Below are 144,179 nucleotides of genomic sequence, written 5' to 3' on the forward strand. Positions count from 1 at the left end.
TTAATAGATCAATAAAATCAAGACAATGACATTGTATTAAGCATATCCAAATATGTTTTGTTTTGCATTAGGAAAGTTTATTCTAAAGACGTCACTTTGTATTGTATTGTAAGCTTTAATGGCATAATCTGTATAAAAATGAATTTAGTCGTGTAATGTTTCTGTTTTTAAAACATGATATAAAAGATGATGTAAAAAAATTAAGACCTCCCACAATTCAGCTCAGATGATAGAATTCACATTTGTTTTAGTTCCTTGGAGGTCTCTTAATTTTCTTGAAATCAGTCTCCATATAGTTGCTCATACTTTTTCCTTTTTCTACTTTATATCTACCAAGATGTAAATATTCCTATTTAAAACAAAGCCCTTTCACTTTACTCTATGGAAGCAGTCACTTTAACACCCACGCTTTACCCATCTTACACTTTCATATCCTCATTATTTTGGGTGTCCTGCCCTTTGGTGGGATCTTTAAAGGGACATAAAACCCAATTTTTTTATTTCATGATTTAGATAGAGCAAGCAATTTTAAACAACTTTCTAATTTACTTCTATTATCAAATTTTCTTCATTCTCTTGATATCCTTTGCTGGAAAGCATATCTAGATAGCCTCAGTAGCTGCTGATTGGTGGATGCACATAGATGCCTTGTGTGATTGGCTCACTCTTGTGCATTGCTATTTCTTCAACAAAGGATATCTAAAGAATGAAGCAAATTAGATAATAGAGGTAAATTGGAATGTTGTTAAAAATGTTATTCTCTATCTGAATCATGAAAGAAAAAATTTGGGTGTAATGTCCCTTTAAAGGGACACTAAAGTCAAAATTAAACTTTTATGACTCAGAGCATACAATTTTAAGAGAATTTCTAATTTATTTCTATTATCAAATTCTTTTTTTAAAAAAATTATATGCACATTTACTGAGGCACCAGCTACTACTGAATATGTGAATAAGGTTATAGGGTATACATATTAGGGATGGGCAAATGTTTCTAAAAATTTGAAATTTAAAACGAATTTTGATACATTCGTTCATTCGAATCAAAATTCAAATGTTTATATACCATTTTAACATTTTATTTTTGAAATTTTGTTTTCACATTTTTCAATAAAATTCTAAAATATTTGTTTGAATAATAGAATGTTTAGCTATGTACCAGTGAATACAGGAGATTTGCACAATAAACACATACTTAATAACAAGACAATGCAATAGCACTTTGTCTGAAATTCAAATGAGTAGCAGATAATGGAGCCTATCTATCAAGCTTCGTAGGGAACTTGAGGGCCCGTGTTTCTGGCGAGTCTTTAGACTCACCAGAAACAGCAGTTATGAAGCAGCGGTCACAAAGACCGCTGCTCCATAGCCCTGTCTGCCTGCTCTGAGCAGACGGACAGGAATCGCCAGAAATAAACCCGATTGAGTACAATAGGGTTGATTTACACCCTCCTGCTGGGGGCCGATTGGCTGTGAGTCTGCAGGGGGCAGAGTTGCACCAGCAGTTCTTGTGAGCTGCTGGTGCAATGCTGAATACTGAGAGCGTATTGCTCTCCGCATTAAGCGAGGTCTTGCGGACCTAATCCGCAGTGCCGGATCAGTCCGCAAGACCTTTCTTAAATAGGGGCTTTTATGTCTATTTCCACCCCCTCTATCATGTGACAACCATCAGCCAGTTACAAATGCATATACTTATATTCTGTGAATTCTTGCACATGCTCAGTAGCTGGTGACTTGAAAAGGGTAAATATAAAAAGATGGTGCACATTTTGTTAATGGAAATAAATTGAAAAGTTGCTTAAAATTGCATGCTCTATCTGAATCATGAAAGTTCAATTTTGACTTAAGTGCCCCTTTAATCATATATTTCTACTATATTTGATGGTCCTTTAAGCATTTATTCTCTACTCAATTAGCATAGCTTTTTAGTTTACAAAAGTGTTTATATTTATTGTGTGCATATCTCTTGTACAGTACTTATCTTTCCTAACAAGTATATTGGCTATCACTTATTTTTAGCCATTTCTATACAAAGTGCTTAAACTATACTACATTAAATAAAACTGCAATACACATCAACAGCACAAAGATGGCAATAGGATATAGTTAATGCATATCCCTTAAAATTATAGCTATGTGACAATGAACTTGTTCAGTCTAAGGCCTCCATTTATCAAAATCCAGAGGGACCTTGTCTGCCCGGCATTGTGGTAAATGTGTGGAATGTGTTGCAGTACTCAAGGCCATATTATGCATAAAAGTTAATCTTGTTTCCCATTCAGAACTATTATTCTCAGACAATTACATGTGAATATAGAGGTTCAGTGTATAAATATTGTAGCTAATAATGAATGCTGAGGATCCTTCACAGTTAAATATATACCCCCCCCCCCTCACAGCTTGGAATAGATAAGGAATTTTGATACTTTTGTGGTTCAGTAATTTAGATCTGAACTTTTAATTGGGAAGGGATTTCCTTAGCATGTATATGAGATATATGTTTTTATGGATTGTTACATATTTTTCAGTAAGGAAGTGCTGTCTAAAAATTTAATTTTGGTGTGTGTGTGTGTATATATATATAAAAAGATATTTCCTGAACCCCCCATACTAGCATTCAAACAACCGCCTAACCTGAGACAGATATTGGTCCTCAGCAAATTAACCACAGAACAGAATCTTACACAGAATGACACTGCACGATGCAACAAATCACTCTGCAAAATGTGTCAACATATATGTGACAACAACACAGCCAGACACAATAACACATCATACAATATTAAAGGATTCTATTCGTGCCCATCTGCTAATGTGGTGTACATGATACAGTGTACAGTCTGTGACAGAGGTCGCAAAATTGGAGAAACTGGCCTAAAGCTGCATCTCAGAATAAATCTACACAGACACTCGATCAAAAACCACAAGGAAAATATTGTACCCCTGTTGGTCATCATTTCACCCAGACTGGTCACTCCATCCTAAACCTCAGGATTAAAGTTCTTAAAAGGAATTTCAAAGACTCTCATGAACGAGAGACATTTGAGATGAAAATGATCACACATTTCAACATCAGAAATGAAGGACACACTACCAAAACTTTCTATAATCTCTCATCTTATTGTCTACTCTTATATCGGTTTCTTTTTCTCTACATTCTCGTTTCTCCCTTATTATATCCATTTGTTTTCATTCATTATTGTAGCTCTATTTGTGCATGCCCCATTTTTTCCTTTTGTTTTTCCTCTCATCTTGCCTATTTACTCTCCTCTGTTTATTTACTCTTTCTGGCTATTCTCAGCTATAATCTCCTTTAGACACACCCTCTGCTTTTTATGACACCCCTCTCACCCCCTCCCTCCCTTCCATTTGTTGTATGTGATGTGTTTCTATGTCAGATTGATCAGTATTGCTTCAGACCTGAGGAAGGGAGGAAAACTCTAGAAAGCTTGTCTTTGAAATATTATGTTAGTCCAATAAAAAAGGTATCACTGCATACTGCAATACTCTGGTATTTGAGCATCTTTTATATATATATATATATATATATATATATATATATATATATATATATATATATATATAAATCAATGTAAATATTTGCATAGGAAATTAGTACATCTAAGCAAGTATCCCCGCTTGCCCCCAGAAATTCTTAATATGCAATGTTTCCAATGCACAAGAGAATTGTGGGTAAGATATGCAAATGAGGTATGCAAATTCTCAGTTTTTTTGCTTCAAAATACTGTTTTAACACAGCGATCCTTTTAAACAGGAATATGACAGCAAACCAGAAATCACTCACTATACAAGCCTGTTTCGTTCTTTTTAGAACTCATCAGTAGGAGATAGATTTCTGATTGCTGCATTGGAAAAGCTATTTTCATGGTTAAACCAAAATTCATTAAAATTATGGGGGGGGAGATAAAAAACTGAAATTAAAATCCTCCATGTCTCAAAATTAAATCAATGTAAATATTTGCATAGGAAATTAGTACATCTAAGCAAGTATTCCCGCTTGCCCCCAGAAATTCTTAATATGCAATGTTTCCAATGCACAAGAGAATTGTGGGTAAGATATGCAAATTAGGTATGCAAATTCTCAGTTTTTTTGCTTCAAAATACTGTTTTAACACAGCGATCCTTTTAAACAGGAATATGACAGCAAACCAGAAATCACTCACTATACAAGCCTGTTTCGTTCTTTTTAGAACTCATCAGTAGGAGATAGATTTCTGATTGCTGCATTGGAAAAGCTATTTTCATGGTTAAACCAAAATTCATTAAAATTATGGGGGGGGAGATAAAAAACTGAAATTAAAATCCTCCATGTCTCAAAATTAAATCAATGTAAATATTTGCATAGGAAATTAGTACATCTAAGCAAGTATCCCCGCTTGCCCCCAGAAATTCTTAATATGCAATGTTTCCAATGCACAAGAGAATTGTGGGTAAGATATGCAAATTAGGTATGCAAATTCTCAGTTTTTTTGCTTCAAAATACTGTTTTAACACAGCGATCCTTTTAAACAGGAATATGACAGCAAACCAGAAATCACTCACTATACAAGCCTGTTTCGTTCTTTTTAGAACTCATCAGTAGGAGATAGATTTCTGATTGCTGCATTGGAAAAGCTATTTTCATGGTTAAACCAAAATTCATTAAAATTATGGGGGGGGAGATAAAAAACTGAAATTAAAATCCTCCATGTCTCAAAATTAAATCAATGTAAATATTTGCATAGGAAATTAGTACATCTAAGCAAGTATCCCCGCTTGCCCCCAGAAATTCTTAATATGCAATGTTTCCAATGCACAAGAGAATTTTGGGTAAGATATGCAAATTAGGTATGCAAATTCTCAGTTTTTTTGCTTCAAAATACTGTTTTAACACAGCGATCCTTTTAAACAGGAATATGACAGCAAACCAGAAATCACTCACTATACAAGCCTGTTTCGTTCTTTTTAGAACTCATCAGTAGGAGATAGATTTCTGATTGCTGCATTGGAAAAGCTATTTTCATGGTTAAACCAAAATTCATTAAAATTATGGGGGGGGAGATAAAAAACTGAAATTAAAATCCTCCATGTCTCAAAATTAAATCAATGTAAATATTTGCATAGGAAATTAGTACATCTAAGCAAGTATCCCCGCTTGCCCCCAGAAATTCTTAATATGCAATGTTTCCAATGCACAAGAGAATTGTGGGTAAGATATGCAAATTAGGTATGCAAATTCTCAGTTTTTTTGCTTCAAAATACTGTTTTAACACAGCGATCCTTTTAAACAGGAATATGACAGCAAACCAGAAATCACTCACTATACAAGCCTGTTTCGTTCTTTTTAGAACTCATCAGTAGGAGATAGATTTCTGATTGCTGCATTGGAAAAGCTATTTTCATGGTTAAACCAAAATTCATTAAAATTATGGGGGGGGAGATAAAAAACTGAAATTAAAATCCTCCATGTCTCAAAATTAAATCAATGTAAATATTTGCATAGGAAATTAGTACATCTAAGCAAGTATCCCCGCTTGCCCCCAGAAATTCTTAATATGCAATGTTTCCAATGCACAAGAGAATTGTGGGTAAGATATGCAAATTAGGTATGCAAATTCTCAGTTTTTTTGCTTCAAAATACTGTTTTAACACAGCGATCCTTTTAAACAGGAATTTAATTTCAGTTTTTTATCTCCCCCCCCATAATTTTAATGAATTTTGGTTTAACCATGAAAATAGCTTTTCCAATGCAGCAATCAGAAATCTATCTCCTACTGATGAGTTCTAAAAAGAACGAAACAGGCTTGTATAGTGAGTGATTTCTGGTTTGCTGTCATATTCCTGTTTAAAAGGATCGCTGTGTTAAAACAGTATTTTGAAGCAAAAAAAACTGAGAATTTGCATACCTAATTTGCATATCTTACCCACAATTCTCTTGTGCATTGGAAACATTGCATATTAAGAATTTCTGGGGGCAAGCGGGGATACTTGCTTAGATGTACTAATTTCCTATGCAAATATTTACATTGATTTAATTTTGAGACATGGAGGATTTTAATTTCAGTTTTTTATCTCCCCCCCCATAATTTTAATGAATTTTTATATATCTATATCTATATCTATATCTATCTATCTATCTATCTATCTATCTATCTAATCTATCTATCTATCTATCTATCTATCTATCTATCTATCTATCTATCTATCTATCTATCTATCTATCTATCTATCTATCTATCTATCTATCTATCTATCTATCTATATCTATCTATATCTATCTATATCTATCTATATCTATCTATATCTATCTATATCTATCTATATCTATCTATATCTATCTATATCTATCTATATCTATCTATATATTATTATTTTGAATAATTTTGGGGTATTCTTTGGAAAAAATTGTACCCTATTACACCATAGCTGCTAATAGATTGTTGTCACGATAATTAGGTATATTCAGCAGATTACTTGATTTACTTAGCGCTAATCCAGTTAGACAATTATATTTTTTTGTGTGACCTTACTTGCTAATAGGCTTGGGCATTTAGAAATTGTAGCTGTTGTGAGAAATTTGCCCCTCTTCTGTCTTTATTTGTGGTGCCAATTTATTTTGTATTCTTTGTATAAATGAATAGAAAGGTTATATTAAAGGGATATGAAACCCAATTTTTTCTTTCATGATTCAGATAGATCATGCAATTTTACAGAACTTTCTAATTTATTTCTAATATCTAATTTTATTTGTTCTCATGGTATCTTCTGTTGAAAAAGCAGGGATGTATGCTTAGGAACTAATGGCAGCAGTTTTGCAAGAATGTAATCCATTTGCAAGAGCACTAGATGGCAGCACTATTTCCTGTCATTTAGTACTGCAGATGCTAACCTAAGTATCTCTTCAACACAGAATATCATTGGAACGAAGAAAAGAAGAAAATTGGAAACTTTTTAAAAATTGTATGCTCTGAATAACAAAAGAAAATCTTTGGGGTTCATATCCCTTTAAGAAAGAAATAATATACCTATATTTTTAAAATGAATAATATAAACCATATCGGCCCAAAAATCTACATATTGTATGATTATTAATATGAGCCAGATTTAAGCAAAACAGTTTTAAGTATTCATAATTTATCAGATTAAAGGGACAGTCTAGCCAAAATAAAATATTAATGACTTTAGGGTAAGCAATTTTAAACAACTTTCCAATTTACTTTTATAATCAAATTTGCTTTTTCTCTTGGTATTCTTGATATTCTTTGTTGAAAGCAAAAGCTAGGTAGGCTCATGTGCTAATTTCTAAGCCCTTAAAGGCTGCCTCTTATCTCACAGCATTTTAAAAGTTTCTTACAGCTAGACAGCGCTAGTTCATGCGTGCCAAATAGATAACACCATGCTCACTCCGGTGGAGTTATTTATGATTCATCACTGATTGGCTAAAATGCAAGTCTGTCAAAAGAACTGAAATAAGTAGGCAGTCTGTAGAGGCTTAGATACAAGGTAATCACAGAGGTAAAATGTATATTAATATTATGGTGTTGGTTATGCAAAACTGGGGAATGGGTATTATCTATCTTTTTAAACAATAAACATTTTGGAGTACACTGTCCCTTTAAGTAAATTCATTTTATTTTTCAGTTAATTGCAATAAATGTATAAAAAAATATTTTAAAAATACAAAAATTGTTTTCCCCTTAATTAATAAGATAGACGTATCCCTTTTACAGCGTAATCATTTTATTGTTAGAGAAATAATATTCTAAGAATCACATATTTAGTTTTAAATGATCATCAAATTACTCTTAACAATTTTAGGTGATGACAGAAGTCATTTAACCCTTTTTACATTACAACATTATTTAGACACATTGCGAACATGATGTTCCATGTGTCAGCCCACAGAGAAGTCAACTTTACAGCATACCCTACATCCTTTTTATGCCCCCTCCTCTTGTTCGTCCTCATAGCTCAAATCTCCCACACCTTCCCAAGCACACTCCCCTTATATCTAAGACATTTCAACACATCCCACAACCTTGTTTGATCTAAGTGAAGCTGTCAGAAAGTCTGGAGCAGTGAAATGCCAATGTAGGAGTGTGTATCAGCACAACATATTTAGTTGATGATGGACTTTAAGATGACATTGACTCAGAGGGAAAGTATAGAAAAGGAATAATAAACATTTTATCTATAATATAAAGCATAGTAACTTTACATCCTTATTACAAAAACATACATTGCAGCGAAAAAACAAAACAATAAAATTAGGTAAATCCCATAAAATATATAGCATATTTTTAACTAGGCGCAATATGTAATTGCTTATAACTTAACATAACAGAGTATGTGTGTGTGTATATATTATTATTATTTATTATTATTATTGGCTATTTGTAGAGCACCAACAGATTCCGCAGCGCTAATACAGAGCGTTTTTATAAAACTTATTTGTAGCAGAAAATAAATACCTATCATCTATCTATCTGTCTTGTATCTATCTATTAATCATCTATCTATCTTTCTATCTATCGATGTATGTTTCTATATATCATTTTTCTATCTATCTTTCTATATATAATTTCTCTGTCTGTCTATCTATCTATCTACCATCTATTCATCAAGACAAGAGATATAAAGTAATTACTTGATTCATAATTAATGACAGTTATTGATTAACATTACGAGGCAACAAAAATAATTTTCTTAAAGGGACAATATACCGTGATTTTTTCTCTCTCCTTTAAATGTGTTCCCAATTATCCATTTAACCAGCAGGAGTATATTAAATTGTTTAGAAATAGCTCCTTTACCTTAACTTTATCATTTAAAATATCTTATTTTGCTGTTTTATCTCCACCTATGCTAACAATGTTAATACCTAAGTACTGGTTATAGAACAGCTATGTAAACCCAAAAGTTGATAATAGTTCATGCTCACAGTATGTGTGTGTGTGTGTGTGGGGGGGGGGGGGGTAGAGGTACTAAAATTATAATTTTCAATTGTTTTCTCTAAGTATTGGTCTCACTGTGTTTATAGACCTTATATAAAGAGGATTTTGTATAAATATATAGAGATAAGCTATGAAGTGTGCTTTCACTACAAGCTCAACTCATTTTATTGAGTTGTGATTTCAATTAGCAGATACTTCTATTTCATATGCAACAAAAAACACCTAAAGGATACATCTCCCTTACATTTTAAACTCTGGAAACAATAATAAAAATATTCAATATGAAAATAATAAAACATAGATTACATGTGTGGCTTGGCTGAAATTATGTTGTAGGTTCAGATCAACTTAAAGGGCTCCATTTATGACACATTTTTAATTGAGGCTCAAAGAGCAGAATAAATCATTTCTAAGCCCTTGAAGGTCGTCTCTCGTTTTAATGCATTTGACAGTTTTTCACAGCTAGAGGGTGTCAGTTCATGTATTTCATATATATAACAGTGTGCTCATGCACGTGAAGTTATTTAAGAGTCAGCACTAATTGCCTGAAATACAAGTCTGTCAAAAGATCTGAGATAAGGAGGCAGTCAGCAGAAGCTTAGATACAAGGTAATTACAGAGGTAAAAAGTATATTTCTATAACAGTGTTGGCTATGCAAAACTGGGGAATGGTAAATTATATTGTTCCTATGAAATAACATACGGAGACCCACCCGTGTCACGTTGTAATAAAAGGAAAATCGTTACCACTCTATAATACATTGGGAGCACAACATATTAAACCGTGTCCACTATTTAAACAACTTTCTAATTTACTTTTATTATCAAAATGTCTTTGTTCTGTTGGTATCATTTGTTGAAAAGCTTAGGAGCCGGCCCATTTCTGAAGAACTATATGACAGCAGTTTTGCAAGAACGTTATCCATTTGCAAGAACACTAGATGGCAGCACTATTTCCTGCCATGTACTGCTTCAGATACCTAGGTATCCCTTCAATATAGAATTTAAAGGGAACAAAGCAATATAAATCAATTGGAAAATTTCTTTAAAATAGTATGCCCTGTCTGATTTACAAAAGGATTCAACTCCACTTTTGTGCTAGAATTACATATAGCCCCTGATACGTCAGGGGGTGTACTTTCTACAAATGTGTACTTTATGTACCCTAATTTAACTTCCCAGGTGGCTAGAGCTGTTTAACTGCAGATATGGCAACCTTGAGAATCTTATTTAAAAATTGTCTTTAAACATTTAGGGGTGATGTCTTCAATTAGACAGCTTTAGCCACCTGGGAATCTAAGATACAGTATACAAGGCACACAGTTTTGGAAAGTACACCCCTTGGCACATCAAATGAGGGGCTGCATGTATTGCTAGCAAAAATTTGGAGTGCGTAAGACATAAATGAACCTGTCGCTTTGTTTAATTTTTTAAATCGCTTATTTGTTGCGCACTTCAGATTTGTGGTAAAAATCGAAATACGACCTCCTTTGAGGCAGCTGGGTGTGTAGTTTCTAAAAATGTATAGTTTTGTTGTCATATCTTAACTTTGCAGGCAGCTGAAGCTGTTTAATTTCTGGCAACAATACTTTAAATTTAAAGATGTTTTTTGTTAAGGGATATCAAATTGACACGTTGGCAATAACAGTAAAAGAACAGTGAAATGTTCTTAATTTCTGCTTATTTTAGACAGGTTACCTACTGCAAATATTTAGCAACACAGGTTTTGATGATAGAGTTTAACCCCTTGAGTGCTAACAACGTCTCTGAGCCGTCGTAAATTTTCCCACTCAGGTGCTAACGACGGCTCTGAGCTGTCTCTAGCACTCCCCCACCTTGATGGAGGTCTGAGGACCTCCATCCACTCATACCAAAATGTTTCTTTCATGATTTAGAAAGAGCATGCCATTTTAAAGTGATGGTCAAGTATGACTAACTACATCTTGCGATCCTAATGTAACTAGCAAAATAATGTGACTTTCATTCATCATTTCGCCATATTCATTCTAGTTTGTGCGCTATCTTATATTATTTTCCTACCTTACTAATATCCATCCTCCCGTCGATTGTCCGCCATTGTTTTTTCTGCCGTCACGTGTTTTTATTATCCAATTACAGTACAGGCCACTCGGGGAATCAGCTCTAAGTAAAAACACCCTTATTCAATTCTGCGCATGCCCTAGCTCCGTAATCGCATCCTAATCTCTGTCTCACCGCGGTTACGGAGCTAGGGCATGCGCAGAATTGAATAAGGGTGTTTTTACTTAGAGCTGATTCCCCGAGTGGCCTGTACTGTAATTGGATAATAAAAACACGTGACGGCAGAAAAAACAATGGCGGACAATCGACGGGAGGAGGATGGATATTAGTAAGGTAGGAAAATAATATAAGATAGAGCACAAACTAGAATGAATATGGCGAAATGATGAATGAAAGTCACATTATTTTGCTAGTTACATTAGGATCGCAAGATGTAGTTAGTCATACTTGACCATCACTTTAAACAAAAAAAAAATAATTTCCCATTTTCTTCTATGATCTAATTTTCTTCATTCTCTTGATATCCAATGTTGAAAATCATATCTAAATAGGCTCATTAGCTGCTGATTGGTGGCTGCACATAGATGCCTCTTGTGATTGGCTCACCCATGTGCATTGCTATCTATTCAACAAAGTATATCTAAAGCACCAAGCAAATTAGATAATAGAAGTAAATTAAAAAGTTGTTTAAAATTGCTTTCTCTAGAAAATTGCATGGTCTAGGCTCTGGCTCTTGGTTCCGGTGGAGGAGGAGCTCAACAGGTGTTGCTGAGCCCACACCTCCAGCCACACACATACTGGCGGTGGATTGTTTTGCGCGCCTGCCCCAAGTCCTGGGGCTCTTTGTAAGGACAGCTTGGTAAAAGCAGCTCTGGAACCCTTCACCAGTGGCCCACCATCCCACTGGTTCATACTAACTCTTTTCATTGCCTGGACTCAACTTATCTCTATTTTGACCTACCCAGCCTAAAAACTATCTCTTACCATGCTATCTACGTTCCCTGCTTTAGACTGTATCTCCCTCCTCCTTCAAACTAAACTCTGCCACTCCGTTCAAACTTCAAACCTTATCTCCCCCACTCCGCCTGTAGCCCTCGCCAGGAAAATTCTCAGCATCTTCGACCGCTCTGTAATTACCTGAACCTCACCTGCGGCACCGCTGGAAGTGCCCCCCCTGCAGCGTTGCAGCTTGGTGTCCGCCCTCTCCCTCCCCCACCGGTGCTGCGCGGGAGGGAGCTGGGCTCGATTTTGGATTGGGGTTCTGACGCTGGAGCCGTCCCTCTCCGGCTGACGCCGGTGTTTGATGCAGCCCTCTTGCTCTCCTCCCACCGTTGCTGCGTGAGGAGAGCCGAGCGTGATCCTCGATAGGGGCGGAGGGGAAACGGCTACTGGAGGCAGCCCCGTGTCGGCTTGCGGGGACCTGGATGTCGCTGGCGAACACGACGAGTGGACAGGCGGAGGCAAGGGGTGAGTTTACCTGAACTTCTTTCTTACTGCACTGTGGGTCAAACACTGCTCCCGGATACCTGAAGAGGCTCCTAAAAATCTTAGGCCAGACCCGTTAAAAGTCAATTTGCTAAAGGCAGAGGTGAATAGGAGGAGGAAGGGGGGAGACAGGGCAAGAATCAGGCTGATGGCGAATGGCCTGGAAGCTTACCAAGGGGGATAAACCTGAGACGCTAAATCGTCTAGAGCACTTAATTACATTTAACAAGCTCTCTTGCTCCCTATCTCGATATCATAACTGTGGACTAGAAATATATAAAGGGGCAATTTGAACCTAAGAAGAGACCGAGAACAAAAAGACTTTTTCTATGAGAATATTTGTTTAATCTTTAACAACTCGAATATGCTCTCTCACTTTCCCCCTACCTGTTACAAAAGTTTCAAAACCTGATATTATTAACTGATTATCTTGCATTTCTCTCTTTATTTGGGATATAACACTGTCTAGCTTTATTAGATTGCGTACATACTGATACTATTTATGCAAAAAGGAATTATCTTTGTTTGATGGCTTTTTAAAAGCGTTACTACACTACACATGTCTTCCTAAAGATGGGTCATTAAGGTTTAAACTGAATCATATCACTAACCAATATTCTTGTTGACCCTTTGAAAGGTCTACATGATAGTTGGTGTAGCTGCAAAAAGCAAAAATTATCTGTATTACCTGAGTTTTTTCCCTGCTCTCTGCCTACGAAAAAGATACAATAGGGATACAGGCAGCAATCTCCTGACCTATCTGTGGTATTCAATACTTTACTACAACAATAATAAACAGGGGTAAACTCCCCTAGTCTCTTCCTTTAAAAATAAAATATCTCTAATCAAGTCTTTAGATTTTAAAGAACTCCCTGAACCAATATTACCTGCTTATTCATATCACCTACTACTAATAAGAGCGTGGTAACTCCTGATACTCAGTATACTGAAAATTACTGTGCCACATGAAATAAGCATATATCTAGCACTGCGCAATATCTGGTAGTCTCAGTCTCTAACAAACTTGAATAAGCTCCTTTACTCTTTTTTTCCTCTCTGATACAAAAGTTTCAAAACCTGATACTACCAACTGATTATGTTGCACTTTTCTTCTTGTTTTGTATATAACACTGTCTAGCTTTGTCAGATTGCGTACATACTTATACTGCATATGCAAAAAGGAATTGTTTTTTGTTTGATGGCTTTTTAAAGGCGTTACTACGCTATACATACAGGTATCTTACTAAAGCTGGGTCACTAAGGCTCAAACTGAATCTTCTTATTAATCAACATTCTCGCTGACCCTTTGAAAGGTCTACATGATAATTAGTATAGCTGGAAAACCAAAATTTATCTGTATTACCTGAGTTTCTTCCCTGCCTTGAGTCTAGGAAAAAAAAAAAAAAAATACAATAGGGATACAGGCAGCAATCCCCTGACCTACCTGTAGTATTCAATACTTCATCACAATAATAGTAAACAGGGGTAATCTCCCCTAGCTCCTTCTCTTAGAAATAAAATACCTCTAATCAACCCCTTAGATATTAAAGAACTCTCTGAATCAATATTATCTGCTTACTCATATCACCTATTACCAATAAGAGCATGGTAATCCCTGATACTCAGTACACTGAAAGATTCTGGGCCATAAGTAAATAAGTATATGTCCAGCACTGTGCAATATCCGGTAGTTTCAAAACTTGGGAAAGATACTCTATCTCAGCGATTTTGCACTAAAACTAAAAATACAACAAGAGCACTGATAATTGACTTCTTATTGCTAAAGAGGTTCCCCACCAACTTACTGTCGTTATTATTCTGCCAAATATCCTAAACCCAGTGATTAAAAACACTAAAGCCCTCATACCTTAGAAAAAGCGAGCAGATAAATAACATATAGGGTAAACGCGAATACACAACGTTACTCTAAACGCCTCTTCCTTTGTTTTCCCCCTCCCCTCCCCCCCTTTCTCCCTCTTTCTCCTTTTTTCTCACTCATCTACACAAATCACCCAAATAGCACGTAAATTAAATAGGGCATCACAAGCCACAGCCCGACACTGAATTGGCGCATTCCTCTACGCCCACCCCACTGATTCCCTTTTAGGGATCTTGAGATATATTCCTCCTTAGCTCACTTCTTCCTTTTTTTTTTTTTTTTTTTTTTTTTTTTTTTTTATAATCACAAACAACACAATTGGAAAATCCCACACGAAGGCACTACCCTAGATTTGGCGTACTCACAACTTCCTGCCCGACTCAATCACCTCCCATAGGTCACATACCATCCCCCCACATTCCCCCACTTCCCTTGCACTTCTACGTTCCTTTCTTTCCTTTTTTTTTTTTTTTTTTTTTTTTTCTCTTCTTTTTTTTTTCTCTCCCTCTCCCCCCTTCTCTCCTTCTCTCTGCTTCTTTCTCTTCTATAGAGAAGTACATGGATACATTTCTTGGTATTTCTTCTAAAGCATCTTCACCAGGAATGGCAGGTAGACAAAGAGATAAGAAATCCAAAAACACACAGGACTCAATAGCTGAGATTCAATCAACTTTATTAAGTGCAGCCACACCTGAAGTACTAAATGTCCAAAATCTAGTTGCCAGCATTTCTGATGCCCTCTCTCCCAAATTCGATGCTCTTAGGATGGAAATTAAGCAGGATATTTCCTCTCTATCTCAGGAAATCAGACAATTCTCCTCAAGAATGCAGGAGGTCGAGCAGAGAGTATCGGATCTGGAAGACACGGTAGTAGTACAAGGCACTAAGCTGGACAGCATCAGTAGCAGTAATCAAAAAATCCTTATGAGACTAGAAGACCTTGAAAACCGTAGCAGAAGAAACAACATCAGAATAATAGGTCTTCCAGAGGAGAAACAATATGAGGACCTTGCCGTCTTTGTTTCTGACACACTAAAGACAGCTCTCAAACTCTCGCCCTTATACAACAACATCTTGGTAGAGAGAGCCCACAGATTGGGCCCACCACAATTAGCTCAAAAATCTAATAGGCCTAGACCTGTTATTGTAAAGCTACTCAATTACCAGGACAAAATCTCTATTCTCCAGCATTACCATAAAACACAACCTCTTATTATTAATGGAGCTAAGATCCTTATTTTTCAGGATTTCTCGGCTGAGACAGCTTCCAAAAGGAGAGATCTGGCACCTATATGCACTAAATTCATAAATTCTGGAATAAATGCGACCATACTTTACCCAGCTAAATTAAAAGTTACTGTGAATGGAACGGCACATCTTTTCCTGGAGGCACATGCAGCCGAGAAATTCTTCTCATCCTTAGACTCCCTAGCAACAGACGATGTAGCTCCCACTTAAACAGTGTAGGTTCGATAACTGGGAAGACCTCTTAAGTAGGGCTAAATGGGTCAAGTTCCATATGTGTCAGGTGGTTTTTTCTTGTTTTTTTTTTTTTTTTTTTTTTTTTTTTTCCCTCCATTCCCTTTTCCCCTACCTCTCTCCCTCACCTTACTTTCATGCTATAAAGACACAGAAAAATAGAAAAACTTAGAATAGTTTCGTGGAATGTGGGAGGGATCTCCACCCCCATTAAACGGAAAACCATATTAACACAACTAAGGAAATATCAGACTGATATAGGATTAATCCAGGAAACCCATCTCACTTCAGAAGAATCTAACAAACTTAAGTCCTCATGGGTAAGAGACGTATACTTCTCGCCAAGCATAGTCAAAAAAAGGGGAGTGGCAATTTTAATTGGTAAAAGAGCTCAGCTTGAGGTGATCCACTGCGAGCCTGATCCGGAGGGGAGATATGTCCTAATAAAAGTAAAAATCGCCCAGGAAATTTATACAATTTGCAACCTATATGACCCAGAATTCTGGAATAGAATCCAAACTAAATTCCTCCTGTACAATCAGGGGCTATCAATTATAGGTGGCGATTTCAACATGGCACCACACTCCCCATTAGATAGACTTAGAGAATCTATGAAGCAAAAAAAACAGAAAAAGGATAATTTAGAATCTAAAATGTTTAAGAAACTAAAACAAAACCTAGCATTATACGATATCTGGAGAAGTCAGAATCCAGATGTTCAGGAATTCACGTGCCTCTCAAAAGCGCATAAAACTATGTCTTGCATAGATCTTTTTCTCGTAGATGAGCGCTTGGGCTCCTTGAGAGCCCAAGTAGGAATCACCCCTATATTACTATCAGATCACGCCCCTATTACTTTAGACATTAAGCCTGAACAATCAAGATTCAAATCTTCGCGCTTCTTCTTCCCATATCACTTAGCGACAGATATGAAATTCAAAACCCACATTAGATCTAAATTTGAGGAATATCTCCGGTTTAATTCAGAATATACCGAACGTCCAGAGTTGTTCTGGGAAGCCGCCAAGGCGGTCCTTAGAGGAGAAATTCTAACCTACAAGATAGCCCTGACCAAGAAATTGAAGGTAAGGGAGAGAGAGATACAAAAAGCATTAACTAATGCATATAATAAATTCATATTACAGAAGAACGCCTTAAACTGGTCTAAGTACGTACAGGCTAAGGAAGCCCGGGATACATTCTCTTTAACTCAACAAACACAAAAGGAATTAAAAACCCAGGCTAAACTTTATAGATTCGGGAACAAGTCCGGAAAGATGCTTGCCAGAATGGTCAATAACGAAAAAAAGCAACCCTATATCGAAGAACTTCTAGAGAAGGGTGTGCAAATCCTAAATCCGGATAAAATCGCATCCACATTGGTGAACTATTATCAGGAGTTATACTCCTGTAAAGGCTATGATCATGACAAGGCCACGGAGTTCTGGAATATGATCAAAAGCCCCTCACTAACGGACGAAGATATCAGTATCCTTAACTCCCCCATATCAGCACAAGAACTAACTGAGGCAATCTCTGGTCTTCCCACTGGTAAGGCAGCAGGCCCGGATGGATTACCTGGTGAATTTTACAAAATTCTTTCTTTAGAAATTTCTCCATACTTAATAAATTTATATAATGATCTCTATATGAATGGTAAACCAGTCCCTCCTTCATTCTCGGCATCACATACAACTCTGATCCTCAAGGAAGGGAAGGACCCAAGGCTCAAAGAATCTTATAGGCCAATAGCCTTACTTAATTCAGATTATAAGATTCTTACCTCCATTTTAGCAGCTCGATTACAGCAAATACTCCCACAGGTAATCCATCCGGACCAAGCGGGCTTCATGAATGGACGGAACTCCTCGGCAAAAATAAGGGAACTATTACTTACACTTGAATATTTGGAAAAGGCCCGGCAGACGGGAGGGGGGAGAGAGGAAATGCCCGGAGTACCGGACATGGCTATTCTGTCCATTGACGCAGAAAAAGCGTTTGACTCTGTCACCTTCAAGCATCTCAACACCTCCCTGACAAAATTTGGAATTAAGGGCAAATTTCCTGAATTTGTTAAGAACCTTTATAAAGGCTCAGCTACACGCCTAATCATTAATGGCATGGTATCCCCATCAATAACTCTGGAAAGAGGAACCCGCCAGGGGTGTCCTCTCTCCCCTCTCCTGTTCAACGTGGCCATTGAGCCTTTGGCAATCATGGTAAGACAAAACTTGGAAGGAATTAAGATCTCAAATCATGAAATGAAAATTGGCCTATATGCAGACGATGTACTATTATATATATCTAACACTAAAATTAACATCCCAAAACTTATGCAAATAATAGACCATTTTGGTACCTTCTCAGGATACAAAATAAACACAGCTAAGTCAGAAATTCTCTGGATCCGTAGGGATAAAGACTCTTGTACAGAAAACCCCTTCAAGAGAATAACAGATTCATTTAAATACTTGGGAATAAATGTTCCGGTGAATGCCGACAAACTATATGAACTTAACATACCCCCTATTATTAGGCAAATTAAAGAAAAGCTGAGAACCTGGCACACACTTCCACTCTCGGTCTCGGGTCGAGTGGCAATATTTAAGATGGTTCTTCTCCCGAAACTCCTTTATATACTTCTGAATGTCCCAGTAATCCTGTATGAAAAGGACGTAAGACTAATCAATAGCTTGATTAGCCAATTTCTTTGGCAAGGGAAAAAAGCACGAATCTCCCTTAAAAAACTCTCTCTCCCATGCGATTCCGGAGGTATGGCACTGCCAGATATCAGAGCATACAATCTCAGCTCCTTGGCACGAATAGCTAGTAGCTGGATCTTATCTAAGGATTATATCCTAAATAACCATCTTGAAAGTAATGTCTGCGATCCTTATCTTCCCCTAGCACTCCTACACTCCCCTCCTAAAGAGCTACCCCTAGAAATTAAAAGACTTAAATCTATATCCAACCCTATCAGGGCTTGGTGGAAAATATCAAAGCTTTTATCCTTTAACCCTAAAATTTCAAAACACCTCACCTTGATAGGGAACCCAAAGTTTCAACCCGGTCTACAGTCTGAGGTCTTCAATAGATGGCACAATAATAGATTAAATAAACTGATCTTACTGATAGATGGGGACGGAAAAAACATTAAAACATTTGAAAAACTAAAAGGGGAATATAACTTACCCAACAAAGACTTCTTTGCTTATTTACAGATAAGGCATTATTTCTTGGAAACAACTAGAGAGGTAGGATGGTCTTGGAAATTAGGTAAACTTGAAAATTGGCTTACACTTACGACTGTGGATCGGATTTCTATCTCTGTATGCTATCACCTTTTGGCTATTAGCAGGGGCAACCAGAATTTAGCAAGACTTGCTCTAACATGGACTTCACTGTCAGAACAAAATAGGGTAGACTCAAAAATAGTGCAACATTCTATAAGCAAAGTGAAAAAAACAACTCTCTCAGCTACTTGGCGGGAAGCACATATTAAAATTCTTCATAGGGCCTATTTTACTCCGGAAACGGGTCGCAGGGTTCACAACTCAGGCTTTGATAAATGCCCCAAATGCTCATTCCCGGCAGCCAACTTAGAACACATGCTTTGGTTCTGTCCAAAAGTAAGAAATACTTGGTGCAAGCTTGAATATTGGTTGAATAAGGTGCTGAAAATTCCCCCTGTAACTCTTACTCTATATCAAATTATATTATGTAACGATAATCTAACTGAACGCCACCCCAATGATAACTTGATCTCTGTCTCGATATTAGCCACTAGATACTTAATTTGTAAAAAATGGAAAACGCGCTCAGCGCCCAGCGTATGCGAAATCCAAAACTGTCTAAAAAAACAATGCTTATTAGAACAAAAAGATACAGACATAGACAATGAAGAGGACATAAGGAATTTTTTCAATAAATGGGCAGTATATATTAAATCACTCCCTGAAAATGAAAAAGAATATATGATCTTCCCATTTCAAAATTCTGAACTAATCTTACTAGGCATCTGGTAGCTGGGCGAGATGAATGAGAGATGGCCACCTTCCCTTTCCCCTCCCTCCCTCCCTTTTTTTTTTCTTCTCTCGGGTTGTTTTTGTTTTGTTTTGTTTTAATTTAAATAAAATAAAAAAAACTCCAACAATGAGTAATGACCAAATAGGTGGATAACTCAGGTTAATCTATTGTATATATGAATTATAATATATACTTCATGTTTGGTTGATATTGTTTCTCGTTTTCTTTTCTTTTCTGTTATCATAACATGTATGACAAACTGAAATATCTCTTGTTTTTTTTTTTGCCGATATGGATATTGTATTCATTGTTGGTTATAAATAAATATTTAAAAAAAAAAAATTGCTTTCTCTAGCAATTGATTCTCTGGGGTCGATTTAACAATTTGTGGACAGACACGATCCACTGTAGAAAATCATGTCCGCCGCACATCGATAAATTCCGACAGCATACGCTGTCGGCATTTATCATTGCACAAGCATTTCTAGTGAAATGCTTGTGTAATGCCGCCCCCTGCACATTCACAGCCAATCGGCTGCTAGTAGGGAGTGACAATCAACCCGATCGTATCCGATTGGGCGGATTGCTGTCCGCCGTCTCACAGGTGGCGGAAGAGTTAAGAAGTAGCAGTCTTTAGAAGGCTTGCACAGAAACAGATGCATTTAAATGCATACAGGGCTTAATAAATCGGCCCCTCTATCTGAATCATGAAAGAAATTTAGGTTTCATGTCGCTTTAACTATTTAATGCGCACGTGACCATCAGTAAGGTGTGCACAAAATAGTTCATTTGTGCGCAAAATGTAACTGCATTGTTTGGGATACTTATATCATGTGCATGCCTTACTGATTGTCGCATGTGCACGAAATAGTTAAATGGTGGACACACTTTAATATGTCGTGCTCACAATGTATTACATAGTGAGCACGGAGTATTACAGCATGGTAATGATTTACCTTTTTTTTCTACATGACACCGCCAGGGCTCTGTAAGAACACTATTTAAATATATTCAAAATATTGTATTATATTTTTAAAAAGAATACGTTAAATCGGTTTATTTTTATTTTGCTGTTAGCAGGAAATTAATATCTGTGCATTAGTGGTCACAAAACAACAAAGGTTACAAGCTTTGAGTCATGCAATATTTGCACATTTCATCCTAAAATTCTATGTGGTTAACTACTGCAAAGAGGTTTAATATTAGTGTAAGTTCAATAAATCACATTAATGATATAAAAATTACATTTACATTTATCAATGCAAAGCAAATTAACTTTACTCAAAATAAAGGTTTTCATTTTCACTGAAGTATGACAAAGAAAGGAGAGGAAATTAGAATTCTCTCTTACAGGGGCATTAAACTGTTAATTACAATGGTTACTGCTTACAATGTTATAGTATTTATTCCTGTACCTGTAGATCTCTTTAAAGCAACTCTTCTATTTTAAAACATTGAAGGTGCCAGATGCTGAAGCTCCACCTCTTCCTACAGGGTACTGCCATCTTGAAGCTTAGATATCCTCACATCCTATCAGCACAGATCATTAATATTGCAGTATTTTTATCAAACTGTCAGGGTACCTGTGAAGTAACATTAAATAAACTACAGATATACCACATGATTTAATATTTCATTTTAGCTAATATCTAATTTGACATGAATTGATCTCATTATGACCCCTGCCCCACCTCACTGCTGCTTAAGACAAGTGAGAACAAAGGGAAAACATTTGGTTCAATTAGTGAAGGCAGTTTATTTCAAAGAGATTTTCATTACATTGCTCTCTTTCAAGTTTGATTTCCTGATCTTTCCTCTATGTAATCAAAGGTTATCAGGTAATGACCTCATGTGGAGATAAACAGACATAATGTCTGAGATGGGCCTTTGAGGCTTAAGTGTATGCATAGAAAAACCAATCTTACAGGGGGAAGTGACCATTCACACTTCGATACAAATTGGTACCTGCTGAGTCAAATACACAAAGCTCAGACATAGGTCTAAATGGAAAATAGCAGGAGAAAGCAGAAACACATGTTGCATTGTAACTTTGAAATTCATTTTTAAAGTACAACTTATGTTTAAATTTCAAGTAAAATATACCTCAGTATTGTATAAAAATGTATATAATTGTGGATCTGAGATGAAAAGCCTGACAGTAACATATTAGATAAATATTTGCTGAACTTAATAAGTAGCTATATAATAAATGTAAATTGTTTACTCAACTTGTTTCAAAATGGATAACAAATTCTTATATTTTTCAGGCATCTAATAAGTACATATATAATTGGTGCTATAAATAATATCATATGGTTTATAAACTCAGCAAGATATGTACAGATATGCAATATTTATATTAATATGGGATAATAGTCCAATATAAATATAATTATGTAAAATTACATCTGATCTCAAGATATGTATGCAATATTAAGATGATAACTGAGATATTAATTAGATCCATGCTAAAAGTATTAACATTCTTTTAAACACCCATATATTTTAAATGTATAAGAATTACTTTGTAATGTGGTACTAGAGATATACTCATGTTTAATATGAAAATACTCCGAATAAATTATATTAAACGGACCAGATTAAAAGTATATAAAAATAGGCATTTGATAAAAATATATATAATAACTGTATTTACTGTATAGCAGTGTTGAAAATGAAACTGTTTATCTTTGCCTGCTGCCCCCGATGACCTTAATATAGTATTACAACCAAAAAGGCATTTGGTTGTTAAAAAGGGCATTTCCCAGTAGCCAATTAGAGAAGAGGTTGTATCCAAATCTATCGACTGATTAAGAAATGGGGAGGAGTTTTGTCTCAGACAAAAACTCCCTGCACACAGAGAAAAAGGGGACTTGGCTGAAATTTTTTTCATGGTAACTGTTGTAATCCTGCTTGCTGCCATTTTTGCTTATAGAGAGACCAGTGTGCAAACACAGTTTTCTGTAAGACAAATACGTTGGGACACTCTTTGTGGATAAGAGACTATCAAGATTAATTCTTTTACAAATGTGCATAATTCCCCTAAGACATATGACGATAGACATATTTGGATATTAACAGAATTCTCAAACTGGTGATCTTGTAAAGTATAAGCAATTGTATATTTATTATTTTAAACAAAGTTATCTTGTTGCTACAGTTAAATTGCAGCTAGCAATTTAAAAGAACATATTTTGTGTTTTAAGTTATATCCATAGTCCTGTGTAGTCTTAGCTAGTCACATTAATGCTAAATAATTTTACTTACTAGATAAAGGTCTTTTGCATTTCATATCTCTAAGTCAGGTTTATTATTGTAAGTAAATTTCTCTGGTGTGTTTTAAGTTATTTGCAGATATATATATATATATATATATATATATATATATATATATATATATATATATATATATATATATATATATATATATATATATATATTTTAGAATTTGTCTTAGTGTAGCTAAATAAGAGGTTATTTCAGGTCAGACATATTGGCATATACATTGGCTGTCTGCATTAATAATATATATAACCTCTGGTGTCTTATTGTGGTATTTTAATGTGATTCTTTGTGAGTAAAGTTAATTTTAAAGGTATATATTTTATGATCTTTGTAAAGAATATTATAACAGCATAAGAGTGTATAATTTTATTCATAATCTGGTCTCAACATAAATATATTGCAATGTGTATATAGATTTTAACTAATCTAAAGAATTTAGGAATAAATATTAATTTAAATTGTTTCATATATACATTTTTATTGGAGGTTATTTTAAAGAATAATAATTAATAAATTGTATTATAACCCTGGTATATACAGACATATTATCTGAAGGCACTGCAAGAGATTATTATATTTATCACATTGATATAATATATTTGTAGTAAATAGAGATCATAAAAAAGGAAAAAAAAGATATTTTTTTTGAAAAATGAATTACATTTTTTTATTTTTTTTATTAATATTTCAAAATTAATATTCATATTTTAAATGTTTTTTTTTCCTCTTTGTTGGTCAAAATTGTATTAGCATTTTAATTTAACCAAATACTAAGCCAAAATAACAGTCTGTTACTAGAATTGAATCAAATGAATCTATACTCAGTGTTGAAATATGTTCCCAAAAATAACCCCTCACTAAGAGCGATCTCCTTAAGATAGACATTATAGGCCACATTAAAAAGAGGTGTAATATTGTGGATGACTTAAATGATTATATGGATATGCTTGCAATTAAGGCTAAAAATATTGCTATTGATTATGGAAGGTGGAATGAAAAAAGTGAATTATTCCAAGAGTTATTCAAAATTAATCAATGCAAAAATCTCAAAAAACGAGATGAACTAATACTAAAATCTTGGCCCCTTGTAATATGCATTATTGACAAAATTTCCCTCCACCTTATAGAAAAGGAATTGCAATTACAGGAGTTAGACGATAATATTCGCTCATCACGCAAATGCAAAGAGAATTTAAATATAGCCGAAAATGAAATTGTTACATTTAAATAAGACATGGCCGCCTTAGATAATCAAAACCAAAAATTACTAGCCAAAATCCAAGATTTAAATAAACAACTCGTGCAAAGTCAAAGAGAGTTAAGTGGTTTAAAAAGGCCATATCGTCATAATGAAAACCCCTCTATTAGCAATGAGGATAATGCAGATAATTTTAAATCCCTTAAAGACTTGATGAGAAATGAACTGCAGAATATTAGAGAAGAATTGAAACAAAGGACCCCTATTGGGTCAGAAATACACTTCCCAAATAGACAGTCACCTCAGGTTATAAATTCAGGGAACTGCTATACTTTAGATGAAGGAGAAAGCTCTAGTAGTGAGTCAGAGGGCGGAGCCAGCTACCCAAATAACCCCCATAATGCTAATATGCGTAAGGGATCTCCCCACAATTGAAGGACAGATAGGGAATGCTCCAGACCCAAAAATAAAGTCCCTAGGGAAGTCCAAGATACACACAATAAGGTATATGACACCCCTAAAATAATTACATTTTTAAATAGTGCAGTACCTAAATTTTCCAACAAGGGAACCAATTCTATAATTAACCACTTAGTGACCTATGAAAATGCTTTATCCATAATGAATGTTACTAGTGAGCAGTCAAAAATTGAATTTCTGCCCTGGGTATTTAAGGGTAAACATCACAAATTATTTGCTTTACTAAAGGATATGAATATTCATTCCTGGAGTGAAACAAAAAATTAGTGCAAAAAGGATTTGGGCAATATCGCACTAAAACCGCTGCAAAAATAGCTGTATAGGGTTTAAAATGTAGTGCCAATTAAAGCCCTATAGAATTCCTTTCTGTACTAAAAATTGCGTACAGTATGGCCGAAGATTACCCCATATTTGAAAGCTCAGAATTTGTGAATTTATTTTACGAAGCATTGCCCGCTCACATCAAGCTTAACTTAGCTAGAGATTTTGATGAGAACTGCTCATTGGGCTGGCTGATCAAAGAGAGTACTAAGTTATACTCTATTCAGCAGTCCGGTGAACACGGGGTTAAAAAGGAACCAAGACCCAGGCCCAAAATTGTGGCAGAAACGAGGGTGTCACCTAGCCCCTCAATTTGGAGTCTAAAAAGAAAACCTATGCAGAGGTGGCCCGAGAAAACAGGCCTTCCTGCAAAGTTTTAACTCTGCCCCTCCCCCAACATGGGCTGAGGTGCAGAGAGAATATACTCAAAATGGGGGGCATACCCAAATAGCTCATTATCCCAAAAGAGATGAATACCCAAAAGGTTATCGGTACCCCCGTAAAAATTAATACCAAAAGTGGCAAAAATACTCTCAGGGTAACCAGACACCCCAAGTAAATAGTGTTCCTCAAGACATTAATGCTGAACAAGTTGAACCCAAAAGACAACCACGTCAAAATAGGAACAATAGCTATGATTCTGAGGGATCCCAAGGATCCGGGAATCAATACCCTGGGATATCAAGAAATCGTTCCATGGGTAAAAATGGGTTGTCCGTTCAAGTGGGCCAACTCAGTACGCAAGTAAGTCAATTATGTAAACTATTTACTAATATGAGTCAAGCTTTAATGACTCAGCACCCTAATAATCCTTTTTTTAGGGGTACAGCCAGTGGCCAGCAGTGGGCCACAGGCACAGTCATAAATACTGCGGTATTACCTGAGAGAGAGGGGACAGATATACCAAATAAAAGGATAAATGTCAATAATGGTACTAATCATGTTCTCTCCTTGCCGCCCAGAAACGGACGGTTTAGCTGTGATGACAAGCAACCTCAGGCTGGAAGCTCTATTAAACCTCTTCCGTTGCAGTTTTCTCCTAACCTTATTCCCACAGATGCAGTACACAAGAACCCTGTCGACCCTATTACAGAGGGAAGGACTGGTAAGAATGAAGTTTCTTCTGCATCAGGTAACGTGGTGAATACAGGTAAAATGTGGCGAAGCCCTCAGATATGTAATCATGCTAATTTTATGTGTGAAATTTTAGAAACTGCAGGAAGATATTATGTATGTGCTGAACTCTAGGATTCAGTTGCTAACCCTATCATGGGATTAATTGATACTGGATCTCAGGCAACTATTTTATCCCACTTGTACTACACACAGCTAAATGAGCTAACGCCCCACAAGCCTAATCTAAAAGAATTTGATGGTTCACTAATAGGTGTTAGGGGTGACTCTTTCAAAGTCTACGGTACGGCATGGTTAAAACTAGGGAACAGGGTAATAAGACACCCTTTCATTATAGTGGATCTGCCAACTGATTATTTAATTATTGGTAGTGGTCTGCTTATGAGATTAAGCACCATAATTGATTGCATAAATAATGTAATTTGGTCATAAGTAAAAAGGACTATAAATTATGAGCGGTCCGAGATATCTCGCACCCAACATAACTGTCATGTGGTAGAAGAGAAGCCAGATGCTGTGGAGATTAATTTCAGGAATGACTCTGTACCTGAAATCACTATAATACAAATAGATACTCAGACTCCCTTAAGCGGCTCTGATGGTAATACTTTTAAAAATTTTCCTGGAAAGATAGCAAATATTTCCTTAGACGGCAATGTATTAACCATATACCTCCACAATGGGGACCCTAATTCTCCTAAAGGGGGAGATCATTTGCAATTCCTTGCAGAAATTGAGAAGGTTAAGGATGATCTATTTATCCCAATGCAAGTGCATGACCTTGGGAAAAACAAGCATGCCAAATTAAACTTAAAACAGGAAGCTAGCTATATAAGTGAAAGCTTATTAACACAGATAGCTGAACCTAAAGTGATTAAATATCTTTCTCCCCAAGACCACTATGTCCATGGCCTGGATGACAGGTCTGAAATGTATAATGTCACAGCTAAATGTTTATTATCTATCTCTATAGGTAATAAATCAGCAAAGCACCTGTTTTTAGTTTTAAATAATTCCCATAATCAAATATACATTGGCAATGATCTCTTACATAGATATGCCATACAAAAATATTTGATTAACCTTTGCCTCTGGAGCAGGTTAAAGGGGGTCCCTGAAGTATTTCAGGATGAAAATGCGGCCCTGAAATCAAATTAGCATTTACCATATGCTGTGAATATGCAGGTGTCTAACGATGTTGTAATCCCTGTTGGGGCTGATAAATTCCTCTTATCCTTACAGGTAAAAAGAGGTCAGAATTTAAAAACTTCTGAAACACTAATATGCATCTCCCATAGAATGCAAAATCTGGATATAACAATGACCCATACTCCTATGGTAAATATTGGAACTACTCCAATACATGTTATTGTGCATAACATGACCCCACAGGATATCACCATATCCAAGGGAACTACCATAGGATATGCGCTGGAATCAAGTTATTACACTTTTGGATTCCAGATTAATGTAATTGGGCTAATACCTGAAGGATACTTAACTGAAGAACAATTAATAGAACAAACCTTTGCATCTATGCCAGAGGGACTATTTACAATTCAGTCTATTTATCCCTTCAGCTCAGAGGAAGGCATCTGTAAAATTGAAGAGCTTATTTCAGGTCAGGCATATTGGCATATACATTGGCTGTCTGCATTAATAATATATACAACCTCTGGTATTTCATTGTGGTATTTTAATGCAATTCATTGTGAGTAAAGTTAATTTTAAAGGTATATATTTTATGATCTTTGTAAAGAATATTATAACAGCATAAGCATGTAAAATTTGATTCATAGAGGCCTATTTATCAAAGGTCTTGCGGACCTGATCCAACAGTGCGGATCAGGTCTGCAAGACCTCACTGAATGCGGAAAGCAATACGCTCTCCATATTCAGCATTGCAATGCCGCCCCCTGCAGACTCGCGGCCAATGGGCCGCCAGCAGAAGATGTCAATCAACCCGATCATACTCTATCGGGTTGAATTGTGGCGATTCCTGTCCGCCTGCTCAGAGCAGATGGACAGGATTATGTAGCAGCGGTCTTTAGACTGCTGCTTCATAACTGCTGTTTCTGGCGAGTCTGAAGGCTCACCAGAAAAACGGGCCCACAAGCTCCATACGGAGCTTGATAAATGGGCCTCTTTATCTGGTCTCTCAATAAATATATTGCAATGTGTATATAAATTTTAAGTAATCTAAAGAATTTAGGAATAAATATTAATTTCAATTGTTTCTTATATACATTTTTATTGGAGGTTATTTTAAAGAATAATAATTAATAAATTTTATTATAACCCTGGTATATACTGACAAAACAGAGAACATAGTTCTCATATTTTTTTAAAGAAATGTATCATATGCGCATAGTGAAGCACAAATGGTTTTGCAATAGCGCAATTGCATTTTTTTTTTTTTAAATATGTTTTTATTGAGGGAATTGCACTTACAAATACACAAGAACAGTTTGCCCCAACATGGACATAGTATAAAGCATATAGTAAAACAAGTATTGTGGACAATTATAAATGTAGAAGAACAGATATAGAGATAAATCTCCTGTCAAATTCACAAAATGTTCTCAGGTTAAAGTATACATCAAATGAGTAGAAGTTGGAGAGCAAACTCAAAATCGCCCTCTTTTCCCTCAAAGATGACTGAAGCCACTTTTGGACTTCTATGAATTAAGGGTACTATTCAGAGGGCTTTTAGGCAGCACAGACCCAATCAAGGCCTACGCTGAATAGCTCCTCCCTATGGCAGATAGGACCCTAGTGAGGTCCGAGAAGCTCAGAATAATATAGAAGGAGATGATATAACCAGATATTACAACATTAAATATTTCAATATCTCACATTATGTCATAGAAACAAACTGTAGAAACTGCGTCTCATAAAAGCTCACATACTGATAAATAAAGGAATGTAGTTGTTCACCAAGATACAAATATGGGAAGAGCATTGAGGCTAGAAAACTAACAGACCAAAAATTGCAGGCTCAAAAGGAATTATCAATCACCCGAAGGTTAGTGAGTGCTTATACCACCATGGTGGGTAGCATATGAAAGAAAACATAAGCATTGGACGTCCTAGAATCTCTGAGCCTTAGGCAGCATAGTAATAATTCTAGAAAAAGCATTAGATATATAAGTGAGGTTGCAAATACAGAAAGCCAATAGTGAGACGCAGCTTGTAGATAATAAACAATGCATGACATTCATAATATATTGTTAAATTAGTGACATTCGAAGAGCCATTTTTACACTCATATGGGTATATTCTCTAACCGAGGCCCTACGAACAGGGCAGAGACTTCATAACTCTGCCAGATAGGAGCATAGAGGATAAATTATTTATCCCTTTACTACACAATTGAGAGAGGGGGGGAAGCAGGAAGGATGGAGGAAAGAGGGGAAGGAGAAAAGGAGGGAATGGAAAAGGAGGGGGGAGAAGAAAAAGGGGAGGAAAGGAGGGAGGGGAGGAGGAAGGGGAGAGGAAGGGGAAAGGATGGAGAGGGGGGAGTGAGGGAAAAGGGGGAGGGAGGAATGGGGGGGAGGGGGAGGAAGGGTGAAAGGGAAAAGGGAGGGGAAAGGGAGGGGGGAAAGGAGGGAAGGAGAGGAGGAGGAAGGGAGGAGAAGAAGGTTGGAGGGGAGTAGGAGAGGGGAGAAGGGAGGAGGGAAAGGGGGGGGAGATGGGGGGAAAAAGGGGGGGAGATGAGGGGAAAAGGGGTGGATATGAGGGGGAAAGGGGGGGGGAGAGGGGGGGAAAAGGGGGGGGGAGAGGGGGGTAAAAAGGGGGGGGGGGGGAGAGGGGGGGAAAAGGGGGGGAGAGGGGGGGAAGGAGGGAGGAAAGAGGGGGGAGGGAGGGGGGAAGAGAGGCGGATCTAAGACAAGTATTGTGGTCCCATTCCTTGAAAAAACCCCGCTACCCAAGTAATATCTGAAAACTAGCATTCTCTTTCCCAATAACACATATCATCAGGAGGAGGCTGCAATGGTATGAGAGGGATAAACTGTTCACTATATATGGATAGAGATTAGATTAGGAAAGAGCAAAGGGCAGACAGTGGTAATTTACAAGTACAAGGGACATATCAGTTGCATATTTAGATCCACAGTTAGCCAAATAATCAGAGAGGATATAGGTTCTCATATCTCCAGTAAGCTGACAAATATGAATATTGCTGGGGCCACAAGATAAAATGTTCACAAAATTGAGTCTGTGAGTTCAGACCTAACGGTCGTCATATGGGATTGCAATGTTAGAACAGAGGCACCCTGCTGAACATGGCGGTAGCTGCACAAATGACAGCCACAGTAGGAATGCTCAGCCCACACCGGTCTTTACAAACAGTTTTCTCACCAAGACGCCAGGTAAATCCAGAGTTTCCCAGCATGATATGTCCATCCGATGTAGCCTCAGGCTGTGGGTCATGTTGGAGTAGAATTGTCTTCTGCGCGCACCCTCCTGAAGTGTAGCAGCGCAATGGTAGGAGCTCCCACAGTCCCCCCTGGGTATCTGGATTAAGAGATCTGACCTGTACCGGGTCACTGGTAATCCACAGGCCTCTGATTCTGCGGTGAGCGGTGAGTTATCCGGGGGTTGATCAATATCCTCCTGAGAATCACTGCGCTGTGCGTTCAAAGCTGCATGGGGTGCCACATCCGAGACTTCAGTAGCAATTTCTGCATGGGTATCCGCCATGATGGTTAGGAGGCGGTCAAATCTGTGGCCCATCTTGCACTCGAAGTACTCCTGCCAGTTGTGCAATGCCGCTAACAGCCCCTCCATGGTCTCAGAGTCCTCACACTCCAGCAGGCACCGCTCCAAAAAGCCAGCTCGGGCCCTCTTACTATTATCTTGCTGCGAGGTACGTGGTATACAGTTCTCTCAGGGAGACTTGCCTGTAAAATTAAATAAAAACCTAATCTTATCTAATCTTATCTTATCTTATATTATCTTTAAAAATAAAAACCTAACATTACACAAATTTAAAAAAAAAACTAACATTACAGAAAAAAAACTAACATTACAGAAAATAAAAAAAGTACAATTACAGAAAATAAAAAAGAAGTTACCAAAAAAATAAATTAATCCTATTCTAATATCCCTTAAAAAAACAACCTCCAAAAAAATAAATAAAAATTCTATTGTAAAACAAAACTACCAATAGCCATTAAAAGGACCTTTCGTAGGGCATTCCCCTAAAGCGATCAGCTCTTTTGCTTAATAAAAACCACTAACCCCTCTTTCAGATGGTTGTCCATCTTCTTCATCCCAGTGATGGCGTCAGCGATGGCGGTCCTCCTCTTGTGATCTTCAACACGCAGGTCCTCTTCATACGGTCTCCAACCGCACACTGAATAGTGAATGCGAGGTACCCTTTTTATATAGGGGTACTCTTGCATTCCTATTGGCTTATTTGAATTTTCAAATTCAAAATCAGCCAATAGAATGAAAGGAAAAAATTGTCATTCTATTGGCAGATTTAAATTTGAAGATACATGTACAAGCTCGCAAAAACTCAGCTTAGGATTTTTGCGTTTTTTGGGTTGCCGCTAGCGCAAAATACTTTTTTTTTCAAATTATTATACCAGCGGAAACTGAAAAGCGCAAAAAGCTTAACGCTAGTGATGTTTTCGCTAACGCCAAAAAAATATTTACCGCGGCACTGGTAATCTAGCCCAGTATGTGATAATTTTAAACTAAATGGTTAAGGGACAGGAAACCCCAACATTTTCTTTCATGATTTGGATAGAACATATAATTTTAAACAACTTTGCAAATTACTTCTATTATCAAATTTGTTTTGTTCTCTTGTTATCCTTTACTGAAGGAACAGCATTGCACTACTGGCAGCCAGCTGAACACATCTAGTTAGCCAATCACATGACACAAATGTGTACAGGCACCAATCAGCTGCTAACTCCCACTAGTGTAGGATATGTGTGTATTCTTTTTAAACAATGAATACCAAGAGAATGAAGCACATTTGAAAATTGAAGTAAATTTAAAACGGTCTTAAAATTACATGTTCTATCTGAATCGTTCAAGTTTAATTTTGCCTTTCCTATCCCTTTAATATTGCAGCCTGAAAATGAAATTATATAATGAATAATGCTATCATTGTGTTGAATTAAGCATTGTCTTAAATTCTAGCTATATTTATATGTTTTAAACGTTGCTCTCAATCCTTTATGGTGACGGTGTAATTAAGGGAAATTTAAAGAACACTCTTTACATGTGTTAGTTTTACTCAAATTCAAATTTTCTTACTGTTATATTTTTACTTTTATTTCCCTCCCAATAGGTGATGCAGGTTATACGTTCGGAGCATGGTTGCTCATGTCATGTAATACCGAAGTCTAGTGGATCTTTCTCATCAGTAAACCATATCCATAATTAAGTAAACCTTTGATGCTGTGAAATCACAACTCTGCTTTCTGGATTATCCCAGTAATGCATTATAGTACTTGCACCAAAAGATCATAGATGGACATTGCATTTGGATTCAAACTAATGTAAAAAATAGTTCTTCCATACTCATCGTATATATATATATATATATATATATATATATATATATATATTTATATATATTTATATATTTGTTTAAAAAAAATGAGTTGACCCTTTAATGAAAAACTAACGAGCTAATGAATGAAAATACAGTTGATATGTTCTCATAGTTAAACCCGTTACCCTAAAGAAGGGAAAGGCTTCAAATGTACACTAATCATTGAATAGTATTCAATAACAATCTAGAACTGTTATTTACAGTTGATTGATTCCTGTATCTGCCAATAAGTATGTAAGCTTAACTGTTATTCTTGACAATACTTATCCTGTTAAAAATATATACTGTATATATTTATTTTTAGTGAAAATCAGCTAAAGCAAATTCTTTTTTTTTTGATGAACAAATCCTCTGACACTAATTTTTTGTCTGCACCCATGTCTAATAAGTGCAGCCTTTATAATATTTTACAGCAAGATGACCTTCTGGGTGAGAACCTTATGATCCTGAATATGAGGAGGGGGAATGCAGCAGTGTTTTTCTTTTAGATTAGGACATTGGGCTTTTGTAAAAGACCTGAATGCCCTTTTAAGGGCAGTGGAAAATAGCGGAATGCCCTTTTAAGGGCAATGCCCAAAAAAATGCCCCTTTAGGGGCAATGGGTAGCTTAGTTTTTTTTTAGAGTTAGGTTTTTTATTTTGGGGGGTTGGTTGGGTGGTGGGTTTTACTGTTGTGGGGACTTTGTATTTTTTTTACAGGTAAAAGCACTGCTTAATTTAGAGCAATGCCCTACAAAAGGCCCTTTTTAGGGCTGTTGGTAGTTTATTGTAGGCTAGGGGGGGCTTTTTTATTTTTATAGGGCTATTAGATTAGGTGTAATTGTTTTTATTTTTGATAATTTCATTTATTACTTTTGTAAGCTTAGTGTTTTTTATTTTTCGCAATATAGTGTTTATATTTTTTTGTAATTTTAGATTTTTAATTTTTTTTCGTAATGTTAGGTTTTTTTAAATTTGTAATTTAGATTTTTTAATTGGTAGTATTTTTTATTTTATTATAATAGTTATGTTAGGTTAATTTATAGTTTAATGTAAGGTTTATTTTTATTTCACAGGTAGGTTTTTAATTATTTTAATATAGTTGTATTGTAATTTTAATTTAAAGTTAGGGGGGTGTTAGGTTTAGGGGTTAATAGTTGAATTTAGTGTTTTGTGATGCGGGGGGGCAGGCGGGTTAGGGGTTAATAGGTTTATTTAGTGCGACAATGTGGGAGGCCGGAGGTTAAGGGGTTAATAGGTTTATTTAGTGGCGGCGATGTGGGAAGCCGGAGGTTTAGGGGTTAAAAACTTTACAATAGTGGTGGCAAAGTGGGAGACCAGAGGTTTTGGGGTTAATAACTTTATTATAGTGGGCGCAATGTCGGGGAGTGACGGATTAGGGGTTAATATATTTAAATAGTGTTGGCGATGTGGGTGGGCGGCAGATTACGGGTTATTAGGTTTATTTAAAGGGACAGTAAACCTTAAAAATAATGTTATATAATTCTGCACATAAAAGTGACAGGAGCGAGCTGCACTTAGTGCTATGGCGCGGTCGGGCCAGGCTGTGACTATACAGCTGGCCCGATGCGCTGACTAAAAATAACAGACCCGCTCAGCAGAGAGCAGAGAGCGGGTCTGTTAAAGCGCCGTATTTTAGCAAATTAAACGGTAAAAAATGCTTTTATGGCTATAGCACCTAAATAATGTTATATAATTCTGCACTATGTGCAGAATTATATAACATTATTTTTAAGGTTTACTGTCCCTTTAATAGCCGCGATGTGAGTGGGCGGCAGATTAGGGGTTAATAAGTGTTAAATAGTGTTTGAAATGCAGGAGGGCAACAGTTTAGGGGTTAATAGGTAGTTTATGGGTGTTAGTGTACTTTGTAACAGTTTAGTTATGAGTTTTGTAAAACATTTTTGTTTTGCAAAATCCATAACTACTAGTCTCAGATGGCGGTATGGATCGTGTCGGTATAGGCTGTAATGCAAGCATTTTAGCCGGACCACACAACCTGTAATACTGCCACTATGAAAATACCACACAAAAACGTAATTTGTTTGAGTCCGGAATGGACGTTGGGTTACAGGCTAAAATGCTTGTGGTATAATTATACCGACACGACTCGTAATATACTTTCCTGGCAATTACGCAATTAGGTTGACCAGGACTGCTACCTGCTTTGCTACTTTGTCTTCTTGTCCCTAAATACACCTAGCCCAAGAAACTCTGAATTTGAACGGAGGGAGGTGTATACAAACAGAAACGGACATTATTTATTTCTACACCCTGTTTTTTTACATTTGGCTTGTATATAGAAACTTGTAGCCACTATCAGTGGCAATCACCTTTACTCTCAATAACATACAGCGGTATTTGTCAAAATTGGCACTTTCTATTTGGTGCCCTTTGACCCCAACACTCAACGGTGGACCTACAGAGACGCTGATCAGACTCAGCTGGGAAAAAACTGTCAGCTGCTCCTGTGAGTAACACACGCCAGTCAATCTCTGTCTAAGTATAATTGGATCTACTCAGAATGGTTGTCCAGAACCACACCATGAAAAATAAGCTTGATTCATGCCACTGATCCAACTGTATATACAGTCACATCTACAGACCGCTATATTCTCAAAAGGGACAGCATCTCAAATATGCACCGCAGGTTTTTGTCCTGGATACACAGAGGAATTTCTAAGAGTGATGTTGCCACTATTTTCCTATTTTATAAGGTACTTTTTACTTATTTCCTCTCATTGAGGTATATTTTATCATTTGAACATTTCCTCAATTCATTTTTCCTAAACATATTACTAGTTAGCCCATTGGCCATCATTATCACGGCTGTCTGGAGAGATGTCCCTCTTTTTTATATTTGTTTTAATAAATTGTCTTAAATTGTATATTATCCATTTCCTTATTTGTATTTATTAGTATATTGCTGTGCCTTACAGATATTTATCGCCCAGTTACTGTTGCACAATTATTGCATATATACCAGCCCTTTCACACAAGTGTTCCTCTTAAATATAACTTTTCTGTTTAGATATATTTTTTATAAGACACAAAGTTTCAGCTGTTATATTGAACATATAGTATTCAGTTGTTAATCTTGATATGCTACAATCAGTGTATATACATTTCCTACCTCCACCCTAGCTGATTAGCGCTGACACTTCTCTTTTATTTAATTACGCTGGAATGACAATTTTTTCAGTGTTAAAAGCCATACCACAACACTTGTAATCTAGCTGTATATCTGTTACCTATATATAGATCTGTTAGAATAGAAACTGGAACTCTAGTACCTTCAAGCAGATATCTCCACTCTTTAAGTGCTAGGATAAGGACCAATAATTCTCTATCTCTGGTCTCAAAATTGCACCCTGCTGGAGATAGTTTCTTGGAATAGAACCTGCAATTGTGTAGGGATCCTTCAGGTTAATTAATTAATGTGGAATTAAATTTTATGTTTAAAATGATGTTCAATTATTCTTTTATAATAGCTGTGGGGAGTATCTTGGACAGTCCACCCATTCCATTAATTTAGATACATCAATCCATAAATAAATAAATTAATTAATTTATTAATGTGCAGTTCAATTTTATGTACTCTATGAGAACTTTGTCCACACTCATAACAATAAGTCATGCCCAAAGATTCTATAGCCCTTTGGGATTGTCTTGTCTCACAGGTGAGTCTCCCTATCATAGTGAGAGGTTGTCTCATTTTATGTTACTTTAATTCGTTTTTAAGTTTTACTTTGTGTATAATATTTTGAAGGTGTAGTATCATTCACTGTGGAACTTGTTCTATGTGGAGAGAAATGAATGCAATAATATATAAAATAATCTATAGTGAATGTGAGACGTCTAAAGCCAGTTATGGCTTATTGTTTGAAACACAATTGCAAGTTTCATCCAATATTTTATTAAAATATGTAGTGGGAATAATTTCACATTCACTATATCCAGCATAATGTTTATCCCCTAACATTTTGTGGTTTGAGACACTTCCAGCTATATGTTTCGCATTTAATTAATAAGACCTTCATGAAATGTTCTTGGACCCCTCTGTGACCTTGTGTTAGCCCTCTTCTTAGTTTTTACTGAATAAGAAATGTGGGTATATCTTGTGGATCCTTTTAATTATGGCACTTCTCAATTACAAGATCAAATTCAGTTAATGTTTTACTTCTTTCAAAGTTTTCTTTTGAAACCTTTAGTGAATAACTTAAAATGTGTCTTAATATTTAGTAAAATGATTATGCAGGCAGATTTTGTGCCAGATTACGAGTGGAGCACAAACATTTGCGCACGAGCGATAAGGAGTTTATCGCAGGAGTTTGCGCTTGTTGGGCTTACTGCTCATATTAAAAGTAAAAAATAAACGAGATTGCTTGAGCGCAATTGTGATTTACGCTAGAATCATTACCGTCACTTCAGAGTTCTGGTTAACTGTTTAGCGAACCTAAAAGTTGTACAAAACATATAAAAAATAAATTACAAAGTATAGTTACACTCTGCAGCTATAACACTGTCTAATAAAAATGATTAAAAAAAAATATTGCACACAAAAGGTATAAGGACTCAAAGATATAAGGTCACAGGTGTTAGAAGAAAAAAAAAAGGCAGGCAAAGGGCTTTAACATTGAGATACATCCATATACATGTCTAAAGATGGATATGTATGTATTTATATATGTCTATATATGTGTATATATGTATTTACAGACATATATACACATATAAACACATAATATATATATATATATATATATATATATATATATATGCAATGGAGCCCTTTGCAGTTGAGTAGATGAAAACATGAAAAACATATTTATGCAATATTAATTTTTAATAAAGGTTTTAACTATGTATTTACTGTAAATATTTCACATTCTATTGTTCTGTACATAACAGAATATGTTATATGTGTTTCTAAATAGATATTCCTATATATATACAATCTGTATATATCTATACCTATATATAATCATGGCAGGTATAAATATATATTGTACCAAAAATACCATTAGATATGTGTAGAAATATTTATTTATGAATAAATAGAACATACTCTGTTATATGAAGAACATAGGAATGTGAAATATTCATATTTTCGTGTCGGGTTAGCGCACATGAAAATATGCAATCGAGTTTGTGCTAGAGTAGTGGGGTGTTTATTTTTTTTCCACTTTTTTTTCTCCATTGACTTGTATGGGGGAATACGTGAATGCGCCTACGATATTGTAAGTTCAGCTTTTTGCACTCGTTGGGTTAGCACGCGAGCGAAAACAGTTTACATTAAATTAATATGAGCGCAACCCGACAAGCACAAAAAACTTACTTTTAGCGCATTTAATTCTCAAGCAGGATCATTAATTAGTGCTCCACTTTTAATCTGGCCCTTTGTAGTTACAATTATAATAATGCAAATATTTTAAAAGTATAAAGAAAATTAGATGATGATTATGGCCCCATTTATTAAATGCCAAGCAGACAAGGTTTGTGCCCGGTTAACTACCCACCCAGCATCACAGTGAGTAGGCAGCATCAACTGCCTGCAGTTAAAGGGACATTCCAGCCAAAATTGGATTCCATATAATTACAATTTAATATTGAATAGAAGCATTTTTGTAATATACACATATTAGCAAAAATGCTTCTAATAAAAGTTATAGCTGTTTCAAAAGTGTATTTAAGTATGCACTGTGCACCAGCATTTTAAACACAGCCTTTGCTCAGAAAGCCTAAGATGCTTGTAGCTCTGAGCAGCTTCAGTATTTAAAATGCTGGTGCATTGACAATATCTAGCTATGCTTCACATGCACGTGCATAGAAAAATGCTAACACTAAAACAGTGATAACTTTTGCTAGAAGCATTTTTACCAATACATGTATATTGCAAGTATGTTTCTATTCAAAGATGTAATTAATCTATGTGCATTTAAATTTTTACCGGAATGTCCCTTTAACATTACATGAGCAAATACTCATTTAGCCACTCCCCCTACTCTCACGCAACCAACAGCGTGAAAGCAGCGCTTGTCACTCTTCCAGATTGGATTTGATTGGGATGATTTAACTTTGCCATCCCTGATTAAAAATAGTAAATATAATAATACTTATTTAATTACATTAGTTTAAATAAATTATTTATTAAGTTTTACGCCATTAGCGTTTGTTCAAATTGGGCTATCCGGTTGCGAATGAAATTTGCAAGTATTCAGCAATATCATCGATCTGCAAGGTGATTTCCTGACTAGTACAGGATTAACCTGGAGGCAGTTGACCGTGGCTCTGAGTTAAGCGGTAGCAACGACCGGAGGCTAGCCTAGATGGAGGGTTTATATTCCCAGTTCGCATCACGAGCACTATCAGTGGTGCTCTAATTTATGTGAGTGATTCCTTTTCCATTTTTTGTATGCTATATTGAAGACAATATCATCCTATGAGGTGCCTCTTCTATTTTTGATTTTTTTAGTATTTATCATGCTAATCCTCCTATTAGTGCAAGCCCGGGGATCTGTGAAGGAAGACTAGGATTAGCCTGGCTCTCCTTCACACTAAAGGTAAGTATTTTATGCTACAGGTAAACCTTTTGACCTGTAGCAAAGGAACATTTAAATTAGTTTAATGTAAACTGATATAAATGTTCCATGAAGGGCTGGTATTTGTGTAGTTGTTTTGAATATTCTTAATGAAAGTTTCAGTCAAACCGATTTTTTGCCCATGCACACTTGTATAGACTATTATGTCCTACAGACTCTATGTGCTTCATTTATTAAGTATGGATGCTTATGCTGTCGGCATTTAGCGAGGTAAAGCGGACATTATTCGCTACAGCGAATCATGTCCGCTCAACTATTAATACATCTACCCCTAAAACTTTAACCCTGCAATTTTCTACATAGTGATGGTTTGATCTGTGCATGAAGTGACATATCTGCAAATGAGATAAAAAATAAACACACTCAAGAGGCTTATAAAGGGGTATTTCCCTAGGATGCTAAATAATCCATATTTTACTAACAAAATTACAATTATTAATACTTTAAAAACATTTTGTAAGCATATATTTTTTTAACTCAGTATTTAAAGAAACACTAAACTCTAAATACATTTCATGCACCTCTCACTAATAATGGTTGCTGCCATTATGGAACCTAGGTTACACTGCAGGTATCTGCACTTGTGCAAACAGGTAAGTACTGGAATGTAGTGAAAGCTAAATTTCAACATGGCGGCACCCATGACTAGAGGGATGAGAGGAATAACCTCAATACTATACTTATAACATGTATTTAGTGTTTAATGACCCTTTAAATAGACATAAAAGTGCATTACAAAAATGTTCTAATACATTAGAACATTTTTATTGTTCTATTTATTGCAAAAATCTGTGTTTTAACCCCTTTGCAGAACACTTCCACTGCACATGTGAATGCAGATAATGATTAGTGACTATTTCCACATAATGCTAGTTATTGACTTGCTGGCATGTGTTCAGGTTTGGCAATGCATTTCCACAGCACATTGCCCAAATTACTTTACCTACCCCACTTTGTAGGGGCTGCAGACATCAATACGCCTGATCCTATACGATCGGGCTGATTGACACCCCCTGCTAGCAGCCGATTGGCTGCGAATCTGCAGGGGGCAACATTGCACTAGCAGTTCACAAGAACTGCTAGTGCAATGATAAATGCTGACAGCGTATGCTGTCAGCCTTTATCGACGTGAGGAAGACATGAAACATAAACAGAAACCTTGTAAATATGTATTTTTGTGAGATGTTTGGAAATTGCTAAATGTCCCTATTTAGTATAGGTTAGCCAAGATAATATAATTACTTTTATTTATTACTTTTTTATTTTTCATTACAAATGTATTTGTTGTATACATCTGACCTCAAAGAAACCCTATCTGAATTTACTCACAAGATTCTCCCTTCTCAGTATGGAAAATTGGCAATGGTTTTAAATACCTCACTTAGGAAAATATTTATGGATTTTTTCTTGTATTAATATTTTATTAAAAGGATAGACACTTTCATAAAAACAGACTTTTTTTCACAACTTTATTAAAAATTACAAGTTCACTAAGCTTGTTAGGTTTATACTCATAACAAAATGTAATATTGCTTTATTTATAAAGGCTAAAGGGGAACAAAATAATTACACCAGCTGTACTGAAAACATAAAATCAGCATATGGTTCAGATTTTTTTTTTTTACAAACAGAATTTTTCTTTTATTTTTTGAATTAATATAAATTCTTCTTGTCCAGTAACCATAAAGATATATTTCTTAAAACCAAAATAACTTCAGATTCAACTATAACAGTCATTATTTTGAACTTTATTAATTAGTGACAATACTAAAACTACAGGAGTAGTAAACAAACACTAATGACCTTGATTCAATAAAACCTGTTGAAGAAATTAATACAACTTCACTATTAAAAAATAGTGTTATTCAAAGAGGGTTGTACCTGCCCCTTCCCTGAGTAATGAGGGATAAGAACAGTTAAATTAAAATCAATGGAGCTGACCGCAGGGCCAACCTTAACATTTGCAGGGGCCCTGGGCAAGCTAAATTTGTGGGACCCTTCAGCCCAGTGCCCCTGTATGAGTTGCCCCTTGAATGGCCCACCCATGTGCCAACATTCAGTGATACCTATATAAAGAATAAGACAAAATATTAGACCACCTGATACCATAAACATTTCTCATAAACTAAATACAACATATACATTGCACAAACTCATAACCTCACTGCTAACATTGTGGGGTCCCCCCAAAGAGTGAGGCCCTGGGCAGGTGTCCCTCTCGCCCTGCCCAAAGGGCAGGCCTGGGCGAAGGTCAACTTGTACTTCCACCATGAAAGGATACAAGCATCACAAAAAAAGTAAAAAAACAAAAATGCTACAAAACAAAATAATTAATATGAATAAAAAAACAAATACTCTATAAAACAATCCACTCTAATATAAGCACAAAATAAAACTAAATAAAAATAAAATAAAAATGAAAAAAAAAATAAAAAAAGTAATGAGCCAACAAATGGTGATTTCCAGACTCCTTACCAAGCCCCAAAATTTTAGATGTATACTGATGTATACAGACTTCATATTGCTTCTGTTTGTATAATGGAATTTGTCACATGCAGGGAAGGGGGGGAGGAGGTCGTGTCTGCGCTCAGCCCCTTTCAGTGAGTATTCCAGACAAAACCATCAACAGTGCTAAATTGGGAGCTTTTAAGTAAGTTTTTAAATAGTTTTATACTGGATTTTTATATCAGTATCTGTGCATATTATTCCTTATAATAGTGTCTATTACATGCAGTTATATGAAAAATTGGTGTATACTGCCCCTTTAAATAAATCATTACTAATTTTCCTCCTGGGACAGGGTAAGTACAATAGGGGAGGCTATTTGTTCTTTAGAAGGCAGAGCAGTTTGATGTGAATATCATAATAAAAGTAGCATTTTCTTTTTAAATGTAAAAAGGGAAACTTTATGGACTATTGTCACTGCATATCTGCACCCCAAACTAATCTCATTACTTATGCCAAGCTGTACAAAAATGGGATCAGTTTCAACACAAAGGTGGTCCCCCACCGTATGCACAAAACCCAATGCCCTCTCAGAGTTGCAACAATAACCGTGTTGAAATGAATTTATATAGAAAATCAACAGGAGGAAATACCATCCTAAATTTTAGATCATGCCACCCCAAGTATGTGTTAAAGGTCATTCCTAAGGGCCAATACATTAGAGAAAAATGTATGTGTTCTAATGATAAAATCAACAATGTAAAATCTTAAGGGAAAGACTGGTAGTTAGGGGGTATAATGAAAAACTATTACAATTAACTAAGAACATGGTAGATTATATCCAACTGGAATCATTGCTGAGATATAAGTAAAAAAAAAATGAAAAATAATAACAATGAAGAAAGGGAGTTTGAATCGGGGTTATTTGAATAATAAAATATTTTTTAGTACCCCTTATAGCCTGTAGTATAAGCGTATCTGCGATTTCATTTGTTAGTGCTTACCCATACTTACTACGGACCCTGTTTTAGAACAAGTAATAGCTAAAGGTTCTCAATTTGTAGCCAAAAAAGCAAAACCCATTAGTAATTTTGTCGCTCTCTCATTTTTACATGAAAACAAAATGCGTACCTGGTTAAGTAGAATAAGGGGTGTTTATGGTTGTAGAGCAACTAGATGTAAAACATGTAGTTATGTGAAGGAAGGGGATACTTTTGTCTCCAATATCACCAAGAAACAGTATAAAAATAAATCACGCATTGAATTGAAATTCAACACATGCACCAATTTATCTTCTTATCTGTAGGAGGTGCAATATACAGTATGCAGGGAAAACTAAAAGAACGTTGAAGGATAGGGCATTGGAGCATATAAGAATATGGATAACCCATATATATTACACCAGAGTCTAAACATTTAAAAAATTAACATTTTGGGGATTCATCTTTACTACAGTTTCAAGCAATATAGATCATGTCCCACTATCAAAAAGAGGAGGTTATAGGGAGTATACCCTGAGTAGAATAGAAGTACAGTGGATTTTTTTATCTTAACACAAGAACCCCTTGGGGAATTAATATGGTGGCAGATGTGAATTTATTAATTTAGAATATTCCATATGTGTATTGAGTTTAAAATGTGGTTGCATTAGGTTTCCTGAAACGAACAAATCAGAATTGGAATAGTATAAATGAATAAAATGAGATGCATTTAAATTTGCTGCCACAATATCTTTGTATATTGATACATTTGTTAAATGGTTTATATGTATAAATTGATATGTGATTTCTGTAGTATCAAGGAAAGGGTTTATTTATCTCTCAGATCAGTAATTAAATGTATGCCTTTAAATAGATTGATGGCAGACTAACGTGTGAAACGCGTCTGCTGTTGCTGCCTGCGGTCATCTCTTGACTTAATGACCTTTTTCTGTTACTTTTTGTTTTTATAGTGCACAATAAATATTTTTGTTTTTGATGCATTCTGACTGAGTAATGTTATTTGTACACACAGTGGAGCCAATGTTTTAGGAGTGTGAGTGAGAGAAGGTGAGAGTGCATCTTCTTTGACATATTTAAATGAAAGAAACACCCCTTTGCAGGATAGACTGTACTTGAGGTAACAATTGCCTTTAGGGAATTCCATCAGAGGCTTTATAGCTCTGGAGAAACTTCTTAGAGAATCTCACAAGCCTAGAAACCTTTAGATAATTACAAGAGATTGGCAATTAAATTAATTTTAATACATTTGTTAATTCATTGCAAATTTCAAATGTTTGTACAACATTCTAACATTTGTTTAAAAGTACATTAAACACTTTGCGATGGTAATATACAATGATAAATCATATATTAAAAAAAAAAACCTCTGCAATATACTTTCATTATTTATTTTATCCCCTTTTCCGGTCATTCCATTTGGAAATTGGGAGCTTTTCAGTTCCTTTTACAAATGGAAGTGGATAACAATTATAGTCCAGACAGCCATTGGCTGCACACTCTAGTGACCTATTTATAACTGTCCCTAATTGGCCACAGCAGAGAAGGTAGCCTAAGTTACAACATAGCAGCTCCCATTGTTTTAAAGACACTAAAACTTTACACTTATTTTGTCAATATTTAAACAATTAATGAAACTTTAAAATATACATCTACATGTTATTCTCAGACTAATCTTTTCTTTGAATGCATCATTCTATCTAGCATTTATTTAGTGTTTAATGTCCCTTTAATGTATCAAATCGAATTATGCAATATTCGATTTAGAAAAATTTGAATCAATATGTTTGTAATAGTATTTCTAATGCTCTCTTTAAATGTAGTTTTTGAATTATGCAATATTCAAAATAGAAAAGTTTGAATCAATATATTTGTATCTGTTATCTATCAATTTTCTCAATTCTCAACCACATGAACTATTGAACTTCTGAATAGAATTTGCTTAATTGAATATTACATTTGGAATTTCGAATTTGGATATTCGATCTAATTATGAACACTTCATAAAGCAAGTAACATTAAAAAAACAGAAATAACATTTGATTACAAAATTTGAATGGATTTTTGTTCTTATCAATATTCGATTGTCCAAAACGAATGTCCACAGGACTATTCGTTCTACCAAGCGAATTGTACTTTCACCACATTTATCAATCCCTAATAATTACATCATATGTAAAGCATAAATCAGTGAATTGACAAGTTCCCATTGCTGTTGCAAACTGTCGGCTAGATTACGAGTCTTGCGAATGAGTAAAAAAGTAGCATTAAGCCTCATAACGCTGCTTTTTTACTATCGCTGGTATTACAAGTCTTGCAGATTTAGGGGCACCACACACTTTTTTGGCCTTACCACAAATCAACTTACGCAAATTGCGTATAGTCTTTTTTCTATGGGACTTCCATAGCACCGGTATTACAAGCTTGTCCTGGGAGGCCAAAAAGTGAGCGGTACACCCTGCCCCGTCAAGAGTCGTGCCGCATTTTAAAGTCAGTAGTTATGAGTTTTACACTACAACCCCGTAGCATAAAACTCATAACTAAAGTGCTAAAAAGTATACTAACACCCATAAACTACCTATTAACCCCTAAACCAAGGCCCTCCCACATTGCAAACACTAAAATTAAATTATTAACCCCTAATCTGCCGCTCCGGACATTGCTGCCACTATAATAAACATATTAACCCCTAAACCGCCGCACTTCTGCCTTGCAAACATTAGTTAAATATTATTAACCCCAATCTGCTGTCCCTAAAATCGCCGCCACCTACCTACATTTATTATTTATTAATCTACCGCCCCCAACGTTGCCGCCACTATATTCAATTTATTAACCCCTAAATCTAACCCTAACCCTAACACCCCCTAACTTAAATATAATTAAAATAAATATAAATAAAAATTACTATCATTACCTAAATAATTCCTATTTAAAACTAAATACTTACCTATAAAATAAACCCTAAGCTAGCTACAATATAACTAATAGTTACATTGTAGCTAGCTTAGGGTTTATTTTCATTTTACAGGCAAGTTTGTATTTATTTTAACTAGGTAGAATAGTTAGTAAATAGTTATTAACTATTTAATAACTACCTAGCTAAAATAAATACAAATTTACCTGTAAAATAAAACCTAACCTAAGTTACATTAACACCTAACACTACACTATAATTAAATAAATTCCCTAAATAAAAAACAAATTACAAGATCTTTAAACTAATTACACATAATCTAATAGCCCTATCAAAATATAAAATGCCCACCCAAAATAAAAAAAACCCTAGCCTAAACTAAACTACCAATAGCCCTTAAAAGGACCTTTTGCGGGGCATTGCCCCAAAGAAATCAGCTCTTTTACCTGTAAAAAAAAAATACAAACAACCCCCCCAACAGTAAAACCCACCACCCACACAACCAACCCCCCAAATAAAACCCTAACTAAAAAAACCTAAGCTCCCCATTGCCCTGAAAAGGGCATTTAGATGGGCATTGCCCTTAAAGGGACAGCCTACACCAGAATTTTTATTGCTTTAAAAGATAGATAATCCCTTTATTACCCATTCCCCAGTTTTGCATAACCAACACAGTTATATTTATATACTTTTTACCTCTGTGATTATCTTGTATCTAAGCCTCTGCAAACTGCCCCTTTATTTCAGTTCTTTTGACAGACTTGCAGTTTAGCCAATCAGTGCTGGCTCCCAGATAACTTTCATGAATGAGCACAGTGTTATCTATATGAAACACATGAACTAACACCATCTAGTGGTGAAAAACTGTTAAAATGCATTCTGAAAAGAGGTGGCCTTCAAGGTCTAAGAAATTAGCATATGAACCTCCTAGGTTAAGCTTTCAACTAAGAATACCAAGAGAACAAGGCAAAATTGGTGATAAAAGTAAATTGGATTTTTTTTTTAAATTACATGCCCAATCTGAATCATGAAAGTTTATTTTGGACTAGACTGTCCCTTTAAAGGGGCATTTAGCTCTATTGCGGCCCAAAGCCCTAACCTAACCCCCCCCCCCCATCCAATACACCCTTAACAAATCGTAACACTAACCCCCTGAAGATCCACTTACCGGGAGAAGTCTTCATCCAAACGGCAAGATGTCCTCAAGGAAGCTGGCAGATGTGGGCCTACAGATGGGCAGAAGTGGTCCTCCAGATGGGCAGACGTCTTCACCCAGACAGCATCTTCTATCTTTATCCTTCCGACGCGGAGTAGCTTCATCTTCAAGACATCCGGCGCGGAGCATCCTCTTCAATAGACGTCTTCTTGCTGAATAAAGGTTCCTTTAAATGACGTCATCCAGGATGGCGTTTCTTAGATTCCGATTGGCTGATAGAATTCTATTAGCCAATCGGAATTAAGGTTGAACTTGAATCCTATTGGCTGATCCAATCAGCCAATAGGATTGAGCTTAAATTCTATTGGCTGTTCCAATCAGCCAATAGAATGCAAGCTCAATCCTATTGACTGATTGGATCAGCCAATAGGATTCAATTTCAATCCTATTGGCTGGTTGCATCAGCCAATAGGATATTTTCTACCTTAATTCTGATTGGGTGTATTGGGTGGGTTTTATTATTGCATTAGAGCTAAATGCCCTATATTTTGGGTGGGCTTTTTTATTTTGATAGGGCTATTAGATTAGGTGTAATTAGTTGAAATATCTTGTAATTTGTTTTTTATTTTCTGTAATTTAGTGGGGTTTTTTTTTTGTAATTTAGCTAATTGTTTTGAATTTAGGTAATTGTATTTAATTTAGGGAATTTATTTAATTGTAGGGTTAGGATATGTGTTAGTGTAAGACAGATATGGTTTTATTTTACAGGTCAATTTGTATTTATTTTAGCTAGTAGTTATTTAATAGTTAATAACTATTTAGTAACTATTCTATCTAGTTAAAATAAATACAAACTTGCCTGTAAAATAAAAATAAACCCTAAGATAGCTACAATGTAACTATTAGTTATATTGTAGCTAACTTAGGGTTTATTTTAAAGGTAAGTATTTAGTTTTAAATAGGAATAATTTAGGTAATAATTGTAGGTTTTATTTAGATTTATTTGAATTATATTTAAGTTAGGTGGTGTTAGAGTTAGATTTAGGGGTTAATAAATATAATATAGTGGCGGCCACATTGGGGGTGGCAGATTAGGGGTTAATAAATTTAGGTAGGTAGCGGTGATGTTAGGGGCGGCAGATTAGGGGTTAATAATATTTAACTAGTGTTTGCGATGCGGGAGTACGGTGGTTTAGGGGTTAATATGTTTATTATAGTGGTGGCGACGTTTGGGGCGGCAGATTAAGGGTTAATAACATTCTGTAGGTGTCGGCAATGTTGTGGGCAGCAGATTAGGGGTTAATAAATATAATGTAGGTGTCGGCGATGTTGGGGGCAGCAGATTAGGGGTTCATAAGTATAATGTAGGTGACGGCAATGTCCGGAGCGGCGGATTAGGGGTTAATAAGTATAATGCAGGTGTCGGCGATGTCAGGGGTGGCAGTTTAGGTTTAATAAGTATAAGGTTTGGGGTGTTTAGACACTGGGTTCATGTTAGGGTGTTAGGTGTAAACATAAATTGTGTTTCCCTATAGGAATCAATGGGGCTGCGTTACTGATCTTTATGCTGATTTATTGCAGGTGTTAGACTTTTTCTCAGCTGGCTCTCCCCATTGATGTCTTTGGGGAAATCGTGCACGAGCATGTATAACCAGCTCACCGCTGACTTAAGCAGTGCTGGTATTGGAGTGCGGTATGGAGCACAATTTTACTCTACGCTCACTTCTTGCCTTCTAACGCCGGGTTTCTGAAAACCTGTAATACCAGCGCTGTAGGTAAGTGAGCGGTGACAATGACGTGCAAGTTAGCAACGCACCCTTCATAACGCAAAACTCGTAATCTGGCCGTGTGTAAACTAATGGTAGCATTGAGCATCTCCATAGATTTTAATGGAGATACTGGCTACCTCCAGTTTACACAGTTTACAACAACAATGGAAACGAGGCCAATTATAGTAGATCAATTAAAAATGTGGTGGCAAATTTGTGGTTCAGAACCTTTGTATTAATTATTGGAAATATTCTAAAAAAATAAATAATTCAAGGTCCCTCAGGTCTCCATGTACAAAGCAGCGTAAGCTTCCTGCAATGTAAGAAGCAATGGGCACCTCTGAGGTTGCGAAGATAAATGACCCTGCTTGCCCGCTTTCAATGATTGGCAGACCCTTCTTTCACGCAACTGGTCACGTGAGAGAAGGGGCTGGTTTTACATTCTAACTCAAGCAAATAATGATAAATATGGGCAGTGGACGAACAGGATCTGATGCCCGTATATCGCGAAGGCGAGCGGACAACTTCTGCAGTTGAGAAGCTTGTCCATTGTCTTTTAATACATGGAGCCCTAATTTTAACAGGTCTGTTTAATACCTGATTGACTAAAAGAAAGTGACATCATTGGGATTGTGAAAATTAAGTTAACCAATCAGAAAGATGATTCAAGAGCCTCAAAAGATGATGAGACTAAGAAATAATGTACACTCTTCAAATGTTTTATTTGAGTGAGCAACTTTGTATTTCTCATTTCACTGGCCTAGAGTAAGCTATGGTGTTCTGAACTTTTCATTAAAAACATCTCTCCATTTGCTATTTTGTAACAATGGAGCTGGAAAGATTTCTGGCATTAGATTGTTCTGTTATTTTAAGGTTAATTTCACCAAGTGTCTTTTGAATGTATTCTATGACCCACTACATGTGGTTCCAGTATTCATTTATATATTTCTAATTATTTTTCAATCTTCTAAACTTAATGAATTCAGTGAGGTTGGAAAATTAGTTTAAAGTTCAGCCTGCCGACTGCTCAAGTATTTTGGGACTATAAGTGCAAAATGTAATGCCTCTTTATAAAATGTTTAATTAAAGGACCCTCAAACTCAACATTTTAACAATGTAGAACATATAGTAATTGTTGAAAGTTTAACATTATTGCTGTTTACATTAATTATTTCTTTTTCTGCCTTTTGCAGTAAATACATCTGGAAATTGTGCTTCTTTCACTATCTCACAGGAAGGCTTGGGTTAATACTAATATCTAATTATCTGTGTACTTGTGTTTACCTTCACCCCTTCCCTCACCTTGGGGCCAATTTAGCGAATTCGCTGTAGCGAATCATGTCCGCCTGACATCGCTAAATGCCGACAGCATAAGCTGTTGGCATTTAACATTGCACAATCATTTCTTGTGAAATGCTTGTGCAATGCCACCCCCTGCACACCTGATCGTATTGGATTGGGATGATTGCAGTCCGCTACCTAAAAGGTGGCAGAAAAGTTAAGGAGCAGCGGTCTTACGACCGCGGCTTCTTAACTTAAAAGATTAGGTTGATCTGAAACTTCAGGGGTAGAAAGTAGCATCCCCTGCTTGTTAAATTTACCCCCTTGTCTCTAGTTATTCCTTCATTTAAGGGGCTAAAGCAGTGGGTCTATAACTAGCTATTTTATATATTTATATGTAGCTATTAGATAGAAATTAGAAAGGAATATACATCTGTTTATTTAAATTCCTGTTTAATAAATTATTTATTCACTAAGTGGAATCAATGCTAAACCACCTAAAAGGAAGAGTAGGCTGCTCCAAGTTCTTTCCTTAACTGCACATGTGCAAACATCTATCCATATCAATTCCAACAGACTTTCCAAAGGGTGTAAGGGTGTATCCGTGAACTGCACTTGATTTGCAAAACCTTATAAATTTTGCTAATAAAATGATATTTTTGAATGAAAATCTTTTTCCATACAGTGCTCAGTAGCAGATATTGGATGTAAACTGATCAGTTGCTGATATATGCTATGCTTTTATAAAAAAAAAATCTTTAATATATTGTTTAGCAAACAATATAATTCATCTACTATATTGGTATAACTTGTGGATATATCAGGCACCTCTGACTATTATAGAAAAGTCTTGATTACCAGAAAAAAGTGATTAAGGTTGTTCCTTTAACTTATCAACTGAATTAAAATTGTTTCTGACAAAGACTGATAGATATCAGTAGAAATAAATGGTTTTGTTTATGTGGTATTACATTCCTTTAAGCAGGAAATGTTTTAACTTCCATTGACTGTCTTCATTTAGAAGAAATGTATTAAGTGAGTGCAGGTGTCACTAGCAATTGATTTCTTAATCCTGCCATATGGAAATGACTTACTAAATATTATAATAAACACTGTTATTAGCCTGGTGTGTTTAATTTTTGTTTTGCAATTAACCATTTAAAGCTTACAATGAGAATATTTGTGAATTATTACAATACACATGGGCTTTTTTTTTAGTAGTTATGCAATAAAAATCTGTTCTTAAATTATTTGAAACAAGAGTCAATACTTAGACAACAAAAATATTTAAAGGAAATAATAAATACTTTCCAGAATTAGATGTCATGATGGATCAGAATTAGCCCCTATATGATTCTGAATAGGTTACTGTAACACTGAATTGCAGTTATTTGACAAGTATATGAAAGAGAACAAAAAAAGTGATTATTGAGGAAAGATACAGTATGAGTTTGAGTGTTCTATGCAGGTGCCAGGCAGCAGGGAACTAGTCAGGGAGGCCATTGTTCTGTGGATGGAGTAAGGGTGGGTATAAAAGGAGTAACTGATGTCCCAGCATCATAGCTAGGCTTTTTAGTGTGTGTCTATATTTTCCAGGGCATGGTTAAATGTGAAGGAACAGTGGCATGGATTCTCCTCCTCAGCCGAATTTTCCAACAGTAACAATGTCACACACACAAAAAAAAAATGCTTTTTCATTCTGGTAAACACCCATAGAAGCATCAATGACCATGAGAAATGACATACACACAAAACAGACTAGAGCCAGTGAAGGTTAAAATGATGGTTTCATTACAAAAATTGATATTAGCATTTATTCTGACTTCCATTCTAAATCAGTGTCTTGCATCTTTGAGCTACGCGCACAAAGTTTCGACGTTACATATACTGAGGTTAGAAAAAAGAGAAATTAGATGTATTTTGAAACCATAGTTTCATGAAATTTATATGAACTAGAGTTTGTAAGGATATATACTGCATATGTCCTATATAAGAATTCCTGAGACATTAACACAATCAGTAAGTTTAGAAGGATCCCTAAAAGGGACAGTAAAGTCATAATTAGATATTCATGATTTAGACAGAACATACAATTTTTAAACAACTTTCCATTTTACTTCTATTATTTAATTTGCTTCCTTCTCTTGTTATTTTTTGCTGAAATGTTTATCTAGGAAAGCTCAGGAGCAGCAAATAACCTAGGTTCTAGCTGCTGATTGGTCGATGTATATATATATATATATATATATATATATATATATATATATATATATATATATATATATACCAATTTTCATTGGCTCACCCATGTGTTCAGTTAGAAACCAGAAGTGCATTGCTGCTCCTTCAACAAATGATACCAACAGAATTAAGTAAATTGGATAATAGAGGTTAACTAGAAAGTTGTTTAAAATTGTATGTTCAACCTAAATCATGAAAGAAAATGTTTGGGTATTCATGTCCCTTTAAGGCTGAGTAAGTAGACAGTCAATGTAGTAATAAAGTAAGTACCGTGTACTGCTGTAGGAGAAGCCAGGGAACAGGGTGGTTGCACAGAATGGCAGAGGTCAGAAGTGCAGGAGATTCATCAGATGCCAGACCACCCGTACAAATAGGTAACGTGCATAATCCTAGAGTTGACAGGAAAAGCCAAGGTAGCAAGGTACCACAGAGTATAGAGTCATCAGGTAATTTAGTTGAGCAACAACTTCAATTATGAACCAGAAGAAAAGTCAGGAAAACAAGCCGAAATTCAAGCACTAGAGAAAATAAGCCACTAACTATGCACCCAGGAGTGAAACAACAAATTGGTACATAGAACAGTGTCTGTATCTATTTATAGATTAAAAGGTGCAAACCCATTTCACAGAAAAATCAGTAAGGCATGAAAAAACACATACAAAGAAGCTGCACAAAAAAATTTGGGAAAAAAGCTGGAGACGCATGACAGATACGGATAAAACTATCCTGAGAATGAGTATCCTGAGAATTCATTAAAAATAATTAATTAAGCTTATACTTCAGAAAAAAATATAGGCAGAATTGATGGGCCTTTTGGGCCATATTTGCCTTCAAAATATATGGCCAAGTTTCCATTGGTGATGTAAGATGCAGAGCATTAAATTATTCAGCTTGTGCAAAGTGTTATTGGCTTCCATTTTTCACAAAGTTTACAGAGATTCTGATTCTTTTTTACAACTACACAAAAATATCCTAAATTGTTTAGTGTGACCTTCCCCCATTGTCATTTAGGGAGGGGATTAACAATCTCCTGTTGCGCTTTAGCTGTTTTTCCAGCTGAAATGGCTACTTTTTGTTTCAACACCATCACAGTAGTGCATTTTTGACTATTTTCCCCAGCTGCAATCTATTTTTTTCTGCTCCCTGAGAAAAGCCCTATTTTTAATATTGAAGCTGAAAAATTCTCAGTGATCACAATCCATTTTGCAAGATACATTTAAACAGGTTTCCAAGATCATTTTAGCTTTTTCTAACAGCTAAAGTTGTTGATAAAGCCCTGAAATAACTTTTTGGACATCTTTGCAAATATTGCAAGACAATTCAGGATTATTATTTTATGATTCATGTGTATAAGACATTATGAAATGGCCACGTGAGACATTTTAGAGGTGTATTTGCATACATGATATTTATTCATTAACTCTCTACTCATCACTATTGTATAGTCCGTGTGCAGTAGCCAGGGAACACATTTACATTGCATATATAAGTATGTGAAATCCTGTACAACTAAGGATATCTGCAAGAAACGTGAGATCAGGACCCCAAAATCTAGAAATTGCTAGTAGCAATCACTTTCTGTTAATGTTTGTTTCAATGTCATATGTATATATAAAGACTTATATTCCTTGCTGCAACTTATGGCTAAGCAAACTACTCTTTATATATTGATACATAAAACAATATTTCTACTTGTGTTATTACTGTTTGTTGGCACTGTTTAATTAGCATTTGTGTAACATATGGGACTCTAGTTATCAAGCCATCAACCTCAAATACGCTGGAATTCTGCAGCGTATTTGTGGCGAGGCTGATTTGCCTAAGTTATCAAGCCCTACACACCGGCAAAAGTAGAATTTAGTGACGTAAGCTTCAAACCGTCGGACTCAGTCCGACACAGATCGATTCTTACGTCACTCCAGATGTTCCGAACACAAGTTCGGCACAATCTGACTACTTTTGCTAGTTATCAAAAACTAGCAGGTACGCTCGGCACTTTTTCGGCCCAGCGTACCTGGTTTTCAATCCGCCGCCTTGAGGTGGTGGATCCCATAGGAATCAATGTGAGTCTGACCATAGCGAAAGTTCATGTTCGCTGCTGCCCGACATCCCATCGATTCCTATGGGAAGTGTGTACACCTAACACCCTAACATGTACCCCGAGTCTAAACACCCCTAATCTGCCCCCCTACACTGCCGCCACCTACATTAAACATGCTAACCCCTAAACTGCCGCTCCCGGACCCCGCCGCAACTATAATAAATATATTAACCCCTAAACCGCCGCTCCCGGACCCCGCCGCCACCTACATAATACCTATTAACCCCTATCCTGCTCCCCCTATACCGCCGCCACCTATATTAAATTTATTAACCCCTATCCTGCGGATCCCGGACCCCGCCGCAACTAAATAAATTGTTTAACCCCTAAACCGCTGCTCCCGGACCCCACCGCCACCTATATTAAACTTATTAACCCCTAATCTGCCCCCCCTACACCGCCGCAAACTATAATAAATTTATCAACCCCTATCCTGCCCCCCTACACCGCCACAACCTATAATAAAATTATTATCCCCTAAACCTAAGTCTAACACTAACCCTAACACCCCCCTATCTTAAATATTAATTAAATAAATCTAAATAAATATAACTCTTATTCCTATTTAAAACTAAATACTTACCTATAAAATAAACCCTAATATAGCTACAATATTACTAATAATTATATTGTAGCTATTTTAGGATTTATTTTTATTTTACAGGCAAATTTAAATTTATTTTAACTAGGTACAATAGCTATTAAATATTTATTAACTATTTAATAGCTACCTAGATAAAATAAAGACAGTTTTACCTGTAAAATAAAAACTAACCTAAGTTTCAATTACACCTAACACTACACTATAAATAAATAAATTATTCCTATTTAAAAAGAAATACTTACCTGTAAAATAAACTCTAAAATAGCTACAATGTAATTAATAATTACATTGTAGCTATCTTAGGATTTATATTTATTTTACAGGCAACTTTGTATTTATTTTAACTAGGTAGAATAGTTATTAAATAGTTATTAACTATTTAATAACTACCTAGCTAAAAGAAATACAAAATTACCTGTAAAATAAATCCTAACCTAAGTTACAATTAAACCTAACACTACACTATCATTAAATAAATTAAATTAATTAACTACAAGTAGCTACAATTAAATACAATTAAATAAACTAACTAAAATACAAAAAATAAAAAAAACTAAGTTACAAAAAATAAAAAAATATTACAAGATTTTTAATCTAATTACACCTAATCTAAGCCCCCTAATAAAATAACAAAGCCCCCCAAAATAAAAAAATATGCCCTACCCTATTCTAAATGTCAAAAGTTAACAGCTCTATTACCTTACCAGCCCTTAAAAGGGCCTTTTGCGGGGCATGCCCCAAAGAAATCAGCTCTTTTGCATGTTAAAAAAAACACAATACCACCCCCCAACATTACAACCCGCCACTCACATACCCCTACTCTAACCCAAACCCCCCTTAAATAAACCTAACACTACCCCCCTAAAATCTCCCTACCTTGAGTCGTCTTCACCCAACCGGGCACCGATGGACCAATAGAGGGCATCCGGAGTGGCAGAAGTCTTCATCCTATCTGGGTAGAAGAGGACATCCAGACCGGCAGACATGTTCATCCAAGCGGCATCTTCTATCTTCATCCATCCGACGAGGAGCGGCTCCATCTTCAAGACCTCCGGCGTGGAACATCCTTCTTGACCGATGACTAGACGATGAATGAAGGTTCCTTTAAGTGATGTCATCCAAGATGGCGTCCCTCGAATTCCGATTGGCTGATATATCAGCCAATCGGAATTAAGGTAGGAAAAATCTGATTGAATAAGCCAATCAGATTCAAATTCAATCGGATTGGCTGATCCAATCAGCCAATCAGATTGAGCTAGCATTCTATTGGCTGTTCCGCGCCGGAGGTCTTGAAGATGGAGCCACTCCTCGTCAGATGGATGAGGATAGAAGATGCCGCTTGGATGAAGATGTCTGCCGGTCCGGATGTCCTCTTCTGCCCGGATAGGATGAAGACTTCTGCCACTCCGGATGCCCTCTTTTGGTCCATCGGTGCCCGGTTGGGTGAAGACGACTCAAGGTAGGGAGATCTTCAGGGGGGTAGTGTTAGGTTTATTTAAGGGGGGATTTGAGTTAGAGTAGGGGTATGTGGGTGGTGGGTTGTAATGTTGGGGGGTGGTATTGTGTTTTTTTTAACATGCAAAAGAGCTGATTTCTTTGGGGCATGCCCCGCAAAAGGCCCTTTTAAGGGCTGGTAAGGTAATAGAGCTGTTAACTTTTGAAATTTAGAATAGGGTAGGGCATTTTTTTATTTTGGGGGGCTTTGTTATGTTATTAGGGGGCTTAGATTGGGTGTAATTAGATTAAAAATCTTGTAATATTTTTTTATTTTTTGTAACTTAGTTTTTTTTATTTTTTGTAACTTAGTTTATTTAATTGTATTTAATTGTAGGTATTTGTAGTTAATTAATTTAATTTATTTATTGATAGTGTAGTATTAGGTTTAATTGTAACTTTGGTTAGGATTTATTTTACAGGTAATTTTGTATTTCTTTTAGCTAGGTAGTTATTAAATAGTTAATAACTATTTAATAACTATTCTACCTAGTTAAAATAAATACAAAGTTACCTGTAAAATAAAAATAAATCCTAAAATAGCTACAATATAATTATTAGTAATATTGTAGCTATCTTAGGGTTTATTTTATAGGTAAGTATTTAGTTTTAAATAGGATTAATTTAGTTAATAAGAGTAATTTTTATTTAGATTTATTAAAATAATATTTAATTTAGGGGGGTGTTAGGGTTAGTGTTAGACTTATGTTTAGGGGTTAATTAGTTTAATATAGATGGCAGCAGTATAGGGGGGGCAGGATAGGGGTTAATAAATTTATTATAGGTGGCGACGGTGCAGGGGGGCAGGATAGGGGTTAATAGGTATTATGTAGGTGGCGGAGGGGTCCGGGAGCGGCAGTTTAGGGGTTAAACAATTTATTTAGTTGCGGCGGGTTACGGGATCGGCAGGATAGGGGTTAATACATTTATTATAGGTGGCGGCGGTATAGGGGGGCAGGAGAGGGGTTAATAGGTATTATGTAGGTGGTGGAGGGGTCTGGGAGCGGCGGTTTACGGGTTAATCAGTTTATTATAGTGGCTGTGGGCTCCGGGAGCGGTGGTTTAGGGGTTAATACATTTATTATAGTTGCGGCGGGGTCTAGGGGTGGCGGTTTAGGGGTTAATAACTTTATTTAGTTGCAGGGGTCTCCGGGGGTGCCGGTATAGGGGGTAGAACAGTGTAGTTTAGTGTGGGTGCTTATTGACAGCTTATCAATAAAGCTGTGAAAAAGCCAAAGAGCAGCAAGATCAGATGAGTGATAACTATCACAGTCCGCTGCTCATCGCCCCGTATTTGGTGCGCGGCTTTTTGACAGCTTTTTTGATAACTTTGGCGAGCGTATTTAGGTCCGCGGCGGCGATGTGAGGCGAGCTTAGGCGGGTGTATTAGGGCCGACGAAGGCAGGTAAGTAGACACGTTGATAACTAGAGGCCATGGTGTTGCCCAGGGAGTGTTATTTATTAGTTTGGCTCAAAATTGATAAGCTTTGAGTTAATATATTAATTATTAGTATAACAAAATGAAAGCACCACTTATTACAAGCTTTATCTATATATCTAAATAATTTAAATATCTCATTGTAATATTCATTCCATTAATTAATTGTCTTATGTTTACTGTTGCTTATGTAGAAAAGTATTTGTTTATGGATAGTAAGATTGTTTTCTACTAAGGAAAAAATAGCTTGCTACTTATACACACATTTCTTGACTTACTTACACATGAGTAAGGGCTATTCTTGATGGTGCAGATTGTCTGCATGTCAGTGTGCATTTATTGGCATAGATGGTCTGCATGTCAGTGTGTATTTATTGGCAGGATGATCAGAGGAGACTAGCAATACCCAAAGTCATCAAAGTTATTAAGCACAAATAGAAGTCTCTATGAGCATTGTATACAACTATATATATATCTTGAAATTTAAACTAGTCCACTAGTCAAGGATGAGTAGGAATTTGCAATTGGATGAGTAAAAAAAAAAAAATCGGATTTTCCCTATCTTTAACATTGAAAAGACTAGAAACTTTTTCCCTCTGGGCTAGTAGCATTTAACCCCTGATTAGTAAACTACAGTGATTACCCCCCGTATATATATATATATATATATATATATATATATATATATATATATATATATATATATATATATATATATACATACAGTATCCCACAAAAGTGAGTACACCCCTCACATTTTTGTAAATATTTTATTAATTCTTTTCATGTGACAACACTGAAGGAATGTAGTGAGTGTACAGCCTGTATAACAGTGTAAATTTGCTGTCCCCTCAAAATAACTCAACACACAGTCATTAATGTCTATACCGTTGGAAACAAAAGTGAGTACACACCTAAGTGGAAATGTCCAAATTGGGCCCAAAGTGTCAATATTTTGTGTGGCCACCATTATTTTCCAATACTGCCTTAACCTTCTTGGGCATGGAGTTCACCAGAGCTTCACAAGTTGCCAGTGCCACTAGAGTCCTCTTCCACTCCTCCATGACGACATCACGGAGCATGTGGATGTTAGAGACCTTGCGCTCCTCCACCTTTTGTTTGAGAATGCCCCACAGATGCTCAATAGGGTTTAGGTCTGGAGACATGCTTGGCCAGTCCATTACCTTTACCCTCAGCTTCTTTAGCAAGGCAGTGGTCATCTTGGAGGTGTTTTTGGGTCGCTATCATGTTGGAATACTGCCCTGCAGCCCAGTCTCCGAAGGGAGGGGATCATGCTCTTCTTCAGTATGTCACAGTACATGCTGGCATTCATGGTTCCCTCAATGAACTGTAGCTCCCCAGTCCCGGCAACACTCATGCAGGCCCAGACCATGACACTCCCACCACCATGCTTGACTGTAGGCAAGACACACTTGTCTTTATAGTCCTCACCTGGTTGCCGCCACACACGCTTGACACCATCTGAATGAAATAAGTTTATCTTGGTCTCATCGGACCACGGGACATGGTTCCAGTAATCTATGTCCTTAGTCAGATTGTCTTCAGCAAACTGTTTGAGGGCTTTCTTGTGCATCATCTTTAGAAGAGGCTTCCTTCTTGGATGACAGCCATGCAGACCAATTTGATGCAGTGTGAGGCGTATGGTCTGAGCACTAACAGGCTGACCCCCCCCAACCCTTCAACCTCTGCAGCAATGCTGGCAGCACTCATACGTCTATTTCCTAAAGACAACCTCTGGATATGACGCTGAGCATGTGCACTCAACTTCTTTGGTTGACCATGGCGAGCCCTGTTCTGAGTGGAAACTGTCCTGTGAAACTGCTGTATGGTCTTGCCCACCAAGCTGCAGCTCAGTTTCAGGGTTTTGGCAATCTTCTTATATCCTATGCCATCTTTATGTAGTGCGTATTTTCAGATCCTCAGAGAGTTCTTTGCCATGAGGTGCCATGTTGAACTTCCAGTGACCAGTATAAGAGAGTGTGAGAGCTATAACACCAAATTTAACACACCTGCTCCCCATTCACACCGGAGACCTTGTAACACTAATGCGTCACATGACACCGGGGAGGGAAAATGGCTAATTTGGCCCAATTTGCACATTTCCACTTAGGGGTGTACCCAATATCATTGACAATGATTTAGACATTAATGGCTGTGTTTTGAGTTATTTTGAGGGGACAGCAAATTTACACTGTTATACAGGCTGTACACTCACTACTTTACATTGTAGCAAAGTGTAATTTCTTCAGTATTGTCACATGAAAAGATATAATAAAATATTTACAAAAATGTGAGGGGTGTACTCAATTTTGTGGGATACTGTATATATATATATATATATATATATATATATATATATATATATATATATATATATATATATATATATATATATATATATGTGTGTGTGCTTTAAATACATTTTAAATAAAGTAAAAATTTAATATCTGATAATATAAAGGAGTCTAAGTTTAAGCTATTGCTCCCTCTTTAATCAATATGATTACCAAAAGTCTCTCTGCAATTTCCTCTTGGATGTCCTCTTACTAACTCTAGCTTAATCTGTCTAAAACTGAACTGCTTGTTATTCCCCCATCCAACACCTAACATTTCTATTACAGTTGGAGGCTCTATTTTTAACACCTCACCCCAGGTCCACAGTCTTGGGGTCACAATTGACTTTGAACTCACATTCACTCCATATATACACGTACTTACCAAATCCTGTTGTGCACTCCTACACAACATCTCCAGAATTTGACCTTTCCTTACTCAAGTAACTACAAAAATAAATCATTTATTCCCTCTTTTTGTTACACATTGACTTCTAGAATCTACTTCTAATTGGCCTTCCCAAACACCGCCTTTCCTCCTCTCCCCTTTCAAACTATTATGAATGCTTCAGCTAGACTCATCCACCTCACCGATCTACATCATCTGCTCCACTCTGCCACTCTGTACAAAGGCTTACCATACACTCTAGAATACAATACAAATTATAAGCCCTAACCTATAAAGCACTCAACAATCTCACTCTAAACTATGGGCCAGATTAAAAGTGGATCGTGATTTTGCGCTTTCGCTACAGCACTAATAACTCTAGAAGTAAACTTTTTGAGTGCTTAGGGTTGCACTCGTATTACATGTTGAAAGTAAGTATTCTCCCATAGAGGTCAATGGAGCAAAAAAAGTGGAAAAAAAACCCAACATATATATGCATAGAACATAGGCTGCAATGTGCAGAACATTGTATTGTGAAATATTTACAGTAAATACACAGTATAGCACTTTATTAAAAATGAATATTGCATAAACATGTTTGACATGTTTTCATCTACTTAACTGCAAAGGGCTCCAATGCACTTAAATATAAGTCTATATATCTATACATATGTATTTATTTCTTTATATGTGTATATATATTTATTCAGTACAGGATATATATATAAATGAGAAACAAGTTTATTCCAGCACTAAAGGAGATTTGCGGTGTATACATCTCTGTGCAATGATGTTCTCATGATATGTCCAATGAATGTTACTGTATAAGAAAAAGAGGGAATTCTCGGCTATCAGAAGGCTATGAGGCCTATTTAATAAATGTCTGTTGGACCTGATCCGACAGTGCGGATCAGGTCCGACAGACCTCACTGAATGCGGAGAGCAATACGCTCTCCATATTCAGCATTGCACCAGCAGCTCACAAGAGCTGCTGGTGCAGGGCCGCCCCCCGCAGACTCCCCAGCAGGGGGGTGTCAATCAACTCGATCGTACTCATTCGGGTTGAATTGCGGTGATTCCTGTCCGCCTCATCAGAGCAGGCAGACAGGGTTATGGAGCAGCGGTCTTTAGACTGCTGCTTCATAACTGCTGTTTCTGGCGAGTCTGAAGATTTGCCAGAAACACGGGCCCACAAGCTCCGTTCAGAGCTCGATAGATAGGCCCCTATGTGTTTTACCATAGTTTTTTTAACTTGGGACTGTTTGAGGGACTCTGGAGTTTTTGGAAAGTTATATACCTGGGATTGGGGACATATCAATACTGAGTGCTATACCTATACCAAATACAATTTGAGGGTTTTAAATGTGAGTGCATTCTTATAAAGAATATTGGCTTGTGGATAATAAAACAATATTGCACCTTCCTTTGTCCTCTTTATCTTTTATGCTACCATTAATTGGAAATACCACGAGACCATAAAGCTTTGCCATACTCCATGAGAAGAAACAGACCCATACAGACAAGGCCCCAAACCCTACTACACCATTGGTCTCTCCTTCACAGAAGCGGCAACTCACCTCATATCGATTGTTCTAGTAAGTGGAATCTATTGTTGGGAAATATATTTATTTATTTATTTATACATCATTGCACAGAGAAGTGTACACTGCAAATCTCCTTTATCACTGAAACAAACTTGTTTCTCATACTTTGAACTCTATATTACATGGAATACCTAAAATCCCATTTATTATAGTTTTAGTTTCATGCTGATTTAGGAGGTTATTTGTACTTTTTTCTGTACCATATTGATACATATAGATACATACAGCTCCTGTACTATAAAGAATCTTCATAATTTGGTTTTTAAAAAGATGACTGCTGACAAACTCCTATCAGGTGTGTGTGTATATATATATATGTAAAAAGATCAAGAAAATTATAATAGAATAATCTTAAATCCTATTAATAACAGAAGTAACCAAGATATACATACATATATATATAAAATATTTACCTCCATAGTGTGCAGTTCTTAAAAATTAATATCTACACATTTTCTACTTTTATAATTTATTGATATTGTAATGATATTGTAATGCCTAAGATTAGGGAAGTCACATAAAATGATTGATTTGGCAATATAGACAAATTCACACCTAGATTACGAGTTTTGCATTAACAGGGGTGCGGTTCTAACGGTTTATGCTCACCGCTCACTTACAGACAGCGCTGGTATTGCGGGTTTTTACAAACCCGGCATTAGCCGCAAAAAAGTGAGCAAAGAGCAAAATTTTGCTCCACATCTCACCTCAATACCAGCGCTGCTTACGTTAGCGGTAAGCAGGTAAAACGAGCTTGTGCACGATTTCCCCATAGGTATCAATGGCGGAGAGCCGGCTGAAAAAAACCCAAACACCTGCAAAAAAGCAGCGTAAAGCTCCTAACGCAGCCCCATTGATTCCTATGGGGAAATAAAATTTATGTCTACACCTAACACCCTAACATGAACCCCAAGTCTAAACACCCCTAATCTTACACTTATTAACCCCTAATCTGCCACCCCCGACATCGCCGACACCTGCATTATATTATTAACCCCTAATTTTCTGCTCCGGACACCGCCGCCACCTACATTATACTAATCTGCTGCTCCCAACATCGCTGACACCTAAATTTTATTTATTAACCCCTAGTCTGCCGCCCCCTATGTCGCTGCAACCTACCTACATTTATTAACCCCTAATCTGCTGCCCCCAACGTCGCCGCCACTATAATAAAGTTATTAACCCCTAAATCTAAGTCTAACCCTAACAAAAATTATTACAATTAACTAAATAATTCCTATTTAAAACTAAATACTTACCTATAAAATATACCCTAAGCTAGCTAGAATATAACTAATAGTTACATTGTAGCTTGTTTTTTTTTTTTTATTTTATTTTACAGGCAACTATTAATAACTACCTAGTTAAAATAAAGACAAAGTTACCTGTAAAATAAAACCTAACCTAAGTTACAATTACACCTAACACTACACTATAATTAAATTAATTACCTAAACTAAATACAATTAATTACAATAAAATAAAATAATCTAAAGTACGAAAAAAAACCACACTAAATTACAGAAAATAATAAAATAATTACAAGATTTTTAAACTAATTACACCTACTCTAATCCCCCTAACAAAATAAAAAAGCCCCCCAAAATAAAAAAAGCCCTTCCCTACACTAAATTACAAATAGCCTTAAAAGGTCCTTTTGCAGGGCATTGCCCCAAAGTAATCAGCTCTTTTACCTGTAAAAAAAAAAGTACAAATACCCCCCCAAAATTTAAACCCACCACCCACACAACCAACCCTACTCTAAAACCCATCCAATCCCCCCTTAAAAAACCTAACACTAACCCCTTGAAGATCACCCTACCATGAGACGTCTTCACCCAACTGGGAAGGTGCACCTCCAAACGGGCAGAAGTCTTCACCAAACCGGGCAGAAGTGGACCTCCAGACGGCAGGGAGCGGGTCCATCTTCAAGACATCCAACGCGGAGCATCCTCTTCAAACGACGGCCGACGACTGAATGAAGGTTCCTTTAAATGACGTCATACAAGATGGCCTCCCTTCAATTCTGATTGGCTGATAGAATTCTATCAGCCAATCGGAATTAAGGTAGAAAAAATCCTATTGGCTGATGCAATCAGCCAATAGGATTGAACTTCAATCCTATTGGCTGTTCCAATTAGCCAATAGAATGTGAGCTCAATCCTATTGGCTGATTGCATCAGCCAATAGGATTTCTTCTACCTTAATTCCGATTGGCTGATTGAATTCTATCAGCCAATCAGAATTGAAGGGACGCCATCTTGGATGACATCATTTAAAGGAACGTTAATTCAGTCGTCGGCCGTCGTTTGAAGAGGATGCTCCGTCTGGAGGTCCACTTCTGCCCGGTTGGGTGAAGACTTCTGGCCGTCTGGAGGTCCACTTCTGCCTGGTTGGATGAAGACATCTCATGGTAGGGTGATCTTCAAGGGGTTAGTGTTAGGTTTTTTTAAGGGGGGATTGGGTGGGTTTTAGAGTAGGGTTGGTTGTGTGGGTGGTGGGTTTTAATGTTGGGGGGTATTTGTACTTTTTTTACAGGTAAAAGAGCTGATTACTTTGGTGCAATGCCCTGCAAAAGGCCCTTTTAAGGGCTATTTGTAATTTAGTGTAGGGTAGGGCTTTTTTTATTTCGGGGGGCTTTTTTATTTTGTTAGGGGGATTAGAGTAGGTGTAATTAGTTTAAAAATCTTGTAATTATTTTATTATTTTCTGTAATTTAGTGTTTGTTTTTTTTCGTACTTTAGATAATTTTATTTAATTGTAATTAATTGCATTTAATTTATTTAATTTATTTAATTATAGTGTAGTGTTAGGTGTAACTTAGGTTAGGTTTTATTTTACAGGTAAATTTGTCTTTATTTTAACTAGGTAGTTATTAAATAGTTAATAACTATTTAATAACTATTCTACCTAGTTAAAATAAATACAAAGTTACCTGTAAAATAAAAATAAACTATTAGTTATATTGTAGCTGTCTTAGGGTTTATTTTATCGGTAAGTATTTAGTTTTAAATATTAATTATTTAGTGAATTGTACTAATTTTATTTAGATTTATTTAAATTATATTTAAGTTAGGGGGTGTTAGGGTTAGGGTAAGACTTAGGTTTAGGGGTTAATAAATTTATTATAGTGGCGGCGACATTGGGGGCGGCAGATTAGGGGTTAATAAATGTAGGTATGGGGCGTGTCTCTGGGCAGCACCTTGAATGGTAGCAATATCGGTTGCTCCAAGGGATTCACGGATAATCTGCCTTTTATCAGTGGCCAGGAAGATCTTCTAACTTTTGCACCTAGATATTAATAATCTGCAGTCCATCCTGAGCTGGGTGATCCTAAACTCTTGGTATTATAACCCTTGGAAACCGATCTGGAGCGTTGGAGCCTAAGGCAGTTACCTCAGTAAAGGCTCTCAACACCCCCCCCGGTATCTTGTACGCCGGGTATGCAGTGCAAAGACACTGACTTTCTTTTTTTCTCCCTGTAATACCAACATTCCTTATGACTATATAGTACCATCACTGTTATTGAGGCTAACTAGCAGGAAATCTTAGAGCCTCCTTGTTCAGCGCATACCGGCTAAAGATGGCGACTGATGCCGAAATAATCCTTTCAGCCGTGACAAAGCTTCAACAGAACCACCATATGAGGATACAGCAGGCCTGGGCAACTGAATGTGAAAGCCTCCGTGTGTTGGCCAGACAGGTTGGCAGTGCTCACTGTCGTACCATATCAGTAGCTCCTGCAGGGCAAGTGGAAGACGCCGCCGATTATCAGGGGCCTGGCCATAGCGCTACAGACCAGGTATCTCAAGTTCAAGCCCTGGAGAAGGCAATACCACTTCTAAGCCTTCCTATTAAAACCCCCCCAGCAGCAATAAAAGACCCACCTGACATCCCGGTAGTGACCGAGATGCAACCGCAAACCTCCAGACAGCGACAGACAGCTAAGGCAGGAACAGTCACTGTCATTGGGGAAGTAAAAATTGTAACCCTGTATTCGGACATGACTCACCTCTCCTGCGGCGTGGAGGACATCAGTGAGGTGCGCCATGGGTATCACGGATGTAAAGTGTCGACGGAGGCACTGAAGCAATTTGAGACTCAGCCGACCTACACTAATCTGGAAGTTTGGGCCGCATTGGTGAAAGCCCCCACGGCACATTGCCGCATGTCTATGGAAACAGCGAGACTGAGGGTCAGACCGCCAAGATGGGGTAAATCTCAGGGAACTTTCTGCCAGCCATTGCCCAGTATACACATTTCTTTCCCCTGCTGGACTTTTGATCCTGGGGGCATTTGGACATGATCCCATGCAGTAGCGTCCATACTCTGTCACGGGGCGCACACGGGGAAAGGAAAAGGTACACCTCTGTTTTCATTGTGTGGGGCTTGGGTCTGCTTGTATATGAACCTGAGGGATGATGTGTCAGCTCTAGATAACTAAGTCCCACTTCATATTAGACTTTTGCTCTGGGTGACCCAAATCTATGCTACCTTGGTTGCCCTATCCAGCACTGGGACTCGCTCTCATGAGTGGACTGTGACTAACGACGCTTTAAGATGCGAGAACTTTTCAGACACTACATGAACATTTATCACCTATGTTCTGCTTAATGTATGCTCAATATATCTGACACAGATAAGGTGGCCTTTTAGTAGAATTTTGAATGTCTATTACTAATGCTTGCTTTTATGTTCAGGTCTATATTTAGCTACTAGCATGTTCACCTATTTATTACCTAAATTTAGCTCACTATATTTTCCACTAGTACATTTCAACAGTTACAGCTAGGATATTTGCTGCAAATGTACCCTTAAAAGGCAAAAGACACTCTAATCTATAGCTCTCTTTCTTATATTATAGAGCGCCCCCCAATAGGGGTCAGCTAAGAATTCCTCTCCTTTTGGGTAAAATTTGTGTGACTAGTTTTATAATAGCACTCACTGTGAGTATGCCGTACTGCCTGGGTAATATGTCTTTCCACTAGACGATAATATCGATCTAGTCATAAGAATTACTTGTGAAACAATAAGTACCTAGCTTACTTATGGCCTGATAGCAACTGGTACTTGTTTTAGCAATCCACTATGTTTAAATGTTGGTTCATCACTATTCTAATACACACTTTGGGTCCAAGAGTGGCCCAGTATCTTTTTTTATTTTTTATTTTTCTTTCCTCCCCATTATCCCCCTTTGTGCCACATTAATAGTGTTGGGGGTCCAAGAGTGGCCTCTATAATCCATTGGGGGTAAACGTTATATTTCATTTGCTATTATATCCTAAGGGGAGCTCCCTATAACAGAAAACATGAGGTTGAGAATGTTTTCATTGGTTTGTTTCATTGCATTACTAAATGACATTTATATTCCTTTCTAGCCTTGACTGTAAATCAAGATTCTGTGCTAGTTAATGCTTTTTCCTGTCTTTTGTGCCATTTATATGATTTCTTTTTCCTGCATTTACATGTCATGCAAAGTATTGCCTAATGATTATTGTATGTATTAAACCTCAATAAAAATGTATTTAAAAAAAAAAAAAAAAAAAAAAAAAAATGTAGGTATTTTGCGGTGATGTTAGGGCCGGCAGATTAAGGGTTAATAATATTTAACTATTGTTTGTGATGCGGGAGTGCGTCGGTTTAGGGGTTAATATATTTATTATAGTGGTGGCGATGTCTGGTTCAGCAGATTAGGGGTTAAAATATTTATTTTATTGTCTGCGATGTGGGGGGTCCTCGGTTTAGGGGTTAATAGGTAGTTTATGGGTGTTAGTGTACTTTTTAGCACTTCAGTTAAGAGTTTTATGCTACGGCGTTGTAGTGTAAAACTCTTAAATACTGACTTTAAAATGCGGTATCAGTCTTGACAGGAGAGGCTGTACCGCTCACTTTTTGGAAGACTCATAATACCGGCGCTATGCAAGTCCCATTGAAAATATAGGATACGCAATTGACGTAAGTGGATTTGCGGTATTTCCGAGTCTGGCCAAAAAAGTGAACGGTACACCTGTACCTTCAAGACTCGTAATACCAGCGGGCGTTAAAAAGCAGCGTTGGGACCTCTCAGCGCTGCTTTTTAACCCTAACGCAAAACTCACAATCTAGCCATTAGTTTTTAAACTAGGTATTTAAATACTATTTAAATACCTATAGCATTGGAAAGTACAACACAGAGGAATCAATGCATTTATATACAGATTATCCTTACGCATATCCTGTGTGAGATAAAAAATATATTTTAGATAGTATTTGGTATTGGGAATAATGTAAAATAAAGTATACCCCATGACAAAAAGTGCCCTTTAATTCTTCTGACTGAACTTATGTTCTGTTTTTTAAACATTACCAATTTATTGATTCAGTCATGTTATGTTAGTACAAATATAAGGTGTATATACTGATGTCATTATTCTCTATATTACTGTGGTTTCATACTTTGGGGCGGATTTATCAAATCATGTCCGACAGACATCGCTGAGTGCCGACAGCATACGCTGTCAGCATTTAACATTGCACAAGCAGTTCTTGTGAAATTTGCCCTCTAATGTTATTTACAAGACACTCATTAAGCTTATGGTAGGAAAAAAGAGTGAAAAAAAATCTTCAATATGTACGGTGTAATAACAAAACCATTCAATAATATGTTTATTTCATGTCTTAAATAAGTCATATAACCTCTTTCCAACTCAAAATCTTAAAAACAAAATACCATCAGAGAATGTGGGCAGGAGGTGCATGTTCTTTGCACGCCCCACCGACTTTCTCTGAGATGCTGTGACAATTTCATATTACATTTGAATTTGTTCTTTTAGCTTGTTCTAGAAAAGCTAAAGTGCATATGTATGTTGTTTTTATTGCTAAATACCTAATTATGTCAATATTAAAGGGACATAATACTCATTTGCTAAATCACTTGAAACTAATGCAGTATAACTGTAAAAAGCTGACAGGAAAATATCACCTTACCATCTCTATGTAAAAATGGAAGATCTTTTACCTCACAATCTCCTCAGCTCAGCAGAGTAAGTTCTGTGTAAAAAGTTATACTCAGCTGCTCCCAGCTGTAGGTAAAAAATAAATAAATGAAGAAATGAACAGCAGCCAATCAGCATCAGCAGTGCTGAGGTCATGAACTCTTACTGTGATCTCATGAGATTTGACTTAACTCTCATGAGATTTCATAGTAAGCTTCCTTTATCTGATTGGTGAAATAATATAAGAGTTCACGAGGCTCATCCTTTCAGCTGTCCCAGGACAGACACACTAATATGCGGCTTAGAAATCCTTTACAATGGGAGGTGGCTACTGAGGAACTTTTGAGGTAAAATAGCTTTCTTTTTTACATAGAGATGTTCAGGTGATATTTTCTAGTCAGCTTTTTACAGCTATACTGCATCACTTTCAAGTGTTTAAACATTTGGGTATTATGGCCCTTTAATATAAGTATAAAGAATTATAGCAGTTACTCTCTAGCGGCTAGATTTGGAGTTTTGTTGGTAACGACCCGAAAAACTAACGCCGGCTTTTTTCTGGCCGCACCATAAAAATAACTCTGGTATTGAGAGTCCACATAAAGGAGCGTAGAGCATTTTTAACGCAGCTTCAACTCTCGATACCAGAGTTGCTTACGGACGCGGCCAGCCCTTAAAAACGTGCTCGTGCACGATTCTCCCATAGGAAACAATGGGGCTGTTTGAGCTGAAAAAAAACCTAACACCTGCAAAAAAGCCGCGTTCAGCTCCTAACGCAGCCCCATTGTTTGCTATGCGGTAACACTTCCTACGTCTGCACCTAACACCCTAACATGTACCCCGAGTCTAAACACCCCTAACCTTACACTTATTAACCCCTAATCGGCCGCCCCCGCTATCGCCGACCCCTGCATATTATTATTAACCCCTAATCTGCCGCTCCGTAAACTGCCGCTACTTACATTATCCCTATGTACCCCTAATCTGCTGCCCTAACATCGCCGACCCCTATATTATATTTATTAACCCCTAATCTGCCCCCCACAACGTCGCCTCCACCTGCCTACACTTATTAACCCCTAATCTGCCGACCGGACCTGAGCCGTACTATAATAAAGTTATTAACCGCTAATCCGCCTCACTAACCCTATAATAAATAGTATTAACCCCTAATCTGCCCTCCCTAACATCGCCGACACCTAACTTCAATTATTAACCCCTAATCTGCCGACCGGAGCTCACCGCTATTCTAATAAATGGATTAACCCCTAAAGCTAAGTCTAACCCTAACACTAACACCCCCTAAGTTAAATATAATTTTAATCTAACGAAATTAATTAACTCTTATTAAATAAATTATTCCTAATTAAAGCTAAATACTTACCTGTAAAATAAATCCTAATATAGCTACAATATAAATTATAATTATATTATAGCTATTTTAGGATTAATATTTATTTTACAGGTAACTTTGTATTTATTTTAACCAGGTACAATAGCTAAATTAGTTAAAATAATTACAAATTTACCTGTAAAAGAAATCCTAACCTAAGTTACAATTAAACCTAACACTATACTATCAATAAATTAATTAAATAAACTACCTACAATTAACCTAACACTACACTATCAATAAATTAATTAAATACAATTCCTACAAATAAATACAATTAAATAAACTTGCTAAAGTACAAAAAAATAAAAAAGAACTAAGTTACAAAAAATAAAAAAATATTTACAAACATAAGAAAAATATTACAACAATTTTAAAATAATTACACCTACTCTAAGCCCCCTAATAAAATAACAAAGCCCCCCAAAATAAAAAAAATGCCCTACCCTATTCTAAATAACTAAAGTTCAAAGCTCTTTTACCTTACCAGCCCTGAACAGGGCCCTTTGCGGGGCATGCCCCAAGAAATACAGCTCTTTTGCCTGTAAAAAAAACATACAATACCCCCCCCCAACATTACAACCCACCACCCACATACCCCTAATCTAACCCAAACCCCCCTTAAATAAACCTAACACTAAGCCCCTGAAGATCTTCCTTCCTTATCTTCACCATACCAGGTTCACCGATCCGTCCTGAAGAGCTCCTCCGATGTCCTCATCCAAGCCCAAGCAGCCAATCAGATTGAGTTCGCAATCTATTGGCTGTTCCGATCAGCCAATAGAATGCGAGCTCAATCTGATTGGCTGATTGGATCAGCCAATCGGATTGAACTTGATTCTGATTGGCTGATTCCATCAGCCAATCAGAATATTCCTACCTTAATTCCGATTGGCTGATAGAATCCTATCAGCCAATCGGAATTCGAGGGACGCCATCTTGGATGACGTCCCTTAAAGGAACCGTCATTCGTCGTTAGTCCGTCGGGCCAGCAGGATGTTCCGCGTCGGAGGTCTGCAAGATGGATCCGGAAGAAAGAAGATTGAAGATGCCGTTGATAGAAGACTTCATCCGGATCATGGACCTCTTCAGCTCCCGCTTGGATGAAGACTTCATCCGGATCATGGACCTCTTCAGCCCCCGCTTGGGCTTGGATCAGGACATCGGAGGAGCTCTTCAGGACGGATCGGTGAACCTGGTATGGTGAAGATAAGGTAGGAAGATCTTCAGGGGCTTAATGTTAGGTTTATTTAAGGGGGGTTTGGGTTAGATTAGGGGTATGTGGGTGGTGGGTTGTAATGTTGGGGGGGGGGGTATTGTATGTTTTTTTTACAGGCAAAAGAGCTGTATTTCTTGGGGCATGCCCCGCAAAGGGCCCTGTTCAGGGCTGGTAAGGTAAAAGAGTTTTGAACTTTAGTTATTTAGAATAGGGTAGGACATTTTTTATTTTGGGGGGCTTTGTTATTTTATTAGGGGGCTTAGAGTAGGTGTAATTAGTTTAAAATTGTTGTAATATTTTTCTTATGTTTGTAAATATTTTTTTATTTTTTGTAACTTAGTTCTTTTTTATTTTTTTGTACTTTAGCAAGTTTATTTAATTGTATTTATTTGTAGGAATTGTATTTAATTAATTTATTGATAGTGTAGTGTTAGGTTAATTGTAGGTAGTTTATTTAATTAATTTATTGATAGTATAGTGTTAGGTTTAATAGTAACTTAGGTTAGGATTTCTTTTACAGGTAAATTTGTAATTATTTTAACTATTTTAGCTATTGTACCTGGTTAAAATAAATACAAAGTTACCTGTAAAATAAATATTAATCCTAAAATAGCTATAATATAATTATAATTTATATTGTAGCTATATTAGGATTTATTTTGCAGGTAAGTATTTAGCTTTAATTAGGAATAATTTATTTAATAAGAGTTAATTAATTTCGTTAGATTAAAATTATATTTAATTTAGGGGGGTGTTAGTGTTAGGGTTAGACTTAGCTTTAGGGGTTAATCCATTTATTAGAATAGCGGTGAGCTCCGGTCGGCAGATTAGGGGTTAATAATTGAAGTTAGGTGTCGGCGATGTTAGGGAGGGCAGATTAGGGGTTAATACTATTTATTATAGGGTTAGTGAAGCGGATTAGGGGTTAATAACTTTATTATAGTAGCGCTCAGGTCCGGTCGGCAGATTAGGGGTTAATAAGTGTAGGCAGGTGGAGGCGACGTTGAGGGGGGCAGATTAGGGGTTAATAAATATAATATAGGGGTCAGCGGTGTTAGGGGCAGCAGATTAGGGGTACATAAGGATAACGTAGGTGGCGGCGCTTTGCGGTCGGCAGATTAGGGGTTAATAAGTGTAGGTAGCTGGCGGCGACGTTGTGGGGGGCAGATTAGGGGTTAATAAATATAATACAGGGGTCGGCGGTGTTAGGGGCAGCAGATTAGGGGTACATAAGGATAACGTAGGTGGCGGTCAGCAGATTAGGGGTTAAAAAAAATTATTCAAGTGTCTGCGATGTGGGGGGACCTCGGTTTAGGGGTACATAGGTAGTTTATGGGTGTTAGTGTACTTTAGAGCACAGTAGTTAAGAGCTTTATAAACCGGCGTTAGCCAGAAAGCTCTTAACTACTGACTTTTTTCCTGCGGCTGGAGTTTTGTTGTTAGATGTCTAACGCTCACTTCAGAAACAGAAAGGTATTCTATGGCTGTGCACACTGTTAGCTAATTTAATATGGGTTAAAAAGTGAAGTTAACCTCTTATCTTTTTCATAATGACTTTTTAGAGACCCACCATGAAGGAGGAAGTTGAATGAGACAAGAAATAACATGAAAACATACTGCAGGTAAAAAAGGTCAAGTCAAAATTATTAAGGAAGGAATTCAGTTTTCCCGTGGATAGTTTGGATTTCAGAAGTAATAAAAGGAATAGGATGTTAGCCTTGGTACGTGCAGATATAATTATCAATAAAATAAAGGAATAATGAGCCCACAGAAATACGAAAGATTGAAAGATTTAAATTCATAAGATTGTCAACAGGGATGTCCAATCTTAAACCTTAAACCCTCATATAAAATAAATAATACACACTTTATCCTGAATATATTATTGTTAGTCATTATGTATAAATTGTAAAAACTAAATTTATTAAACAGCAGTATTCATTAAAGAATAAGGCCCATATTTATCAAGCTCCGTACGGAGCTTGAAGGGCTGTGTTTCTGGCGAGTCTTCAGACTCGCCAGAAACACAAGTTATGAAGCAGCGGTCTAAAGACCGCTGCTCCGTAACCCTGTCCGCCTGCTCTGAGGAGGCGGACAGGAATCGCCAGAAATCAACCCGATCGAGTACGATCGGGTTGATTGACATCTCCCTGCTGGCGGCCAATTGGCCGCGAGTCAGCAGGGGGTGGTGTTGCACCAGCAGCTCTTGTGAGCTGCTGGTGCAATGTTAAATGCGGAGAGCGTATTGCTCTCCGCATTTAGCAAGGTCTTGCAGACCTGATCCGCACTGTCGGATCAGGTCCGCAAGACCTTTAATAAATAGGGGCCTAAGACAGAACAGTTACATTAGTAAAATAAGAGTGTGTCATCTTATATAAAGTTGATTTTATTTTTCAGAGCAATATATCATTAAAACATGGACAACACGTTTACAAACTGATGCATTTCAAAAATGCAATTTGCAATAAAATATTTTGCAGCTATTGTTAGTCACCTTAACAGTACAAATATACTGTTCCAACTGGAATCCAACGTTTAGTAAAACATTTTAATAAAAAAAATTTTTTAGAATGAGCTGAGAAAATAAAGAAAAGGCAAGAATTCAATATTCTACAACTGTATTATTAAGAATAGTTGTACAAATATGTTACAGATGAACACACATATCTAGCCTGATCTTGTCTTGATACAATTGTTTTATTTATATTTAATGTGGCATTGAAGTTAAAAATGAACTGCTATCTATCACAAAACATGTTTTTTTAACTAACCTTCCTCACAAGTGCTGATTTAAACCTAAAGAAAATAAATTAACATGAGTTATGCCCCCTTTGCACATGACACCATTAATCTACATGTATGACTATTATACTTTTAGAAAAGAGATTTCGGAAGGAAAAAATAAATAAACATGAAAGAAGAGGTAACAGAGGGTCAAATTGTGATGAAGAGCCACAAAATATTTATTTCAGCTGTCATTCACCTAGATTACAAGTTTTGCGTTCGTGTTTTAAAGCTTAAAAAATCATTTCAGCGTTAAAACAGCACTGCAGCCATTACAAGTCTTGTCGGTATAGCTGTACCGCAAACCTTTTAGCCTGTAATGCAACGTCAGTCCCGCACACATAAAAATTAAGTTTTTTCATGGGACTTCCATAGCGCAGCCATTACGAATTTTGCGGTGAGGCTAAAAAGCTTGCGTTACACCCCATACCAACAAGTTCCGTTTCGCAATTTGAGAGTAGTAGTTATAAGTTTTACTCAACAAAACTGTTACATAAAACTCATAACTGAAGTGTTACAAAGTACACTAACACCCATAAACTACCTAATAACCCCTAAACAGCTGCCCTACCACATCGCAAACACTATTTTAAAGTTATTAACTATATAACCTAATCTCCCGCTCCCGACATTGCTGCCACTAATAAAATTTATTAACCCCTATTCCGCCGCTCACTTACATCGCTGCCACTAAATAAAGCTATTAACCCCTAAACCTCTGGCCTCCCACATCACTGCCTCTAAATTAACCTATTATCCCCTAAACTGCCAGCCCCCCCACATTGCAACAACCTAAATTAAACTATATTAACCCCTAAACCTAACCATAACCCTAAACCTAACCTTAACCGTAACCCTAACCCTAACACCCCCTAACAAACATAATTAAAATAGAGCTAAATCAAAGTTACAATAGTTAGCTAAATAATACCTATTTAAAACTAAATGCATACTTAAACAACAAACACATATATATCTATGAGCTCCAGTAATAAGTGTATGTAAACAGATATTTGTAAAATAATGTTAAAATTACAATAAAAATACACATAATATTCAATTAGTAAATATGGTATGTAAAAAAAAACACATATACAAACTCTATGGCCTAGATTTGGAGTTCGGCGGTAAAAGGGCTGTTAACGCTCCGCGGGCTTTTTTCTGGCCGCACCATAAATTTAACTCTGGTATCGAGAGTTCAAACAAATGCTGCGTTAGGCTCCAAAAAAGGAGCGTAGAGCATTTTTACCGCAAATGCAACTCTCGATACCAGAGTTGCTTACGGACGCGGCCGGCCTCAAAAACGTGCTCGTGCACGATTCTCCCATAGGAAACAATGGGACTGATTGAGCTGAAAAAAAACCTAACACCTGCAAAAAAGCAGCGTTCAGCTCCTAACGCAGCCCCATTGTTTCCTATGGGGAAACACTTCCTACGTCTGCACCTAACACCCTAACATGTACCCCGAGTCTAAACACCCCTACCCTTACACTTATTAACCCCTAATCTGCCGCCCCCGCTATCGCTGACCCCTGCATTACACTTTTAACCCCTAATCTGCCGCTCCGTAAACCGCCGCAACTTACATTATCCCTATGTACCCCTAATCTGCTGCCCTAACATCGCCGACCCCTATGTTATATTTATTAACCCCTAATCTGCCCCCCACAACGTCGCCGACACCTACCTACACTTATTAACCCCTAATCTGCCGAGCGGACCTGAGCGCTACTATAATAAAGTTATTAACCCCTAATCCGCCTCACTAACCCTATCATAAATAGTATTAACCCCTAATCTGCCCTCCCTAACATCGCCGACACCTACCTTCAATTATTAACCCCTAAACTTCCGATCGGAGCTCACCGCTATTCTAATAAATGGATTAACCCCTAAAGCTAAGTCTAACCCTAACACTAACACCCCCCTAACTTAAATATAATTTACATCTAACGAAATAAATTAACTCTTATTAAATAACTTATTCCTATTTAAAGCTAAATACTTACCTGTAAAATAAACCCTAATATAGCTACAATATAAATTATAATTATATTATAGCTATTTTAGGATTAATATTTATTTTACAGGCAACTTTGTATTTATTTTAACCAGGTACAATAGCTATTAAATAGTTAAGAACTATTTAATAGTTACCTAGTTAAAATAATAACAAATTTACCTGTAAAATAAATCCTAACCTAAGATATAATTAAACCTAACACTACACTATCAATAAATTAATTAAATAAACTACCTACAATTACCTACAATTAACCTAACACTACACTATCAATAAATTAATTAAACACAATTGCTACAAATAAATACAATTAAATAAACTAGCTAAAGTACAAAAAATAAAAAAGAACTAAGTTACAGAAAATAAAAAAATATCTACAAACATAAGAAAAATATTACAACAATTTTAAACTAATTACACCTACTCTAAGCCCCCTAATAAAATAACAAAGCCCCCCAAAATAAAAAATTCCCTACCCTATTCTAAATTAAAAAAGTTACAAGCTCTTTTACCTTACCAGCCCTGAACAGGGCCCTTTGCGGGGCATGCCCCAAGAATTTCAGCTCTTTTGCCTGTAAAAAAAAACATACAATACCCCCCCCCCAACATTACAACCCACCACCCACATACCCCTAATCTAACCCAAACCCCCCTTAAATAAACCTAACACTAATCCCCTGAAGATCTTCCTACCTTGTCTTCACCATCCAGGTATCACCGATCCGTCCTGGCTCCAAGATCTTCATCCAACCCAAGCGGGGGTTGGCGATCCATAATCCGGTGCTCCAAAGTCTTCCTCCTATCCGGCAAGAAGAGGACATCCGGACCGGCAAACATCTTCTCCAAGCGGCATCTTCGATCTTCTTCCATCCGGTGCGGAGCGGGTCCATCTTGAAGCAGGCGACGCAGATCCATCCTCTTCTTCCGATGTCTCCCGACTAATGACGGTTCCTTTAAGGGACGTCATCCAAGATGGCGTCCCTCGAATTCCGATTGGCTGATAGGATTCTATCAGCCAATCGGAATTAAGGTAGGAATTTTCTGATTGGCTGATGGAATCAGCCAATCAGAATCAAGTTCAATCCGATTGGCTGATCCAATCAGCCAATCAGATTGAGCTCGCATTCTATTGGCTGTTCCGATCAGCCAATAGAATGCGAGCTCAATCTGATTGGCTGATTGGATCAGCCAATCGGATTGAACTTGATTCTGATTGGCTGATTCCATCAGCCAATCAGAAAATTCCTACCTTAATTCCGATTGGCTGATAGAATCCTATCAGCCAATCGGAATTCGAGGGACGCCATCTTGGATGACGTCCCTTAAAGGAACCGTCATTAGTCGGGAGACATCGGAAGAAGAGGATGGATCCGCGTCGCCTGCTTCAAGATGGACCCGCTCCGCACCGGATGGAAGAAGATCGAAGATGCCGCTTGGAGAAGATGTTTGCCGGTCCGGATGTCCTCTTCTTGCCGGATAGGAGGAAGACTTTGGAGCACCGGATTATGGATCGCCAACCCCCGCTTGGGTTGGATGAAGATCTTGGAGCCAGGACGGATCGGTGATACCTGGATGGTGAAGACAAGGTAAGAAGATCTTCAGGGGATTAGTGTTAGGTTTATTTAAGGGGGGTTTGGGTTAGATTAGGGGTATGTGGGTGGTGGGTTGTAATGTTGGGGGGGGGGTATTGTATGTTTTTTTTTACAGGCAAAAGAGCTGAAATTCTTGGGGCATGCCCCGCAAAGGGCCCTGTTCAGGGCTGGTAAGGTAAAAGAGCTTGTAACTTTTTTAATTTAGAATAGGGTAGGGAATTTTTTATTTTGGGGGGCTTTGTTATTTTATTAGGGGGCTTAGAGTAGGTGTAATTAGTTTAAAATTGTTGTAATATTTTTCTTATGTTTGTAAATATTTTTTTATTTTCTGTAACTTAGTTCTTTTTTATTTTTTGTACTTTAGCTAGTTTATTTAATTGTATTTATTTGTAGCAATTGTGTTTAATTAATTTATTGATAGTGTAGTGTTAGGTTAATTGTAGGTAATTGTAGGTAGTTTATTTAATTAATTTATTGATAGTGTAGTGTTAGGTTTAATTATATCTTAGGTTAGGATTTATTTTACAGGTAAATTTGTTATTATTTTAACTAGGTAACTATTAAATAGTTCTTAACTATTTAATAGCTATTGTACCTGGTTAAAATAAATACAAAGTTGCCTGTAAAATAAATATTAATCCTAAAATAGCTATAATATAATTATAATTTATATTGTAGCTATATTAGGATTTATTTTACAGGTAAGTATTTAGCTTTAAATAGGAATAAGTTATTTAATAAGAGTTAATTTATTTCGTTAGATAAAAATTATATTTAATTTAGGGGGGTGTTAGTGTTAGGGTTAGACTTAGCTTTAGGGGTTAATACATTTATTAGAATAGCGGTGAGCTCCGGTCGGCAGATTAGGGGTTAATAATTGAAGTTAGGTGTCGGCGATGTTAGGGAGGGCAGATTAGGGGTTAATACTATTTATGATAGGGTTAGTGAGGCGGATTAGGGGTTAATACATTTATTATAGTAGCGCTCAGGTCCGCTCGGCAGATTAGGGGTTAATAAGTGTAGGCAGGTGGAGGCGACGTTGAGGGGGGCAGATTAGGGGTTAATAAATATAATATAGGGGTCGGCGATGTTAGGGGCAGCAGATTAGGGGTACATAGGGATAACGTAGGTGGCGGCGATTTGCGGTCGGAAGATTAGGGGTTAATTATTGTAAGTAGCTGGCGGCGACGTTGTGGGGGGCAGGTTAGGGGTGAATAAATATAATACAGGGGTCGGCGGGGTTAGGGGCAGCAGATTAGGGGTACATAAATATAACGTAGGTGGCGGTCGGCAGATTAGGGGTTAAAAATTTTAATCGAGTGGCGGCGGTGTGGGGGGACCTCGGTTTAGGGGTACATAGGTAGTTTATGGGTGTTAGTGTACTTTAGGGTACAGTAGTTAAGAGCTTTATGAACCGGCGTTAGCCAGAAAGCTCTTAACTCCTGCTATTTTCAGGCGGCTGGAATTTTGTCGTTAGAGCTCTAACGCTCACTTCAGAAACGACTCTAAATACCGGCGTTAGAAAGATCCCATTGAAAAGATAGGCTACGCAAATGGCGTAGGGGGATCTGCGGTATGGAAAAGTCGCGGCTGAAAAGTGAGCGTTAGACCCTTTAATCACTGACTCCAAATACCAGCGGGCGGCCAAAACCAGCGTTAGGAGCCTCTAACGCTGGTTTTGACGGCTACCGCCGAACTCCAAATCTAGGCCTATGTATGCATCTAGAAACAATACTCACACAAATATACCAAGTCCATGTGCTCTGAAAGGTAAAAATTCTCTACTGAGTCCTTGAAATGGTTAAATATCCAATTGGCGATGCAGCTCTTATTCAAACAGGTGCTGGAACACCTCTCAGCATAACATGTAAAAATAAAAAGGCGAGAAACAGCGCAAAGTCACTCTAAGTGTAAAACATATAAAACAGATTTAATTACAAATATAAACAACACTCAGCACAGCAAAAAAAAAACAGACAATTCCCAGAAAAATATATCATCTGCTTGCACGGAGAATGATACGACTCATGTCCACTTAATATGAAACAATACTTACTAAATCCAAACAAATAAACAGCAAGAGATAGGCATGTCATGTAGACGAAGCTCACACAGTGACCCCAAGTAGAGAAATGTCTGGCATCCACTATAGAGGAATAAGGAGCTTAAAACTCACCTTTCTTCTGAAGACAAATGACCGTTGTCATGTTTCACCTGGTACTTGCATAGCCTGGAGTTAGCGTGTGAAGATTACCCATGTAATCACCTGACTCACATCGAACGCCGTTCTCTCTCCAGCGCTTGTATCCGGGACTGAAGCTTGACGTCAACAGGGGTGTGTGCGGGTAGATGTGCCTCTATTGGCTGGCCAGTCTATTGCCTTTTTACAGACAATGCCTTTACTCAGCTGTATCACGGACTTGGGCAACAGCAGTAATCGAGCGTGGGGACTCAAATTAGAGGTATCTGCAAATAAAGGATTCCTTGTATTCCAGTCGAAATAAGCAGCAACAAAAGAAGGTGCAGAAGTCCTCTTGTAAGTTAAAAATTCACAACTTTTATTTCAATTAGAAAAAAAATCCATAGCACGAAAAATACAGGACAGAAAAAAACAGAATGGTTTGACTAGTTTCTGCTTGTGGCCGTAATCCTAAACCTGTTATACCATGAATCTTGGGTAGTTTAAAAAGGGTAGTACTACTCACTCATTGGTTAATTAACCGAGAGGATTAAAACCTCCCCATTAACCCTTGACTCGCCAGACTCACTGAACATTTGGAACAATATATCAAGTAAAATAGGGCTAGATATTCACTTTGAGAACTATATACACAACATAAATGAATATGAATCTATACACAGGTAAACGAACATGAGCAGTCATTGTATTTATAACATGATTGTACTTATCCCAAAGGTGACCATTCAAAATTTAAAATGATGTTCAAAATGTCTGTAGTTTCCCTAAGTCACCTAGTATCAGAGAAGTGTATACAAATAAATAAAACTACATAGCTCTATACAAAAAGGTACTCTTGTTGTTACTTTCAAAGGTAATCAGACTTTACACTAAGGATCATATACAAGTTAGAAATGGCATATTAAACTAGGGTGAAAGCAGAGGGGGTAGCGGCCAGAGATGGTTTACATACATGTGTGTGACCAGAATATGTAAAGGGTATCAGTGTATAAAGAACAAGCAAAGACACGACACTCAGGAGTACAGTATGGTATAGGCCGACAAATTTACTTGCAGTGGTTAATCAGATCAAATTCTGAGTTAAACCCCTCAGGAACCTGTGTCCTGAGTTTGAAAATCCAGAATGCTTCCTGTCTGGCTAGAATCCTGTCTTTATCGCCCCCCTTGGGGGTCTCCTGATACTTTCAATTGCCCTCCATTTAAAGGATCTCACATCCCCTTTGTGTACCTCAATGAAGTGTCTTGACAGAGCGGAACTAAATTTGTTGTTTTTTATGTAACCCAGATGTTCGCGTATTCTGGTTCATATGTCCCTGCTGGTCATACCCACATATTGGCAACGATGTTGGACATACTCAATGAGGTACACGACATAGGTTGTTGAGCATTTAACACATCCTTTGGTTTTAAATGTTTGATTTGTAACACATCCTAGTTTGATATGCCATTTCTAACTTGTATATGATCCTTAGTGTAAAGTCTGACTACCTTTGAAAGTAACAACAAGAGTACCTTTTTGTATTAAACTATGTAGCTTTATTTATTTGTATACGCTTCTCTGATACTAGGTGACTTAGTGAAACTACAGACATATTTAACATCATTTAAAATTTTGAATGGTCACCTTTGGGATAAGTACAATCATGTTATAAATACAATGACTGCTCATGTCCGTTTACCTGTGTATAGATTCATATTCATTTATGTTGTGTATATAGTTCTCAAAGTGAATATCTAGCCCTATTTTACTTGATATATTGTTCCAAATGTTCAGTGAGTCTGGTGAGTCAGGGGTTAATGGGGAGGTTTTAATCCTCCCGGTTAATTAACCAATGAGTGAGTAATACTACTCTTTTTAAACTACCCAAGATTCATGGTATAACAGGTTTATGATTAAGGCCACAAGCCGAAACTAGTCAAACCATTCTGTTTTTTTCTGTCCTGTATTTTTTGTGCTATGGATTTTTATCCGATTGAAATAAAAGTTGTGAATTTTTAACTTACAAGAGGACTTCTGCACCTTCTTTTGTTGCAACACTCAGCACCTCAAACATATATGAGGTATTGGAAAAGCGGTGACCGCATATATAGCGATGGTGCATAAACAGCTATCTGTCCAATGGTCGTCAATAGGAGCTCTGCAGTTCATTAAGGGATATATCTTAATAAGCAAATTCCTTTAAGATTGAGCATGCAGGCTGTTAGGCACCTTGTTTCATCAGCGCTTCCAATACAGACCACCATGGCTGCTTCAGAGCTCCCTCTAAGCCAGCCAGAGAGCCTCTGACGAAGTCAGGAGGACCTCACGAAACGCGTTAGTACAAGTCCACCAATCCCGCAAGAATTGTTTTGGGAGCACTACAGCTGGCTTAGAGGGAGCTCTGAAGCAGCCGCAGTGTTCTGTATTGGAAGCACTGTTGAAACAAGGTGCCTAACAGCCTGAATGCTGGATCTTAAAGGAACTTGCGGATTAAGATATTTCCCTTAACGAACTGCAGAGCTCCTATTGACGACCATTAGACAGATTGTTGTTTACTCACCATCGCTATATATGCGGTCACCCCTTTTCCAATTCCTCATATATGTTTGAGGTTACCACATATGAGTGTGCTGAGTGTTGTTTTTATTTGGAATTAAATCTGTTTTATATGTTTTACACTTAGAGTGGCTTTGCGCTGTTTCTCCCCTTTTTGTTTTTACATGTAAATACATACTTACCTGTGAAATAAAACCTAAGCTAGCTACAATATAACTAATAGTTATAATGTAGCTAGCTTAGGTTTTATTTTTATTTCATAGGTAAGTTTGTATTTATTTGAACTAGGTAGACTAGTTAGTAAATAAAAATATATTCCTATTCTAATACCCTTTTAAAAAAAAAAAATAACCCACCCGAAAATAAAAAAGCGTAATCTATAATAAACTATTAAGGGCTCTTAAAAGGGCCTTTGTGGGGCATTGCCCTAAAGGTATTCACTCTTTTTCTACAAAAGAAAAACAAACACCCCCTAACAGTATATTGTATGAGAGAAGCAGGACCAGCACACACTTTAGAAATGTCCTGTATAGCTTATATCTGATAGAGTATGGTGCACACCTGGAGGACCTCCCTTTCCAGAGTCCTAGTATATATAGCAAACCCCCTAACAGTATACAAACCCCCACCCCCCAAACCCACAAAATATAAATAAAGTAAAACATAATCTACCCATTACCCTGAAAAGGGCCTTTGTATGGGCATTGCCCTTAAAAGGGCATTCAGTTCTTTTGCTGCCCATTAAAATAAAAAATGGCTATTCTAAAAAGAAAACCCCACCCCAAAATGAAAAAAAAACAACATTACATAAAGTAACAAACAAATTATCAAAAATAAAAACAATTATTCCTATTATAATACCCATTTTAAAAAAAAACAACCCAAAATAAGAAACCTAATCTAGAATAAACTACAAATAGCCCTTAAAAGGGCCTTTTGTAGGGCATTTCCCTAAGTTAAATGGACACTGAACCCAATTTTTTTCTTTTGTGATTCAGATAGAGCATGCAATTTTAAGCAACTTTCTAATTTACTCCTATTAGCAAATGTTCTTCATTCTCTTTGTATCTTTGTTTGAAAAGCAAGAATGTAAGTTTAGATGCCGGCCCATTTTGGTGAACAACCTAGGTTGTTCTTGCTGATTGGAGGATAAATTCATCCACCAATAAACAAGTGCTGTCCAGGGTTGTGGATGTTCTTTTTCAAATAAAGATAGCAAGAGAATGAAGACAAATTGATAATAGGAGTAAATTAGAAAGTTGCTTAAAATTGCATGCTCTATCTGAATCATGAAAGAAAAAATGTGGGTTCAGTATCCCTTTAAACAGCTCTTTTACCTGAAAAAAATACAAAGACACACTAACATTACAAACCCCCCCCCCCAAACCCACAAAATAAAAAAAAACCTAATCTACCCATTACCCTGAAAAAGACATTTGTATGGGCATTTAGCTCTTTTGCATTGCCCTGAAAAGGACATTTAGCTCTTTTAAGAAAAGCCCAAACCCTAAACTAAAAAAAAAAACTAACCCAAAAAACCTTAAAAAAACCTAACACTAACCTCTCTTTAGGTACTCACAGTTGCTGTCCCACTTGAAGAATCTTCATCCCGGCGGCTCCATCTTCATCCCAGTGGCATCTTCATCCAGGTGGCTCCATCTTCATCCATCACTGGACCGGCATCTTCTTCATCCCTGCAGATGTGGAGTGGCGATGCACGGAGGTGGAGGTCCAGACAAAGGTCCAAGGCGGAGGTCCAAGTGAAGGTCCAAGGTGGAGGTTCAAGGCTGAGGTCCAAGGCAGAGGTCAAGGCGGAGGTCCCTCGATCCGATGTGGAGGTCCTCTTCATACGATCGTCCACGGCACACTGAGGATCGAAATGCAAGGTACCCCTTTTATACTTGGTGTACCATTGCATTCATATTGACTTAAAAATTATAATAAACCTATAGGAATTTGGGCTGCTAAAATCCTATTGGCTGTTCAAATCAGCCAATTGGATTTAAGCAGCGCTCGTTCTATTGGCTGATTCGAATCGGACCTTCGCCCGGACCTCCACCTTGGACATTCGCCTGAACCTCCGCCTCCGCGCATCGGTGATCCACCTCCGCAGGGATGAATAAGATGCTGGTCCCGCGATGGATGAAGATGGAGCCACTTGGATGAAGTTTGAGCCACTGGAATGAAGATCCTTCAAGCGGGACTTCAGCAACTGAGAGTACCTAAAGAGGGGTTAGTGTTAGGTTTAAGGTTTTTTTGGGGTGGGTTTTTTTTTAGCTTAGGGTTTGGGCTTTTCTTAAAAAAAGCTAAATGCCCTTTTCAGGGCAATGCAAAAGAGCTAAACGCCCTTTTAAGGGCAATGCCCATACAAATGCCATTTTCAGGGCAATGGGTAGATTAGTTTTTTTTTAGATAGTTATTTTTATTTTGTGGATTTGGGGGGTGGGGGTTTGTAATGTTAGTGGGTCTTTGCATTTTTTTTCAGGTAAAAGCGCTGTTTAACTTAAGGGCAATGCCCTACAAAAGGCGCTTTTAAGGGCTATTGGTAGTTTATTCTAGACTAGTTTTTTTATTTTGGGGTGTTTTTTTTTTTTAATGGGTATTAGAATAGTAATAGTTGTAATTATTTTTAATAATTCATTTGTTATTTTGTGCAATGTTGTTTTTTCTTTTTTTGGGGTGGGTTTCTCTTTTTAGAAAAGCGATTTTTTATTTTTAATGGGCAGCAAAAGTGCTGAATGCCTTTTAAGGGCAATGCCCATACAAATGTTCTTTTCAGGGCAATGGGTAGATTATGTTTTACTTTATTTTTATTTTGTGGGTTTGGGGGTGGGGGTTTGTATACTGTTAGGGGGTGTTTGTTTTATTTTTGTAGAAAAAGAGCTGATATCTTTAGGGCAATGCCCTACAAAAGGCCCTTTTAAGGGCCCACAAAAGGCCTTTTTAAGAGCCCCTGGTAGTTTATTATAGAGTAGGCTTTTTATTTTGGGTTGGGTTATTTTTTATTTTTTTAAAGGGTATTAGAATACAAATAATTTTTATTGTTTTGGATAATTTCGTTTGTTATTTTTTGTAATGGTAGGTTTTTATTTTTTGTAATTTTAGTGTTTTTTATTTTTTGTAATGTTAGGTTTTAGTGTTAGGCAGCTTAGGTTTTATTTCACAGGTAAGTTTTTATTTATTTGAACTAGGTAGTTTGTAAATAGTTAATAACTATTTACTAACTAGTCTACTTAGTTCAAATAAATACAAACTTACCTGTGAAATAAAAATAAAACCTAAGCTTGCTACAATATAGCTATTAGTTATATTAGAGCTAGCTTAGGTTTTATTTCACAGGTAAGTATGTATTTAGTTTTAAAGAGGTATTATTTAGTTAATAATTGTAACTTTAATTTAGCTCTATTTTAATTATTTTAAAGTTGGAGGGTGTTAGGGTTATGGTTAGGTTTAGGGGTTAATATAGTTTAATGTAGGTTGTTGCGATGCGGGGGGATGGCGGTTTAGGGGTTAATAGGTTTATTTAGTGGTATTGATGTGGGAGACCAGAGGTTTAGGGGTAATAGCTTTATTTAGTTGCAATGTCGGGGAGTGGCGGAATAGGGGTTAATAGATTTATTATAGTGTGGGTGATGTTGGGGTGCAGGGGAATAGGGGTTAATAACTTTAGTATAGTGGCGGTGATGTCGGGAGCAGCAGATTAGGGGTTAATAACATTATTCAGGTGCCGGTGATGTCGGGGGCGGTAGATTAGGGGTTAATAACATTATGTAGGTGTTGGTGATGTCGGGGCAGCAGATTAAGGGCGTTTAGATGTGGGGTTAATGTTAGGGTGTTAGGTTTAAAAGTTACTTTTTTTTCCCCCATAGATACATATCAATAGGGATGCATTACGGAGCTTTTCATTCCGCAATCGCAGGTGTTAGGTTTTTTTCTAACCCGCTCTCCCAATTGATGTCTATGGGGAAAGCGTGCACGAGTCAAAGCAGCGCTTGTATTTTGTGCCGTATGGAGCTCAACGCAACCATATCGCACGCACAAGATGGCTGTTTCAAAATTTGTAATGGATGCCCTATAGTGGGTGAAACAACACAACTTTTGTTGCGTTCATTAAATTCCCTATAACGTGCATAACTTGTAATCTACCTGATTGTGAATTACTAATGATCTTATTACTAGTGGAATTAATCAAATTATGCAAAATTCATACACACACAAACATCTGTCTATCTGTCTCTATATATATATCCAGTACAGATCAATTCATTCCTATAGACGACAAAGGCCCCCAATTCTCTCTCCTGAATCTCATCCGCCTGGCATCGCAACATTGCATAAACAGTTGCGCTAGAGAAAGGAATGTTAGTCACCCTGATTAGAATGATGTAACTCTGCAAGACTTGAGGTGGATGAGAGGCTAAGTAGCTGTGTTCTTAAGACCCTAGCTACTTTACTAGTGTTTCAGGCCCACTCAAACAAGTCTGAAACTCTCAGGCCACAAAGCTGCATCCACAGCTTCATAAATAGGGCCAAAAGAGAAAAGATATGCACTGGGCATAATACTTTTTAGTATAGAGTCTATAAAAGTAATAAAAAACCCAACATAATTTACACTTATTTGATAAATTAATTTATTTCATGGTGGCGAGGGCCTACGATCAATTACTCCTGGGAAATACTCTTCCCTATCACTAGGAGGAGGCGCAGATTCCCAAACCTCAAGAAATCTATAAAACCTCTTGCACCTCACCAGAACCTCAGTCCAACTTATAGCTGAGCACAAAGAGGAAGGAAAAGTAATTAGAGCAAACAAAATAGGAGCAGGGAAAAAGGCGATGCGCAAAAAAAAGAAAAATCTAACTTAGAAAAATGAGTTCAAAGACAAAGAAGGTTTCTGATTCTATCTTCATGCCATCAAGCCGAGGGAACTAGAATCTGGATGGAAAAATGGACTTTGAAAATGAAAGTCTGGATGTAAAACAAGCAGCCAATGAAAGAAACTGGATATCAGAACCAAATCTTCATGCCAAATTCTGCAGGAACAAGCTGAAGCAATCAGAATCACCAAAGCTCTCCCTGCCAAATCTTGGCAATCACCCTGGGAAAGAAGACCAGAGGTGGAAAAAGTATAAGTTAGTCAGAAAGCCCACTGAACTTAACGAGATGAAAAAAAACACTGTCCTAGATTAAAAAAACTGGCAACTGAGGAAAAACTGTTTCCCAATTGCAGAAATCCGACAGCCATAAGCTTCTGACCAGGAAAGAATTAGGGATACTATCCACATAACTGGAGAGCTGAAAGTTCCCCCCCTGATGATTGGCATAAGCTACAGATAAAACTTAGTCTAATCTGAAAACAGAGAAAATAATCTTGTTTTCAATAGAGGACAACCCTGAAGAGCCCTGAATATTGCATAGAGTTTAAAAACATTAATAGTAAACCTTGCCTTAAAGACATGTTATGGTCCCTGTATCACAGGAAAAGATACAAAGCTGAAGAAGGCTCACGTGAAAGCAAGCAAATGGAATAGAAACCAAGGCCACAAACATGAGACCTAACACCTCCATGCAAAGAGCAATTGAAGTAAAAAACAGAGACTGAATGTTCAAACAGGCAAACCTCATCTTTAACCATCTTAGCTCTATCAATGAAAGTCTCATAGAAACTGAAACTATTTGAATCCCCAGAAAACCAACCTTTATTTGAGGCACCAATAATTGAATGGAAAATTACTTTTTAACCAAGTTGTTAAATGGACGGTTTATCCCCCCAAAAAATCCCCTTTAAATTGTTCCAAATTACCAATTTTACCTGCTGGAGTGTATTAAATAGCTTACAAGTAGCTCCTTTACCCTTTTTGCCATTTGAAATAAATGATTTAGCCTGTGCTATCCCCACTTAAATTGAAAGTTTCTGTTTTTTTGTCCAACCTATTGACAAGCCTATGGGGCATATGTATCAAGCTCCTAATTGAGCTTGATGCCACATGTTTCTGGCGAGCCTGCAGGCTCGCCAGAAACAGCAGTTATGAAGCAGCGGTCACAAAGACCGCTGCTCCATAACCTGTCCGCCTGCTCTGAGCAGGCGGACAGACATCGCCGGAAATCAACCCGATCGAGTACGATCGTGTTGATTGACACCCCCCTGCTGGCGGCCTATTGGCCGCGAGTCTGCAGGGGGCGGCGTTGCACCAGCAGCTCTTGTGAGCTGCTGGTGCAATGCTGAATACGGCGAGCATATTGCTCGCCTAATTCAGCGAGGTCTGTCGGACCTGATCCGCACTGTCGGATCAGGTCCGACAGACCTTGATAACTAGAGGCCAATGTAAACACAGCCAGCAAAGAAATTACACTCCCAGTGGGGTGCAGGATAGTTAAAGGGACATTAAACCCAACATTTTTCATGATTCAGGTAGAGAAAACAAATGTAAACAACATTCCAATTTACTTGTATTATCTTATTTGCTTTATTCTTTAGATATCCTTTGTTGAAGGAATAGCAATGCACATGAATGAGACAATCAAATATATATATTAGATATTAAGAGAATGAAGCAGAAGTAAATTAGAAAGTTGTTTAAAAAATTGAATGCTTTTTTAAAATCATGAAAGAAAAAAATTTGGATTTCATGTCCTTTTAAGTAACATAGTAACATAGTAACATAGTAGATGAGGTTGAACAAAGACCGAAGTCCATCTAGTCCAACCTATACAAATCTAAAATACTTACAAACTCCAGTTAATCTTAAATAATCCCACTAAAAGGTTATCCATTTAATACTAGCAATCAAACCTATGAATTTTGTTTATAGACAGAAATGTATACAAACAATTTTTACATGTATCTAGGATATTGGCATTCACTACCTCCTTTGGTAATGAGTTCCACAATTTTATTGCTCTTACAGTGAAAAAATGTTTCCGTTGCAGGAGATTAAATCTCCTTTCCTCCAACCTTAAATTGTGACCTCTTGTCACAAACAATTTTCTTGGAATAAACAGAGCTTCTGCCATCTCTGTATATGGGCCTTGAATATATTTATATAAAGTAATCATGTCACCTCTCAAGCGCCTCTTTTCTAAAGAAAACAGACCCAGTTTGGCTAGCCTCTCCACATAGCTTAAATTCTCCAATCCCCTTATTAGCTTTGTGGTCTTTCTCTGAACTTTTTCTAGTGCTGCAATATCTTTTTTTGCAAATGGTCCCCAGAACTGCACTCCATACTCAAGGTGAGGTCTTACCAGGGCTTTATATAGTGACAGAATTATGCTTTCCTCCCTTTAATCAATGCCTTTTTTAATACATGCTAGTATCTTATTAGCCTTTGAAGTCGCTGCCCTGCATTGTGCACCCATCTTTAGCTTGTTATCTATTACTACTCCCAAATTCCTTTTCTCCTCTGTTTGGTTATGTCTTGTCTCATTTAAATAATACGTTGCCTGCTTATTTTTACTTCCAAAATGTAGAACCTTATATTTTCCTGTATTAAATCTCATTTTTCATTTACCTGCCCATACTTTTATTTTTTGCAGGTCCCTTTGCAACGAAAGTTTATCCTGCTCTGACCTAATGACCTTACTTAATTTAGTATCATCTGCAAAAATAGAGATGTCGCTATTTAATCCTTGCTCCAAGTCATTTATAAAAATATTAAAAAGAACAGGGCCCAGGACTGATCCCTGGGGGACTCCACTAATTACCTTTGTCCAATCTGAGTATGATCCATTTACTACTACTCGTTGCTCCCTATCTTTTATCCAGTTATTTATCCATGAGCTAACATTTTCAGCTATTCCCAGTCCCTTAATTTTGTGCATTAATCTCTCATGTGGCACTGTATTAAACGCCTTTGCAAAATCTAAGTATATCACATAAACTGCTTCCCCTTTATCTATATTTTTACTTATTTCCTCATAGAATCTAATTAGATTAGTTTGACATGATCTATTTATCATAAAACCATGCTGATTAGAATTCATAATCTTGTTTACACGAATATGCTCATCAATATAATCCTTTATAATCCCTTCAAATATCTTCCCCACTATTAATGTCAGACTAACTGGTCTATAGCTTCCTGGATCATCCCAGCTTCCCTTTTTGAAGAGTGGCACCACATCAGCTTTACGCCAATCTTGGTTTACCATGCCTGAGGATAATGAGTCTTGAAAAATTAAGAGTAGAGGTTTGTCTATAACAGTGCTAAATTCCCTTAACACCCTTGGGTGTATTCCATCTGGGCCTGGAGTTGAATTTACCTTAATATTATCCATTTTTTTCTTGATATCCTCTATACATAAACCAGTTAATGGTATGGGCTGGCATGTTCTATTTTGTTTTCCGAAGTATCATCCAAGTAATAGCACGTTAATTTTCATTTTCGTCTCTAAGTATTGAGCTTTGGTTTTCCAGACAAATTTAATATAAGGAAGCATGTCTGTATACACAAAGTGATAACATAATGAGATCCGATATTACCTGCAAGCCCAACCCATTTCAATAGGTTGGGGTTTAAAAACCCAAAACCAGCTAATTCATATACACATTCAGAAAGTGCACTTTTTCATACATTTTATACTCTGCAGCTGGTATAAAAACCATTGAAAATGCAATACGGGAAAAAAATTTTTACAGTATACCTCCATTTAAAGAAAAAAACAGCAGTCTGCAGGAAAGAAATACTGCTAAATGTAAAGATGGAGCTTAAACCAAAATATCATCATAAACTGACCATGCAGAATAGTCCAAATAGTTTCCATTTCGAAAGTAGGAACTTGAAATACTTGTTCAGGGTTTCTAGATCAGAACTGATCTGATAGTTTCCTCCTACTTAGTAACAACAAAAAGGAGTTCCCATCAATCTGAGTGTTTACAGGGAACATCGGAAAATAGGACAGAAAAAAACCTTCTTTGGGAGTCCTTGATCTGAAACCAATTCAATATCCTTGAGACTATAATAATCAAGGAACTAGAACAGATTAAAACCGAGATTCCTGAAAAAGTAATAAGCTACCCCACTACCAGAGCCTCTGGATCGAAAACTGCATCTATATGCAGACTTGGATGAGGGAGAGGATATTAAAACTGCTAAACCTGTTCCAGTCAAACTAATGGGAACTAATCCTGTCAGCATTCTCCAAAGCACATAAATTGTCCTGGTAAATAGGAATTTAGCCTTGCAAATTCAGATACACACTGAAGCATTTACAAATACTATACTATTATTTCCAAATGGAACCAGAAGAACTCTGATACTGAAGGACAAATATTTCTGAGCCCTATTATTAATAAATGGACAAAACACAAATCTGAGCTTTAAAAATGCCCTTGGGCCAGTGGAGGTTCCTCCATGGTGGCACTAGGGACAGCACCCCAAAAGATTTTGGGCAAAAAATAAAATAAAAAATACTAATTAAAATGCCAAGCTGAGGTGAGACTGTAAGGTTACTAGTAGTTTTTAGTTGTTGTTTTGGGTTTTTTTCAGGAGGGGGTGGGGCAGAGGGTTAGTTCTAAAATAATTTAAAAAAAGCTTAGATTAAAAAAAACAGTGTTAGAAATTACTGTCAAGGTCAAAGGTCATTTTTTAAAATATGCCATGCCTGAGAGCACTTTACACATGCTCAATCTGATCCTGTAAGAGTTTTCTAACTTCTCACATTCAGTCCCCATTAGGACTCCTAAGCAAACATGTCCTGAGCCTTTTTAGGCTGAAAGCATGGGAGGGCAGGGTTCTACATTCAGCATGGATTTTATGTGAAAACACACATGGTCTGCCCTGCATACAGCCTATTCTTTCTTCCCTTGCTTTTATGTGACATTTTCCCCTCATGGTTAGCTTGTCAGCTCACTTGCTTTAAAGTGATTGTAAAGTTTAATGATTTAAAGCCCAGTATTTAAAAATAATCTTAAAAACCGGGGCACTTTATGTCATTAAACTTTAAATACTTACCATTTTGTTATGGTGAACATAACGCCGATCCTCCGCATGCATCTCCTTCTGTATTTAGCATATCGATGACAAATACAGCTTCTGCCAATCGTTGAGTGCCCCACAAGCTGTACGCTAAATATTAACCTTAGCAGGCTAAAAACTAGTAGGAATGTAAATTCTTAACTGACCTTTTATGCTTAGTTGAAAGACACATGGCGATCAACATTTCAGCACTGTTCAAATAACATTCTTATTTTCAGGAGAAAACATTATATATTTCTCCTGTAAGGACAAACAGAAGGAACAATAACACCCTTTGAAACAAAAACAATAATAGCAGATAGTTAGAATGCATCGTATCATTATTACATTTATTGCATAAGATTGATTAAGGAAAAACCTTAGCATATAACAATATAGATATTTAACACTGGTAAGAAAATGTTCAAATGACCTAGCTTCAAAGGCAGATTTAGGGACATAATTAACAGGCTCTATAACTGCAGAAAAACTAAAAATTCAGTTAAATAGAGAAAACAAAGTTAAATTATAATATCCCAATTAAAAAAGATCTTGAGGAAAGGGAAACTTACCCCCGCTGAAAGACATTAAGAAAAAAAGACACTAACACAAGACAAGTACATCTTACAAAAAAAGTACATCGTGCAAAAAGCTAGCGTCAAAAATATATGCACGTGATAAAAAATTATGCCATACACATAAACATATTAATAATTAATATTATTATTAATAATTAATAATATTAATAATTGAATTATTAATATGGGACAATATCAAATAAGTACATATAAATAACTGTCCCAAGGCTAGGTACATATATAACAATATATAAATATATATATATAGATAGATAGATAGATAGATAGATAGATAGATAGATAGATAAATATATATATATACCTGTATATAGTGATAACCTAAATGGCTAACAGAGTGCCAAATAAATAAAAATTAAATATTTACTGGAATAGGAGTATATCGACAAACGTGTAGAGGCAAAGGACAAGTCCCTGTAACCCCTATGGCAAAGTTGTCACTAAATCCCCACTGGTGAAATATACTGTATGTCACTTCAAATACTCCAAATACATCCCTCTTACAATCACTGTACTCTGAGGGGCAACGGGCCTCAATTTAATCTGAGAACCCCTCTCTCTCTCTAAAGAATCAAATGCACATATGCATTCTTCGACAAGACTGATGAATTGGTGAGGTGTGAGGGTGTTATATAGTTCTTGGGGTCTGGGAATCTTTTCCTCCTCCTAGTGGTAGGGAAGAGTAATTCCCAAGAGTAATGGATAATGGATTCTCACCACCTGCATGAAAGAAACATTAGTTTATTAATTACAAGAGACTGGGTAATGGCAACACAAAAATCAGGGAAGACAGACTTAAATATCAGAGAATCTATCACAAAAATACATTTTCTTGTCTGAAAGCTGTCAGGAAAATACCAATTCTTTCATTTCCAAGTTACTGCTTACCCGATTATAGAGAGGGTATATTATGAATAATGTTTAGCATCTACCTTGAATATTCATTAGGGGATATAGTTGCGATTTTTGGCACAAACTGATTACCTCTAGTCTTTAGTTATTATTTCTAATAAATACACTAATCAATTAATGGGGCTTTCTTAAATTACATTTGTAGATAATACTCTAAAACAAATAATGCCCTGCACACCAGTAAACCCTACAATTTTTCTTTTTGTTTTCTATAAGCAGTAAGATTTAAATTTGTATTATTATTATTATTAATAATAACCCATGTTTCCCCTCTTATCCATCCTCCTCCATGTAATATAACCCCATTGTTAACTTAATATTTGAAGGTCTATTTATATAATTAAGGTAGCTTCTCAGGGGTGTGAAACTATCTACTGAATGTTTCTGAATGTCTATGTGCTTCCCTAGCTTCTCAAAATGTTGTATTTTCTTGAAATGTCTGCATTATTTTATTTATTTATTTTTTAAATTTAGGAGAGCATTAAAAGATGAAATAAGTGAACATTTCAGAAGAGTATGAGAACATACTCTGCCCTGGTGGACTTTTGAAAGAGAGGAGAAACCTAATCTCACAGTGCTGGTTCAAGGTAGATGCTGTAGGTTGCTAAGAACCCCTCAATCAGTATTATGGCCCCCATGCAAATCCAAGGTGGTCAGTCTATTTTTTAAGCCTTTTGTCCTACCTAGGAGTAAAGCTTAAAAAGAAACAATAGGGATTTAAATAAGCATGAGTTGTATAAAATAATGATCAGCAACCAGGGATGGTACTTTACAATAAAAATTGTGATAAAAGGGAACCACCAAAACGAAATATCAAGGGTGCTACATTTTCCTGTTTTTAAGGTCTAGAACCACCCCTGTTCCATAGGACAATAAAAAAAACCTGAGAAATTTCCTGGTATCTGAAGAAAAACAGAACCGATACAAACATAAACCAACCCAAATCAAGGAGTTCCTGTAGTTTTAAAAATAAATTAAACCAAATAAAATATTATCATTTGCTGTAATAATATATGTAAAGACACAATTAATGTTTTGGTGGAAATGGACATGCTTCCACAAGTATGATAGCAAGAAAAAAACAACGAAACACTTTTTAGTGTGGTTAGGGTAAATTGCACTGAGAAGGTTGTGATTCTGCTTAATTTCAATGATCAAAAATCGTTTATTAATAAGCATTTGCCTGGAGGTTTAAGTTGCATAAAGGCTGGTTTAAGGTGGTCAGACTAGCTTTTAAGAAGTATTATGAGGAATAGGTTTGTGTTAACTTCACAAACTGTCACATATAAAAGATACATAGCATGCTGCAACTATGTTATAGCCAGCCGCTTCATTACAATGTTGTAGCTATTGCTAACCATTTATTTATTTCTGCAATTCTTAAGCTGTTACATTGTGGTATAGCTGAAGTGTGATTGCTCACAGCCCGCTACTGATACCAGCAGGGTAATCAAACTTGTTGCTCTCCACAACAACAAACATGTGATCTGGAATTAAGTTATGCACGCTATTTCTGCCTCTGGTATTTTTCATTAATCACAGGGCATACTAGGTAAAATAGTTTAAGTAAAATCTTTTCCAAGGTACTGGGCTTTTCTCTGACTGCCTTGACAATCTTCTGCCAGAGGTTTATTTAAATTTCTAATATTAGTTTTTTTGTTTTTTGCCTACATACATATGTTCACTGCCTGGGGAGTTATAGATTACACCCATATGGCTCTTGAGTCACCCTGATAGCAAGAAGAATTAGATAGGGACTGCATTTTCTTATACACTATTTAAAAGTATAATAAAACATAAAAATATTCTTTCATGATTCAGATAGAGCATGCAATTATAAAAAAAAACTTTACAAATCTTCTTTTATCTAATTTGCTTCGTTCTCTTGGTATATTTTGTTGAAAAGTATAACTAGGTAGGCTCAGGATACGGGCTCTAGCAACTGATTGGTGGCTCCACTTATATGCCTCTTGTGAGTGGTTTACCGATGTGTGTAGCTAGCTCCCAGTAGTGCCTTGCGGCTTCTTTAAGAAAGGATACGAGTTTGAAGTAAAATTGAGAATAGAAGTAAATTGTTTAAAATTGTAAATTGTTTACAAATGTATTTTCTATCTGAATCATGAAAGAAACATTTTAGGTTTAATGTGCTTATAATCAGTGTGTACACAACGTGTGCATGCTAAATGTCTTTGCAATTGTCACATAAAATATAAAAAAATTAATATCTACTCAACGATTTTTGAGAAGTTTAAGGGGAGTAAGTCTTACATATCATCATAGTTTTCTGTTTTGTTATTTTGTTTTAGCTTCTATACTATTTTTAAAACGGAATATTTTTGTTGCTTCATCATTCTTCTGAGTTGTGTGTGTTTTTTGCCTTTAAATATCGGTGTTGCAAATAACATAACATTGCTGTGTATATAATTGGAACAGTACCTTGTCTTGTTTTTGTTTGTTAGACAAGGCCTGTATTGTCTTCATATTCTGATACACATTCTTCTTTGTTTTTTAGATCAGTGGTGATAGTGCTTGAGCACTGGTTTTCAAACCTGTCCTCATACCTCCCTAACATGTGAACTAATCAGCTGATAAGTAAACATGGTTTTTTTACCTGCTCTCATCTCAAGGTAATCCAGAAAATTTGGACTGCTGGGGTGGACTGAGGACAGGTTTGAAAACCAGTGTGCTAGTAAAATGTTTGTCCAGTCTGTGTCTTATTATCTGTAAAATGATGTATAACTTCTTCATCTATGAAATCTACATTTCTTTCCTAAGATTTGGTGAGTCTTCAACGTCATCAATTACTAGTGGGAATATCTCTCCTGGCCAGCAGGAGGCGGCAAAGAGCACCATAGCAAAGCTGTTAAATATCATTCCCCTTCCTATAATCCCCAGTCGATCTCTTTGCCTCTGTCAATGGAGGAGGTGAAGTTTGGTGTTTGAAGAAATAAAATCCTTTTATGGGATAGTTTTCCCTGCAAGCAAGGATTGGGGTATAGCTGTAGTCCATGTCAATCTCTGCTTTTAAGCAGTTAGGAAATTGTAAGGTGGTGCTTACTTTGTTTCCTAACATATTGCTGCCCTAAGTATAGAAAGCCAGAGTTGGTTACTCTGTTCTTTCTTTTTTCCACAGGCCTCTTTAAGGAGTTTGTGTCCTTTCACGCCTTGTGAGCTGTCTTCCTGCTGGACAGCTAGACAGCAGGTAAGTGCTTTTTAGTCTTCTAGGTATAGGAGACTTTGCACTTTAGAAGATTCATTATTTATATTCTGCAGTTTTCTTTATTTGATTTAGTAATCCTTTAAATGGGATTCGTTAGGCAGTATGCAGGCATGAAAACTATTATAAGTGTATAGTTCTCTGTCTAAGTATAAGCACGATATATGATATTATGTCAAACCCCACCAATTCTAGGCATAGACGTGACTGTATCCTAGCTCAAACTTAGTTCAATATTTTCGTAATCATAGAGTAGATATACTAGGGTGTCAGGCAATATGCTAGTATTCATACAACTAAGCATGTTAGGTGGAAAATGGCAAAAATAATCAGAGGATAGCAGTATTGCGTTAGTGTCTCTAAGACACTGCTTGCAGCTGAAATTATTGGTATAAACATTGCTATATCCTGGCCCAAACTATGTTTAGTGTTTTTGGAATCAGGTGGTTAATATATCAGAGTATGGAGCAATGTCCCAGTACTCCTTAGCATAAGTGTATTAAAGGGTAATAATACAGGCAGATTAAATAAAGGGGTGGTAATACGCTAGTGCCTCTAACACACTGCCCGCACCCTGAATGATTAACCCCAGCGGGGCTGAATCTCAATCTAAACTACTTTCTGTGTTGGCACCATATGAAAAACAAAACATAAGTGATCAAAAACAGTGGAAATAAAGTTGTGGTATTGCGCTAGTGTCTCTAAGGCACTGCCCGCATTAGGAATTGTTAATATAAGAACAACCAGTCCACTAGCGATACAAAGTAACACGGCTGCATATAAGTGAGTTGCTAGCTAAAATGAGAATCCCCTGATTCTCTCTCCCCCTAAAATTTTTCGCTTCTCAGCTTTGTCAAAGGCGGAGCTGCCGCCTTCTTGTCTGCTTTTATAGGTTATTGCAAGGCAGACTTCACTAAATCATAGCCACCTGATTAGTGGTTAAAGGAAGGTGTGAACGAGAGCCTGAATCTGGTTGTGGCATGGTAATGGGGAAAATTCACCTGCTCCGGTGTCTGTAAATATCTGCAGCTGTCAATATAGTGGAATTGTCATATCTCAGAATAAGAAAGAATACAAGAGTAAGCCACTGAGGAGGAAATAAATACATGACTATTACTGAACTAATAAAATATTTTATTTGAATAAAACCAAAAGGTAAAAAAAATTGATGCGTGGAAAAAAATGTAATTCTACGTGTACAAGTGATTGAGGGGGATAGATGAAATATATCTGGAAGATGAAAAGAACATCAGGAACCATCTCTATAGGGTAAAAGGAAACCAACACAGGGGTGACTGGGAATAAAAAAGTCTAAACAATTAGGGACATGTTTACAAAACAAAATTATGAGAGAAAGTGTTGAGAATACACAAGAAAAAGTGTGGGGGGGGGAGGGGTAAGAGTGTGACCCAAATGATCCAAAATGAATATCAAAGAAGTTTCTGTGGTTCAGTATCTTCCCCAGAAAAATGTTAGAGCAAGTGTAAACATATAATATATTAAAGTTTTATTGGTGAGCGTAGTTAAAGTGAATATAAAAAATAGTGTTGGGAGCGCATGCGAGGGGAACGTCCTAAGGGAGGGGCTGCTGGGGGAGAACAATAGGAAGGCTAGGCATGCCGAGTGGGGGTTGTTTAAGAAAGGATAAGAGGAAAAGGTTGCTGGGGCCAACGAGTGGCCATTGGTCAGGAGAAAGGACAGGGGAGGGGCAGAGCAAAGGGGATATAAGGAGAGGGCCAGCAGGAAGTGGTCACTAACCTTTTTTCCTCTATTTTATAGCAGAGCAGTTTTTCTTTGTTGCAGAAATGGCTCCAAGGAACAGGGTAATTGATAAGAAATTGAGAAAGAACTTTTTAATGCTGAAGTCTCAATCATTGCTAAATTGCTAGCTGGTAACGTATAAATAGGTTTCTTTATAGCAATAGAATAGCTGAAGCTGTGATTTAAAGGTGTATTTTTAGGTATATAAATTAATGTTAAATATATTAGTGTATCCTATACAATAATTATATAGCATTAGTAAATGTATCACTGTAGAAAATGTTTTTTTGGATTTTATACTCATAAGTTAATTTTTAGTTACTGGTAAATGTTTTAAAAATTGTATTGTGGCTAGATCAGACTTATTAAGGCTGTACTGGTTGATATATTGAATTGTTAATACGGTATAAATTGCTCTGGTTGATTATTTAAGTAATATAAGACTATTTTGGTTTGATAGCTATATTATACCTATTAGGTTAGGTTTGAGTATTTGCTAGCTAAACGTTGTTAAATAAGCCATATGCCGAATGGGTTAATGTTACTGGCTAATTATAAATTGTTCTATCTAGTAACATTAAATTGTGATATTTGATAGTTAATTCATTTTGATTTAAAGTTAATTCCTAATAATATTGCGACCATATCCAGGACACAGACGATTTAATTGAATATAAATTAAGCTAAATATTTCTATACCTTGCTTTATATTATAATTTTAATATGGTAATGAATGGTAAAATGAATTGTGTAAACTGAACCTGGTAGAACAGATACACCTTCCAGCTTAAAATAGACTTCGATGTAATTATAAACTTGTAGTATGTATAGAGGTTGAGGAATAAGCTAAATTGTAAACATGGAACAAAATAAGGCCTAGATTTAGAGTTCGGTGGTAGCCGTGAAAACCAGCGTTAGAGGCTCCTAACGCTGGTTTTTACCGCCCTCTGGTATTTGGAGTCAGTCAGGAAAGGGTCTAACGCTCACTTTCCAGCCGCGACTTTTCCATACCGCAGATCCCCTTACGTCATTTGCGTATCCTATATTTTCAATGGGATCTTTCTAATGCCGGTATTTAGAGTCGTGGCTGAAGTGAGCGTTAGAAATCTAACGACAAAACTCCAGCCGCAGAAAAAAGTCAGTAGTTAAGAGCTTTCTGGGCTAACGCCGGTTTATAAAGCTCTTAACTACTGTGCTCTAAAGTACACTAACACCCATAAACTACCTATGTACCCCTAAACCGAGGTCCCCCCACATCGCCGCCACTCGATTAAATTTTTTTAACCCCTAATCTGCCGACCGCCACCTACGTTATCCTTATGTACCCCTAATCTGCTGCCCCTAACACCGCCGACCCCTATATTATATTTATTAACCCCTAATCTGCCCCCCTCAAAGTCGCCTCCACCTGCCTACACTTATTAACCCCTAATCTGCCGAGCGGACCGCACGGCTACTATAATAAAGTTATTAACCCCTAATCCCCCTCACTCCCGCCTCAATAACCCTATAATAAATAGTATTAACCCCTAATCTGCCCTCCCTAACATCGCCGACACCTAACTTCAATTATTAACCCCTAATCTGCCGACCGAATCTCGCCGCTACTGTAATAAATCGATTAACCCCTAAAGCTAAGTCTAACCCTAACACTAACACCCCCCTAAGTTAAATATAATTTAAATCTAACTAAATAAATTAACTCTTATTAAATAAATTATTCCTATTTAAAGCTAAATACTTACCTGTAAAATAAACCCTAATATAGCTACAATATAAATTATAATTATATTATAGCTATTTTAGGATTTATATTTATTTTACAGGCAACTTTGTCATTATTTTAACCAGGTACAATAGCTATTAAATAGTTAAGAACTATTTAATAGCTAAAATAGTTAAAATAATTACAAAATTACCTGTAAAATAAATCCTAACCTAAGTTACAATTAAACCTAACACTACACTATCAATAAATTAATTAAATAAAATACCTACAATTATCTACAATTAAACCTATCACTACACTATCAATAAATTAATTAAATACAATATCTACAAATATAAATACAATGAAATAAACTAACTAAAGTACAAAAAATAAAAAATAACTAAGTTACAAAAAATAAAAAAATATTTACAAACATTAGAAAAATATTACAACAATTTTAAACTAATTACACCTACTCTAAGCCCCCTAATAAAATAACAAAGACCCCCAAAATAAAAAAATGCCCTACCCTATTCTAAATTACAAAAGTTCAAAGCTCTTTTACCTTACCAGCCCTTAAAAGGGCCCTTTGCGGGGCATGCCCCAAAGAATTCAGCTCTTTTGCCTGTAAAAAAAAACATACAATATCCCCCCCCCCAACATTACAACCCACCACCCACATACCCCTAATCTAACCCAAAACCCCCTTAAATAAACCTAACACTAAGCCCCTGAAGATTTTCCTACCTTGTCTTCACCTCACCGGGTTCACCGATCGGTCCAGAAGAGGGTCCGAAGTCTTGATCCAAGCCCAAGTGGGGGGCTGAAGAGTGACGTCCATCCTCTGGCTGAAGTCTGCATCCAAGCGGCAAATGAAGAAGTCCATCTTCGGGAAGAAATCTTCATCCTATCCGGGCAGAAGAGGACATCCGGACCGGCAAACATCTTCATCCAAGCCGCATCTTCTATGTTGTTCCATCGGATGACGAGCAGCTGATCTTGAAGACCTCCGGCGTGGATCCATCCTCTTCGTTCGACGTCCAACTGAAGAATGAAGGTTCCTTTAAGGGACGTCATCCAAGATGGCGTCCGTCGTATTCCAATTGGCTGATAGGATTCTATCAGCCAATCGGAATTAAGGTAGGAAAATTCTGATTGGCTGATGGAATCAGCCAATCAGAATCAAGTTCAATCCGATTGGCTGATCCAATCAGCCAATCAGATTGAGCTCGCATTCTATTGGCTGATCGGAACAGCCAATAGAATGCGAGCTCAATCTGATTGGCTGATTGGATCAGCCAATCGGATTGAACTTGAATCTGATTGGCTGATTCCATCAGCCAATCAGAATTTCCTACCTTAATTCCGATTGGCTGATAGAATCCTACAGGCAAAAGAGCTGAATTCTTTGGGGCATGCCCCGCAAAGGGCCCTTTTAAGGGCTGGTAAGGTAAAAGAGCTTTGAACTTTTGTAATTTAGAATAGGGTAGGGCATTTTTTTTATTTTGGGGGTCTTTTTTATTTTATTAGGGGGCTTAGAGTAGGTGTAATTAGTTTAAAATTGTTGTAATATTTTTCTAATGTTTGTAAATATTTTTTTATTTTTTGTAACTTAGTTCTTTTTTATTTTTTGTACTTTAGTTAGTTTATTTCATTGTATTTATTTGTAGGAATTGTATTTAATTTATTTATTGATAGTGTAGTGTTAGGTTTAATTGTAGATAATTGTAGGTATTGTATTTAATTAATTTATTGATAGTGTAGTGTTAGGTTTAATTGTAACTTAGGTTAGGATTTATTTTACAGGTAATTTTGTAATTATTTTAACTAGGTAGCTATTAAATAGTTATTAACTATTTAATAGCTATTGTACCTGATTAAAATAATTACAAAGTTGCCTGTAAAATAAATATTAATCCTAAAATAGCTACAATATAATTAAAATTTATATTGTAGCTATATTAGGGTTTATTTTACAGGTAAGTATTTAGCTTTAAATAGGAATAATTTATTTAATAAGAGTTAATTTATTTCGTTAGATTTAAATTATATTTAATTTAGGGGGGTGTTAGGGTTAAAGTTAGACTTAGCTTTAGGGGTTAATAAATTTATTATAGTAGCGGTGAGCTCCTGTCAGCAGATTAGGGGTTAATACTTGAAGTTAGGTGTCAGCAATGTTAGGGAGGGCAGATTAGGGGTTAATACTATTTATTATAGGGTTATTGAGGCGGGAGTGAGGCGGATTAGGGGTTAATACATATATTATAGTAGCGCTCAGGTCCGGTCGGCAGATTAGGGGTTAATAAGTGTAGTTAGGTGGAGGCGACGTTGGGGGCGGCAGATTAGGGGTTAATAAATATAATAAAGGGGTCGGCGATGTTAGGGCAGCAGATTAGGGGTACATAGGGGTAATGTAGGTGGCGGGGGTGTACGGAGCGGCAGATTAGGGGTTAAAAATAATATGCAGGGGTCAGCGATAGTGGGGGCGGCAGATTAGGGGTTAATAAGTGTAAGGTTAGGGGTGTTTAGACTCGGGGTACATGTTAGAGTGTTAGGTGCAGACTTACGAAGTGTTTCCCCATAGGAAACAATGGGGCTGCGTTAGGAGCTGAACGCGGCTTTTTTGCAGGTGTTAGGTTTTTTTTTCAGCTCAAACAGCCCCATTGTTTTCTATGGGGGAATCGTGCATGAGCACGTTTTTGAAGCTGGCCGCGTCCATAAGCACCGCTGGTATCGAGAGTTGAAGTTGCGGTAAATATGCTATACGCTCCTTTTTTGGAGCCCAACGCAGCCATTCTGTGAACTCTAAATACCAGCGGTATTTAAAAGGTGCGGCCAGAAAAAAGCATGCGTAGCTAACGCACCCCTTTGGCCGCAAAACTCTAAATCTAGGCATAAATCTAGGCATAAGTGAACAAAGTTAATGAGCTCACAGATACATATTTCACAAAACCAACAAAAAATGTACAAAAAATTATAATAGATACTCTAATAGGTCTAATATACTAAATTCCCCAAAAAAGTGGTAGATTAGCAAAATAAGTGATCAACAATGTGTGTTCACATAAATGGATAACAAATCAAATCAAACTATACATGAGTGAAAAAAATCAGTGTTAGTGTTAAAATCAATATGTGGTACAATATAAACCAAAAAAGGTCAATGTATATTCCACAATCCTATTACAATTAGACCGGTACCAGCAAAGTATCTATATATTGTAACAATGCTAATAGCAGTTGATTAACACTTCAGCAAAAGCGACTCAACGGTCCAAGTGAAGTCCCAAACTCCACTGATATATTGCAATAAAAAGTCAATGGTAAATCCCGTTAAGTCTTAAAATATCCTGATAAGAACAGCAGTCCTTAAGTGTGCAATTTAAATCCAGTGTCCTAGTCCGTTGTCAAGACAGAGACCTGTAAATAAAAGAAAGTGCACTAAACAAAAAGGGCTTGTGGGATGAGATCTATTGGTAATAGACTTACCCAAAACCGTGGTCCTGGATATATAATGAGCCTCACAAATCTTAGTTTCAAGTCGTCTACGAGTTTCGACCCTAAATAGAGGACCTTTTTCAAGATCACATCCCACAAGCCCTTTTTGTTTAGTGCACTTTCTTTTATTTACAGGTCTCTGTCTTGACAATGGACTAGGACACTGGATTTAAATTGCACACTTAAGGACTGCTGTTCTTATCAGGATATTTTAAGACTTAACGGGATTTACCATTGACTTTTTATTGCAATTTATCAGCGGAGTTTGGGACTTCACTTGGACCGCTGAGTTGCTTTTGCTGAAGTGTTAATCAACTGCTATTAGCATTGTTACAATATATAGATACTTTGCTGGTACCAGTATAATTGTAATAGGATTGTGGAATACACATTGCCCTTTTTTGGTTTATATTGAACCATATATTGATTTTAACACTAACACTGATTTTTTCACTTTCAAGGTTTATATTTTTTACATATTTTTTACATAATCACATTAATTTGTGTCATCCTATACCACCTTATCTTATCCCCTCCCCCCCCTTTTTCACGCTATCACGGACATACTGGTATTGATCCAATTAGAAAAATTTTGTTATTTTCTTTTTCAAAATCATGTATAGTTTGATTTGATTTGTTATCCATTTATGTGAACACACATTGCTGATCACTTATTTTGCTCATCTACCACTTTTTGGGGGGAATTTAGTATATTTGACCTATTAGAGTATCTATTTTAATTTTTTGTTAATTTTTTGTTGGTTTTGTGAAATACGTATCTGTGAGCTCATTAACTTTGTTCACTTAGTTTATTCCATGTTTAGAATTTAGCTTATTCCTCAACCTCTATACATACTACAAGTGTATAATTACATTGAAGTCTATTTTAAGATGGAAAGTGTATCTGTTCTACCAGGTTCAGTTTACACAATTCATATCCAACTGACGATCTGTAGTTTAATTTGTCTATTTTTTTATAATTTTTTATCTTTTTAATATTGTATTTTTTGGTTTTATATGTATTTTAATAAATGTGTAATGAATTGTTACTAACTAAACGATTCGTAACTTGTGGATTATATCCCACTGCCTTGATACAAATCTAGAACTCAGTAGTAGAGATAAATTTAACCTCTTGTGGTATACCTTAGCCATTGGCGTTTCTATATACCCAACATGTATTGTAATGGAAGTCACTGTGGCATGGATTGTAAAAGGGGCAATGTGAATGGGCCCAGGTATTCCTTTCGAGGGCAGGAGAATACCAGAAGTGGAGTTGGATTGGGGGTTGGCCAAAACACCGCTGAAAATAGATAGGTTGTTACAGGAATTACAGGCATATGAGAAGATAGAGGATAAAAAAATTCTAGAGCATGGTTTGTCTGAGGGTTTTTGTGGTACCAGTTCAATTTGAGGTGAAAGGGGCAGGTAAGGCGAGAAATTTAAAGTCAGCCATAGAGTTCCCAGAGGTGCTGCAAGAGAAATTGGACAAGGAGGTAAAATTAGGGAGGATAGCAGGCCCATTTAAAGAAAAACTGATTGAGGATTTAGTAGTGTCTCCCTTAGGCGTAGTCCCAAAGAAGTATCACGGCAAGTACAGGATGATCCAACACCTATTGTACCCTAGGGGAGGGTCAGTAAATGATGCAATAGCTAAAAATTATTCATTGGCTGAATACCAGTCTTTTGACAGGGTAGTGCATATGGTGCGTGCCTTGGGTAAGGGAGCTTTGTTATAAAAAATTGACATAGTATCAGCATTTCAGTTATTGCCCCTTAATCCAGAGAGTTTTAAGTTAATGGGTTGCAAGTTTAATGGTAACTATTATGTTGATAAAAGTTTACCCATGGGGTGTTCAATTTCGTGTTCAGTGTTTGAAAAATTTAGCTCTTCTTTGCATTAGTTAAGCGTTAAGAAGTCTGCTATGGACAATGTTGTTCACTATTTAGATGATTTTGTTGATGGGATTAGCTTGATCTAACGATTGTGAAAAGTTAAAGGTGAATTTGTTGGGAATGTTTGAATTCTTAGGGGTACCTGTAGTTAAGGAGAAGACAGAGGGGCCTTGTACCAGGCTAGCCTTTTTAGGTATAGTCATAGACTCCATGAAGGGCCAATGTAAGTTAACAATGGAGAAGGGGAAAAAGGCCAGAGATCTGATAAGGGAAATTGTAGGGAGGAGAAAAATATCGCTCAGGAGGGGGGCTGGGGGAAGGCATAAAGGGCAGGTGAGACAGAAAGCAAGGATCACTAACCTTTTTTCTTTCTACTGAACTTTGCATGTAAAGTCATACTAGTAGGGAGGATTTTTAAAAGGCATTTGTAGCTAAGCACGAAGGACACAAAACGACCAGAAAACATGATTAGGGTGTCAGGGGAATTAAGTGAGGATTTAAAAGTATGGGACAATTTCTTGCAAGAATTCAATGGGGTTAGGATATGGCAGGAGGTGTCCTCAGTGGTAGAGCTGGAACTGTATACTGACGCAGTGGGCAGTTTAGCCTTTGGGGCATATTTCGAGGGGAGATGGTGTGCAGGAGAGTGGCTGGAGAGGTGGAAGGAGAATGGAGTGGGTTAAGAACCTAGAACTACCGGGGCTATTCCCCATAGTGGTGGCCATTGAATTATGGGGAAAGATGTTATCAAATAGAAGAATAATCTGCTGGTCAGATAATAAGGGTGTTGTGGATGTGAGCAACCAATTATCAGCGTCATCACTGCCTGTGGTTAGGTACTTGAGATATTTCGTTCTGAAGTATTTAAGATTTAACATCTGTTTCAAGGCTAAGCATATTCTGGGTTATAGAAATGTGGTTGCTGATGCGCTAAATGGGAAAGGTTTAGGGCGTTAGCCCCCATTGCCAGACAGAAAGGTGAATGTTGCCCTACCCTTCTTTGCAGATTGGCAACGGATAGAAGGAATCGAAAAGCTGGTCGAGAAATATTTGGCACCAAGTACCTGGGCAGTTAACAGGAAATATTGGGGATGGTGGTGCAAGTTTAAGAAGGGGACAAAAGTGGGGGAAGAAGAATTTTTTTTTAGAATGGTTGTTGATCCTAAAAAGAGAGGGAGTAAGAAAAGGGCGTTGGGTTCAGTATTAGCAGCAATATCATATTGTTTGCAGCTATACGGGGGAATAGATTGGTCTAAGAAGTTTATAGTGAAAAAGATTGCAAGGGCAAGCCAGGGATTGTGTGGGTTCAAGTCCCATCTGGGGTGCCATCAGTATTAGCGGGGATATCATATTGTATGCAGCTGTACGGGGGAATAGATTGAACTAAGATTTCATAGTGAAAAAGATTGTGAGGGCATGGGGGAGAGATGAGGAGAAGGGAACAGATAAAAGGGAATCAATAACAGAAGACAGGTTAGAAAAAATGCCAAAAAAAAAAGTAGGGGCATTGGCAGGGGTTTGTACAAGCCAGGACGAGGCGCTAATTTTCAGGACGGCTTTCATAGTGGCATTCCAATGAGCAATGAGGATAGGGGAGCTGTTACCAAAAAACAGGAAGTTAGGAAAAGGGGGGTAGAAACAGGGATGTGAGATGCGGGGAGGAAGCAGTGCTGATATTTGTATCAAGATGATCCAAGACAGAAACAGAGGGAAAAGGGGCATGGCTGAATATGGCAGGGTCAGGAGGAACACTGTGCCCGGTGGCCTGTGTAAAAAGTTATCTAGCAACACAGAGGGACAGGGGTTGCACATTCCTGCGTCATGCGGACTGGTCAGAGGTAACAATTTTTCAATTCAAGAGCGTACTGCAGAAGGTAGTGAAGAATCTAGGTTGGGGGAGTTCATACATTGCGCCACACTCTTTTAGAATAGGGGCAGCAACCGCCCCTGCAAATAAAGGTTGTTCAGGGGAACAGATTAAAAAAACTGGGGAGATGGAAATCCAAAGCCTTAAGGGTGTGGATCATAGGAAATTCCTACGTTTATTGGGCACAGGCTAGGGCAGCAGCGTCTGTGCAAGGGTTGCATTTAGGTTTCTCACACAAGGAAGTTAGCATCAGATGGATAGGCAAAAGAGGTATGATGTGGGACGAGTTAGTGCCAACAATACAGCAGGCAAGGCTAAGATGGGGATGTCCTGATGCCCTGATTATACACCTAGGGGGGATTGACATAGGAGCGTACCCGCTCAGAGAGCTAGAAGAGAAAGTGACAGGAGGAATGAGATGGTTAAAGGTAGCATGGCCATCGGTGCAAGTAATATGGTCCAACATAGTGTCAAGAATATACTGGAGGAACTCGAATACGAGAAAAGCGGGATATAGATCAAGGAGAAAGGTGAACCAGATAGCAGTGAAGGTAATGAGGGAGATAGGGGGCAGAGTGATAGAGCACCCACTGATAGCAGCGAAAAAGGAGGAGCTATTCAGATGAGATGGAGTACACTTGACGGATGAAGGAAATGACAAACTGCTGGTGGACATCAAAGGGATGTGCCAAGAGTTGGTAAAATTAAGGAAAGGTCACAGAAGGTGGAAATGTGTTGGCCGAAAGAGGGGCTCTTTTGGTGGTGGTGAAGTTTGGGTCTGGCACGTGGGTGGGGCAGAAAGGGGGTGGGAGGATCCTGTGGCATACTCAGCCCTCAGGGGTGATTTGGTGGTCTATACAGGGCATGGGCTGTGCCGTCGGGTTCTCCTTTCTTCACCTGCCCTGCCGGGGGGGGCGGGTATTTGTGGTCCACCCCCCTAGACGTGGGTCCCAAAATTCTTGGTTAATGCAGTGGCATTGTTTGGTGTTTAAATTTGATTTATGGCTGAATTTTGCAATACAAAGCTTAAAGGTGGCAAAATTCATTTAATTTAATAAATCGTGACCTTTCCACATTTCACCATAGCAACTGTGTCTGTGTGTATATTTTTAGATAAGATTTAGATAAGTTAAAGTTGGGATACGTGTTTGAATTGGGGTTATGGGAATTGGTCAAAGGAATGCAGCCTCCTGACCTTAAAATAGTGTAGGGAGGGCATGCGAGGGGAACGTCCTAAGGGAGGGGCTGCTGGGGGAGAACAATAGGCATGCCGAGTGGGGGTTGTTTAAGAGAGGATAAGAGGAAAAGGTTGCTGGGGCCAACAAGTGGCCATTGGTCAGGAGAAAGGACAGGGGAGGGGCAAAGCAAAGGGGATATAAGGAGGGGGCCAGCAGGAAGTGGTCACTAACCTTTTTTTCTCTGTTTCCCACCCTCCCACCCTAGAAACAGCAGAACATGATGCAATAATCCGGAGAGGTCACGTGAAGAGAACAGAAGCAGCACGGCTAAGGGCAGGACGTTGACTAATTGGTTGAGTCATAGTAAGACCGCCAGTGCTCCTCCATAAGGGGAAGAACACAGCGCAACCGAAGGGCAGCAAGTGACCTGGCGGTCTACGCTGGCTGGAGGATAAAAATATGGCAGCTGTTTTTTGTAGTTAAGTGTGGTACAATTACAACAAGCAGTGAGGATCCCGCGTCATACTCAACCCTGAGGGACGGGCTGTAATGAGTAACGACAATTCTCAAACCTAGAATGTTAGCTGCAGTTTTAAATATTAAAAGTTGTAAAATAATGCTTTGATGTTAATTATCCTGAATTATAAAAAGCAAAAATAATTATTTTGTTTATTCAATCCTCTTGGGTATACAGAGTCAAGCAGATAAATCCACTTGCATTCTGCTTGTAGCAGGGCCTTTTCTAATTTGCCTCCCCTGATACCTAGACTGATCTTCTCCATCCCCATGCATTGTAGACTCGTGGGGTTAGATTCATAATGTAATAAAAAATGTGATGCCACAGAAGTAATGTTTTTGATATCCTCTTTATCCTTGGCTGCATTTTTTATGTTTCTGATATGCTCTTGTAGTCTGATACGTAGTTTCCTGGTCATCATACCTACGTATATTTTTGGACATTTACAAGTTAGCATGTATATTACTCCTTCTGTGGAGCAACTGATGTATGATGTGTTTTGAATCGATCAAGAATGGTGTTTTTCTTCTTTATATAAGGGCACACAGAGCACGTACCACATGTGAAACAGCCAGAATTAAACGCAGTGCGTGTTTTTGGAAGATAGAAATGACTGCTCGAAACTTTATCCTTGATATTTCTAGTTTGTCGATAACAATGTGATTTGGGGATTTTGCTCTTTTTGGACCATGGTGCTACTAGATTTTTTTTTTTTAAATGTTTTGTTTTGTTTTGTTGATGTTAGTAACGGTTGTTGCTATGTCATTTTTCGGATTGCGCATCAAATTTCTTGTCTGTGCTTTTCCAAATGTGCTGGTCATGTGATCCTTGTGTTTTAGTTACACAGAACGGATCGGCATCTCTGTTTTGTTTCTGCTGTCTGTCTCAGTGTATGTGCAGTTGCGTGTCGACCCCTGTGTCCTCTTCAAGTCCCCTGGAGTTGCGGTAAGCATCTCAGCGCTGCTGAGGTGTAGAGGTACTCAAGTTTTAGTTTAGTTTTGTTTTGTTATAACTTTTTTTTTTTTTGGTCTCTCTTAAAGTGACAGTTGTCCTTTATTCTGATTTATTTTTTTATTTTTCTTCTGGGGCTAATTTTTCTAAGCTATGGACATGGATAATGATGATATTGTTTTTAATAAATTTTTATTATGTTTAGAGGCGCAAATTGTTTCTCCTTTGCAATTTTTCACTACTTGTTTAGCTAGAACGCTACAATGTAAAAAAAAATGATTGCCCTATGAGCCTAATGTCTCTTAGTATGATGCTGTTATGGCAATGCCGCAGCCTTCTCCTCAAACATCCCAAGCCTCTATGGCATCACGGTTCCTCTCAACCTCCATGTGGGGTATATTTGCCTGCAGATTTTGCCACACAGATATCTTCCGCGGTATTAGGAAAACGCAAGAGGAAAACTAAACACTTAATAGATAGTAAAGTGCCTGTTTCAGCAGCTACTATACAGGTTGGTCTTACTCATAACTCTAGGGAGGACTTTACCTCAGGTCCTTCTGAGGGTGAAATCTCTGATTCTGACAGCGTTAATCTTTGTCTGAGGTGGAAGAAGTAAGCTTTAGGTTTAAGCTTGAACACCTTTATGTTTTATTAAAAGAGGAACTTTGTTGGAGGAAGTTCAGTATAGAATTAAGGCTCTTAAGCTAGCCAATTCTTTTATTTCTGATGCTAACATGCAAGTTTTTAAATTGGGGGCCAAGATGTCTGGTTTCTCTGTCTTGGCTCGCAGGGCTTTGTTGCTTAAATATTGGTCAACTGATGTTTCCTCCAAGTCTAACCTTTTGGTGCTTCCAAACAAGGGTAAGACTTTGTGTGGGCCTGGACTGGCAGAAATTATATCTGATATTACAGGTGGAAAAGGATCTTTTCTACCACAAGGCAAGTTGATTAGATTTAAAGGACGTCAAAGTAATTTTTGTTCCTTTCGTAATTTCAAAGGTCAAAAAACTTCCTCTTCCGCTTCCAAACAGGAGCAATCCAAGTCCTCTTGTAGACTCAATCAGTCCTAGAAGAAGGGGAAACAATCTAACGGCTAGATTTGGAGTTTTGTCGGTAACGACCCGAAAAACTAACGCCGGCTTTTTTCTGGCCGCACCATAAAAATAACTCTGGTATTGAGAGTCCACATAAAGGCTGCGTTAGGCTCCAAAAAAGGAGCGTAGAGCATTTTTAACGCAGCTTCAACTCTCGATACCAGAGTTGCTTACGGACGCGGCCAGCCTCAAAAACGTGCTCGTGCACGATTCTCCCATAGGAAACAATGGGGCTGTTTGAGCTGAAAAAAAACCTAACACCTGCAAAAAAGCCGCGTTCAGCTCCTAACGCAGCCCCATTGTTTGCTATGCGGTAACACTTCCTACGTCTGCACCTAACACTCTAACATGTACCCCGAGTCTAAACACCCCTAACCTTACACTTATTAACCCCTAATCTGCCGCCCCAGCTATCGCCGACCCCTGCATATTATTATTAACCCCTAATCTGCCGCTCCGTAAACCGCCGCTACTTACATTATCCCTATGTACCCCTAATCTGCTGCCCTAACATCGCCGACCCCTATATTATATTTATTAACCCCTAATCTGCCCCCCACAACGTCGCCTCCACCTGCCTACACTTATTAACCCCTAATCTGCCGACCGGACCTGATCGCTACTATAATAAAGTTATTAACCCCTAATCCGCCTCACTAACCCTATAATAAATAGTATTAACCCCTAATCTGCCCTCCCTAACATCGCCGACACCTAACTTCAATTATTAACCCCTAATCTGCCGACTGGAGCTCACCGCTATTCTAATAAATGTATTAACCCCTAAAGCTAAGTCTAACCCTAACACTAACACCCCCCTAAGTTAAATATAATTGTAATCTAACGAAATTAATTAACTCTTATTAAATAAATTATTCCTAATTAAAGCTAAATACTTACCTGTAAAATAAATCCTAATATAGCTACAATATAAATTATAATTATATTATAGCTATTTTAGGATTAATATTTATTTCACAGGTAACTTTGTATTTATTTTAACCAGGTACAATAGCTAAAATAGTTAAAATAATTACAAATTTACCTGTAAAAGAAATCCTAACCTAAGTTACAATTAAACCTAACACTATATTATCAATAAATTAATTAAATAAACTACCTACAATTAACCTAACACTACACTATCAATAAATTAATTAAATACAATTCCTACAAATAAATACAATTAAATAAACTTGCTAAAGTACAAAAAATAAAAAAGAACTAAGTTACAAAAAATAAAAAAATATTTACAAACATAAGAAAAATATTACAACAATTTTAAACTAATTACACCTACTCTAAGCCCCCTAATAAAATAACAAAGCCCCCCAAAATAAAAAAATGCCCTACCCTATTCTAAATAACTAAAGTTCAAAGCTCTTTTACCTTACCAGCCCTGAACAGGGCCCTTTGCGGGGCATGCCCCAAGAAGTTCAGCTCTTTTGCCTGTAAAAAAAAACATACAATACCCAAGCCCCCCAACATTACAACCCACCACCCACATACCCCTAATCTAACCCAAACCCCCCTTAAAACACTAAGCCCCTGAAGATCTTCCTACCTTATCTTCACCATACCAGGTTCACCGATCCGTCCTGAAGAGCTCCTCCGATGTCCTGATCCAAGCCCAAGCGGGGGGCTGAAGAGGTCCATGATCCGGATGAAGTCTTCATCCAAGCGGGAGCTGAAGAGGTCCATGATCCGGATGAAGTCTTCTATCAACGGCATCTTCAATCTTCTTTCTTCCGGATCCATCTACATTGATAGTGTAGTGTTAGGTTAATTGTAAGTAATTGTAGGTAGTTTATTTAATTAATTTATTGATAGTATAGTGTTAGGTTTAATTGTAACTTAGGTTAGGATTTCTTTTACAGGTAAATTTGTAATTATTTTAACTATTTTAGCTATTGTACCTGGTTAAAATAAATACAAAGTTACCTGTAAAATAAATATTAATCCTAAAATAGCTATAATATAATTATAATTTATATTGTAGCTATATTAGGATTTATTTTACAGGTAAGTATTTAGCTTTAATTAGGAATAATTAATTTAATAAGAGTTAATTAATTTCGTTAGATTAAAATTATATTTAACTTAGGGGGGTGTTAGTGTTAGGGTTAGACTTAGCTTTAGGGGTTAATCCATTTATTAGAATAGCGGTGAGCTCCGATCGGCAGATTAGGGGTTAATAATTGAAGTTAGGTGTCGGCGATGTTAGGGAGGGCAGATTAGGGGTTAATACTATTTATTATAGGGTTAGTGAGGCGGATTAGGGGTTAATAACTTTATTATAGTAGCTCTCAGGTCCGGTCGGCAGATTAGGGGTAAATAAGTGAAGGCAGGTGGAGGCGATGTTGAGGGGGGCAGATTAGGGGTTAATAAATATAATACAGGGGTCGGCGGTGTTAGGGGCAGCAGATTAGGGGTACATAAGGATAACGTAGGTGGCGGCGCTTTGCGGTCGGCAGATTAGGGGTTAATAAATGTAGGTAGGTGGAGGCAACGTTGTGGGGGGCAGGTTAGGGGTTAATAAATATAATACAGGGGTCGGCAGTGTTAGGGGCAGCAGATTAGGGGTACATAAGGATAACGTAGGTGGCGGTTGGCAGATTAGGGGTTAAAAAAAAATATTCGAGTGTCGGCGATGTGGGGGGACCTCGGTTTAGGGGTACATAGGTAGTTTATGGGTGTTAGTGTACTTTAGAGCACAGTAGTTAAGAGCTTTATAAACCGGCGTTAGCCAGAAAGCTCTTAACTACTGACTTTTTTCCTGCGGCTGGAGTTTTGTCGTTAGATGTCTAACGCTCACTTCAGAAACGACTCTAAATACAGGAGTTAGAAAAATCCCATTGAAAAGATAGGATACGCAATTGACATAAGGGGATCTGCGGTATGGAAAAGTCGCGGCTGAAAAGTGAGCGTTAGACCCTATTTTGAGTGACTCCAAATACCGGCGGTAGCCTAAAACCAGCGTTAGGAGCCTCTAACGCTGGTTTTCACGGCTAACGCCAAACTCCAAATCTAGGCCTAAGAAACCCTCAGCTGAGTCTAAGTCAGCATGATGGGTCGTCCCTCAGTCCAGAGTCAGATCAAGTGGGGGGCAGACTTTCCCTGTTTTGTCAGGTGTGGTTACGAGATGTCCGAGATTCTTGGGCTGTGGGCGCTGTTTCTCAGGGTTACAAGATAGAATTAAATTATCTCCCTCCCAGGGGCAGGTTTCACCTCTCAAGGTTGTTTGCAGATCAGGTAAAAAGAGAGGCATTCTTAAACTGCGTTCAGGATCTTTTCTCTCTGGGAGTAATTGGTCCAGTTCCAGTAAAGGATTCTATTCAAATCTGTTTGTGGTTCCCAATAAAGAGGGAACTTTTTGCCCATTTTAGACCTAAAGTGTCTCAACAAGTTTATCAGGGTGCCATCCTTCAAAATGGAGACCATTCAGTCCATTCTTCCTTTGGACCAAGAAGGTCAGTACATGACGACCATAGACCTGAAGGACGCATATGTTCATGTCCCTATTCACAGGGTTTATCATAAATTTCTGAGGTTCATTTTTCTAGACACACATTTTCAGTCTTGGAGAAAGTGAGAGGTAGAGCCTCTACCTCCAAGACTCCAACCGCAAAAAAAAGTCACTAGTTAAGAGTTTTATGGGCTAACGCCGGAACATAAAGCTCTTAACTACAGTGCTAAAAGTACACTAACACCCATAAACTACCTATTAACCCCTAAACCGAGGCCCCCCTGCATCGCAAACCCTATAATAAAAATATTTAACCCCTAATCTTCCGACCGGACACCGCCGCCACCTACATTATAGCTATGAACCCCTAATCTGCTGCCCCTAACATCGCCGACACTTATATTATAGTTATTAACCCCTAATCTGCCGCCCCCAACGTCGCCACCACCTACCTACACTTATTAACCACTAATCTGCCGACCGGACATCGCCGCCAATATATTAACCCCTAAACAGCCTCACTCCCGCCTCACAAACACTATAATAAATTTTATTAACCCCTAATCTGCCCTCCCTAACATTGCCGCCACCTACCTACAATTATTAACCCCTTATCTGCCACCCCCAACGTCGACGCTACTATAATAAAGTTATTAACCCCTAAACCTAAGTCTAACCCTAACCCTAACACCCCCCTAACTTAAATATAATTTAAATAAAACTAACTAAAATTACTATCATTAAATAAATTATTCCTATTTAAAACTAAATACTTACCTGTAAAATAAACCCTAATATAGCTACAATATAAATAATAGTTACATTGTAGCTATTTTAGGATTTATATTTATTTTACAGGCAACTTTGTATTTATTTTAACTAGGTACAATAGCTATTAAATAGTTAATAACTATTTATAGCTACCTGGTTTAAATAATTACAAAATTACCTGTAAAATAAATCCTAACCTATGTTACAAATACACCTAACACTACACTATCAATAAATTAATTAAATAAATTACAATGATCTAAACTAAAATACAATTCAATAAACTAAAATATAATACAAAAAAAACCCCACTAAATTACAAAAAATAAAAAAATATTACAAGAATTTTAAACTAATTACACCTAATTTAAGCCCCCTAATAAAATAAAAATGCCCCTCAAAATAATAAAATTCCCTACCCTAAACTAAATTACAAAGTAATCAGCTCTTTTACCAGCCCTTAAAAGGGCTTTTTGCGGGGCATTGCCCCAAAGTAATCAGCTAAAAAAAATACAATTCCCCCCCAAAATTACAACCCACCACCCACACACCCCTACTCTAAAACCACCCGATCCCCCCTTAAATAAATCTAACACTATCCCCCTGAAGATCACCCTACCTTGAGCCGTCTTCAGCCAGCCGGCCACCGATGGGCCAGAAGTGGAAATCCGGAGCGGCAGAAGTCTTCATCCGATTGGGCAGAAGAGGTCCTCCAAGTGGCAGATGTCTTCATCCAAGCGGCATCTTCAATCTTCAATCAACAGGAGCGGAGAAGAGCCATCTTGAATCCAGTCGACGCGGAGCCATCGTCTTCTTCCGATGTCCTAAGGCCGAATGATGGTTCCTTTAAATGACATCGTCCAAGATGGCGTCCCTTGAATTCCAATTGGCTGATAGGATTCTATCAGCCAATCGGAATTAAGGTAGGAAAAATCTGATTGGTTGATGTAATCAGCCAATCAGATTGAACTTCAATCTGATTGGCTGATTGGATGAGCCAATAGAATTGACCTTGCATTCTATTGGCTCATCCAATCAGCCAATCGTATTGAAGTTCAATCCGATTGGCTGATTAAATTTTTCGTACCTTAATTCCGATTGGCTGATAGAATCCTATCAGCCAATCGGAATTCGAGGGACGACATCTTGGATGACGTCATTTAAAGGAACTTTCATTCGGCCTTAGGACATCGGAAGAAGAGGATGGCTCCACGTTGGCTGGATTCAAGATGGCTCCGCTCCGGTTGATTGAAGATAGAAGATGCCGCTTGGATGAAGACATCTGCCGCTTGGACGACCTCTTCTGCCCCGATCGGATGAAGACTTCTGCCTCTCCGGATGTCCACTTCTGGCCCATCGGTGGCCGGCTGGCTGAAGACGGCTCAAGGTAGGGTGATCTTCAGTGGGGTAGTGTTAGGTTTATTTAAGGGGGGATCGGGTGGTTTTAGAGTTGAGATGTGTGGGTGGTGGGTTGTAATATTGGGGGGGATTGTATTTTTTTTTACAGGTATAAGAGCTGATTACTTTGGGGCAATGCCCCGCAAAAGGCCCTTTTAATGGCTGGTAAAAGAGCTGATTACTTTGTAATTTAGTTTAGGGTAGGGAATTTTATTATTTTGGGGGGCTTTTTTATTTTATTAGGGGGCTTAGATTAGGTGTAATTAGTTTAAAATCCTTGTAATATTTTTTTATTTTTTGTAATTTAGTGTTTGTTTTTATATTATATTTTAATTTATTGAATTGTATTTTAGTTTAGATCATTTTAGTTAATTTATTTAATTAATTTATTGATAGTGTATTGTTAGATGTATTTGTAACTTTGGTTAGGATTTATTTTACAGGTAATTTTGTAATTATTTAAACTAGGTAGTTATTAAATAGTACCTAGTAAAAATTAATACAAAGTTGCCTGTAAAATAAATATAAATCCTAAAATAGCTACAATGTAACTATTAGTTATATTGTAGCTATATTAGGGTTTATTTTACAGGTAAGTATTTAGTTTTAAATAGGAATAATTTATTTAATGATAGTAATTTTAGTTCGTTTTATTTAAATTATATTTAAGTTAGGGGATGTTAGGGTTAGGGTTAGACTTAGGTTTAGGGGTTAATAATTTTATTATAGTAGCGGCGACATTGGGGGCAGCAGATTAGGGGTTAATAATTGTAGGTAGGTGGCGGCGATGTTAGGGATTAATAAAAATTTATTATAGTGTTTGCGAGGCGGGAGTGCGGTGGTTTAGGGGTTAATACTTTTATTATAGTGGTGGCGATGTCCGGTCAGCAGATTAGGGGTTAATAAGTGTAGATAGGTGGCGGCGACATTGGGGGGGACAGATTAGGGGGTTAATAAATATAATATAGGTGTCGGCGATGTTAGGGACACCAGATTAGGGGTTCATAGCTATAATGCAGGTTGCGGCGGTGTCCGGAGCGGCAGATTAGGGGTTAATAATATAATATAGGTGTCAGCGATAGCGGCGGTGGTAGATTAGGGGTTCATGTTAGGGTGTTAGGTGCAGACATAAAATTAATTTCCCCATAGGAAACAATGGGGCTGCGTTAGGAGTTGAACGCTGCTTTTTTGCAGGTGTTTGGTTTTTTTTTCAGACAGCTAAGCCCCATTGATTCCTATGGGGAAATCATGCATGAGCACATTTAGCCAGCTTACCGCTACCGTAGGCAACGCTGGTATTGCGGGTTGAAGTAGAGCTAAATTTGGCTCCACGCTCACTTATCTGAGGCTAACGCAGCCATTAAGACAACTCGTAATACCAGCGTTGTCTTAAGGTTGCGCTGGAAAAAAAGGCTCGTTAGCACCGCGGGTCTTTACCGACAAAACTCATAATCTAGGCGTTGGTTTTTCTGAGTTGGTCATTGAGACCATTATCCAGGCTTGCAAGCCTGTTACTCGGAAAATTTACCATAAGGTATGGCGTAAATACCTGTACTGGTGTTAATCTAAGGTCAACTCTTGGAGTAGGGTTAGGATTCATAGAATTTTGTCTTTTCTCCAAGAAGGTTTGGAGAAGGGGTTGTCAGTCAGTACTCTGAAAGGTCAGATTTCTGTGTTATCTATTCTGTTGTATAAACCTTTTGCGGTTGTGCCAGATGTTCAATCTTTTTTTCAGGTCTTGGTCACAATCAGGCCTGTGTTTAAGTCGGTTACTCCTCCTTGGGGTCTTAACCTTGTTGTTAAGGTTTTGCAGCAGGCTCAGTTTGAGCCAATGCATTCCATAGATATTAAATTGTTTTCTTGGAATGTTTTGTTTCTTGTTGATATTTCTTCTGCGAGGAGAGTTTCAGAACTTTCGACTTTGCAGTATGATTCTCCTTACCTTATCTTTCATGCGGATAAGGTAGTCCTACGTACTAGGTTGAGCTTTCTTCCTAAAGTGGTTTCGGTTAGGAATATTACTCAGGAAATCGCTGTTCCTTCTATCTGTCCTAATCCTTCTTCTCATAAGGAGCGTGTGTTGCACAACTTGGATGTAGTGCAAGCTTTAAAATTCTATTTACAGGTGACTAAGGATTTTCGCCAGTCTTCTGACCTTTTTGTTTGTTTCTCTGGAAAGCTTAAAGGTCAGAAGGCTACTGCTACTTCTCTTTCCTTTTGGTTGAGAAGTATGATTCGTTTGGCTTATGAGATTGCAGGACAGCAGCCTCCTGAGAGAGTTACAGCTCATTCCACTAGGGCTTTCAAAAATGAAGCTTCTGTGGAACAGATTTGCAAGTCTGCAACTTGGTTCTCTCTGCATACTTTTCGAAATTTGACACTTTTGCTTCGGCTGAGTCTTCTTTTGAGAGAATGTTTCTTCAAGTGGTTGTGCCTTCTGTTTAGGTCTGCCTGTCTTGTTTTCCCTCCCTAGTCATCTGTGTCCTCTAGCTTGGGTATTGGTTCCCACTAGTAATTGATGACGTTGTAGACTCACCATACCTTAGGAAAGAAAACAAAATTTATGCTTACTTGATAAATTTCTTTCTTTCCAGATATGGTGAGTCTACGACACCACCCTTATATTAAGACAGTTATTTTTTACTAAACCTCAGGTACCTCTACATCTTTGTTTCCCATTTTACTTTGGTCGAATGACTGGGGATTATGGGAAGGGGAATGATATTTAACAGCTTTGCTGGCCAGGAGAGATATTCACACTAGTAATTGATGATGTTGTGGACTCACCATATCCTGAAAGAAAGAAATTTATCAGGTAAGCATTAATGTTGTTATTGTTTAAATAATTCCTGTAGCTCCCTTGGTGCATTTTATAAAATATCTATGTTTACAAATTTTCTATGACTGGCAATATATATGAATGTAGCCACTTGCTTGATTACCATGATGTTACATCTCAAGTATGATATACAATTTATTTATGTTTACAGATAATGGATTTATGACCTCTATAGGGTCTTCACCAATCCATGATATTTGCTTGTCTCTGTAATTGTACTTGATTATCTCTTGAAATGGTACAATTATATAGTCAAGTTTTTTATAAACAAAAAAGAACATGGTTTATGTAATAATATTTGTACGAAATATATTTATATCAGCATGATTAAGTAAAGCAAAATAGTTGTATGTATTCCCAAAGGCAAAGTAAATTAGTTCAATTAAAAAATGTTCATTAAGATCGAAACCTAAAAATATGATGCAACATACCAAAGATTATTGACATTTTCATAATTTCTGCTCAAGAGAATAGTGAAGTGAAAACATTATTCATATCAAGGGACATAGAAGTCAAGATTAATCTTTCAGGATTCAGATAGAGGGCTAGATTACAAGTGGCGTGCTAACATAAGAGCACATGCAATATTGCAAAATAGCGACTGTGCTAACTTGTGTGCATATTACAAGTTGAAAGTAAACGCATACCGCTAAAATTACTCTAAATTTGCACTCATCGGATAATCGTGACTGAATACATTGAGTATAATTTTTTTTAGTTTGGGCTAAAAAAAAAATAAGCAACACACAAATGGGTTGAGCTCACTTGGGGCACGATGATCTAATGGTCTCTGGGCTGGCAAGATAATTAAAGAATGCTCACCAGTCCTTCTACTTCCATGGTGGAATTATCTAAAGCCACTTTTTACCCTGAAAACAGGGTGTCTTGCTAATGGGCGTATACTATATTTTCACAGGTAGAGGAGATGTGGAAATTACAAAAGTGAAAAATAAAATTTTATTTTTAAAATCTTCACACAAAAATATGCAAAAAAATTGCACTATTAAGCTGCATAAAAAAATTAAACAAAATTCTTTACCAAAAATCATATTTTATAAAAAAAATTATATTTGTATGTAAATTATATAGAAATAATGTATTAAATATACACAGCATAAATCATAATTTAAGTAAACTGGATGTGCAAAAAATCACTTAGAAATTCATACTTTTAAGTACAAAATACAAAGCGTAGTTGTTTTTCATAAAATGGGTAGAACATAAGCGTTCCATGGACGTATATGAAATTGCCTTTCTAATCCCAGAGTAATTCTGGAAAGATTTTAATATTACAGATCTCACAGTTTTGTCTCGCCAACTAAAAGGTGGCAAGCTTTTCTCAAAACAATGAAAAAACTTATAACAGTAATAGATAAACGCATGCATATGAAAATATAGGTAATTGTAAGATGCTATTCGCAGACAGCAGCGCATTGTGATTAATATTGGTTGCCGGATTTCATTTTTAAAATGCACCCCATGCTCACTGCTAACTTTGCTCTAGCGAGTGAAGTTTCCCTTTACATTATCTCCATTAATTTCAATAAGAGAGATCTCGCCACTCACAGGGACTGCCCCCTTTTAACGATAATTACACCAGATCAACCCCTTCAAGGGTTGTCATGAAAAAGCACATCTGAACCTCTTTTTCAGCAGCACAGTGCCATTTTATGCCATACATAGTGCTACATGTTCTACCCAAACAACTCATCCTTAGTTTCATCAGTCCATAAAACATTTTCCCAGTAGCGTTGTGGAGTGTCAAGGTGGTATTTGACAAACTTCTTGAGCAAAGCAATTTTTTGGGGGGAAAGTATTGGCTTTCTTCGCAGTTTCCTGCCATGGACAACATGCCTGTTCAATGTTTTTAGTAGACTCATGAACAGAGATGTTAATCAGTTCCAATAATGTCTTCAAGTTTTTAGCTTTCACTCTAGGGTTCTTTTTTACATCATTGAGAATTGTGTGGTGTGCCCTTTAAGTCATCTTGGCTGGATGACCACTTCTAGGTAGAGTAGCCTTAGAACTAAATTGTCTTCAATTATAGACAATTTGTCTAACAGTAGACAGATGAATATCTAAGTTCTTTAAGATAACTTTGTAACCCTTTCAAGCTTTATGCAACACAACAATTCTTGATCGCAGGTCTTCTGAGAACTTTGATGCATTTTGTAAATAGCAAACTGAAAATGTTTGACTGCTTTTTATAAGTCAAAGTAGCTTTAAATCACACGTCAAATCTTGTTTCATTAATTGGACACCAGGTTTGCCAGTTTCCAAATCTAATTAGCTTTCGTTAAAGTCATTAACCTAGGGTTTCACATACTTTTTCCAACCTATACTGTGAATATTTGAATTATATAGTCAATATGTACAAGAACAATACAATAATTTGTGTGTTTTTAGTTAAAACAAATTGTGTTTGTTGGTTACTGTAACCTAGATTAACATCTAACCAGATTTAAAAGACACATTTATACATAAATGCATTAATTTCTAAAGAGTTCACATACTTTTTTTGCCACTTTATATGCACACATGTATACACATATTCAAAAGGAAAAATGAAAACTGATAAATGTAATAGAATTTCTACTTATCAACCTTGTTAGATACGTCTATGGGTTAATATCAGTAGTAGTGCTTTAAGCAACAAGTTAATTACAACAAATGGGAGCAGATACCACAGAGAGGTGGATAAGCTCAGAAAAAAGATTTTTTTTTATACTATCTGTATATACTGGAATAATGATATATTAAAATATAACTTTTAATAAGTTTAAAAATAAAAAACAGCAAAAATAAAGAGAGCTGCTTGCTACTCACACACACAATTTAAAAACACCCCCCCCCCCCCACTGCGGTTCTGTTATTATTACAATGTAAATTAATTATATTGAAACTTGAACAAGGTTATTAGTATATTATTAGAGAGCGAAATATTTCAATACTATTTGATACCCACAAGTACTGTGTCTTTAAATTTAAATGTATCACTCAGCATTAGCTATCAGTTAAGTTATTTACAAATATTAGTCAACCCAGTGACCCCACTTGCGGTGATAACAGTACTTTCCACTAAAATACTTGAATATTTTTTATTCAATTGAAATAATTCATAATGTATTTTACTGTGTATATTTAATACATATTTTACATTAAAAGGTTCTTCACATAGGGGAAAATATTCTATATATATTTAAATAGATATTCCTATATATGTATATATTTATATATATATATATATATATTTATTTATATTTATTTTCACACGCAAACATTTTACTTCAAACTTGTAAAATGCACGCTAACCCTTTTAAAAGTTTTATTCTGTCGGTGTTTGCTTGCAAGCGCAATCGCTACATAGCATGCCACTTGTAATCTGGGCCTTAATGTCTAACTAGTTTATTAATACTAGACCAAACATCTTTTACTGGTATTTACTATTATAAACAATATTTAATATGGTGGCAACAAATCAAAGCTGATCAAAAGGTTAATTTGAAAATACATATTTTCCGTTTTAGTTGTAAGAAAATTTAGTTTTTTTCATGCACCAAATCATTAAAGGAACACTGAACCAAAAATTTTTCTTTCATGATTCAGATAGAGCAAGAAATTTTAAGCAACTTTCTAATTTACTCTTATTATCATTTTTATTTTATTCTCTTGGTATCTTTATTTGAAATGCAAGAATGTAAGTTTAGATGCCAGCCCACTTTTGGTGAACAACCTGGGTTGTCCTTGCTGATTGGTGGATAAATTCATCCATCAATAAAAAAGTGCTATCCAGAGTTCTAAACCAAAAAAAAAAAAGCTTAGATACCTTCTTTTTCAAATAAAAATAGCAAGAGAACAAAGAAAAATTGATAATAGTAGTAAATTAGAAAGTTGCTTAAAATTGCATGCTCTATTTGAATCATGAAAGACACATTTTAGGTTCAGTGTCTCTTTAAATTAAATGCACTATTGTTTGTATTATATAATTATGACCACATTACTTAATATATGCCTCAGTAAGACTGGTGGTTATTAAAGACTTAATCTTAGAGACATCATATCATAGTACCCAAGGTACACATCAAGGGTGAGAAAAACAATAAAAATAAAAAAAAACTTTATTTTGAATGTCAGATAAAAGGATTTCTCAAATGTCTTTTAGAATATCTTTGCAATGTATCGCCAAAGTAACAAGAGATCAGAAAAGAAATGTTCTTAAAGAATACTCTGTTTAAAATATCTTAAGTGAGTTGTGACAGAGAATCTGGCAACCTGATATTGATCACTACCTATTGAATTCCAGGTTTTTAAACAAGGAATGCACTTAGTAGCCTGAAATGAAACCGATGAAAATGACTTATCTTTGTTACTTAAGGTAATAATTTGCTTCTGGTACTTTATATATGGTAAAGGAATCAGAGTGAAAGGTTCTTAAGTGAATGTTCCCTCCCTCATAAAGTCAAGCAGTCAAGTATACATGCTCATTAATTATACTGTCACATTAACAAGAACTCTCAGTCTGTGCGTGTCTGTTAATTCACTGCACATAGCAAAATTCTTAAACTAGTTTATTCAGTAACATGGTTCACTTTTCATGACCTAAGAGTGATCACTGAATTAATTGTAAACAATTCATAATGTATTATTGAAAAGTATTGCTTATTACAGTTTCATCTAGAGAAACAATTTCCTAGATTTAATAACACTCACAGCTCTGGCAACTATAACATCACTTTACAGGCAACTGTGAGATTCATAAAGTAACCATATAGTAACCATGCAGGAGCTGTAGTATGGAGATTTTTTCCATTAAAACTAATAGCTAGGGATGGGTAATTGTGTTTATATTCGAATTTGAATGTTAGAGCGATTGTTATTGTAGAAATTCGACTTACATAATCGAATGTTGATAAGAACAAATATTCGTAAAAATTCTGTAATCGAATGCTATTTACAGTTTTCGAATGTGACTTTCGATTTCAATTTTCATAATTAGATTGAATGTCCACATTGGAAATTTCAAATGTAAAATACTATTCAGAAGTTCAATAGTTTATGTAGTAGGGAATTTAATAAATTGAAACATAATAGATACAAATATATCAATTTGAATGTTTCAATTTTGAATATTGCATAATTCGAATATTACATTTAAAGAAAGCATAAGAAATACTATGACATTAAATGAATGTTAGAATATTGTACAAACATTCAAAATTCAATTTGAATGAATAAATGTGTTAATATTCTTTGAATTTTTCGAATGTTGCAAAACATTCGCCAATCCCGACTAAGAGCCCTCAAAATTGTCCCTCTTTGGGCCATATTTAACATTTGACAAAGTTGCCAGATAGAGGACCTGTTCTTGAAACTTCAAGGTAAATGGGCAATGAAAACTCAGTAATGGTACTAGTGCGTCTATGTTTGGAAATGGTAATTCAAACTGCCAAATTTCATCATGTTTTATAGAAGTATATTTTTCTCCTACATGTGGAGGAAAGCAAACATTTTCTTGGGCACAAACAAATATAAAAAATATTCAGCAGTGTTTTAGGGTTTGTAGTGAATTAACGTTTGAACAATTAGGCTTATAATAGTGTGTTCCAACTATTGTCTACATAATATTAAGCCACAATAATTCCAGTTTTGAATGCTAACATGACACAATATATTGTTCTCCCCACAACCTTTTATTTTTTAAATGATTTATTTTAAACCAACAAAACTTACATGAGATATTTCACATTTACGCCACACAGGGCCTTTTTCAAGAAAAATGTAAACAAAAATAGACTTGATCACATATTTCACAAACTTGTGACACATTTTTTTTAAATAAAGATCTTTACCTTGTTGGGATTTTTTTAATAACATAAAAACAACAAAAACCAAGAGAAAAAAAAATCCCCATAATGCCTCTCTTCCCCCCCTCTCAAATCAAAATGTCTTAAATTCTACCATAGACCCAGAAGTACTAGATCACTATTCCTAAAGAGATAAATTAATTAATTTTGTTCCTGTTCTGCTTTAATGAATACGGCCTATTTTTGAAAGAATTTCTGTATTTCCTTTTCATCATTCATAGATGTATCAAATTGTTCTATAAGTTGTTTTTTTAATAAAATGTGTCCATTCAGATATTTTTTGCTCTTGTTTTTCTTTCCATTTCCTCAAAATCAAATTTCTAGCTGCATATATTGCCACGTTCACTACTTTACATTCTAACCCAAAGGTCTGTATCCACCAAGAATATTATTTGATTCAAAGAAAATTGCACTTTCTTTTCTAAAAATATATTCAACCAGAACTCTTTATTTTTCCAAAAACAGTTCATTTTTGGACATGACCATAAAAACATTACTAAATGTGATGCTATAAACTGACATTTGTAACATTTATCAAATTGTTTGTTCTCCCATAAATAGCCTTTTTCTGGTGTATAATATGAGTTGCAAATGAGTTTCAAGTGGGATTTTCTCCATGTAGCTGAGAGTGAGTTTTTTTCTACTTTCATTATCGATTTTTTAATCTTATCAGGATTAGTTTGAATTTCTCCTAATATTAAGATCCATTTATTTTTCAGATTTTCTAAATTTAAATTTCCTTTTAAAGAGATTAATAATTTATACCAAGGGGAGATTGAGAAAAAGCCATTTTTAACATGTTTTAACCACTGATCAATATTTCACCAGTTCCATTCTGTTACAAATTGTGTAAATAAGCTGTTCACTTAATGCCTAAATTGAAGATATGCATAGCATTCTCTGTTGTCTACGTTAAATTCTGATCTTATCTCTGCAAAAGTTTTAATTTCCTTACAATCTTGTTTTAAAATTTGCCAAATAAACAAAATGCCCTTTTTTAATTTTCTAAATGTTTTGGTATATCATACCTTCAGGAAAATCTGGATTACCTCATGTTGTTAGATACCTAGAGATCCCAACATCTAGCATTTTGCCGACTTTCTGCCAAGCACAAATTAGAGTATACATAGGCATCTACTTATCAAGCCGTCAACTGCAAATACACTGGAATGGAGCATATTTGTGGTGAGCCTGATTTGCCTTAGTTATCAAACCCTACAGACCGGCAAAAGTAGAATTTTGTGACGTAACATATGATCCGCTGGACTCAGTCCGACACAGATTGATGCTTACGTCACTACAGATGTTTCAAATGCAATCAGCCAATAGGATTGAAGTTCAATCCTATTGGCTGATCAGATCAGCCAATAGGATTGAGCTCACATTCTATTGGCTGATTGGAACAGCCAATAGAATGCAAGCTCAATCCTATTGATTCTATCAGCCAATCGGAATTGAAGGGACGCCATCTTGGATGACATCACTTAAAGGAACTGTCATTGTTCAAGAAGACGTCGTTGGAAGTGGATGCTCCGCGTCGGATGTCTTGAAGATGGACCCGCTCCACGCCGGATGGCTGGAGATAGAAGATGCCGTCTGGATGAAGACTTCTGCCCGTCTGGAGGATCACTTCTGCCCGTCTGGAGGACCATTTCTGCCGGCTTCATTGAGGACTTCAGCCCGGTTGGGTGAAGACTTTTCACGATAAGGTGATCTTCAAGGGGTTAGTATTAGGTTTTTTAAGGGGGTATTGGGTGGGTTTTAGAGTAGGGTTGGTTGTGTGGGTGGTGGGTTTTAATGTTGGGGGGGCATTTGTACTTTTTTTTACAGGTAAAAGAGCTGATTACTTTTGGCCAATGCCCCACAAAAGGCCCTTTTAAGGGCTATTTGTAATTTAGTGTAGGGTAGGGCTTTTTTATTTTGGGGGGGCTTTTTTATTTAGATTAGATTAGGTCTAATTAGTTTAAAAATCTTGTAATTTGTTTATTATTTTCTGTAATTTAGTGGGGTTTTTTTTGTACTTATTATTTTATTTAATTGTATTTAATTGTATTTAGTTTAGGGAATTTATTTAATTATAGTGTAGTGTTAGGTTAGTATAATGTAGGTGGCGGCGGTGTAGGGGGCGGCAGATTAGGGGTTAATAAGTATAATGTAGGTGGCGGCGGTGTAGGGAGCAGCAGATTAGGGGTTAATAAATGTAGGTAGGTGGTGGCGATGTGGGGGGGGGGAAGATTAGAAGTTAATAAGTATAATGTAGGTGGTGGCGGTATAGGGGCCGGCAGATTAGGGGTTAATAAGTATAATGTAGGTGGCGGCAGTGTAGGGGGCAGCAGATTAGGGGTTAATAAATGTAGGTAGGTGGAGGCGATGTAGGGGGGGCAGATTAGGGGTTAATAAGTATATTGTAGGTGGCGGCGGTGTAGGGGGTGGCAGATTAGGGGTTAATAAGAATAATGTAGGCTGTGTAGGGGGCGGCAGATTAGGGGTTAATAAGTATAATGTAGGTGGCGGTGGGCTCCGTGAGAGGTGGTTTAGGGGTTAAACACTTTATTAAGTTGCGGCGAGTTCCGTGAGCGGCGGTTTAGGGGTTAATTAATTTATTAGAGTTGCGGTGGGCTCCGGGAGCAGCGGTAACAGGGGGTAAACAGTATAGTATAGTGTGGGTGTTTAGTGACAGGGTACCAATAAAGCTGGGAAAAAGCCGAAGAGCAGCGAGATCGATGACTGTTAATTAACAACAGTCCGCTGCTCATCGCTCCTTACTTGGTGTGCGGCTTTTTGACAGCTTTTTTGGTAACTTTGGAGAACATATTCAGGTCTGCGGCCGCGATGTTAGGCGATCTTAGGCTAGCGTATTGGTGCCATTGAATGCAAGTAAGTTGACGGCTTGATAAGTAGATGCCATAGTCTTTATTTTTTTTATTTCTGCAAGTATTTTACTAAGTTTAATATGTGCTATTGTCTGTAAAAAGAAGGGTTTTAAAATTTATTTTTCTAAATCTAATAGCGAAAAGTAGGAAACGTCCTCAACTACTATTTTGGCCAGGTTTATTAAATTATAAAGCTGAAGATTAGGAAGGCCCAAACCTCCATGATGTGAAATTTTTTGACACCGCTTTTCCTTCTAAGAAGTAAAAATTTAACAATTTTTTAGATAAGGGGTTATATCAACAGATAATAATTTATAAAAATCATTAGGTAGTAAATCTGGGCCTGGAGTTTTAAATCCTGCCAGTTTACTAACTGCTTTGGAGATTTCCTCTTCCGTTAACGGCATGTTAATTTTATTAATGGATTCCCTAGGAATCTTACTATTATTAATTTTGTACCAGAACTCAACTTATTAGTTTTATTATTCTCCACAGAACCTTTATAATGGACTCATCAGCTTTCTGATTTTACTGGCAACCCAGCTACAATTTAAGCCATTATTAAAATTAGCTCATAATAAAACATTTCAATGTTTATTGCTCAATTTATGATTAAAGAAATTTATGTTAAAGGGACAGTCTAGTGCAAAAAAAAACTTTCATGATTCAGATAGGGCATGTATCACCAATTTTTCTTTGCTCTCTTGGTATTCTTAGTTGAAAGCTTAATTTAGGAGGTTCATATGCTAATTTCTTAGACCTTGAAGGACGCCTCTTAAGAATGCATTTTAACAAGTTTTTCACCACTAGAGGGTGTTAGTTCATGTTTTTCATATAGATAACACTGTGCTCGTGCATGTGAAGTTACCTGGGAGCCATCACTGATTGGCTAAACTGCAAGTCTGTCAAAAGAACAAATAAAGTGGCAGTTTGCAGAGGCTTAGATACAAGATAATTACAGAGGTAAAAAAATATATAAATATAACTGTGTTGGTTATGCAAAACTAGGGAATGGGTAAACAAGGGATTATCTATCTTTTAAAACAATAACAATTCTGGTGTAGACTGTCCCTTTAAATTATGCAGTTAATTTGTGCTTTGTATAGCAGAAAAAAATGTTATATTATTACAATGTATTACAATGCCTCCACCAGGCTTCTTCATAATGCCATTGGCTAGAAAAAAAATCTGTAAAGAACACTGCAATAGATGAACCAAAAACTATTAAATATGCGTATATAAAAATTGTATACATTTCTTCAATATCCACAAAATAATAATAATAAAAAAAATTATATATATATATATATTGTAGTAGCAGTATTAGTCCAGTAGTTGAATATCAAAATAACAAGAGTATTGCAGTATGCAGTGATACTTTTTTTTTTGGACTAACATTACATAGATAGTAAAAGACAAGCTTTCGAGATTCCTTATCCTCAGGTCTGAAGCAATACTAATCAATATGATATAATTTTTTCATTGATATCTTGGAAAGAAGGGGGGCTTTTAGATTTTAAATTCACTGTTCGCTTCCCCATAATTTTAAAAGCTGTGACATTTAATTTCTCAATTTAAACAAAAATCAAATGCAAAATGTTGAATAAAAGCTTAATATAACAACACAAATTGCAAGAGATCCTTTAGAAATTGATTGAATATTTTTTTTAGTAGTATTAAATTACCATTTTTGTATTTTTAATGATTTCTGAGCTCCCAAAAATGTTTTCATTGGTGACAGAGTTTAGAATTAGATTTTTTTTAACTTTTGCCAAATTCCATACGTTTTTTGGTATAATTTTTCATAAAGTTACAGGATATATAATCTGACAGCATATTACATGACCACTGAGTTGTAGCATTAAATTAGTCATTAGCAAGATTGACATTTTTCTTTAATTCTGCCCTGAATTAATATAAAAGTCTCAAGGATGGAAAAATGAATGGCTGTAAGCCCTACAGCAAATACATTATTTATACGGCAGAGCTCACACCTGTTGTGGTGAGTACATGGTTTATTTACGGAGTTACATGGTACAGATGTCAAATTACATTTGTCTTCAAAATCACAATTTAGTTTTTTTTTGTTTTTTTAATAAATAGGATTTTTCATTGTATCCGTGCTTTTGTTATTTATACAAAAATATCTGATGCCGAATAATTTATCCTTTTGTTTCTCCATGTTTTCACAGAAACTATGGGCTAGATTACAAGTGAGGTGCAAACGGTTTTGCGCTAGCGCAATAGTGTTTTTGCAAGCCATTTTAATTTTACTGATATTACAAGTGGAGAGAAATCGCGATTGCGGTAACGCAATTCCGCAATCTCAAAGCTGTGGTTAACTGTCTTCCAAAAACTAAATATTTGTACAAAACACATAAAAAATACATTACAACGTACAGTTACACTCATAATAACAATGTCTAATAAAAATTATTTAAAAAAAATTATTGCACAAAAAGTTATAATGGCTCAAAGATATATATCGGGTGTTAGAAAAAGAAAAGGCAGGCAAATGGCTTTAACATTGAGACACATATATATACTGTACATTGCTAAATATATATTTGTATGTATATATATATATATATATATATATATATATATTATATATGTGTACATATATATTAATGTATTTAAATGTGTATATATGTATTTACAGTCATATATACACAAATAAAAACATTTATATATATATATATATATATACACAGTTCCCTTATTTTTAGTATCCACTATGTGCACTTTTAAATATATTGTAGCTAGCTAACAATTTTGTCATGTGTTGACTAAATGAAATATACAGTATCATTATCGATTTAACACTAACCATAGTGACTAATTTATGATCTGTTGATAATATTTATGCTTCAGTTTTTAAATAAATTCTGTTTCTTTAATATATCCAAGATCAATTTGTGCTTTTATATGCTTAAGATCAAATTGTGGTCTTAAAACATTATTTATTTGAGCTGAATATTCATTTGCAAATATATCCACCTTTAATATTGCACCTTAAAAAAGATGGACTGGATAAATAGCAAAAAACGTTCAACCAATCACTCTAAAGGCGACTTTTATATAAAGACGATCATAATTGTTGTAAACCATCTTGATAAAGCCGTGAAATATGGTGAAATGCGTTGATGGTAACAGTACTTGTTTTAATTGAGCACAACTACAAGGATTAGTAAAGGATTGCTTCAGATTCAAGAAGGACTCTTTTTTCAAAAGATCCGTTGAAATTCCTTTGCACAGAGTAAGGATCTATTTCACTCATGAAACTACTTCCAGTACTGCAACTCTAGGATTGGCCTCTGAACTATCACGTGGAGGTTACGTGATCATCCAGGAAACAAAAGATGGAGCTGCATAGACACTGGACTCTAGTACAGTAAGCAACCGACTACGGGAAAGACTTTACTCCCCATTCAAGGTAGGCACTTAGAGGTGTACAGCCTGTGTGTGTGTTCTGTTATATAATTTATCCAATATCAGTACATCTCAGAGGACCATAGAGGCGATTCTTAAACTTGAGAATAAAGAGGACCGTAAGCTGTTGGAGACATTGTCTTTCTAGGACCCAATAGTCCAATTAATAGCCATTACATAGAGATTTTGCTTTGCCTTAATACCACATGATTGTGTTCATACGAGTGATTCTAAATTGGTTGACGATTTGCTGTCTTCTAAGAGACTTGCATACTTTCAAAGAGACTCTTCTGTTATTAACATGTTATTGTTGTGACATTAGGTATAAATTAATAACAACTTAACCAGATTGAGAATTGCACCAGCACTTTATATTACCATTTTCTTATGTGTATATTCAATTCTATTTTTATTTAATTGTCTCATTCAGTTTGTCGATAATTGTTCAAGATCATTGGAGCTTGAAAAAGGGTTTATTATAGCCAGTTGTTTAGTTTGTATAAGGGTTTTTCAGTTGTTTGTCTTTTAACATGACCAGTCATTTATTAATTAAATATTAACATTTTGTATAGCACCAGATTTTTTTTTTAGATTTTTTATTTTTATTTTTTGCAATGAAGAACAAAGGGAGAACTCATATGTTTAAACTTTAATATTATGCCTCATACAGATCTAATTATGTTTGTCAGTATATTTATTAAAAATCTTCAGTAGTGCTCTCCAAATAATATATTAGTCTATGGCAGGGTTATAACACAATATATTTAAATAATTATCCTTTAAAATAAACCCTCAATAAATATGCATCTACTAGAAACCATACAATTAATATAAATATCTGAATTCTTTTATTTAGTTAATATCTATGAGCATATTGGAATATATTTGTAGGAACCAGAAACTATACACGTTTACCTTATTAACAATAGAAGTTTCACCCAGTTAACACAATGAGACAAAATCTTTAACTTTTAACATCCAAGCAATACAATTCTAACAATGCTTATAAACAATAGGATAATATATATATTAAGCTATCTAACTGCAATTTATCCTAATACAATTTTAATTTAAAACATCAGAAATTTCACAGATAAGTTACTTAGCCTACAAGATACAAATTTGACACTATACAGGGCTGTGGCTACCAGTTTTAAAATACAATTTATTTCTTTAAGTCTACCAAACACAGCAACAATGAATGCTTGTTTTAAATGTTAAAGGCAAGCTAAGAATTATTCAAAACTATGAAACACAGTTTAAAAGTACAATTTGCTCTTTAAATTTATTTGCTATAGTAATCTCTTAATACATTACCAAGGTGAATGCCAATCGATATCCAATATCTTTTAACAGGAATGATCTAACCTCAAAATACCAAAATTGGGGATATCTGCATATGGAGCATATAGATAGCCATTTGCTTTGTAATAACTGTCGCAGTTATTATCCTTCAGGGATAGCCAGAGATAGCCAGCAGCTTCTTGCAGCCTCTATGCTTGGGGTTAAATAATCTGATCTCACCCCTCCCCTTTTTTGATCATTACCCATCATTGGTTAGATTGGAAACGCCCAAAACGGAAGCTTGTCTCGGATTGGATATCTGGAATATCTAATCGGATTGGCCCTTAACGGAGCTGAGCATGTTCACCATGGAAACGCATCTTTTGAACATTTAATTCCCTTAACTGTCCTACTGGATTTTGGCCCTCTGGTGGCACCATGACAAACACAAACAAATTCACATTTAACTATTTCTAGTCAATGAAAGAAAATATTTTTTTAAAATGTGTAACAAATACCATCATTTTCTTACATTAGTAAGTTATATGTTTATATGTACTGTATTATATCACATTATTTATTCTGATTAATTTGACATGAAACACAGTATGCCCTTAACACCATACCATATCAAAACAACTATACTGCTAATTATTCCAAAATTGGTAGTATTTAAACTCCTGATATATTGCATTTATTCAGATACAGCATGTTACATTTCTGTGTATTTCTTCCTCAATATATGAATCTTGTCCATGTAGATCTGAAATAAAAATAAATGTTAATAATCACTTCTCTTCAGGTCCATAAACATCTACTCATGTTCTTAAATACACAGAGGCTAAGACATTTTATGCTTTCAAAATATGTATACGTATATATATATATATATATATATATATATATATATATATATATATATATATATATACAGGTATTCCCCGCTCATACAGCGGGTTAGGGACCGGAGCCCCGCAGTAAAGTGAAAACCGCCTTAAAGTGAAACAAAGCAGTTTTAGCTTTCTTTTCAGTGTGTAAAATCTTAAAAACATGTTTGAACTAACATATATTAGGGGTGCAATAGTGCTACGTTTAGTTTAACACTAGCACAGCAAGTATTCAATTAGTATTCAATAAAAATAGTGACAATTACTGTAGTAAAATTTGCCAGACTATAGCACTGAGACACAGATTGCACTGCAATGCAGTTAACAGAGTGAACTAAGCATAGCAAAATGGTGCCAGTCACTTTTCTCGCAATCTCACAATGATTTACAGCACTGTTTCAAAATCCTCTGAGGTTGAACTTCAGCTCCACAAAGCGCTGTATTAGCGAATTGCTGTAAAGTGAAGCGCTATAAAGTGAGGTATACCTGTATATATATATATATATATATATATATATATATATATATATATATATATATATATATATATACACATCCATTTTTATGCAGTACCTTGTATTTATTATCCTTTAACCCCATCTGGAAAAACAGGAAAACATGTTGCATATATGTAATATCCCATAAATAGACAGTCTCATATTCATTAATATATATATATATATATATATATATATATATATATATATATATATATATATATATATATATATATATATATATATATATATAAATATTCTTAGGAGTATATTTTATTTGAAATCTAAATACAGTTGTTTGAAACATGTAAGTTTTGTAATTATATTGTAAGCCATGTGCTTCCACTGTGTGTTATCCTCCCCCAGACGCAACGTCTACATTATGTATATCTAAGTGTCAGAGTTGCATAGTAGGGGTTATTTGCACCTGAGTGTAAGGCTGGAGTTCTCACAAAAACATGTCACTTTAAACTAGACTAACAGGCACCGTTGTACAAGGTTAGGAGATCCTATCACACATTTCCAGGCAATAAAACCCATGGCCTTTTGAAATGGCTTTTAAATTTAATCAAACCAAATGTCTTATTGTTCTCACTTGTGTGTGTAGCATAACTTTACATGCTGAGTGGGGGAGAACTAAACATGATTGAAGTCAGTTTGTCTGAAAGAAATGAATCATTTTCTACTGACCAGTCAGATATCTGATTAAATATATATTTTTATTAACATATATATTTTTATTAACCTTAAAATATATATATTTATTAACCTTACATATACCTTGACATAAATCCCTCTTCCAATTTTAAATAGATGTAGGACACATGCATTTAAATTGACTCAAAGTCAATGGTATTTGGTGAGGATGTTGACCGTACACACCATAGACAGTCTTCTATGTAGATAGTCTGTTATTTTTGAGCCTTCACTTTTATCAGCTAATCATCTTTAAACTACAGTAGGTCTTTAGTGCTTTTGGGGATATGACACTTCATTCTCCTTCTATGACTTGTAGTTGGGACCTGGGATGACATGCTCGCAGCTGATTGATATGGACCCATTGATCTATGAAACTTTCATTTTTGGGGATCCGTATTTTATAGGCCACTGGAGATATTTTGTCAGTAATGACAAAAGGACCTTTCCATGAGGGAAGAAATTTCTTCTCCCTAACCTGATCTCTTCCGAAGTTATAAAGATAAACTTTATCATTTATTTTGTTCCTTTTTGGACGTTTTGAGATCATAATAGGTTTTAGTGGCAGTTGCGGCTCTTTCTAAATTCCTTTGAGGAAATGCAAAGGCATATTGCAGGTGCTTTCTTAGGTTCTCCACATATTGATGTGTATTGGCAACCATTCTTCTACCAGTCATCAGTTCAAAGGGTGACATCTTGGTAGCACTACTTGGAGTTGCTCTTAATGCCATTAGGACTAGAGGTAGTTTTACATCCCAGTCTTTACCCGTTTCACTCACAAACCTTTTGAGGATTTTCACAATGGACTGGTTGTAACGCTCTACACCCCCACTTGAGGCAGCTCTATAAGCAATATGGAGCTTTCTTTTTACCCCTAGTATTTTCCACATTTTTGTCATCACTTCGCTAGTGAAGTGGGTTCCCCGATCTGATTCGATTCTTTGGGGCAAACCAAATCTGGAAAACACGTGGTTGATGAGCAATGCTGCACATGTTTCAGCACTATTGTTAGGTGCACTGATGCACTCTACCCATTTAGTGAACAGGCATGTCACGGTTAATATGTATTTGTTACCTCTTGATGACCTAGTTACTGGACCAATAAAATCAATTTGTATATCTGACCATGGCATTACCATCCCCCTTTTCTGTAATGGCGCTCTATGCGTTGGCGCAGTGGGTTGGAACTGTTGACAGATTAAACACCCTTGACAGTAGGTTTGGACATCTTTCAATATGTGTGGCCAAAAAGCATAATCACGTAATATTTCATACGTGAGTTTGGCACCACGATGACCAGATGTGGGAGCATCATTGGCATGTTGAAGCATTAGACCTCTGAACTTGGTGGGTACTACCCATTGCTGAATGCCAGTTTTGGAGGTCCTAATTAACAAACCATCCTGTAACTTGAATTGTGTTCTGGATTTCATTAAGATTCTAAGATCTTCTTTGCCAATACAATCATCTTTTGAGATGGGGTTGCTTTCAGGATCTTCTATGTGTTTATAGAAGATGCCTACAATGGGGTCTTCTTTTTGACTAGTGATCAGGTCCTCACTAGGAGAATCCTGACTCCATTGTACCAATTTAGGCTCACTCTGTTTTGCCTTGTTTCTGGTAATGGCTTCTACCTGAATTGCACCCATTAAGTGGTCAATATTAAGGAGTTCTCCAGTTATGGCTCCTTGTTTGGCTAATGAATCAGCAAGATCATTGCCTTCCTTATCTGGACCTTGAACCCTGGAATGACCCTTGGTCTTTTTCCAGTGTATGGTTAAATCATTGGATACCACCAGATTATCAATCTCGCAGAACAACTTGCCATGCTTGACTGGTTTGTTATTGCTTTTCTGCATGCCATTTCTTTTCCAAGTTGGCAGGTATTCAACAAAACTGTTGCACATAATTTGAGTCAGTTATGATCACAAATTCGTGAATACCATGTTCAATAGCCATTTCAATGGTTTTTAGAACAGTAGTGAGTTCTGCAACTTGACTGGATCTTGGTCCAATGTTAAAACCTATAGATATATTTGGGAATCCATTTTACCAAGTTATACCAATGCCAGCAACTAATCTGCGCTCATTATCAATAGTGGCATGGTAAGAACAACCATCGACATATACCCAAAGTAATGTTTGACAATGGTCCTCGTTGTACATTTTATATGGGCAAAGCAATTTTTCCTCCAGAAAATCATCTTCTGATAATTCTTCCCCAGGATCTCTAGCAGTACAGTCGTGGAGTTCAGCAAGCCCCTGTGCGACTGGATTATTTTTATTTTGCTTGTAGCGAATTTCTAAAGGCCAGCCTTGTAATGAAAGAGTCCACGCTGTTATGCGGCTATTTGACAAATTCCCATCTCTTATTCTCTCACTTTGCAAATATAGCAAAGGCTGGTGGGCCGTTTCTACAATAATTTTCTCGCCCTGTATATAGCTGCGGAAATTTTGTAGAGCCCATATAGTAGATAAGAGGGCTTTTTCGCAATTGCAAAATTTTATTTCTACTGGGGATAGAGCTTTGCTCGCATAAGCAATGGCTTTGCTTAAATTACCATGTTTCTGGTATAAAACAGCACTCATGCTTACATCCATGTAACCTGTCTCTAAGAAGAAAGGTTTACCACATTCAGGGTATGCTAAGCAAGGTGCTTGAGTGAGTTTTCTTTTCAGCTCTTTTATTGCTGTCTCTTGAGACTCACTCCAGTGCCATTTCACATCCTTCTTAGAAGAAGTAGTAGTGGTTTAGCTAATTCTGCATAATTATCAATGAATTTGCGAGAATAATTTGTCATACCCAGGAAGGATCTCAATTCCTTTAAGTTAGTTGGGTTTTTAGAATTTACTATAGCTTCCACCTTTTTCTTCTGAGGATTTAATCCTTCAGAAGTAACTTCATGTCCCAAGAAGTTTACATGAGTGCGGCACCATTGAGCTTTTTGTAGGGATAATTTGACACCTGCCCTTTTAAGTTGGCTGAGGATGTGTTTAAGCTCTGCAATGTGTTTTTCAAAGTCTGTGCTTTTGATTAAAACATCATCAACGTAAGATAAAGTCCCCCTTTCCAATGCATCAGGCATAGCCTTATGCATGAATACAGCAAATTCATGTCCAGAATTTATGTATCCAAAAGGAAGTCTCTGAAATGCATACTGGACCTTTTGGAATGAGAATGCCAGCTTTTACTGGTCCTCCTCATGTACCTTTATGGTCCAATATCCCTGCGCACAATCAATGGCAGTGAATATTTTGGATCCATGCATCTGTGCAAGGCACTGGTCAATGTATGGTACAGGCCATCCAGACCTGTACACTCGTTTGTTTAGCTGTCTTAAATCAGCACACAAATTCCATTGTCCATTGGGCTTAAGAACACCTAGAATAGGATTATTATAAGAGATGTGCACCTGTCGTATGATACCCCTTTCTTCCAAGTTCCTTATGATTTCTGCTAGAGAATTATATGAGGCTAAAGGAAGTCTGTATTGTTTAACAAATACAGGTGGTGCAATGGGATCTGTTTGTATTCTTGCAATGTGCAAGTCTGTAGTACCACAGTCATAAAAATCCTTAGCAAAAATATCCTTGTACTCCATCAGGAGTTCTCGCAGCAGTTGGCGTTCATCATCGCTGGAACAGCCATTAGCTAAGGATATTTGCTCTTCGACTATTCGTTGAAATCCTGGAAAGATTTCAGGCTGTCCTATTTCATAGGCTTCTTCCAACCTAGAGGTGAGATCCCCTTGAATATAGTTTACATTGTCCCCATGACTCTGGGAATTGGGGTAATCTTGCTGTTTGATCGGCTGATCAAATACTAGAGAGGCTTATTCAATTTTACAGATGCCTTCCTCTGAGTGGAAGGGATAAATAGACTGAATATTAAATAGACCCTCTGGCATAGATACAAAGGATTGTTCTATTAATTGTTCTTCAGTTAAGTATCCTTCAGGTATTAGCCCAATTACATTATTCTGGAATCCAAAAGTGTAATAACTTGATTCCAGTGCATATACTATGGTAGTTCCCTTGGATAATGTTATATCCTGTGGGGTCATGTTATGCACAATAATATGTATTGGAACAGTCCCAATATTCATCATAGGAGTGTAGGTCACTGTGACACCCAGATTTTGTATTCTATGGGAGAGGCAAATTAGTGTTTCAGAAGTTTTTAATTTCTGACCTCTCTTTACCTGTAAGGGTAAAAGAAATTTATCAGCCCCAGCAGGAATTATAACATCGTTAGACACGTGCATATTTACAGCATATGGTAATTGCTGGTTTGATTTCAGGGCTGCATTTTCATCCTGAAATACTTCAGGGTCCCCCTTTAACCTGCTCCAGAGGCAAGAGTTAATCAAATCTATTTGTATGGCATATCTATGTAAGATATCATTGCCAATGTATATTTGATTATGGGGAGTGTTTAAAACTAAAAACAGGTGATTCACTGATTTATTACCTATAGATACAGATAATAAGAATTTAGCTGTGATGTTATAGCTTTCAAACCTGTTATCCAGGTTGTGGACACAGTGGTCTTGGGGAGAAAGATATTTAATCACTTTAGGTTCAGCTATCTGTGCTAACAAGCCTTTGCTTATATAGCTAGCTTCCTGTTTTAAGTTCAATTTGGCATATTTTGTTGTGCCAAGGTCATGCACTTGTATAGGGATAAATAGATCCTCTCTAACTCTCTCAATCCCTGTGAGATATTGAGCGTGGCCTCCCCCCTTAGGGATTCTATGATACCTCTTGTGGAGAGATATGGTTAATACATCACCATCTAGGGAAATATTCGCTATCTTTCTAGGCGAAATTTTAAAAGTATTACCATCAGAGCCACTTAAAGAGTCTGATCATCTATCTGTAAAATAGTGATTTCAGGTACAGAGTTATTCCTGAAATGAATCTCCACAGCATCTGCTTTCTCTTCCACTACGTGACAGTTATGTCGGGGGTGAGATATACCAGATTTCTCATAATTGATAGGTCTCTTAACTTGTGACCAAATTACATTATTTATGCAATCAATTATGGTGCTTAATCGCTTCAAGAGATCACTACCAATAATTAAGAGATCAGTTGGCAGATCCACTATAATGACAGGGTGTCTTATGACCCTGTTCCCCAATTTAAATTTTAACCAGGCAGTACCGTAAACTTTTAGAGAGTCACCCCCAACTCCTATTAGAGAACTATCAAATTATTTTATTTTAGGTTTGTGGGGTGTTAGCTCATTTAGCTGTGTGTACTACCTGTGGGATAAAATAGTTGCCTGAGACCCAGTATCAATTAATCCCATGATAGGGTTGGAGACTGAATCTTGCAGTTCAGCTAATACATAATATCTTCCTGCAGTTTCTACCATTTCAAACATAAAGTTGGCTTTATCATACATCTGTGGGCTTCGTCACGTGTTACCTGAATTCGCCATGTTTTCCAATGCAGAAGAAGCTTCATACCTACCGGTCTCCTCTATGACAGGGTCGGCTGCATTCTTGTGTACTGCATCTGTGGAAATAAGGTTAAAAGTACACTGCAAAGGGAAAGATTGGTTAATGCTTTCAGGCCGAGGTTGCTCGTCATCACAGCTAAATTGTCCGTTTCTGGTCTGTGGGGAGAGAACATGATTAGTATCATTGATATTTATTATTACATTTTGTATATCTCTCTCCTCCCTCTCAGGTGATACTGCAGTATTTATGGCTGTGCATGTGGTCCACTGCTGACCACTGGCTGTACCCCTAAAAAAGTATTGTTTGGTTGCTGAGCCGTAGAAGGTTGACTCATATTAGCGAACTGTTCGCTCAACCGATTTAACTGGGTAAAAAGCATATCTACCTGATTGTACAAGTTACCCCTACCCTTGGGTCTATCTCTTGGTGCCCCATAATAGTGATTCCTGGACCATTGGGTTCACTCAGGATCAGGGCCACTATTTCTACTCTGGCATGGTTGCCCCTGGGGCTCAGCTTGTTCAGCAATATGATTTTGGGGAACAGTATATATTTGGGGTGTCTGGTTACCCTGAGAATACCTTCGCCATCTATTGTATCTACCTTTGCGTGGGTACCAATTATTTGGTGAGTATTCTCTTTGTGAGTAATTATTCATGTCCCCCACTTTGGTTATAGTCTCTCTGCGCCTCAGCCCATGTGGGGGAAGGGACAGAGTTAAACCTCTGTGGAGATGGCCTGTTTTGACTGGCCACCTCCACGTAGGTTTTCTTTTTAGACTCCAAATTGAGGGGGCTAGGTGACACCCTAGTTTTCACCCCCTGTTCACTGGACTGCTGAATAGAGTATAATGTTGTACTCTCTTTGATCAGCCATTCCAATGAGCAGTCCTCATCAAAATCTCTAGCTAAGTTAATTTTGATGGTTGTAGGCAGTGCTTCAAAAAATAAATTTACAAATTCTGAGCAATCAATCTGGGATTATCTTCAGCCATACTGTACGCATTTTTCAATTCGGAAAGGAACTTGATGGGACTTTGATTTGCACTACATTTTAAAACATATACCGCTATTTTCGCGGCAGTTTTTCTGCATTTTCTGCATTGTCGTTTAATTTCACTCCAGGAATGAATATTCATATCCTTTAGTGAAGTAAAGAATTTGTGATGCTTACTGTCAAATACCGAGGGCAGAAATTCAATTTTTAATTTCTCACTTGTAACATTCATTATAGCTAATGCATTTTCAAAAGCCTCTAAGTGGTCAATTACAGATTTTGTTCCCTTATTGGAGAATATAGGTACTGCACCCTGTATGAAAGTAACTATTTTATGGGAATCATATACTTTATTAGACTTATTTTGGGATTCTCTATTAGAGGTTCCCTCACCCGCACCAGCTGAGTTACAGCAGTTCTCTGGATTTACATCATGAGGTGATTGTCTATTTGGGAAATCTATTTCTGACCCATTAGGGGTCATTTGTCTATACTCTTCCATATATTTTTGCACCTCGTCCCTGACGTGTTCTCTAAGGGAGTTAGCATTATCTACATTATTCTCACTGTTAATACAGGGGTTTTCATTATGGCAATATGACCTTTTTAAATCGCTTAATTCTCTCTAGCTTTGCGCAAGCTGTTTATTTAATTCTTGTATCTTGCAAGTAAGTCTATATTATGCTCATCTAAGGCGGTTAGGTTTTGGGCAAATTCATCCATTTTATTTTGGGCTATTTTTACATCCTCTTCGCATCTGTGTGAGGAACGAATACTACTTTCTAGCTCCTGTATCTGCAATTGTTTGTCGATGACACAAAGCGACATTTTGTCAATAATGCATATCAAAAGGGGCCAAGATTTTAGTATTAGTTTGTCTCACTTTTTGAGAGTCTTGCATTGATTAATCATTAATAATTCTTGGAAAAATTCATTTTTTTTATTCCACATATTATTATTAATGGTAATATGTTTAGCCCTAATTTTAAGCATATCCATAAAATCATTTAATTTACCCGCAATATTAAACTTCTCTTTAATGTGACTTATGACATCTTTCTTAAGGATCTGACCTTTTGTAAGGGGTATTGTGATGGGACCATTTTCAATGCTATGTATATGGCTACAGACATTATTATATTGGCTTAGTATTTAGTTAAATTAAAATGCTAATACAATTTTTACCAATAATAAGAGAGAAGAAAAAAAACTATATTAAAAAAAATATATATATTAATTTTGAAATATGAAAAAAAATTTTTTTTATGAATTTTGAAATATGAAAAATTAATATTTTTGATTCATTTTGAAATATTAAAAATTAAAGGGACATTAAACCCAAATTTTTTCTTTCATGAATCAGATAGAGAATGCCATTTTAAACAACTTTCTAATTTACTTCTATTATCTAATTTGCTTCATTCTCTTGATATTCTTTCCTGAAAAGCATATCTAGATAGCCTCAGAAACTTCTGATTGGTGGCTGCACATATTTACCTCATGTGATTGGCTCACCCATGTGCATTGCTATTTCGTTAATCAAGGATATTTAAACAATTAAGTAAATTAGATAATAGAAGTAAATAG

This window comes from Bombina bombina, chromosome 6 (assembly GCF_027579735.1).
Source record: "Bombina bombina isolate aBomBom1 chromosome 6, aBomBom1.pri, whole genome shotgun sequence".
In the NCBI taxonomy this organism is placed as follows: Eukaryota; Metazoa; Chordata; class Amphibia; order Anura; family Bombinatoridae; genus Bombina; species Bombina bombina.